The 109,987-nt window shown below is 48.5% G+C and overlaps 1 protein-coding gene across 1 annotated transcript; it reads left to right on the forward strand.

The window, feature by feature from the left end:
* Window positions 1-608: 608 nt before the first annotated feature.
* LOC132403599 (striatin-interacting protein 1-like) lies at window positions 609-69,756 on the forward strand. The gene is made up of 21 exons (XM_059987033.1): window positions 609-715; window positions 10,731-10,800; window positions 13,135-13,209; window positions 16,009-16,143; window positions 17,224-17,344; window positions 19,946-20,014; window positions 20,634-20,740; window positions 30,064-30,191; window positions 31,992-32,174; window positions 33,035-33,243; window positions 36,681-36,746; window positions 40,459-40,522; window positions 45,441-45,512; window positions 52,720-52,794; window positions 55,226-55,323; window positions 56,603-56,729; window positions 59,512-59,612; window positions 61,502-61,568; window positions 64,040-64,144; window positions 65,305-65,509; window positions 67,624-69,756. The coding sequence occupies exons 1-21, from the start codon at window positions 629-631 to the stop codon at window positions 67,878-67,880; spliced, it is 2,421 nt and encodes an 806-aa protein (XP_059843016.1). The 5' UTR covers window positions 609-628; the 3' UTR covers window positions 67,881-69,756.
* The last annotated feature ends 40,231 nt before the right edge of the window (window positions 69,757-109,987 follow it).

Here is a 109,987-nt window from a genome sequence, read left to right on the forward strand (position 1 = left end):
CAGGAAGCATGTCACTGCTGTGCAGTTGGAGGAATATAAACAGTAAGAGGGATGAGGGCGGTTAGAAATTTAAACAACCGGGATGATGAACGGACTGTTGCGGGCAATCCAAAATTTAAAAGCGAATATTAGAAATACAAAGCAAATGAGCAGCCTCCTGCGGAGGGAGAAGGGTTAAGAATGTTCCCAGCAGTCTCACTTGTCAGAAGTCGGTCGGTTTGGCCACACTGGAAAAAGGCTGGATGTCTGAAATCGTAGGGATTAATAATGAGTCCCACAGATGGCAATTAGCTGGTGGTACAGACGCCGAACGATTAGTCTAGGTGATTTTATGCCCCTCCAATGACACCAGGTACATCAGACATTTGACAACAAAAAGCAACGTTAATCTTCCCGTGTAGATGAGCGACTTGCAGCGCTGAAGAAGCGGGATGGTTCAGAGTGGGCGGGGCCTAGCGCCTTCCTTTGCCGGACGATTGACAAACTCTCTGTTCGTCCAATGAAGCATCGAAATCTGTCTAAGAGCCCACCGTTAAATGGAGACTGTCCAATGAACAGTGGGAGGGCGGAGTTGCGGGACCTGGCTCTTGGTTACGGGAAGTTAACACTTTCTCGAATTGGAGTAAGGATGGAGTCTGCGAATTTGAGCGGGGGCAGCGGATCTCCCACAGCCCGGGCGAAGGAACTCTTCCGAAACCTGCGCAAGGATTCGGAGGTGAGTGCAACGCTCGAATTCAGAGGCCGGGACGCCGCGTTAGCGGCTAATTATAGCCACAGTATCACCGGGGAGAGTATCAGCGGCTAATAATAAATGGGAGCGGGTGTCAGTGGCTAATAATAACTATTCCAAGCCAGTACCACCCTGGGTCATTCTCTGCGACAAAGGACCGGTACCGACAAGACCGAGGAAGTAGGATCCATGCAACTTCCAAAAGTTGCATTAAATGTTCAAAGTGCCCTGTAGCTCTTGCAAGAATAACGTGCGAGGCAAACTTGCGACGTTTATATAACTGATAACATGTGAAGAGTTAAGATGCCCCTTTTAACGAAAATTCTTTTGAGAAAACTCTGGAAGCTAAGCTATCTAAATAATGTGGTTTAAACATAGAATGCTTCTGGAAATGTATCGTTATTCCATCGTGATTCTCATAATAGAGTATGCTGCAAGTAGATCAGATGGCATCTGCTGAGAGAGTAAATTAAATAGGAAGATTCCGTCATGTGTGCTGCGTCGTTCGACAAGATCGGGGTTCATCTTATGTTTCGACGTAGCTTTCCGCCCGATTGTTAATCTGTGCTGAATGCGTTCGGCGACTCTCGTTTAGAGCATTTCAAAGGCTCATTACAATCTGAGCAACGTCCTCTTCATTTCTGGTGAGACTGTTTTTGAGAACCTAGATCTAGATTCATTGGCCCCAGGTAACGTTGTTCCTGCATTATCCTGTCTCGCCGGTTAATTATCAGTTTCAGATGAGGTTGCCTGACATCTTTCAAAACCGGTCTGGTGTACGCGGTGTCCTCGTGATGGAGACCTGGTCTAACCAGTCCCTCCTCGTGATAGATTCACAATCCCAGCAACCACTCTGCGAGACTCTTGGCGTGGACTCCTTCTGTAACAAGTATCCTCCTCTCGTTGTGCAGGCCAAACTAGTTCGCAGTTCTCCAGGGCAGTCTCTCTAAGAGGCTTTCTGATTGTTCTAGAAACAGAAAATGCTGGAGCAAGTCAGTATCAGGAACGAGAACTAGACTTAGCATTTCAGGTCAAAGAGCCTTCGTCAGAACTGGAAAGGAAAGAAAGTAAGTTGGTTGTAAGTGTGGAAGATAGTGGGAGAAGGACAGAGTGATAAAGTGTAGATTAATAAAGGCAGCTGGAGACAAAACAAAAAGGGCAGCACAGTGTCACGGAGGGAAGGGTTGCTCCTGTCTGTAAGGTGTTTGCACAATGTCCCTGTAACTGCATGCGTGCTTAAGGTCTTGTTTGTATCCATACGGCTCTGGGACTGGCAGTTTGGATAGGCAGCCCCCCCCCCCACCAATCTTCTGCAGATTAATCTCATAGTGGAGGAGAATGAACTGGACGGGACAAACTCACTCAGGTGCTTGGAGCGTGATTCAAACCGGCGGGATGAACTCAGACACAGAATTGAAGCGAGAGCCAGAATAGAGAACAAAAAAGCTGTTGAGAGAATTGTGTGAAAGTTAAAATGGTTAAAAATAGATGCATGCGGGAGGGGTAAATAAAACGCCCAAAAAAACAAAATACTACAATTACTGGGAATCTGAAATAAATAATCAATTTGACTATTTATTAGAAATTAAAGATGATATTAAATTGAAAGCAAAGGATTATAGTTGCCTGAGTAAAAGCAAACCTGGGGATTGGGATCATTTCAGAATTCAACAATGAAGGACCCAGATATTGATAACAGGAGATAGCAGTAAGAGCAAATGAGCACAAAACTTGGGACCTTAAGGAAGGAGGCAGAAACTGTAATGTTTATTGATTTCTACATAAAAAAAGAAAAATGAAGGCTCCTCACAAACAGATAAGGGGATTTATAATGGGCAATAAAGAAATGGTAGAAGAATTAAACTAATTGATCAACACCACAGAATGAAAAAGGATCAAAACTGTCAGTGAGCCCTGAAAATGGACCAAGGCTGCATGGAGAATTTTGACAGAGATGGTGAATGTTCTGGTTATTGGCTTCCAAAATTCCAGATTTTGGAAGGAGTTTTGGAGCTCCCAAATGTGACCCTACTACACTCAGTTGCCATTTTATTATGTACACCTGCTTGTTAATGCATATATTTAATCAGCCAAACTCTCACCACCCTCTGAGTGAAGAAATTCATCTTTCATCCTTAACCCATGACCTTTAGTTCTATTATCTTGCAATCTCAGTGGGAAAAGCCTGTATGTATTTACCCTATCCATACCTTCATAGTTTTGTATACCTCTATAAGATCTCACCTCATTCCTCTACACTCCCGGGAAAAGTCCTAACCTATTCAACCTTTCCCTATAACACAGGTCCTCAATGTCCTTGAAAATTTTCTCTTCACTCTTTCAATCTTACTGAGATCTTTCCTGTAGGTAGGTGACCAAAGCTTCACACAATACTCCAAATTAGGCCTCACCAACATCCTATACAACTTCAACATTAAATCCCAACTCCTGTATTCAATACATTGATTTATGAAGGCTAGTGAGCCACAAGCTTTCTTTATGACCCTATCTACCTGTGACATCACTTATGGATCTGTATTCCCAGATCCCTTGATTCTAACACAATCTTCAGTGCCCTACCATTAACCCAGAATGGTCCTCTTGAAGTGCAAAACCTCACACTTATCTGCATTTAATTCCATCTGCCATTTTTCAGCCCAGTTTTCCACCTGGTCTAGATCCAGCCGCAAGGTTTGATAGTCATCCTCACAGTCCACTACACCCCCAATCTTGGTGAAATCTGCCAATTTGCTGATCCAGTCAACCACATTATCATTCAGATTGTTGATGTAGATGAACCCAGCACTGATCCCAGGGGCACACAGGCCTCCAGAAAGAGAGGCATGAGGCAAAGCCAATATCTAATCCAATTCACCACCTCATCTTCAATGCCAAGTGACTGAACCTTCTTGACAACCTCTCATGCAGATCTTGTCAAAGGCCTTGCTAAAAGTCTGTGTAGACAATATCCATGCCTTGCCTTCATCAATTTTCATGGTAACTTCCTCAAAAACTCCATGACTGGTAGATCATGTCTAACCACACACATTGTTATGTTGACTATCCCTAATCATTCACTGTCTATCAAAATTCAGTGGATCCCTGTTAATTGGGCCAGCTGCTTATTTGGGATAACTCTTAAGGAACAAAAAGAAAAGATAAAATTGCTGGGATTCCCTTTGTTTATTTGGGACACAGTGCTGCTTAATTGGGTCAGGTACCAATCAGTCATGTGCACTCATGCGGCTATTAGACACTACACCTTGCTTAGAGAGGAGCCTTGCATCAGTTGCGTGTACTTGTTATGTTATTCATTTGGACTGATGGATGCCAATTCAAAAAGCAGCAATTTTTGATGATTTTGTTTTCTAATTTTAACTTTTTTTAAAAAAATGAGATCCTTGCCACGATGCTGTGAAAAGATTTGACACTAGCTGAAGAAATTACCCTACGGGACCAAATTAACAGCCATCCACTGAACAACATTCTTCGTCAACTGGAGCGCTGAAATCTACAATTGCACGTTTGATACGTCAGCAAGATGAGCTGTGAGAAGAATTAGGCATTACACGAGGGACAACAGGGAACATCCCAAAAACACAAGCATGACGGTGTGGATCCAGATGCTGAAGAGGCCCTCTGTCAATGGTTTTCCATTGTAACTGGATGAATTGTGTATGTGCCAGTGGACCAGGGTTAAAAGCAAGTCAGAGGAGCTTGCTAAGAAGCTGGATCACAGAGATTTTAAAGCAACAGATCTCAATGGAGATGTGGGCACCAAGAACGCACATGGTGCTGATGCTATAAGTGCAGAAATCTACAAAACTCTCTAACTTGCTTCAAATATTTTGTGCAGTTGATATCTACAATGCTTATGAAACAGGCTTTTTAAAAATTGTGCCACGCCAGACAGTTCCCTTGGCTATAAACACTCAACACTTCAGGTTCAAAGAAAGCAGTGGATCACATAGCTGAGTTGTGTTGTTCAAATATGTCAGGAACTGATAAAAAATAAATTGTTGGTTATTGGGAAAAGCGTTAAACCTTGATGCTTTAAGGGGCTAAGAATGGACAGTTTACCAATCAAGTACAATGCTAATAAGAATGAGTGACTTCTGAATTTTTGAAGAAATGGCTGATGAGTTGGGATATGAAGCTACAGCGGAAATCAAGTAAAATTCTTCTGCTTGTTGACAATTGTGCTGCACAGCCTGATGTAAAGTGTTTGAGAAACATCCAGCTGGAATTTCTACCTCTCAATACAACTTTGTCGGTGCAGCCAATGGATCTGGGAATCAGAAAATTTATTATTGAATTACGATATTACTTCATGCAGGAAGACAATAAAGGTAGTCCGTTATCTGCACTAGGTGTCTGTGTTGATTTTCTTCATTTAGTCAAGCAAACAACATGTCAATGTACACTGGATGAATTCCTCTGTCAGTAACCATTATGAAGTAATACAGTTTTATAGTACTGCAATAATATTGGTAGTATTCTAATTTATGTTGTATATCATTTTAACCTGTTACTCAATCTAATCATAATTTGTCTCTTTTAATACCTTTTTAACTATTTCCATGAAACTGGGTCAGCTGGGCCAAAACATACTGGTCTTGATGTGCCCCAATTAACTGGAATCCACTGTACTTGTACATCCAGTCCCTTAGAAAACCTTCCAATAACTTACCCACACTTGATGTCAGGCTCATCAGTCTGAAATATCCTAGCCTGCCTTAAACAATAGAAGAAAAACATTAACTATCCTCCGGCTAAAGATGTCATAAATATCTTCTTTAGGGCCCTTGCAATTTCTGCACAAGCCTCTGTTACATACCCTGTGGGTATCTTGTGATTGTCTTATGACCATGATGTAATTGAGTATCTGGTGAGCATGATGTAATGGTCTTGTGATGGTGAGGTAATGTAGTTTCCTGCCAGTGTGAGGTCGCATGATGTAAATTTCCCGCCAGTGAGAGGTCATGTGATGGCCTGTTCCAACAGGTATAAAACGGGAAAGCCTTGCTGTGACGTGAGTTAGTTTGTTGTTTAATTCGTCAGTTACTCTGTTATGTCTCATGATGCAGTTTTGTTTTAAAGTGGAGTTTTACTTTTTCCTGTAAGTTATATGGGCGGTTTTTAAAAACAATGCCAGTTATGTTTGATGTATCTTCAATTTAATTTTAAAGTCTAAGTATTGGAGAGTGAAGATTTGCCGAAGTGTGGGAACCCGAAGGATCGAGTAAAGTTAGTATCGTCGGCAGTAATATAGGGTCGACCTTGTTGGATCTTTGCTCAGGAAGTAGTAACCTGCATCCGAGATAGCCCCTGCATTGTGAAAGCAGAAAGGGTTGGGCGCAGTGTTATTCGCCAAGGAAAAGCTCAGTTCCTTTAAGCTGTTTTTATTTCCTTCATCGTAAATCCTTCGGGCAAGGCGTATTTCGGCTGGGATCAGCAGTAATGTCACGTCGTTGAGGAATTCATTACTTCAGGAAAGTCTCTCCTAATTGTGTAAATCACTTGTACTTTTGCATTTATCGCTTTAAGAACTGTTCAAGTTGCTGTATAGTAGTTAACTTCCGGTTAAGTTAGTCAATTGTTTACTTTTCATTTGTTGTCGAGCTGAATTTAAATAAATGGTTATTTGTTTATAAAACTGGACTCAATTTTATATTCATTGTTGCCGGATCATAACACCTACTCTTTCCCCCCCCCCCCCCCCCACAGGTCCAAGGGAGCATCTTGTTAGGCTCTGGAAAATCATCCACACTGATTTTCCTCAAGATGGCATAAACTTCCTATGTAATCTGCAGAGGGTCCATGATTTTACTGCCTCACTTCTACAGACTCTGTTAACATTTCTATAAACCTGAGTAAATGCAGATGCAAACCATCCATTTAAGGTCTTCCCCCCCCCCTCTCTTTTGACTCCCTGCATGGATGACCACTCTGATCTTCCAGAGGACCAATTTTATCCCTTGCTATCATTTCACTCTTAATATATCTGCAGAAGCCTTTGGGATTCTCCTTCAAGTAGTCTACTAGAACAACCTTTTGTCTTTTAGTCCTTCTGATTTCCTTTTTAAGTGTTCTCTTGCATTTTTAATACTCAAGTACCTCATTTGCTCCTACCTGCCTCTACCTGTTATGCACCTCCTCCTTTTTCTTAACTAGGGCCTCAATATCTCTCAAAAACCAAGGTTTCCTAAACCTGTTATCTTGCCTTTTATTCTGACAGGAGCATAAAAACTGTTTTTTGAATGCCACCCACTCCTTTGACAAGAAACAACAAATCCACTCTTGCTAGATCCTTTCTGATACCATCAAAGTTGGAATTTTTCCAATCTAGATGGTGACAAATCTGCTGGGAATTTCACATACCGAAGTTTCTAGAATTTACAGAGAATGGTGCAGAAAACAAAAAAAAAATCCAGTGAATGGCAGTTCTGTGGGCAAAAATGCCTTGTTAATGAGAGGGGTCAGAGGAGAATGGCCAGACTGGTTCAAGCTGACAGGAAGGTGACAGTAACTCAGACAATCACACATTCCAACAGTGGTGTGCAGAAGAGCATCTGAGTGAACAACACGTCAAACCTCAAAGTGGATGGGCTACAACGGGTTCCACTTTTGTACATTATAAAGGGGCTGCTGAGTGTAGGTTATCATATCCTCAACCAGAGACACAATCTTCAGAGAGATACTCCTATAATAATTAATGCTCACTGTCATTCAACTTGTAGGGTTTTGTCTCATTTGATCAGCAGTTCTCGACTGTGCCTGAGTGCGATGGTTGATATTAGGTATGATACTTCAGGATTCCCTGTTTCTTCACTTTTTCTTCATTGCCCTGAAGTTTTTTAAACCTTGTGCATTCTCCAATTCCCCTTTTTTAAAAAAAAATCAGTAAGAGAGATTTGGGTAATCCTACAGCAAATTTCAGAGACTTGGTTCTGAGGGTTATGTGGTCCAATTTGCCCTGAAAACTAATTTCCTTTGCTCAGGACTTTAGTGAACAAAATTGCTGTTTTGACAATCCAGACGATATTTACTGTGATGATCATGTCTCCCCCCCCCCCCCTTTGTTTCATATTCCCTTCGTAGCATCAGCCCATGGTTCCCAGTTATACATTGTTTCTGCAAAATATTGAACAAAATGATCTCAACATGACCTTTGCTACATGTTTTGTCTAGAGACAGACGGACAGCCATACTTTATTGATCCCGAGGGAACTTGGGTTTCGTTACAGCCGCACCAACCAAGAATAGTGAAGAAATATAGCAATATAATATAATAGAAGGTTGTTGGTGAAGGAAAGCTTGAGTAGTGTTAGTAGCCTGACAATGGTTCTTGGGGAACCTCCCAGGAGATGATGACATCGGATTAATCATGGATACACGAGGAGCAAGAGCCCGAACGAAGTTGAGTGGGCATTGATTTTACATGAAGACAAATCATGAGGAAAGCATCATTAAGTTGAGCTTGAAATCCAATATTTGCCGTTCCATAAATTGTATCAATATCTTGTTTGCTATGTCCCTGAAAAGCATTTTAAATGACATTGGGACAAGAAGAACTTAAGCACAAGGGATTCTGCAGTTGCTGGAAATCCAGAGCGACACACACAAGATGCTGGAGGAACTCAGCAGGTCAGGCAGCAACCGTAGAGAGGAATGTAGAATCTTGATGAAGAGCCTCAGCCCGAAACATTTCATCTTTATTCCTTTCTGACCTGCTGAGTTCCTCCAGCAAGATGGTACTGGTGAGACACAGTGACATTTTGTAGGCAGCAAAGAGGGCTTTTCTATTAATTTTACTTTTTATCTGGACTGCAATCTGCAACCTTCGGGGGCTGTGCTTTTGAATTGTCTGTGTGATCTGGTGATTTGTGGTATCCTGAAGGATTCAGCCAAATTCTGGTCAAAATGGTGCCAGCGAAGAATGCTACCTCGGGTGTTACGAATGAGGAGCAACTCTGATGGGCAGAAGGGTGCAAAGTCGCCCCCCCCCCTTTTTGAGAATCGCAAAATCGCTACTATTTCGGGTCTGATACCAAGGAAATGAGAGAGTTAACAGCAAGGGCAGTTGTTATTGACAACGCTCATGAAAAATTGATGAGAGAGAAGCCACAGGTTGGAATGCCTCCTATTGACAAAAAGAGAGATGACTGCTATTGTCTCTTGGAGAAGGATTGTGTATTGAGTACTGTTCTATTCATTGAAACCCCTCAGGGGGCAACCAGAGTGGTCTGGTTGATGTGTTGCATCATCCCAACCTGATTGAGACCTGAGACCCCGTGAGTGAGGATAAAAGTAGGGTCTGGGGAAACACCCCTCAGACGCAACAGGAGAGACGCTACAAGACCAGTGGGGGCTTGTGTGTGTGTCCACCCTTGCCTGGGTGACGAGTCCTCCACGGAATGGTCTAGCTAAAGGACAGAGGGGTCATACGTGAATGGCCACGACAACGACAGATCGAGATCGTAAAAGGAAAGTCGGCAAGTCAATAGCTGTTACTCTCTCTCTCTCCAACAATTGCAACACAGTGATCAACAACTACCGCAGCCTGCATGAACAGAACTGAACTTTATATTTCCATCAGACAATTCATTATCCCCTAGACAACGATAGAGCTTATTTCTTATTGATTGTTATTATACCCGCACTTTTAGGTTTAGTATTGATGACGTATATTATCTGTATATTTGCATTGATATTATTTTTGTGTACTTTTTACTAATAAATACTGTTAAAAATAGTATCATCAGACTTCAACGGATACTCCTATCTTTGCTGGTAAGATACCCAGTTACGGGGTTCGTAACACGGGCAAAATCTTCTAGGTAGTCCATAGAACAGTTTCTCTCACTTCTGTTACATCCTTTTTAAAAATGTGGTTCTGGGCTCTGTGATCTACAGTTTGAAGGTGTGTTCTCAGGCCGATTCAGCAATCTGGTGCTTTGCTGTCTCCAAGAAGGTCCCGGGAGGTGAGTGGCCTTGAAGCTTGGAGCCCATGCTCGACACCATTTCTCGCATCGAGGAAGATTGAAACATCGAGATGAGTGCAGAAGGCCATTCCTGGAGCAGACTTGGGATCGGACTGGAGCTTCAGGCTGGATCAAAGCAGCAGGTCTCAGGCTCGAGACTGGAAATTAAATCCTCAGCGTTAAGTTGCCTCCATGGCTGTGGACTTCTCACTTCCAGGGACTCTTGAGGTTCATGTTCTCTGTGTTAATTTCTTACTATTTTTAAATTGTTTGCATGATTTGTTCTTTTTTCATAGACTGGATATTTGATGGTCTTTGTTGCGTGGGTTTTTTAAATATTCTATTGTCTATCTTTGTTTTATGGCTGCCTGCAAGAAGCCAAATCTTGATGTTGTATATGGTATGCACACTTTGAACAGGCGTGTTGCTCTTGAAACAAGAAGAAAACACTTGTCCCTTTGGATGTATTCTGCCAAAGGTGGTTAATCTGTACCTTCTCTCCAGTTGGTCATCATCATTTCATGCTTTTTAACCGGCCGTACTTTCTGTTGACCTGATAGAACTGAGCAGACTTTGTAACAGTAATAAGGTTCGAAGGATGATCTCGAGCAGGAGCTCCCAACCTGTGGTCCACAGACCCCTCGGCTAATGGTGGGAGTCCATGGCATAAAAAAGATTGGGAACCGCTGGTCTAGAATGATGCTTGACTTGTGGAAAGTAGCTTGCTGAGACAACACTTCGCAGGATGTCACAAGGACTGGTTAAAGTGGACTATATCTACTCAAGGTCATAGTCCTCCAGTGACACAAAAAGGTTTGATGTGTAGGAGTTCCATTTTATGACCTTCTCCCAGACACTAATCTGTTTGTCCAAATTTAATCCTGCACAGACATATTCTCCAGAAATTACGGTCATAGATGAACACATTGGTTGAGGTTTGTTCACCTTGTAAGAATTGAAATAGAGATGCCGATGAGTTGAAACCAATTGAATTGTTCTCTTGCCTTTCTCGTTAGAGTTCAGTGGATTTCCCGAACCTGGAGTTCGAATACGGGGATTCAGACACCATAGTTGCAGAGTTATCAGGTAAAGTGCATCGATGCCTGAATAAACTGCTCTAATTGGTGGTAGTTTTTTTTAAACAGGACTGTTTGTCTATGGTCAAGTGTTGGGACTTGCCTTACCAACTGTGATCATTTCACAAATGCAGGATGGTTAGAGCACATACATTAGGCCTCTCGTCCCCACTGGTTCTTCAGTAAGAACTATCCTAGACCACACAACCCTGCAATTTTTTACCTTTAGATATTTATCCAGTTCTGTTTTGAATGGTATAAATAAATCTGCACCTAATACTGTCTTTGGGAATGAAATCCAGACCCTAATCGTGTGGTATGATTCAAGAAGAAATTCTTCATGTAAGAGGTTGATCCAGAAGGGGCTTTGACTAGTATTGGAATTGGTTTATTATTGTCACATGGACCAAAATGCAGTGAAAAGCTTGTCTGACTTACTATTCGTATGGATCATATCATTTCACGGTGCATTGAGATAAAACAAGGTAAAGCTACAAAGTAATACAGACTTGGGGAGAAGGCAAGAGAATGGGGTTGGGCTGGAGATAAATCAGCCATGGTAGAATGGCAGAGCAGACTCTGGGCCAAGTGGACTAATTCTATGTCATATGGTTATATGATCCTTAACGTGTAACAACTGCTGAGAAAGTGCAGTGGAGACAAACAATAAGGCGCAAGATCATAATGAGCTTTGTGATAAGGTCAAAAGTGGTTTTATCATGCTAGGGAACCATTCAATAGCTTTATAGCAGTGTCCTGGTGGGTATGTATTTTCAGGCCTTTGCCAGATGGAAGAGGGAGAAGAGTAAATATCTGGCCTGGGTGGGGTCTTTGGTTACGCTCTAGATAGAGCCTGTGGAGGGAGGCTAGTTTCCGTGATGTGCTGAGCTGTGTCCAAAATGAGTTGCATCTGCCTAACAATTCAAAGGTTTACAGTTGTATAACTGTTCTTTCTTGTGTAAGTCATCTTGAAAGACATTTACAAGTTGGTTCCACTGTCATTGAATGTTGCAGAAGGGCCACGTAATTACAAACGTTCGTAGAATTACTGTAGGCAATGATAGAGTCTTGTAAAAATCAGAGCAGGTGCATCGTGTGTGGCATGGAAAGCCTTTGTCTGACCTTGAGTCAGTCAGATGGAATGGAAAATTAGGCCACTGTTGTGAATTTAGTGAGCACGTAGAAAGCTGCAAAAAAGGAAGGTTCAGATTTATATATCGACTGCACATCAAAACATGCATTGTTTGCTCTGGGGTCATCCCACAACCATTGCCACACAATCCCACATCAACATTGCTTGCCAACAGTGTTGGTCCAACTCTACATTTAGTATCTGCTCTGCCCATTTCCACAATGACCTTGGCTAACAAAAATCTGTTTATCTCAGATATATGTTGAATGACTGGACATTGATTGTGGTTTATGGAAAATCTGAATTTCTATTTGCTTTTCTGTAAGAAGTTTTGTATAACATTGGTCCTTAATGCCTGCCCCTAGTCCTTGGCCCTCTGCCCAATTTTACTCTACCCTTGTCCTTTAACATCTTTGTTTTTAAAATTCCAGGGAATTCAACAAATCTCACAGTTTAACCTGTGGAGTCCAGATATTGTTATGACAAATCTGCACTGTGTACCATCCAAGACTAAGGTGTCCTTCTTGAGGGATGGTGCAAAGGATTGTTCAAGTGCTTGAGGTGTGACCTAATTCAGAGTTTCCCACAGGTTTGGTACAACTTCTATTCCCAGTTCTCCAAATGTAAGATCCCAGCTTCCAATTAGTCTTTTGGACTTCCCATCCTCTTTCATGCCATTCTAATGATCTATGTAGATGCCTACCACTCCCCCCTTTCCACTCTTTAACCCTCTAAAGTGAACAACCTTGCACTTGCCCACATTGTATTCTATTAGCTGCAGATGTTCCCATTCACCAAATTTATCAATGTCTCTAGGGCAGGACATCAGCATAGTGGTTCGAGCAATTATCTTACAGTGCCAGTGGTCATCGATTCCCGCTGCTGTCTGTAAGGAGTTTCTCCTCGCGACTGTGGATTTCCTCCGGTTTCCTCCCACATTCCAAAGGTGCACAGTTAGAGTCGGGATTGGGAGTTGTGGGCATGCTGTGTTGGTGCTGGAACCGTGGTGATATTTGCAGGCTGCCCCCAGCACAGTTTTCAGACTGTGTTCGTTGTTGATGCAGAGCGATGCATTTTGCAGTATTTTTTCACGTGACCAGTAAAGCCAATCTTTAAATCTTAGTTTTACTTCATCACTTGTCTTGAGTGAGTCATTACCCATATTAGTTTCCTTGGTTATTTATGATGCTATACTCTGTTCTTTTTCTCCAGAGCTGTACAGCTACACTGAGGAGCCTGAGTTTGCCATGAACAGGAACTGCTTTGAAGAGGATTTTGCTATTCACGGTACTAATACTTGTGAAGGACAGCATTGGAACTATTCATAATGCCACGGGCTTCTGTTTCATTAACTCTCAAACTTGAGTGAGGTTTTGATGAGAGCTGAATAGGGAAAGCTGCCTCTGACAATAGCCCCTCCTGATGATGAATGGATATTTACTGGAATGACACCCAGTGGACCAGAGAAACTGGGGTGGGGGGAGGAGGAGTGGTAAGTGTAGAAGGTGAGGGAAGGAATGTAAACTTTTAATTAGTCCTAATGTAAAACTATACCGTCTGTATGTTGACACAGTAAAATAGAAGAAACTTTTTCCAGTAGTGGAAAGTTGGGAACTCGTGCACAAATTTAAGGTGATTGGTAAAAGTAATCAGGGGTGTGATGAGACTTTTTCTTTGTGGAACGAATTGTTATAAAATTGTACGACACAGAACTGGCCCATTGGTACACTGTGTCACACCTATCATCAGGCAGCTATATGGATACAGTGGGCTCTGGTTAATTGCGGCATGTCAGGACCTGTACATTTTTGGCCTAATTAAGCAACTGACCAAATTCGACAAAATTTCATGGAAATAGTTTAAAAAGTTATAAAACAGACAAAGTACCTTTTAACTAAAGAACTATGTATTTAAATAAATACAGAATAAATGAGTACACTATCAATGCTACTACTGTACTATTACACTGTTCCTAATAGTTATCGACAGAGAAATCTATCCAGTGTACATTGCCATGTACTTCTGATTAGCTAAAAATCAGTGAAGACGATAGACTACCTTCATACATTGCATTCTCCAAATCTTTATTTTCATTGTAACATGATTGTCAATACCTTCATTTTTTTAATAGTTTCTAGCACTTCTTGTTTCACAGTCACTTGTTCAAGTAGTGAAGTCGCTTCATTTTCACTCTGGGCCATTTCTGACATCTGAGCAAAAGTTCTGAATTGTCTTGCTGCTTATTTCTCACCAATATCAGTGACAAAAAAAAACACTGCTTTTTGAGCACGAGCACATGAAACTGACACTATTTTAAAAACTGCCTGCTCTAAGCAGGGTATGTTGTGTAAATGGCCACACAAGTGCTCGCAGCTGACAGTAGTTGGAAACTCTTTGGCAACAGTCACTTGTCCCGATTAAGTGGCACCGTGTTCCAAATAGACAAAAGGAATCTTGGATATTTTCTCAATTAATTTTTCTTTTTTAAGAGTTGTCCCAAGTAAGTGGCTGCCCTGTTTAACCGAACGTCCGATTAACTGGAATCCACGGAAAGAGCCATGAAAGTTGGTATATTAATAACATTTTTTTAAAACAAGGAATTGGTAGAATACTTACAGCAATATTTGATAGGTTTGGGAAAGTGCAGGGTAATAGGACAGTCCTGGGGACTTTCTTACATGCAATGATGACTTCACCTGTGCTGCAGGTCCACCATTCTGTGATTCTATAGTCAAAACCAGAGCAGGAAGTTAGGATGGACAAGATGATTCTTTCAGTTGCACAAGAGATTTTGCTGGAATTCTCGAGCAACACACACAAAGTGCTGGAGGAGCTCGGCAGCCAGGCAAATCTATGGAAGGGATGAAGGGTCATGGCCCAAAACATGAACAGCTTTCTCCGTCCTGACTTGCTGAGTTCCTCCAGCATTTTGTGTGAATTCTTTCAATTGGTCTGTTTTCTCTCCTGCTTCCTGGTAGTCCTGTTGGTTACTATTAGAAGCATTCATTTATCAGTGCAACCTTTCTGTTTCAATGAGTCTTCCACTAGCTTCCCTGCTGTATAACAAGGAATTGTACAGAAGATTGAGCTAAGGACATACTGTGGCTACTGACTGAAGCTCACTCAGTGAAATTGTCATCCATGTCACAATTGTTCCTGAGAGCTCATTTTCATTTGCCTTAATAAATTTATAATGAACCTACAAAAGATAATCAAAAGCCCACTTAACACCAGACAGATGAACAATCAAAAGCCCACACCAGACAGATGAACATAATTCAGGTTGATGAGAACAAAGGCTGAGAATGGTTGGTTTTGAATGGTTTGAAGAGGTGGCTTTTTAAAGCATTTGAGAAGGGGTTTTCAGAATCAGGTTTATCATCAATGGCATGTTTTCTACTCAATGGCCACTTTATTAGCTCACCTCAATGTTAATCAGCCAGTCATGTGGCAGCAACTCAATGCTTAAAAGCATGCTGATATGGTCAAGAGGTTCGTTGCTATTCAGACCAAACATCAGAATGGGAAAGAAATGTGATCTAAGTGACTTTGACCGTGGAATGATTGTTGGTGCCAGATGGGGTGGTTTGAGTATCTCAGAAACTGCTGATTTCCTGGGATTTTCAAGCACAGTTTCTAGAGCTTACAGAGAATGGTGCATAAAACAAAAAAAAAATCCAGTGAATGGCAGTTCTGTGGGTGAACATGCCTTGTTAATATGAGAGGTTAGAGGAGAATGGTCAGACTGGTTTAAGCTGACAGTAACTCAATGAGCATCTGTTACAACAGTGGTGTGCAGGAGATCACCTTGGAATGCACAACACCTCAAACCTTGGTGGATGGCCAGCGGAGGACCACACCGGGTTCCACTTATACACCTAATAAAGTCACCACTGAGTGGGCGTAGTTCTCCCCCAGTTGTTTCTTTACAGTCGGCCTTGAGTTCCTGCAGATAGAGGCTCAGTTTGATCCTCTGGGAAGTGGTTTGAATTGGACTGGGCCCCACGGAGTCTTGTTTCTCTCCCTGGCTATCAGGACAGATGAGGTGGAGTCTGTGTAATTTTAATGCCTTAATGTCTGTTCCAGGGAAAGGCAATAAGTGGGTAGAGCTGGAAGAGACTGAACATAAGACCTACCTAATGAGGCTGCTGGATGGGCTGGAGGTAATAAACAGAGAGAAGAGACTGAAGTTTGCCAGAGCCATCCTTTACCTGGCCCAAGGTAACTAGCAATTTGCCAGTTTATCTGCTTTTCTGAGAGTGTTTTCCCTGATTGCAGTTGCTCTATCAACTCAAAGTGAAAAATTAAACTCAAACACAAGAAAATCTGCAGATGTTGGAAATCCAAAGCAACACACACAAAATACTGGAGGAACTCATCAGGCCAGGCAGCACTTGTGGAAAAGAGTGAATGGGAGAAACTTAAGGCCAAGACCTTTCACCGGGACATCAAGAGAAATTAAACAGTCAGATCGGTTCTTATTGAGTTGACTTTATTTCTTACATCCTTCACATACACGAGGAGCAAAAATCTTTAAAAGAGCACAAGAAATAGGAGCAGGAGTCAGCCATCCGGCCCATCGAGCCTGCCCCGCCATTCAATAAGATCATGGCTGATCTGTCCGTAAACTCAGCTCCATCTACCTGCCTTTTCCCCATAACCCTCAATTCCCTTACTATGTAAAAACCTATTTGCTTCTTAAATATATTTAGTGAAGAAGCCTCAACTGCTTCCCTGGGCAGAGAATTCCACAGATTCACCACTCTCTGGGAAAAACTGTTTCTCCTCATCTCCATCCTAAATCTTTTCCCCTGAATCTTGAGGCAATATCCCCTAGTTCTAGTCTCACCTACCAATGGAAACAACTTTCCTACTTCTATCTTATCTATCCCTTTCAAAATTTTGAATGTTTCGATGTTACATCTCCATCTGAATGGGCAGTGTGCAAATTATGGTAATTTGTAATATATAGTGTAATGTGCCGTAAGAAAGCAAGTGTACAACAGGTGTTAAACATGGGAATGGAGTTTGAACTCTACACAGGGAAATTTCAGTCTGTATTATTCCTTACCATTTAACAAGTTTAAACTTGAGGACAGTTTCTGTTGCCATTTCCAGTGTACAGTTGCACAAAGGCCACTCTTTTCCTGTGGTATTGCCATAACTTTACAAACAGCAGGTTCTTCATTCTCTGCTGGTGCCCCCCTCCCCCCCACCCCACACCGCATTTTACATGGTCAAAGTAGAACTGCCTTCTCTTCCCTAATATACCTGACCTGTTGGTTTTGCTGCCCCCTACAGGTGTGTTTGATGACTGCTACACAGAGCCTGAAGTGATCCACTGGGCCCGTTACAATGTCTTCCTCCTCTATGAGATGGGCACATTTGGAGCACTAGTGGAGCTTCTCAATATGGAGATCAAGTGAGTGATAGTAAATACTGAGTTGCAGGAGTGAGTGAGGCCTCCAGTCGGGGTTGACCATGGATATTGCTTCCTATCTGTCTAGATATGCAAGCCTGGACAGTACGATGTGGAGAGCAAGCTGTTACCCATGTACCAGGCTCCCCCTCTCCATGCAACTGATGAACCCAAAAGAATGGCAAAGACCGAGGCAGTTTGATACCAATAGCGTTGCAGGAGTTGCCAGGCGGTGTTGAACTCAATGTAGCACTGCCGTAGGGTCTCCAGCTCCGGATGCTTTCCCCAGGGTTTTCTCCCAAAGCCCTCCCCATGAGTGGGTACAGCCACAAGGCAGCGGAGGTTTCAGATCAGAGTATTCCTTCTCCTAAATGAGCTAGCTGCCAACCACAGCTGATGAGTCCCATCTGCCCAAAGCGACTGGTTTTAAGGAGCCAGTAACCTGCCTTGCCCTTGCCTCTTCTCCTCTCAGTAGAAATGGTTCCACTGGGCTTAGTAGCTAAGCCCACACGAGAAGGCCAGGAGCTGGACTTGGTTGTCAAAGGCTCTTTGAGATAAACACCATTGGGAGCTTGTCCCCATTACCACCCATGGCTATGACAACCTTATGGACCCAGCAGTAATAATCTATTAGTAAATCCCTTCGGGTTTATGGTTTGTGATGGTGGAAGACACTTCAAGGACACTGGGGGAGGGAAGAGGCATAAAACATCTTTATGATAGGCAATGAAACAAAAACATTTACAGTGTAAACAGAAATAAATGTAGTGGTTTCATCAAGAAGCCAATTTCAAATTACTGTTGAGTGAAATGTTTGTTAAAAGATTGAATCTGCCTCTGTCCAATCTTCAAGTAATTCTCTCTTGTCCCTTCTGACCTTGTTGACAAATCTTTCTATTCCTCTACTTCGAATAATATTCTTATGTTTCCTTCAAAGTCTTTGCTGTTTGCCTCATATTATACTCTTTGTATCGATGCTTTCCCCATCAGGTTTAACACTCAGGTTTCCCCTGAATTGGGTTTGGATTTGATGATGACTCTTTCTGGTCGAATGTTAAAATGCATGAACAGATTAGATATGGTAAGTTATTTCCCATGGTAGGGGAGTCCAGGACAAGAGAGCACGACTTCAGGATTGAAGGACGTCCATTTAGAACTGAGATGCGGAGAAATTACTTTAGTCAGAGGGTGGTAAATCTGTGTGATTTGTTGCCACGAGTGGCTGTGAAGGCCAAGTCACTGGGTGCATTTAAGGCAGAGATAGATAGGTTCTTGATTAGCCAGGCCATCAAAGGGTATGGGGAGAAGGCAGGGGAGTGGGGATGACTGGAAGAATTGGATGAGCCCATGATTGAATGGTGGAGCAGACTTGATGGGCCAAATGGCCGACTTCTGCTTCTATATCTTATGGTCTTAGATCCTCCCTCAGGTGGAAATGTCCTCTCTCTGTCTACCATATCAAACACCATCATAACTTAAAATATACTACAAGTCTTTTCTCTTAGTTAAAAAGAAATTGTTGTTTATTTTTTGTCTACAAGTAGGAGGATCGACAAGCCTTGTGGGTGGCAGTATAGTGTAGTCATTAGTGTAATGCTATTTCAGTGCCAATGACATAGGTTCAATTCCCCTACTATCTGTAAAGCTCTCCCTGTGACCACACTGATTTCTTTCAAATACTCCGGTTTCCTTCCACATTCCCAACACGTACCAGCTCAGTAGGTAAATTGGTCACATGGTTGCAATTGGCCAACGCGGGCTCATGGTCTGGAAGGGCCTGTCATGTGCTGCACCTCTACAAAGTTAATGAAAGCAAGTTTTGGATTCAGTTGTCTACACCGCGGCCCCATACACAACCTACATCTGTGGCTCTGAAGAGCAGTGTTCAAGGACCTTTGAAAGCAATGGATGATCAATGGGGGGTTGGATATTAGTTATAAATCGACATCAAGATTGGCACAATATTGTGAGCCAGGTAGCCTGTCCTGTGCAGTACCCTTCAAAAACACTCAAAAACCAAACTGAAGAACTTATCCAGCTTTATTCTTAAAAGAGACATTTCAAAAATGAAGCGGTCGAGAGTGGGTTGCACCTGAGCATAGTTTTAATTAAGAGCATTCAGAAATTAGAAGCAGCTTCTTCAAACAGAGAGTGGTCCTTCCTGGAAAGGCCTCTATAGAGAATAGGAAGAACATGAACTTCATGGGCAGACATGTCGTGATTGGTGACCCAGGTTCAATTCCCACTGCAGCCTGTAAGGAGCTTGCACGTTCTCCCCATGACTGTGTGGCTTTCCTCTGGGTGCTCCAGTTCCCCCCCAGTCCAAAGGCGTACCGACTGGTAAGTTAATTGGTCGTTGTAGATAGGTTAGGGTTAAGACAGGGGTTTGCTGGGCAGCATGGCTCAAAGGGCCAAAAGTACTGATTCTGTGCTGTATCGCAATAAAAATAGTCATATGGAGAATTACATAAAAGTGTGTGTGAGGGTGAAAGGCTTCTCTCACTTGTAAATTGTTGATGGGTGAAATTGGAGGTCAGCTTCCAACAGTTACCTCGTGAATGGAAGCATACAACTGAATGTAATGATGGTTGTGTTTACACACAGTAACAGCCAAGCATGTGGCCATTCCCTGAGGAAGCCAGCAATCTCCTTGGCAGACAGCATTGAACTGAGGTAAGGTTTCACACACCTCTAAATGCAAAGTCCTCGTATGGATAGGTTTCAGCATGAGGGCTGCAGTACCTGCTGTAAGGTATGTCACAGGCGTTTGGGCTCCTGAGAAGAATGGTTCTCTTCTGATTAACAAATGCTCTGTAGAACATTTCCTCCTCTTACACTGTTCCAGGATTCTGGGCTATGAGTCAGACTTTGGTACTTCGACCAAATCTACTTTCTAAACAACAGTCCGATGAACATCGCAGGTCCACATCTGTGGATGCTGAGCGGTGACTATCAGAGCCTGGAGGAATTTCCTTCCCTATCTGTTTATTGACACATTGATGTTGATCCTTTTAAATCCTTCTGTAAAATTGCTAGTCTTCTGAGCAATTCTGCCGTTCCAGAGCACCACCGAACATTATGTGCCATTCTAGAGTACCACAGAATGTTCTAGAGTGCTACTGAACACAACATGCAGTTCTGGAGCGCCGCCAAGCACCAAGTGCTGTTCTAGAGTATTGTCGAAGATCGGGTGCCGTTCTGGAGTACGGCTGGCCACCGTGTGCCATTCTAGAATAGTGCTGAGCATTATGTACCGTTCTGGAGTTCTACTGAATGTTATGTGCCATTCTAGAGTTCTACTGAACATTATGTACCTGATGATGGAGATAATGCGCCGAGAGGTAGAGGATGAAAAACCAGAGTGGATTCTGGCGAGAGAGGCATTCAGAAGTGAACTAAGTAAGTCTGATCTCTTTGCCTTATGGATATAATTAACCTTATAATATGAACTGTTCAGTTTATAGCTATTTTTAGTGAAAAATTGATCATGTTCTCAACAATCTTTCAATAACCAATGCCCTGCAGCTTCTGAGGGACTTCCCAGCTGTAATTGCTCTTACAATCAGCCCTTTTGTGCACAACAAGCTCTGAAAAGTATCTACAGAAGGAGAGAGAGAGTGAGTGAGTGTGATAGCTCACTCAAAGAAAGAGATTTGCATTGATCCATTAACTTTTAAGCCACAAGATGAGCCTATGAAATTTGTAGCCAATGTTGTTCAGGACCATTGCAACTGTCACACACACAATGGGCCAAATGGTCTTCCAGACAATAATATTCAGTGAACGAAGTGATATTTGTACTATGGGAAAAACTGATTACTCTAACCAATCATGGTTCTTTGTGCCCTCCTTAAGATTCCTCCCATCCTTCCTTAGGATTGGTTTATTGGTGTCACAAGTACTGAGAAACCGTGAAAAACTTGTCTTGTAAGCTGTTGATACAGATCAGATCATTACACATTGAGGTAGAACAAGGTAAAGCAATAACGATGTGGAATAAAGTGTAACAGCTACGGAGGAAGTGTATTGCAGGTACAAGATAGTAACAAGGGAGATTGCGAGGCCAGTAGTTGAACTTATTGCACGAGAGCAGTAATAGCCTTTTATCAGTGGGGTGGAAGCTGTCCCTGAGCCTTGTCGTACTTGCTTTCAGACTTTTGTATCTTCTGTCTGTTGGAGAGAGAATGCCCAAGATGTGTGAGGCTTTTGATAATACCGGTTGCTTTACTGAGGCTAGTTTCCATGATGTGCTGAGGTGTGTCCACAATTCCCTGCAGTTTCTCGTGTCACGTGCAGATGGGGTGCTTTCTGTGGTGCATCAATTCAAACTGGTGAGGGCCTCCTGAGGGAGTAGAGGCATCTTACTGCATTGGCGTAGTCCTGCCCTCCTCTCCTCCTTCATACACACATCTAGTTCCCCTTTGAATGACTTTATATCATTCATCCTTAAAAGTGAGTTTCAACGTAGGTGGCCCCTCCCCAAAAGCGGGAAGGAGTCATCAATGGAATTCCCTTCCTGGGATTGAAAATGGGTACAAGGAGCTGGTGATCTGTCACTGGTGTAAACCTTTGTCTGTGGTGGTGGGGTGGAACTTTATTCCCCATCTGTGTGCAGTTACCTTCTGCAGGTGTCAGTGATCTTAAAGCAAATGCAATCGGGTGTTCGGATCCATCTTTCATAAAGTGTGACAAAACAGCTCCAATGCCATCGGGATGCATCCCACGCCAGTCTGATGGGCAGGAATGGGTCAGAATGGGTGAGCAGTTCATCTGATGTCATTAGTCTCTTTGTTTCTCTGAATGCTCTTTCACATCTTCTCTTGTTAATGACATGTCACAATATGAGATTTCATTCTTGAAAAACTCACATTTCTCTCTCTCTCTCTCTCTCTCTCTGCACACCATACTCACTCAGCCTGTTAAGCTCTTTACCAAGGTTCTGGAGGTGCTCTTCATCTTTCTTGCCAGTCACGATGATGTCATCAAGGTAACATTGTGTTCCTGGGATATCTTGGAGCACTTGGTCCATTGTTCTTTGCCAAATTTCTGGAAGTGATGTGATGCCAAAGATGAGACGATTATTGGAATAGTCATTGTGAGTGTTGATTGCGTGGAACTTCCTGCTTGACCCCTCAGTCTCCATTTGCAGATAGGCTAGTGACAACTCTATCTTTGAAAATCTCTCCCCACCTGCCAAAGATGCAAAAATGTCTTCTATTTGTGGCAGGGGATAACACACAGTACTTAGCACAGGGTTGATGCTCACTTTGAAATCCCACATATACAAATGGTTCTGGCCTTCCCTTTCTTGATCACTGGGACAATGGGCATGGCCCGATCACTCTTCTCAACCTTGGAGGGAATTCCAGTCGTGTCCAAGCTCTGCAGTTCTGCACCAACATTGAGATGTAGTGCGTAAGGCACCGGACATGCTTTATGGAATCTTGGTGTTGCTACTTCATCCAGTTCAAATCTGGTTGTCATGCCTTGGAGTCTACCAATGCCCTTCTCAAACACACATTAAGCAGCTGTGACTGCCTCTCGTCAGTGCTACCATTTGGGCTGCAGTTGCCTGTTGATGCCGCACTGAGAGCTTTGACTGAGTGCCATTCTAGTTGGATTTTTCTCAACCATTCACGTCTGAAAAGTGCTGACCCTCCACTTTTAACACATAAGGCTCTAACTGCTGCATTTGGCCTCTATTCATTACAGTCACTCTCAGTTTGCCCTTGAGAGACACTTTTCACCTGCATAGGTCCTTAGCGTCACTGAGGTCTTCTCTAATGGTATCTTAGAAAACAGACTGTTGTAGTCAGTCTCTGAAATTATAGACAAAGCTGACCCTGTATCCAGTTCCATCTTCAGCTTTACGCCAGACACGTCTACTGTGATCCATATGATTTGGTGATCTGCTTCAGTAATACTCTGCAGTTCCAGGCATGACAGCTCACCTTTGTCAGACTCTCTGTGTCTGATTCTGTTTCATATTTGGTCACTTTATGGATTTGCTTAGTTTTGTGTTTGAAACTTTTCATTCTGTGTGTGTTTTGTCTCTTTGGTTGTGCTTTTTGTCTGACTTGCACCTATGTGACCTTATCTGTGACACTTCCTGCAAACTTTTTCTTTGAACCAACATTTGCATTGTGGGAGGATTTGCCACATCAATAACATTTTTGGCTTTTTGCACCATTCAGGGACACTTTATACATTTCACAATCTAAACTCTTTTTCTGTAGTTCTGCTGCATCCTTTGCCAGAGTCTCTAACGATACGGCAATGGTCATTGCCCATTCTGAGGTTAGGTCTCTTTCTGCCAGGAGCCCGTTCTGAGTGGTTTGACTATGTACAAGCCTGTCCCCTACAGTGTCAGAAAGTCCATCTCTAAAGACACAGCACTGGGCAAGTTTGCACATCTCTGCAATGTACTCAGAAATGATTTCATCCTTTGACTCATTCCTTTCATAAAATCTAAAACTCTCAGAAATTGTAACAATTTCATTGAACATCTTGCTTTTTAGGGGTTACTAAATTCTGTAAGAGACTGTATGTTCTAGCTCGCATTAAGCTAAGAAGCGTGCGGGCTTTCTTTTGCTCATCCACATTATTCACCTTACAATACAGTTCAATCCTCTCAATATGACTCCCAGCCTTCACTAGCACTATCAAATTTGTCAACTTCCCAGTCTGAAGCCATCGCCATGTTATTTTCACTTTAACTTTTCTAGTTGTGCATCTTTCACTGTATACTGTTTCTCACATGTCCTTCGTTAGCATCTGTGACAACCTTCTCTGTACTGTTTGACTTTTTTCCCTCACTGTCTCATCCAGTTGGTGATCTTCTTTGACATTCAGGTTCGTACCTGTCGCCAATTTGTCATGTCTGTGCAACTACATATCAATTACATAAAAGCACGCAGATGAGAGATGGTTTTAACTGGTGTATTCACCTAGCAGAGAGAGAGAAAACAATACGCATGGGTAGACAACAGCCAATACATAGTGCTAAGGGGAGTCATTGCTCTAAAAAAAATTAATCCATACATTACAATCAGCATCATCTGATGTATCAAAACTTTCCATGTTTGACATCTTTATTGGGTTTCTGCCCAACTTTTCTTTCCAAGAGAAAGGGAATTTAGACCACCCATCCTTTTCAAATGACAATGCTCTCATAATTCTGGTGCAACCATTTACCTAGATTCTAGTTATCAACTATTACAGCAGCTGCAGCTTTGTTGTTCCACTGACAGCAGTGGGTTGAATTTCCATTTAAGTGTTCTCATAAAATTTCGAAATGCAAAATTCATTGCTAAGTTGTCAAAAAAATCAGAGTAATGGTAGCGTGGTGAGGAGCTAAGCACAATATTGGAGCATTTTTTGAGAAGTAACCTAGCATGGAAGTTAGCATCTGCAAAGAAAGGTCAGGTTATTGGTTGTAAGTCTGGATACTTTAATTGATGACTATGTAACTTATTCTTGTTGGCCAAAAAGAACTACAGTCTACAAAACAGTGAATTTGAATGAATCAAGGACAGTGAAAGTGGACAGACCACTTGTCTTTGTTCTTGTCATGAAATTAAAGGAATGGATGCTGTCATTTTGTGAAGCTGCTCTGTATCCTCCATTTGGTGAATTGACTTTGCTTGGCTAAGTCAGTTTTTTAAAAGTAGACACAGTGATGCTGTATGTAATCTGCTAAACTAGAGATAATTTTCAAGTAAGTTATTAGAGAGGTGTTCATTGGTATGATGTAACATGCAGGTTTGCGAATAGTAGGGTCTCTGTCTGCCCTGAGTGATTTGACCTGGTTACTGGCTTGTTAACTGATTTAGAACAAAGTAAATCTGCAGATGCTGGAAATCTGAGCAACGCACTCAAAATGCTGGAGGAACTCTGCAGGCCAGGCAGCCTCTATGGGGAAAAAGTACAGTCGACGTTTCGGGCCGAGACCCTTCAGAAGACAATAAACGGATGCTGGCTTGGACCAGGGCCAATAAGAAGGTGACACAGGTCAGTTAGAGGACTTCAAGCCAAAGAATTTGAAATGCAAGATTTGAGCTGTTAAGTACTTAAAAGTAAGGAGCTTCAAAAGCAAAGCAGCAACAACTATCTGGAGACAAACCACTGCAGGTTACTGAAGCTAACAACCCCACGTGGAGATTAGACAAGGAACATGAGAAACAGCTGGCCAGCGAAGACTCCTTTCCTGGATATTAACTTTTGACTGTTTGTGGAGGGTCAGGGAAATTTAGTAGGTGTGCACACAGGTATTTGGCTGTGTAAATTCATGTACTCTTCAGTTGAGACAATAAAGGAACTTGTCAGTAAAACACAGATTCACTCTGTGCCTGACTGATCATTATTACTAAGGGGTAATCATTGTAACATAACATCTAGCTACACATTCAGAACATCAATATTCTGCCCTTTCACTGTCAGCTCCAGTATATGTTTCTAAATTTCAAACTTCCACTAATTGCTGTTTGCATTTTATTCAACATTTCTGCGAGCCTCAGAATGTGGATAATGGTATGAGGTGGTTCTCATGCACGTGGGGTAGCTTTGTGGTGGAAGTAGGGGAAAAATTTAGAAAAAGAGAAGGGAAACTGTGTCAACTAGTTAAAATAAATACCAGATACTCACTGGAGGATCTAATCCAGTTCTATCAGTAGTAAAACAAGCAACTCTCTGGATTTTCTGTCTGACAAATGTATTCTCTCAGGTAGTGACCCAGAAATCTGTATGGACACTTCGCAAAGACACAAGCAGGGAACAGTGTTGAAGCCACAAATAAACCCCATCTGTGGAATTTATCCAGAGCAGTGGGATAGGAAGCATTGACCCATATCAGGGAAAGTTGTTGAGAACATGAAGGAAGAGGGAATGGAAGGGGTTAATGAAGTGATATTAGAGGGGAGGTTATTGTGGAGCATTAGGACATGATTATTCCAAACAGTTTATTTCTCTGTTGTACATTGTTACAAGGATTAGGCACAGAGAGAATCTGAATTTTCTGCCAAGTACCTTTATTGGCTCACTTCACAAGCACAAGTTAACACAACTGAATACCCGTGTGCCGTACACTAGGCCCAGACATCGGAATACCTGTGTGCCGTACACTAGACCCAGACATCGGAATACCCACGTGCCGTACACTAGACCCAGACATCGGAATACCCACGTGCCGTACTCTAGGCCCAGTCATCGGAATACCCGTGTGCCGTACTCTAGGCCCAGACATCGGAATACCCGCGTGCCGTACTCTAGGCCCAGACATCGGAATACCTGTGTGCCGTACACTAGACCCAGACATTGGAATACCTGTGTGCCGTACTCTAGGCCCAGACATCGGAATACCTGTGTGCCGTACACTAGACCCAGACATCGGAATACCCACGTGCCGTACACTAGACCCAGACATCGGAATACCCACGTGCCGTACTCTAGGCCCAGTCATCGGAATACCCGTGTGCCGTACTCTAGGCCCAGACATCGGAATACCCGCGTGCCGTACTCTAGGCCCAGACATCGGAATACCTGTGTGCCGTACTCTAGGCCCAGACATCGGAATACCTGTGTGCCGTACACTAGACCCAGACATCGGAATACCCACGTGCCGTACACTAGACCCAGACATTGGAATACCTGTGTGCCGTACTCTAGGCCCAGACATCGGAATACCCGCGTGCCGTACTCTAGGCCCAGACATCGGAATACCTGTGTGCCGTACTCTAGGCCCAGACATCGGAATACCCACGTGCCGTACACTAGACCCAGACATTGGAATACCTGTGTGCCGTACTCTAGGCCCAGACATCGGAATACCCGCGTGCCGTACTCTAGGCCCAGACATTGGAATACCTGTGTGCCGTACTCTAGGCCCAGACATCGGAATACCTGTGTGCCGTACTCTAGGCCCAGACATCGGAATACCTGTGTGCCGTACTGTAGGCCCAGACATTGGAATACCTGTGTGCCGTACTCTAGGCCCAGACATCGGAATACCTGTGTGCCGTACTCTAGGCCCAGACATCGGAATACCTGTGTGCCGTACACTAGACCCAGACATCGGAATACCCACGTGCCGTACACTAGACCCAGACATTGGAATACCTGTGTGCCGTACTCTAGGCCCAGACATCGGAATACCCACGTGCCGTACTCTAGGCCCAGACATCGGAATACCTGTGTGCCGTACACTAGACCCAGACATCGGAATACCCACGTGCCGTACACTAGACCCAGACATCGGAATACCCACGTGCCGTACTCTAGGCCCAGTCATCGGAATACCCGTGTGCCGTACTCTAGGCCCAGACATCGGAATACCCGCGTGCCGTACTCTAGGCCCAGACATCGGAATACCTGTGTGCCGTACTCTAGGCCCAGACATCGGAATACCTGTGTGCCGTACTCTAGGCCCAGACATCGGAATACCTGTGTGCCGTACTCTAGGCCCAGACATCGGAATACCTGTGTGCCGTACACTAGACCCAGACATCGGAATACCTGTGTGCCGTACTCTAGGCCCAGACATCGGAATACCTGTGTGCCGTACTCTAGGCCCAGACATCGGAATACCCACGTGCCGTACACTAGACCCAGACATTGGAATACCTGTGTGCCGTACACTAGACCCAGACATCGGAATACCCGCGTGCCGTACACTAGACCCAGACATTGGAATACCTGTGTGCCGTACTCTAGGCCCAGACATCGGAATACCCGCGTGCCGTACTCTAGGCCCAGACATCGGAATACCTGTGTGCCGTACTCTAGGCCCAGACATCGGAATACCCACGTGCCGTACACTAGACCCAGACATTGGAATACCTGTGTGCCGTACTCTAGGCCCAGACATCGGAATACCCGCGTGCCGTACTCTAGGCCCAGACATCGGAATACCTGTGTGCCGTACTCTAGGCCCAGACATCGGAATACCTGTGTGCCGTACTCTAGGCCCAGACATCGGAATACCTGTGTGCCGTACACTAGACCCAGACATCGGAATACCCACGTGCCGTACACTAGACCCAGACATTGGAATACCTGTGTGCCGTACTCTAGGCCCAGACATCGGAATACCCGCGTGCCGTACTCTAGGCCCAGACATCGGAATACCTGTGTGCCGTACTCTAGGCCCAGACATCGGAATACCCACGTGCCGTACACTAGACCCAGACATTGGAATACCTGTGTGCCGTACTCTAGGCCCAGACATCGGAATACCCGCGTGCCGTACTCTAGGCCCAGACATCGGAATACCTGTGTGCCGTACTCTAGGCCCAGACATCGGAATACCTGTGTGCCGTACACTAGACCCAGACATTGGAATACCTGTGTGCTGTACTCTAGGCCCAGACATCGGAATACCCGCGTGCCGTACTCTAGGCCCAGACATCGGAATACCTGTGTGCCGTACTCTAGGCCCAGACATCGGAATACCTGTGTGCCGTACTGTAGGCCCAGACATTGGAATACCTGTGTGCCGTACTCTAGGCCCAAACATCGAGATTACTTCTGCAAACAGAAACAGCTTATCTGAGAGTGGTCTCAGGTTTAACTGATCATGAGTAAAATGCTACTCTATAGCATGAAACATGATTCTCTACAACACTTTATTTAAAAAAGAAACTAAAACTTTATGAATATTGTGTTTTTATTTGTGAAATAAGTGTAACTATGGTCAGTATCCCTGTAATAGGGAGGGAAAATTCACCCCAGGCACCAAGTCCTTTGATTGGCCACTAATCTACAGCTCCCCATGAAGAGATGACCTGTTAGCGCAGAGCCATCCCTCAGTGTAATTTGGGACGTGCCATGGATCTGGAGCCAGGTCACTAACCCTGATGCGTGTATTCAGCAGATGCTGACCCTTACACTTCCCAGGCAGCTCTGGTCTGACCTGGGTTCTTGGGTTGCATCGTTAGGCTGCCCTTCCATTGCCCCTGTCAGTTTTGAATAAACACTGGTCTGGGATTGGTGTAACACACACAGTGCTGGAGGAACTCAGCGGGTCAGACAGCCAGTCCTGGAACTGAAGGTCTGGATGATTGTGCTGGAAATATAAACAGGATTCAGTCCTCTGAGTCTGAAATCTCCCATTCCAAACCATCTTGTAAGTCTTCAGCTACCATTGAACAAAAGCTGATGTTGTGAGGAGTTTGTTACGGAAACTGACCTTGGCTGTTAACTCCCGTAAAAGTTGAGTGTCCAGTGTTGAAGTTACCCTGGGAGTCTGCATGTGTGTTGCTGATCAGTCAATGACAGACTAAGTAGCAGAGTTGGTTTCATGACCTGGGGCCAGTGGCAGGGAGGGAGGAATGTGTGGATGATGGAATTTCTTTAGCCAGGGAGTGGTGAATCTGTGGAATCCATTGCTACAGATGGTTGTGGAGTCGAAGTCTTTGGATATAGTCAAAGCAGAGGTTGATGGGTTCTTGACTAGTAATGGTGTGAAAGGTTACAGGGAGAAAGGAGAATGGGGTTGAGGGAGATAATAAATCAGCCATGATGGAATGACAGTGGAGACTCAATGGACCAAGTGGACTAATTCTGCTCCTATGACTTATGGTCTTGATGGGAACCATGGCTGATTAGTTCAGATGGTTTTCTCCCCCGCTGAAAACCCTGTATCCCTGACTAGGGTTAATCTGGGCTGAGCCAGACTTTCCCTCAGACTAGACGGACTGACCTGTATTGAACTTAATTCTGTTCCTTAGGTTCCTCGGTGTACAATGGAGAGCCCTTTGCGATTCTCCTCTTCTCTCTTGTGAACAAGTTCTGCAGTGGGAGCGCTCCTCACTGCCCCATCAAGAAGGTGCTGTTGCTTCTCTGGAAGACAATTCTGGTAGGTCTGAACTTCTGTCTCATAGTCTAATCCTTGTTTGTTTACACTTGTTTTAGTTTTTTTCAATTCACTTTGAGGACTTGGATATTGCTGATAAGGGTGATGGGTGTCGCCAACGAGGGTGATAGATATCGCCAAGGAGCGTATTTGGTATTGCCGATGAGGGTAATGGGTATCGCTGACTAGGTCACTATTTAGTACCCATCTCTAATTCTCTATGAACCTACCTCCTGTTATTCGTGTGGTGCTGAGAGTACCACACAGTGGTGCTGGGAACAGAGTTCCTAGATTCTGACCCAGGAACAATGAAAGGATGGCAACATTTATCCAAATCCATGTGCTATATGGACCTGGAGATGGTTCACTGCTTTGCAAAGAACATAGAATAGTACAGCACATTACAGGCCCTTCGGCCCACAATACTGTGCCAACCCTCAAACCCTGCCCCCCATATAACCCCCCACCTTAAATACCTCCATATACCTGTCTAGTAGTCTCTTAAATTTCAATAGTGTATCTGCCTCCACCACTGACTCAGGCAGTGCATTCCACGCAACAACCACTCTCTGAGTGAAAAACCTTCCTCTAATATCCCCCTTGAACTTCCCTCCCCTTACCTTAAAGCCATGATCTCGTGTACTGAGCAGTGGTGCCCTGGGGAAGAGGTGCTGGCTGTCCACTCTGTCTATTCCTCTTAATATCTTGTACACCTCTATCATGTCTCCTCTCATCCTCCTTCTCTCCAAAGAGTAAAGCCCTAGCTCCCTTAATCTCTGATCATAATCCATACTCTTTAAACCAGACAGCATCCTGGTAAATCTCCTCTGTACCCTTTCCAATGATTCCATATCCTTCCTATACTGAGGCGACCAGAACTGGACACAGTACTCCAAGTGTGGCCTAACTAGAGTTTTATAGAGCTGCATTATTACATTGCAACTCTTAAACTCTATCCCTCGACTTATGAAAGCTAACACCCCATAAGCTTTCTTAACTACCCTATTTACGTGTGAGGCTCTGCTGACCCTCAGAGTGATGGAGGTTATCCCGGTCTTCTTCTTGCCTGGTGAATATTTGCATTCACTTTCAGACAAGGAAGTCAGACATTGGCAAGAAAGCATGGACATTTTTTGCCATTTTGTTCACCCACGTTGTTGGCCCTGGACCCAACTGAGCATTGCCACTGTCATTAGTCAGGGTGTCAAAGTTTTTGGGGAGAAGACAGGAGAATGGAGTTCAGAAGGATAGTAAATCAGCCATGATTGAAAGGCAGGGCAAACTGGATGGGCTGAATGGGCTTATTCTGATCCTATATTTTATGGTTTTATTGTTTACCTATGTTCTGGTGGAGTAAACCTGATATCTATCACCTACCCATTTATCTATCATCTACGTATCTGTCTAGCTTGCCTCCTACCTTTTCCAGCCCAACGGATCGCACTGCCCAGCAACCCAGCTATTTAACACTAGCTTAATCATAGGACAATTTACAATGGCCAATTAACCTACTAACTGGTACGTCTTTGGACTGTGGGAGGAAACCAGAGCATCGAGAGGAAAACTACATATTCATGGGAATGATGCAAATAGGTGGTACCAGCATTGAACTTTGAACTCCGAGGCTGTGAGCTGTAAAAGGGCAGCACTAACTGCTGCGTTACTATGGCACCCATTTACGACCTTTGGTTAACGGTGTTAGTTTGTGTGAATGGTGTTATATTTGGCCCCCAACACGGTGTCTGCACTTGATGCTCTGGGAGAGTTTGGACAGGTAATGACCATTGGTCGTTTTGTTGCCAGTTCTGTCTCGGAGGCTTTGAGGATCTGCAGAGGCTGAAGGTGGCAAGGCGGGAGGAAGCGGGCCTTCCTGAGCTGCCAGAGAACAGTCTTGAGGTGATGAGGAATCTCCGAGCGTGCTCGCCCCCTGTCTCCGCCATGGACGCCCTGGAGCAACAGCAAAAGCGGGGCCGTAAGGGCCGAAGGGTGAGGCTTATCTTTGAGATGTGTGGGAATGGAGAGCAGGCCATTCGGCCCGACAACTCTACGTGCCCCATTCACTTAGATTGTGATCTCAACGCACTATGGTTCCGTCACAGAGCATCAGTCACAGTCTTGGAGGCAAACATAGCTGACCAGTCCTTAGAAGGGTGGACTGGCCAGTGGGTTGGGGTCAGGGCATTGAGGATGGGTTGAGGGGGTAGTAGAGTTAGGGGGTTGAAAAGTAGGGTTGGAATTGGGTTGGGGTTGTGGTGGCAGTGGGGTTAGGGTGGGGAGAGGGGCAGCAGAGAGACAGTGAGGTTGGGGACGGGGTGGTAAGATTAGATTTGGGACAATAACTTTGGATTTTGGGCAGTGCAGTTGGTTTTGGTAGGGCAGTAGGATTGGGTGTTGGGCAGTGGGTTTATGGTGTTAAAATGAGGTTGGCAGTATGGTTGAGGTTGGAGAGGGGTCTGAGAGGCTGAGGAGGTTGGGATGGGATATTAGGATTTTAGTTGTTTGGGAGCAGGACGTACGGGTTGGGTATAACAGTAGGATTGGTGGTTTCTAGTGGTTTACTGGGAACAGTGGCGGGTCAGGTGTGACGGTGGGACTAGCTGCTTCTCGGTAGCTCAGCCGTTGGTCAGAGGGTGGTGCTCAGTGGGTTGACCAGGTATTGGGTGAGGAGAGAGCTTTCCGGCCATTCTTTTACAAGGAGAAGCTGATATCCTTTACAAGTGTGTGATTGGACAACTGGCGGCCTGGTGGGTTTGGTGGGAGGGGTGAATGTGGCCAGCTGACCATTGGGCAGGAAGGCCTTTGGTCCACGCTCAGGGTAACTTCTCACCCTTGAGTGTTGCTGGCAGGTGCTGGTAAAACAGGACAGCCTGGATATCTATGGCAAGAGGGACGAGACACGGGAGGAGGATGAAGAGGCCGACGACAGTGATGGTGGGTTTGAGGGAGAAGTGGATCCACTAGAGAGGGAGGCACTGGTCTCGTCTGTGCCCACCCCACAACAGCCCCCAGACAGACTGTTCTTCCCCCGGTGCCTACCCTGGGCTCCCAAGGTCAGGTCAGTACCCCTCCATGCTAATTTCTGCTTCTGTCTATGTGCATCATTGCCTGATAGAAAGCTAGATGGACGTCTCACTCTGTAGTTCCCCAGGGCACTGGGTGCACAGCAAAACCACCAGGTCAGAAACGCGAGATTCAGCAGCTGCTGGCAATCCTGAGCAATGCCGAAGGAAGTCCGCAGGCCAGTCAGCGTCCATGGAGTTGACATTTTAGGCCGAGGCCTTTCATCAGGACTGGAAAGCAAGGGAGCAGAGGCCAGGACCTGGAGATTCATGGCGAGTCTGTTGAGGGCTAGACCGGTGATCCAGAACTATGCAAGAAGTCCTGATACAACCTACAGAAGACAATGTTAAGGATGAAGAAACAATTCCGATTGAGGTTGGAAACAGCCGGATGTATGTCAGCTCTGGCAGGGTGTGCAGTCCGTTCCTTCCTATGAAGTGAAGCCCAACATCACGAATGGCTGAGATGCCACACTCCCGGAGGAGCTTAACACCTTTTATGCTCACTTTGAAAGGGAGATTAAAACGACACTTGCCCAAATCTGTGCAACACCCCGTGAGACTGTAATCTCTATTTCAGAGGCTGAGGTCAGAACATCTTACAAGAGGGAGAATCCTCACAGGACATCAGGCCCTGATGGTGTACCTCTGAAAACCTGTGGCAGCCAAATGGTGGGAGCATTCAGGGACATCTTCATCCCTCACTGCAGCAGATGGAGGGTCACACCTGCTAGAATCAGCTCCTGTCTAAGCAAGGACCTGGACTCACTGCAAGTTGTCCACCACACAACAGGTCTACAGCGGATACAACCTCACTGGCTCTTCTCTCGGCCTTGGACCACCTGGACAACAGCAACACCTACATCCAGCTTCTGTTTATCGATTACAGCTCAGCATTCAACATCACCTCACCCTCCAAATGAATCAACAAACTTCAAAAACTGGGCCTCCACACCTCCCTCCGCAACTAGATCTTTGGCTTCCTCATCGGGAAAACACAGCCTGTGCGGTTCGGATAGAACATCTCCTCCTCACTGACAATCAACACCTGCACACCTCATGGATGGGTGCTTAGCCCACTGGTCTGCTCTCTCTAAACCCACGATTGTGTGGCTAGGCACAGCTCAGACACCAACAATGACACAACTCTTGTTGGGAGAATTTCAGATGGGGACAGGTAGGCATACAGGAGTGAGATAGATCAGCTGTTTGATGAGCTGACATCAGTAAGACTAAGGAAATGATTGTGGACTTCAGGAAAGGGAAGTCGAGGGAACACACACCAGTCCCCTTTGAGTTTTCAGAAGCGGAAAGGATGAGCAGTTTCACGTTCTGAGTGTCAACGTCTCTGAGGATTTGTCCTGGGGCTAGCATATTGATTGTATTTAGCATATTGATTGTGGTTAGATTGTATTAGGAGTCTGAGGAGACTTGGTATGTCACCAAAGATACTTGCAAATTTCGCAGATGTAGCATGGAGAGCATTCTAACTGGTTGCATCACCGTCTGGTGTGGAGGGGTCATAACACAGGATCAGAAAAAGCTGCAGGAAGTTGTGTACTCTGCCAGCTCCATTATGGGCACCTGCCTCCCCAGCTTCCAGGACACCTTCAAAATGTGATGCCTCAAAAAGACAGCATCCATCTTTAAGGACCCCCATCACCCAGGACATGCCCTCTTCTCATTGACACCATCAGGATGGAGGTACAGGAGCCTGAAGAGACACACACAATGATTCAGGAACAGCTTCTTCCACTCCGAATGGACATTGAACCCGTAAATACTACCTCATGTTTTTCCTTCTTTTTGCACTACTTATTTAATTTAATTTTCTTTCTTTTATATTGTTATGAATGTACCAGAGCTCTGAGGGGCCGAAGGGTGCGGGGTAGCCCCCTCCTTTGTGAGAATCGCAAGATCACTATTGATTTGGGTCAGGAGACCCAGGAAATGAGAGAGAGACGTGCGGAATGTCTTGTGTCCCCCCCCCCCCCCCACCCCCAGCCATTGTCTCTTGGAGACGGACTTGTGTATTACAATACTGTGCTACGTGGAAGCCCTCGGGCAAAGTGGGCTGGTTGAGGGAGGGATTGCATCACCCCCAACCTGATTGACATCTGAGACCCTGTGAGTCAGGATAAAAGAGGGTCTGTGGGAACAGCCCCTTGAGACGCACCAGAAGAAACGCTAGCGATCCCGTAATAGCAGAAGCCGGTGGGGGAGGAGGCCACGTGCGTTCGGTTCCATTTGCCCCGGAACCGGTGGCTTTTACCATGGGAGAACAGCTTTTAGCTACCAATGCGGAAACCAACTCCCAACGACTCTCGAAGAATTGACATCATAAAAGGAATGGGCAAGGTAAACCTCCGTCTTTCTCTCCAACCAAAAAAGCTGCATCCTACAGCTTGAATGAACTAAAGTGACTTTTATATTTCCATTGGACAATACATTATCCCCTAGACAACTATAGAGCTATTTCTTCTTGATTCTTATTATACCCGCACTTTTAGATTTAGTATTGACGACATACGTTATCTGTATGTTTGCATTGATTTTATTTTTGTGTATTTTTATCAATAAATACTGTTAAAAATAGTACCATCAGACTTCAACGGACCTCTCTATCTTTGCTGGTAAGTGACCCAGTTACGGGGTACGTAACAATATATACTTATAGTTATTTATAGCTTTTATTGTTATTGCAATATACTGCTGCTGCAAAATGACAAATTTCAAGATATATGCCAGTGATATAAAATCTGATGCTGATTCTGAATAATAAGGGGAGGGGAAGGAGTACAAATTGGCATTCTCCCCCCCATCTCTTTTTCTATTCCTCATTCAGCTTCCCCCTCTCATCCTCCTCTTCTCCTCACTTGACTGTCTCCTCCCTCGATTGTTCCTTCCATTCTCCCATGATCCATGGTCCCCTCCTATCACATTCCTCCTTTGGTCTTTCATTTCACTTCTTCCATCCATCTCCTCAAAGCTTCTTACTTCATCCCCCCCCCTCCCGTCCACCCACCTTGCCCTTCACCTACTCTCAACTGTCACCTTGCCCCGAAACATTGACTGTTAATTCCCCTCTATAGATGCTGCTGGCTTGTTGAGTTCCTCCAGCACTGTGTGTTTTGGAACTTCTTATAGTTATCACGGGAATCTACAGCAATTTCCTTTCTCATCCATCCCAGGTCATCTCACTCACTCGGTCACCCTGTCTGCCTCCCACACATCCTGATGTCACCTCGGGACGGTACTCAGTTACTGATCAGTGTTAAATGCAGCCGTGTACTGTGGTATCCTGATGAAGCTGTTCTTTATAAACGTTCAGATCGGTTCCATAAGAACATTCTGTTGCCTTTCGTGATTTCATGCGTGCTGGCAGTTTAAGGTCACGTCACCTGGTTCTCAGCTCTTTTCCTCAATTCTGCAGGGAGAAGGATATTGAAGAATTTCTGGAAGTGAGCAGATGCAAGTTCATTGGATTCACTCTCGGCAAGTGAGTGAGGGAGCAGTGTGTGTGACCTTTCATGTACGTGTGTGATGGTGCCATTAACAGGCAAACATCTCCCAAAGAATTTCCCAGAAGCATTATCAAAAAAAACACCAACCGCATAATGAGAGGCTTGGGTAAAGGGAGCACACTTTTAAAGGATGTCTTAAAAGGGGGAGAGAGGCAAAGGGGTTTAAAATGCAAATTCATGAGCTTGAGCTTGGACAGCTGAAGGCTTGTTTGCCTGCTTGAAGGAATTATAATTGAGATATTCATCGTCTGCTGAGAGCTAGATCTGTGGCATTTAACTCTTGTGACCCAATCTGTACAAGAAAACTAGGTAGAGTGGGCTGTTTCAAGAGTGAAGAAACCATTCCGAGTGAGGTTGGAGGTGACATTGGATGCACATCAACTCTGGCAGGGTTTGCAGAGCATTATTTCCTACAAAGCAAAACCCACAATCATGAATGGCAGCAATGCTTCGCTACCAGACATGCTCAATGCCTTTGTTTCCACTTTGAAAGGGAAAATATAACTACAGCCGTGAAGGTCCCTGCTGCACCCAGTGACCCTGTGATCTCCGTCTCGAAGGATGATGTCAGGGTTTCCTTACAGAGAGTGAACCTTTGCAAGGCAACACGCCCCAAAGTAGCACCCGGTAAGGCTCAGAAAAGTTGCTTCAACCATCTGGCAGGAGTATTGAAGAATATTTTCAATCTCTCACCACTATAGTCGGAAGTTCCCACCTGCTTCAAAAGGGCAACAATTTTTCCAGTGCCTAAGAAGAGTGGTGTGAGCTGCCTTAAAGACTATTGCCAGTAACACTCATATTTATGGTGAGGAAATGCTTTGAGAAGTTGGCATTGGCTAGTTACTGTTCATTGATTATAGCTCAGCATTTAACACCATCATTCCTACAGTCCTGATCGGAAAGCGACAGAGCCTGGGCCTCTGTACCTCCCTCTGCAATTGGATCCCCGACTTCCTAACTGGAAGACTGCAATCTGTGCAGATTGGTGATAACATCTCCTCCTTGTGGACTATCAACACTGGCACACCTCAGGAGTGTGTGCTTAGCCCACTGCTCTACTTTCTCTATACCCATGACTATGTGGCTAGGCATAGCTCAAATACCATATATAAATTTGCTGATGATACAACCATTATTGGTAGAATCTCAGATAGAGGTGAGAAGGCGTACAGGAGCACAATACACCAGCTAGTTGAGTGGTCACAGCAATAACCTTGCGTTCAACATCAGTAAGACCAAAGAGCTGATAATGGACTTCAGGGAGGGGTAAGATGAGGAAACATGAACCAATCCCCATAGAGGGATCAGAAGTGGATAGAGTGACCAGTTTCAAGTTCCTGGGTGTCAATTCCTCTAAGGATCTAACCTGGTCCCAACATATCGATGCAGCTATAAAGAAGGCAAGACAGCTGCTATATATCACTCCAAGTTTGAGGAGGTTTGGTTTGTCAACTAAAACACTCAAAAACTTCTACAGATGTACAGTGGAGAGCATTCTGACAGGCTGCATCACTGTCTGTAATGGTGGGGGGGTGGGGCGTTACCACACAGGATCGAAAGAAGTGACAGTAAGTTGTAAAATTAGTCAGCTCCATTTTGGGTACTAACCTCCATAGTATCCAAGACATCTTCAAGGAGTGGTGTCTCAGAAAGGCAGTGTCCATTATTAAGGACCCCTCCACCCAGGACATGCCCTCTTCTCATTGTTACCATCAGGTAGGGGGTACAGAAGCCTGAAGGCACACACTCAGTGATTCAGGAACAGCTTCTTCCCTTCTGCTTTCTGATTTCTGAATGGACATTGAACCCTTGAACACTACCTTGTTTTCTTAATATTATTTCTGTTTTTGTACTATTTTTAATTAACTATTTAATATACATAATAGACCAGAGTGTACTTGTTCTAACAATTAATCTTGTATAGTTCCTCCCTTCTTGTCTGTTACGAATGATAATTTTCAAGAAGATTTCTATTTTTAAAATGATCTGGACATAAGCACAAAAGGATTAGTGAAGTTGTGGCATAATAGAGTAAAAGTTAGTGAAATGCTTTGTAGCACTGGTGATCAGGGTTCAATTCCCACTGCCGTCTTTAAGGGCGTGTTTTCTCCCCACGACTGTGAGGGTCCTGTTTGCCCCGCATTCCAAAGAGATACCCGTTACAGGTACTAAGTTATGGGAAAGCTATGTTGGTGCTGGAAGCACAGAGACACTGCGTTGGTCATTGATGCAAAAAACTCTTTTCACTGAATGTTTCAATGTTTTTATGACAAATAAAACTAATCTATCTAGTCCAATCTAATCTCCTTAGAAAATTTGTCATTGTAGGGAAATTGCAGAGGTGAAGTTATAAACTAAATATCAGTTAGGGATAAAATTGTATGATAACAATATAAATTAGGAATTGGGTTTCTCTGATGCATCTGAGCCACTGATATAAAACAAGAGAAAGTGATATTCCATCACAATTCATTTTTAAATTAAGGAGATATCAAGATACAGTGGATATGAGAATTTGGAGAGGAACAATGAAGAATACAGCACAGAAACAGGCTCTTTGGCCCATCTAGTGCATGCCAAACCCTGTAAATTGCCTACTCCCATCGATCTGCACCAGGACCACAGCCCTCCACACCCTAACTGTCCATGTGTCTCCCCAAACTTCTTTTAAAGATTGAAATCAAGCTTGCACGCACCAGGTGCTGACAACGTCTTCCACACTCTAATGACCCTCTGAATGAAGAAATTTCCCCTCATAATGCCCTTAAACATTTCACCTTTCACCCTTAAACCATGACCTCTAGTTGTAGTTTCACCCAACCTCAATGGAAAAAGCCTGCTTGCATTTACCCTATCTATGCTCTTCATAATTTTGTATACCTCTATCAAATTTCCTCTTAAGCTTCTACATTCCAAGGAATAAAGTCTTAACCTATTCAATCTTTCCTTAAAACCCAGGTCCTCCAGGTATCCAGCAACATCCTTGTAAACTTTCTCTTTCAACCTTATTTACATCTTTCCTGTAGGTCGGTGACCAGCTGGTGCAGATCCGTCTGCAAGCCAGAATAATCCTCCTTGCTGTCCACTGCACCCTCAGTCTTGGTGTCATCACAAATTTTGTGATCCAGTTAACCACATTCAGATGACAATCTGGAATGAGAGGTTATCCTCAGAAAGAGTTGCAGAGCTGGTCGCTGATTTTACTTTGACTGAAATAGAAAAAGTTAAAAAAGGACTAAGAACAGAAAAAGCTGGGTATGTGGTTAGCAGGTCAAGCTGAATTTGGTGAGACAGAAGCAAGTAAGGTTTACGTTTAGTTATTAGATTCGGCCCTTGCAAATGTCAGCAACATGTCAGTCATTTCTAATCCAGGTTCTGCCATTGTCAGATTAAAATGAATTTACCTTCTGAGCTTTTGATTAGAACAGAATTTCTATCAGAACAGAATGACCAACAAAACTGGAGGAAAAGCAGGAATGTGAAGTTAGAGAATTCCAACAAAGAAACTAATAAAATGGTGGGCTTGAACAGTCTCTTACTGGAATTGTTTGGAATTAGAATTGTATCCTACATTCCCACTTCTTGGCCCACCCACTTATCACAGGTATATTCAGCAGACAGGGAATTCTGTTGGCTTGAATGTTGCTCTCGTGTTAATTTTAAAATGTTGTTGTGGTCTGTTTCCAGTGACACTGATACTCTGGTCGGTTTGCCCAGGCCCATCCACGAAAGTGTGAAGACCCTGAAACAGGTAGGAGAGCAGACGTTGAACACAATCTTTCCAAATCACGTAGAGTTTTCATTTCAGAGCAAGAAAACACACACGCGTGAAAATTTATTAGCAAAGCAGAACAGAAATATTTTTCCCCTGAATGAAAATGCTGCAAATTTGACAGCAACCACACAGTATGTGCAGTATCTGCTTTGAAACAATTAAAATTGGGGATTTGTTTGACATCAGACTTGATTAGATAGCAAGTGCCCAGTATCAATTTAGTGGTAGACTCGCCGTTACAATCTCAAACAGCTTCTCCACTTCCGAGCTTAAAGGTCTCGGCTTTTTCTGTTGGACTATGACATTGGGATCCCTTTTTAGAAACAACTGGATGAAGAAATACAGGGAGAGAAAATGATGATGTTTAGGTTCAAAACCATACATCAGAAGCACTAATAATTCCTTTACACCCACCTCCACCTCCCACTCCCACGGATGCTGCTCGACCTGCCGAGTCCTCCAACAGATCTTCCATCCTCTGACTCACTTCACACCGCACGCTGTCGGAGCAGTGCTGCCAGGATAATCAAGGACACGACCCACCCAGCCAACACACTTTTTGTCCCAGTTCCCTCCGGGAGAAGGTTCAGGAGCTTGAAGATTCGTACGGTCAGATTTGGGAACAGCTTCTTTCCAACTGTGATAAGACTGCTGAACGGATCCTGACCTGGATCTGGGCCGTACCTTCCAAATATCCGGACCTGACTTGTACTACCTTACTTTCCCTTTTCTATTTTCTAATTAATATTTATAAATTAATTTTTTATTATATTTACTTTGATTTGTACTTCAGGAAGTGCGAAGCACAGAATTAAATATCGCTGTGATGTTTGTACGCTCTAGTATCAATTGTTTAGTGATAATAAAGGTAAAGTAAAGATGATTTCTTGCTCTGGATTTCAGCATCTGCAGGCTCTTGTGTCTCTGGTCATGCCAGGAATTCCATGTTCTGTTGAGAAGTTTTCTGCTAAAGCTTGTAGCTATTGAAAACAAATTCTCTCCCTCAGCTCTGTGCATCTGCTCCTGTTTGGTACACTATATTCAAGGAAAATTCTACGGTTCTGTTTGCATTTGCTTTTCATTTTCTTTGATTTTTTTTTTTGCTTTTTTTTCCCTCTTTATTGGTTCATTATTCATTTTCTTTCAGCTTCATATCTGTTCTTCCTCATCTTTTTATTTCTCTTTCAAGAGTGACGCACAGAAGGTGATAATTTAGTGCAGAGTCTGTACCAGTGACGTACTGTTTCCCATTTCTTTCTCGATCTTCTCCTCACTTGTTTTCCTTTCCTGCTTTTCTTTTGCATCCCCACTTTCCATTCATTTTCTCTTCTGTTGCTTTCTCTAATTCACTCTCACCTATCCAGCATTCTCTCTTTTGCTCAAAATCTCTTTCCCCGATACAAGAACGGACAGACAGGCAAGATTCAGGATGAGCTGAAGGCTTCCTTTGTCAGTGACGGGTTTGATTTTTAGTTCACTATGTGAGTGATCCTTTGCCACCACTATAACCTTTTAAATTTTCTCTTTTATAACTTTTCTCTTTTTTATTTCTTACTTTCTGACACTTTTTGTTTCTCTTTCTGAGAATCATAGAAACCTTACCTCGTTATAGAAGGTTATTCAGTCACAGTCATAGAGAGATACAGTGTAGATACAGTGGCTCACAGACTCTATACTGACCATCAGTCTCCCATTTGCAATAAACCTACATTTTAATCCTCACAGGCCTACCCGCTGCCTCTTCGTGCTCTCTGTCCCCTCCCCCTTGTGCTCACTCACCCTGACCCCATCCTTACTCCCCCCTCATTCTCACTCCCCCTCCTCTTCATGTTCACTCCCCCACCCCCTCGTGCTCTCTCCCCGCCTCCCCCTCGTTCTCACTCCCCTTCCCCTTCATGCTCACTCCCTCCCATCCCCTTGTGCTCTCTCCCCGCCTCTCCATCGTGCTCACTACCCCCTGCCCCCGTCGGCCCTCCCCACCTCTTCCTCCTCCTCACATCCCCCCCCTTGCGTTCACTCCCCTCCCCTTGCATTCACTCTCTCCTCGCGTTCACTCCCCCTCGCTTGCCTACCCACATCTCTCCGTTGCCTGTTCTCGTCCAGTTCCCTGAAACTGTCTGTACTCCCTATGCCAGCCTTGGGCCCACATCTCAGCAGCGATCAGACACACAACAGCAGCCAACCCGGCCAACACCAGCCCTGTCGTTCTACGTCCCCTTTCCAAACCGTGGATGATTCATTACAGTGAGAGCCCAGGCGAATGGCAGAGCAGCTGCTGAACATCGAATGCTCCTCGGTAGAGATCATAAAGAGCACCAAATTTCTTGGTGTTCACTTGACAGAGAATCTCACCTGGTCCCTCAACACCAGCTCCATAGCAAAGAAAGCCCAGCAGCCTCACTACTTTCTGCGAAGGCTGAGAAAAGTCCATCTCCCACCCCACTCCCCCATCCTCATCACATTCTACAGGGGTTGCATTGAGAGCATCCTGAGCAGCTACATCACTTCCTGGTTCGGAAATTGCACCACCTCGGATCGCAAGGCCCTGCAGCGGATAGTGAGGTCAGCTGAGAAGATCATCGGGATCTCTCTTCCAGCCATCACGGACATTTACACTACACGCTGCATCCGCAAAGGAAACAGCATTATGAAGGACCCCACGCACCCCCATACAATCTCTTCTCCCTCCTGCCGTCTGGGAAAAGGCTCCGAAGCATTTGGGCTCTCACGACCAGACTAGATAACAGTTTCTTCCCCCAAGCCATCAGACTCCTCAATACCCGAAGCCTGGACTGACACCTTGCCCTACTGTCCTGTTTATTATTTATTGTAACGTCTGCACTCTTTTGTGCACTTTATGCAGTCCAGTGTAGGTCTGTAGTATAGTGTAGCTTTCTCTGTGTTGTTTTTTTACGTAGTTCAGTCTAGTTTTTGTACTGTGTCATGTAACACCATGGTCCTGAAAAACGTTGTCTCATTTTTACTATGTACTGTAACAGCAGTTATGGTCGAAATGACAATAAAAGGGACTTGACTTGAGTCAAGTTTGTCAGCTCCCGGTTCTCCATGCATTTACTTACATGATAGCAGTGTTTGTCTCTGATTCCATTGATGTTCGCTTCCTGAGAGAACGTCTTGAGCCTGGTGTAAGGTGCCAGTAAATAAGCCTCTTTAATGAGCCCTCATTTTTAAAGCATAACTAAAAATTTCTACAAGAATAACACGGCTTCTGGAAACAGTTCCGGTCCTTAAATGTATAGAATGTTTTGCTGTTATCTCTTCTGTTATGTTTAAGAATTTCAGCCATTTGTTTTCAGTTAGCAGGGACAGTAATGCTCATATTCGTCTGCCATTTTCTACGTAACACGTTTATCTGCTCTTTAAAAGGTAGATCACTGGGCAAGAAATACTTTGAGGTATCCTGAATGAATGAGTGTGTGAAATATAACTGTGTTTGTTCACAGAGTCTGTTTCTCTGTGCTTGGGTGCTGTTTTTATTTCAATCCTTTGCTCTTTTGCCCCGTGGGATTGTTATCAGCAAGCACTCGCTTGTGAATTACCCTTGAGAGTGGAGGGGTGAGCCACTTCCCTCAAATGCCACAGTGTGCGTGTGGTGAAGGTATTCCCACTGAACTGTGGGATATTTCCAGGGTATTGTTGTTATGACAACACTGGAATGGGCAGCACGTACCTGAGTTAGAGAGGTGTGTGACTTGGGGAGAACGTGGAATGTGATGTTACCAAATGTCCAATTCTTTTGGAAGATGGTTCTTTATATCCCTTCCATCTTATTTTTCACACCTTCCCCCCCCCCCCCCACTCAACCTGCAGAAAGGAACATTCTAACTACTTTATATTGTTGGTCTGTAATCATCTGACTCTACAGAGCTGAGAGCCCAATCCCGGTGAATGAGTCTTACTTAAATGGCACCTTCAAAGTTCAAAGTATGTGTACTATATACAACCTTCAGGTTCATCTCCATACAGGCAACCACAAAATATAAAAACACAATAGAACCCAGTTTTTTTAAAAAAAGAGTGTCAAACAGCCAATGAGCAAAAAAGAACAACTTATGCAAGTAAATAATGTGCAGAACTTTGAATTACCTTCTGTCCCTAATTAAGTGTCTACTGAGTGTATATTCATACACAATGCTGACGGAACTCAGCAGGTCATACAGCATCTGTAGGAAAAAAGTACAGCCGACGTTTCAGCCCAAAACATTGACTAATGTTTTCTATAGATGCTGCCTGGCCTGCTGAGTTCCACCAGCATTTTGAGTGTGTTGCTTGGATTTCCAGCAACTGCAGATGAGTGTATGTTCATGGTCTTTTACCACGGTAGCCCTTCACTTCGCGGTTCGATGTGCGGTGCATTCAGAGATACTCTTCCGCACACCACTATTGTAACACGTGGTTATTTGCCTTCCTGTCAGCTTGAACCAGTCTGCCCGTTCTCTGACATCTCTCATTAACAAGGCATTTTCACCCACAGAACTGCTGTTCGATGGTTTTTTCTACCATTCTCTGCAAACTCGAGTCTGTTGAGCATGAGAATCCCAGGAGATCAGCGATACTCAGACCACCTCATCTGGCACCAACAATCACTCCAAGATCACAGTCACTTAGATTGCATTCTCCCCCATTCTGACGTTTGAACAACAACTGAACCTCTTGTCCTTATCTGCATGATATTCGCCTTAATGAGGAGGTGTACCTAATAAAGTGGCCACTGAGTGTACTATTGAGGTAACAGACTGTGCTGTTTGGACTTTGGTGCTAAAACTTGCTAATGTTGTCTACTTTGGTTCACATGGAAAGTGCAGGCAGTTCGATGGTGGATGAAAAACATTTTGCTTGGAATCTGATTGCTTTCCTACCTTTCCTCAAATAGCACAAATACACGTCCGTTGCTGAAGTGCAGGCCAGAAGGGAGCAGGAGCTTCAGACATCCCCGGTGTCTCTGGTAAGAATCGCGTCTGGGGCTGTGTCCTAGTGATACTGAAGATAGGGCTGAGAAAGTTCTTCCAGTACTGTTCTGCCTCTCCATCCCTCTGCTGCATGGACTCTGTTCCTCAGGGCATGAGGCTGTCAACCTCCCAGCTCCTCTCCATTACTTGTAACTGGAGTGAGTCCACATTTCCCCTGTTCCTTATCAATGTTTGATGATGCACTGAAACCCTGGCTTTGAGGAGGAGTTGTCACTGGGATTGTGAGGAGATTAGCTGAAACACTGGCGTTGAGGAGTTGTCACTGGGATTGTGAGGAGATTAGCTGAAACACTGGCGTTGAGGAGGAGTTGTCACTGGGATTGTGAGGAGATTAGCTGAAACACTGGCGTTGAGGAGTTGTCACTGGGATTGTGAGGAGATTAGCTGAAACACTGGCGTTGAGGAGGAGTTGTCACTGGGATTGTGAGGAGATTAGCTGAAACACTGACATTGAGGAGGAGTTGTCACTGGGATTGTGAGGAGAGTAACTGAAACACTGGCATTGAGGAGGAGTTGTCACTGGGATTGTGAGGAGATTAGCTGAAACACTGGCGTTGAGGAGTTGTCACTGGGATTGTGAGGAGATTAGCTGAAACACTGGCGTTGAGGAGGAGTTGTCACTGGGATTGTGAGGAGATTAGCTGAAACACTGGCGTTGAGGAGTTGTCACTGGGATTGTGAGGAGATTAGCTGAAACACTGGCGTTGAGGAGGAGTTGTCACTGGGATTGTGAGGAGATTAGCTGAAACACTGACATTGAGGAGGAGTTGTCACTGGGATTGTGAGGAGAGTAACTGAAACACTGGCATTGAGGAGGAGTTGTCACTGGGATTGTGAGGAGATTAACTGAAACACTGGCGTTGAGGAGTTGTCACTGGGATTGTGAGGAGATTAGCTGAAACACTGACATTGAGGAGGAGTTGTCACTGGGATTGTGAGGAGATTAACTGAAACACTGGCGTTGAGGAGGAGTTGTCACTGGGATTCTGAGGAGATTAACTGAAACACTGGCATTGAGGAGGAGTTGTCACTGGGATTGTGAGGAGATTAACTGAAACACTGGCATTGAGGAGGAGTTGTCACTGGGATTGTGAGGAGATTAACTGAAACACTGGCGTTGAGGAGGAGCTGTCACTGGGATTGTGAGGAGATTGGCTGAAACACTGGCGTTGAGGAGTTGTCACTGGGATTGTGAGGAGATTAACTGAAACACTGGCGTTGAGGAGGAGCTGTCACTGGGATTGTGAGGAGATTAACTGAAACACTGGCGTTGAGGAGGAGTTGTCACTGGGATTGTGAGGAGATTAACTGAAACACTGGCGTTGAGGAGGAGTTGTCACTGGGATTGTGAGGAGATTAGCTGAAACACTGGCGTTGAGGAGGAGTTGTCACTGGGATTGTGAGGAGATTAACTGAAACACTGGCCTTGAGGAGGAGCTGTCACTGGGATTGTGAGGAGATTAGCTGAAACACTGGCATTGAGAAGGAGTTGTCACTGGGATTGTGTGGAGATTGGCTGAAACACTGGCATTGAGGAGGAGTTGTCACTGGGATTGTGAGGAGATTAACTGAAACACTGGTGTTGAGGAGGAGTTGTCACTGGGATTGTAGGAGATTAGCTGAAACACTGGCCTTGAGGAGGAGCTGTCACTGGGATTGTGAGGAGATTAACTGAAACACTGGCGTTGAGGAGGAGTTGTCACTGGGATTGTGAGGAGATTAACTGAAACACTGGCGTTGAGGAGGAGTTGTCACTGGGATTGTGAGGAGATTAACTGAAACACTGGCGTTGAGGAGGAGCTGTCACTGGGATTGTGAGGAGATTAACTGAAACACTGGCGTTGAGGAGGAGTTGTCACTGGGATTGTGAGGAGATTAACTGAAACACTGGCGTTGAGGAGGAGTTGTCACTGGGATTGTGAGGAGATTAGCTGAAACACTGGCGTTGAGGAGGAGTTGTCACTGGGATTGTGAGGAGATTAACTGAAACACTGGCCTTGAGGAGGAGCTGTCACTGGGATTGTGAGGAGATTAGCTGAAACACTGGCATTGAGAAGGAGTTGTCACTGGGATTGTGTGGAGATTGGCTGAAACACTGGCATTGAGGAGGAGTTGTCACTGGGATTGTGAGGAGATTAACTGAAACACTGGTGTTGAGGAGGAGTTGTCACTGGGATTGTAGGAGATTAGCTGAAACACTGGCCTTGAGGAGGAGCTGTCACTGGGATTGTGAGGAGATTAACTGAAACACTGGCGTTGAGGAGGAGTTGTCACTGGGATTGTGAGGAGATTAACTGAAACACTGGCGTTGAGGAGGAGCTGTCACTGGGATTGTGAGGAGAGTAACTGAAACACTGGCATTGAGGAGGAGTTGTCACTGGGATTGTGAGGAGATTAGCTGAAACACTGGCATTGAGGAGGAGTTGTCACTGGGATTGTGAGGAGATTAACTGAAACACTGGCGTTGAGGAGGAGTTGTCACTGGGATTGTGAGGAGATTAGATGAAACACTGGCATTGAGGAGGAGCTGTCACTGGGATTGTGAGGAGATTAGCTGAAACACTGGCGTTAAGGAGTTGTCACTGGGATTGTGAGGAGGTTAACTGAAACACTGGCGTTGAGGAGGAGTTGTCACTGGGATTGTGAGGAGATTAACTGAAACACTGGCGTTGAGAAGGAGTTGTCACTGGGATTGTGAGGAGATTAACTGAAACACTGGTGTTGAGAAGGAGTTGTCACTGGGATTGTGAGGAGAGTAACTGAAACACTGGCATTGAGGAGGAGTTGTCACTGGGATTGTGAGGAGATTAACTGAAACACTGGTGTTGAGGAGGAGTTGTCACTGGGATTGTAGGAGATTAGCTGAAACACTGGCGTTGAGGAGGAGCTGTCACTGGGATTGTGAGGAGATTAACTGAAACACTGGCGTTGAGAAGGAGTTGTCACTGGGATTGTGAGGAGATTAACTGAAACACTGGTGTTGAGAAGGTGTTGTCACTGGGATTGTGAGGAGATTCACTGAAACACTGGCGTTGAGGAGTTGTCACTGGATTTGTGAGGAGATTAGCTGAAACACTGGCATTGAGAAGGAGTTGTCACTGGGATTGTGAGGAGATTGGCTGAAACACTGGCGTTGAGGAGGAGCTGTCACTGGGATTGTGAGGAGATTAACTGAAACACTGGCGTTGAGAAGGAGTTGTCACTGGGATTGTGAGGAGATTAACTGAAACACTGGTGTTGAGGAGGAGTTGTCACTGGGATTGTGAGGAGATTAGCTGAAACACTGGCATTGAGAAGGAGTTGTCACTGGGATTGTGTGGAGATTGGCTGAAACACTGGCATTGAGGAGGAGTTGTCACTGGGATTGTGAGGAGATTAACTGAAACACTGGTGTTGAGGAGGAGTTGTCACTGGGATTGTGAGGAGATTGGCTGAAACACTGGCGTTGAGGAGGAGCTGTCACTGGGATTGTGAGGAGATTAACTGAAACACTGGCGTTGAGGAGGAGTTGTCACTGGGATTGTGAGGAGATTGGCTGAAACACTGGCGTTGAGGAGGAGCTGTCACTGGGATTGTGAGGAGATTAACTGAAACACTGGCGTTGAGGAGGAGCTGTCACTGGGATTGTGAGGAGATTCGCTGAAACACTGGCGTTGAGAAGGAGTTGTCACTGGGATTGTGAGGAGATTAGCTGAAACACTGGCGTTGAGAAGGAGTTGTCACTGGGATTGTGAGGAGATTAGCTGAAACACTGGCGTTGAGGAGGAGCTGTCACTGGGATTGTGAGGAGATTCGCTGAAACACTGGCGTTGAGGAGGTGTTGTCACTGGGATTGTGAGGAGATTAGCTGAAACACTGGCATTGAGGAGGAGTTGTCACTGGGATTGTGAGGAGATTAGCTGAAACACTGGCGTTGAGGAGGAGCTGTCACTGGGATTGTGAGGAGATTCACTGAAACACTGGCGTTGAGGAGTTGTCACTGGATTTGTGAGGAGATTAGCTGAAACACTGGCATTGAGAAGGAGTTGTCACTGGGATTGTGAGGAGATTCGCTGAAACACTGGCGTTGAGGAGGAGCTGTCACTGGGATTGTGAGGAGATTAACTGAAACACTGGCGTTGAGAAGGAGTTGTCACTGGGATTGTGAGGAGATTAACTGAAACACTGGTGTTGAGGAGGAGTTGTCACTGGGATTGTGAGGAGATTAACTGAAACACTGGTGTTGAGGAGGAGCTGTCACTGGGATTGTGAGGAGATTAACTGAAACACTGGCTTTGAGGAGGAGCTGTCACTGGGATTGTGAGGAGATTAACTGAAACACTGGCGTTGAGGAGGAGTTGTCACTGGGATTGTGAGGAGATTGGCTGAAACACTGGCGTTGAGGAGGAGCTGTCACTGGGATTGTGAGGAGATTAACTGAAACACTGGCGTTGAGGAGGAGCTGTCACTGGGATTGTGAGGAGATTCGCTGAAACACTGGCGTTGAGAAGGAGTTGTCACTGGGATTGTGAGGAGATTAGCTGAAACACTGGCGTTGAGAAGGAGTTGTCACTGGGATTGTGAGGAGATTAGCTGAAACACTGGCGTTGAGGAGGAGCTGTCACTGGGATTGTGAGGAGATTCGCTGAAACACTGGCGTTGAGGAGGTGTTGTCACTGGGATTGTGAGGAGATTAGCTGAAACACTGGCGTTGAGGAGGAGTTGTCACTGGGATTGTGAGGAGATTAGCTGAAACACTGGCGTTGAGGAGGAGTTGTCACTGGGATTGTGAGGAGATTAACTGAAACACTGGCGTTGAGGAGGAGTTGTCACTGGGATTCTGAGGAGATTAACTGAAACACTGGCATTGAGAAGGAGTTGTCACTGGGATTCTGAGGAGATTAACTGAAACACTGGCATTGAGGAGGAGTTGTCAATGGGATTGTGAGGAGATTAGCTGAAACACTGGCGTTGAGGAGTTGTCACTGGATTTGTGAGATTAGCTGAAACACTGGCATTGAGAAGTTGTCACTGGGATTGTGAGGAGATTAGCTGAAACACTGGCGTTGAGAAGGAGTTGTCACTGGGATTGTGAGGAGATTAGCTGAAACACTGGCGTTGAGGAGGAGTTGTCACTGGGATTGTGAGGAGATTAGCTGAAACACTGGCGTTGAGGAGGAGCTGTCACTGGGATTGTGAGGAGATTAACTGAAACACTGGCGTTGAGGAGGAGTTGTCACTGGGATTGTGTGGAGATTGGCTGAAACACTGGTGTTGAGGAGGAGCTGTCACTGGGATTGAGAGGAGATTAGCTGAAACACTGGCGTTGAGGAGGAGCTGTCACTGGGATTGAGAGGAGATTAACTGAAACACTGGCATTGAGAAGGAGCTGTCACTGGGATTGTGAGGAGATTAACTGAAACACTGGCATTGAGAAGGAGTTGTCACTGGGATTGTGAGGAGATTAGCTGAAACACTGGCGTTGAGGAGGAGCTGTCACTGGGATTGAGAGGAGATTAGCTGAAACACTGGCGTTAAGGAGTTGTCACTGGGATTGTGAGGAGATTAACTGAAACACTGGCGTTGAGGAGGAGTTGTCACTGGGATTGTGAGGAGATTAACTGAAACACTGGCGTTGAGAAGGAGTTGTCACTGGGATTGTGAGGAGATTAACTGAAACACTGGTGTTGAGAAGGAGTTGTCACTGGGATTGTGAGGAGAGTAACTGAAACACTGGCATTGAGGAGGAGTTGTCACTGGGATTGTGAGGAGATTAACTGAAACACTGGCGTTGAGGAGGAGTTGTCACTGGGATTGTGAGGAGATTAGCTGAAACACTGGCGTTGAGGAGTTGTCACTGGATTTGTGAGGAGATTAGCTGAAACACTGGCGTTGAGGAGGAGTTGTCACTGGGATTGTGAGGAGATTAACTGAAACACTGGCGTTGAGGAGGAGTTGTCACTGGGATTCTGAGGAGATTAACTGAAACACTGGTGTTGAGAAGGAGTTGTCAATGGGATTGTGAGGAGATTAGCTGAAACACTGGCGTTGAGGAGTTGTCACTGGATTTGTGAGGAGATTAGCTGAAACACTGGCATTGAGAAGTTGTCACTGGGATTGTGAGGAGATTAACTGAAACACTGGCATTGAGGAGGAGCTGTCACTGGGATTGTGAGGAGATTAGCTGAAACACTGGCGTTGAGGAGGAGCTGTCACTGGGATTGTGAGGAGATTAGCTGAAACACTGGCGTTGAGAAGGAGTTGTCACTGGGATTGTGAGGAGATTAGCTGAAACACTGGCGTTGAGGAGTTGTCACTGGGATTGTGAGGAGATTAACTGAAACACTGGCGTTGAGGAGGAGTTGTCACTGGGATTGTGAGGAGATTAACTGAAACACTGGCGTTGAGGAGGAGCTGTCACTGGGATTGTGAGGAGATTAACTGAAACACTGGCGTTGAGGAGGAGCTGTCACTGGGATTGTGAGGAGATTAACTGAAACACTGGCGTTGAGGAGGAGTTGTCACTGGGATTGTGTGGAGATTGGCTGAAACACTGGTGTTGAGGAGGAGCTGTCACTGGGATTGAGAGGAGATTAGCTGAAACACTGGCGTTGAGGAGGAGCTGTCACTGGGATTGAGAGGAGATTAACTGAAACACTGGCATTGAGAAGGAGCTGACACTAGGATTGTGAGGAGATTAACTGAAACACTGGCATTGAGAAGGAGTTGTCACTGGGATTGTGAGGAGATTAGCTGAAACACTGGCGTTGAGGAGGAGCTGTCACTGGGATTGTGAGGAGATTAGCTGAAACACTGGCGTTGAGGAGGAGCTGTCACTGGGATTGAGAGGAGATTAACTGAAACACTGGCATTGAGAAGGAGCTGTCACTGGGATTGTGAGGAGATTAGCTGTATTATCTCAGGGAAAGCAGATTTTGGACATGGCTGATAGTTAAGGTTGGAAAGACCACTGGGACAGAAAGGCGTTGTACAATACTGTGAGGAGAAACTGTTGAGGGAAACCTGTCCATTGTCAGATTGAGTCTACAATACAGAGGGTGGGTGCGATATTACTGCCCCGGTACAATAAACAATACTGTCAGCAGTACTCCCATCCAGCTCACATTAAAGTGATGTGTAACTCAGCACTGGATAAAGTTGAGAAACTTTAACTTATCTGTTTGCAATTCTTCCTACACACAGGGTGCTGAGGCGGTAGAGCAGACTCCAGTTGAAGTTCTCTACCAGGGAATGTTGTACAACTTCCCACAGTACATGGTGAGTATCATTCACCCACAACTCAAGACACTGGCAGTCCCACTGTCCACGGCCGGTGACCGTAATGACTCCGTATCCACAGCCAGTGACCGTAATGACCCCGCTGTCCACAGCCAGAGACTGTAACATAAGGTCATGACATAAGAAATGGGAGCAGGATTAGGGCATCCAGCCCATCGAGCCTGCCCCGCCATTCAATAAGATCATGGCTGACCTGTCTGCTCCATCTACCTGCCTTTTCTCCATAACCCTTAATTCCCTTACTGTGTAAAAACCTGTCTGACTGTTTCTTAAATATATTTAGTGAAGAAGCCTCAACTGCTTCACTGGGCAGAGAATTCCACAGATTCACCACTCTCTGGGGAAAACAATTTCTCCTCATCTCCGTCCTAAGTCTTCTCCCTTGAATCTTGAGGCAATGTCCCCTAGTTCTAGTCTCACCTACCAATGGAAACAACTTTCCTACTTCCATCCTATCTAAACCCTTTCAAAATTTTGTATGTTTCTATAAGATCTCCTCTCATTCTTCTGTACTCCAGAGAGTATAGTCCCAGGCCAAAAGATACGACATCCACCTGTTCCCCTCTATCCACTGCACTCATTATGTCCTCAAAGAACTCCAGTAAGTTTGTCAAACAGGAGTTGTCCACGGTCGGTGACTGTAATGATCCCACTGCCCACTGCCAGTGGCTGTCTATACATTGCCCTGCCCACTTCCCACGGCCAGTGACTAACTAATGATCACACCACCCCTGCCTCTCCCCCACCATACACTTGTCTCACTGCCTCCAGATCATTGGTGCTTTGCTGCTCTGTACACGCAGCACTCTTCTGCTTTCCCACTCTCCATCCTGCTGACTGACAGAGTTACAGGTTACAGCAACACCCCCTCTCCCATCCTGCTGACTGACAGAGTTACAGGTTACAACACCCCCTCTCCATCCTGCTGACTGACAGAGTTACAGGTTACAACAACACCCCCTCTCCATCCTGCTGACTGACAGAGTTACAGGTTACAGCAACACCCCCTCTCCCATCCTGCTGACTGACAGAGTTACAGGTTACAGCAACACCCCCTCTCCCATCCTGCTGACTGACAGAGTTACAGGTTACAACACCCCCTCTCCCATCCTGCTGACTGACAGAGTTACAGGTTACAACAACACCCCCTCTCCCATCCTGCTGACTGACAGTTACAGATTACAGCAACACCCCCTCTCCCATCCTGCTGACTGACAGAGTTACAGATTACAACAACACCCCCTCTCCCATCCTGCTGACTGACAGAGTTACAGATTACAGCAACACCCGCTCTCCCATCCTGCTGACTGACAGAGTTACAGGTTACAACAACACCCCCTCTCCCATCCTGCTGACTGACAGAGTTACAGATTACAGCAACACCCCCTCTCCCATCCTGCTGACTGACAGAGTTACAGATTACAGCAACACCCCTCTCCCATCCTGCTGACTGACAGAGTTACAGGTTGCAGCAACTCCCCCCTCCCATCCTGCTGACTGACACAGGAGTTACAGGTTACAGCAACACCCCCTTTCCCATCCTGCTGACTGACAGAGTTACAGGTTACAGCAACACCCCCTCTCCCATCCTGCTGACTGACAGAGTTACAGGTTACAGCAACACCCCCTCTCCCATCCTGCTGACTGACACAGGAGTTACAGGTTACAGCAACACCCCCTTTCCCATCCTGCTGACTGACAGAGTTACAGGTTACAGCAACACCCCCTCTCCCATCCTGCTGACTGACAGAGTTACAGGTTACAGCAACACCCCCTCTCCCATCCTGCTGACTGACAAGAGTTACAGGTTGCAGCAACTCCCCCCTCCCATCCTGCCATTTCTGACGTTCTGCTTCTCTTCTCCAGCCAATGGAAGCTGTGATAATAGCAGGACTTGCCTCACTGTCCAGCTCTGAGTGCATAGGACCTATTTCTCATTTTCATTTTCTTCCCTGCTTCTTGTTTCCTTTGGAATTAGGTCATTGGGGATGGAGTGAGAATTATTGTTCTCTCCCTGCCATACTTCACGACTTGTTTGATGCTTTCTCTGGTGACGTGACTCAGTGCAGAGTCTGTTGGTTCAAGCAGATATTTCAGGGATTTATGACAACCCGCACCATCTTCAATGTGTAACACGTGTGCCTGAACCAACATGTAACCTCAGCATGTGACATTAAATTCAGTAACCCATTGAAGATAAATATAATAATCCCAAAGAAGATCGAGAAAGTTCCCTTGGTTAATCCCTCAGCCAGCGTCACCAGAAACCGATGATATGATCAACTTTATTGCTGTTGGGGCGAGAAAGTTGTTTATAATCTGGCTGTCCCATTGTCAAACAACTACAGTATTCGAGCCGTGGTTAGTGATGTGTAACGTACACAATGCTGTGATGCGGCTCCCTCCGCAGATCGCTCTGCTGAAGATCCAACTGGCAGCTGCTCCCAGCTCCAAGGCAAAGACTGACTCCATCAATATCTTGGCTGACGTTCTTCCTGAGGAAATGCCGTGAGTTTTGATTTAATTTCAATAATTTTCATGCATTCCTTTTCCTTGTGGCTGTGAGACGTGGTTTGCAATCTTTTATATTTAACGCATTCATTCCTTTAAGAAAAATCTCATTAGGTTTCCCTGTTTCCACACCAGAAGCTTTTTCCTATGTCAGACAAGCATTCCAGTTTCCCATGTCATGCCAACTATGCCAAAGTAAGTTTATTATCAGGATTGCACGGTGGCCACTTTATTGGGTACACCTGTAAATCTATCGATAATGCAAATATCTCATCAGCCAATCACGTGCCAGCAACTCGATGCATAAGAGCATGCAGACACAGTCAAGAGGTTCAGTTGTTCAGACCAAACATCAGAATGGGGAAGAAATGTGACCTAAGTGACCTTGAATGTGGAATGTTTGTTGATGCCAGGCAGGGTGGTTTGAGTATTTCAGAAACCCTGGGGTTTTCTGACACAACAGTCTATAGACATTACAAAGAATGGTGAGAAGAACTGAAAACATCCAGTGTGGGACAATTCTTTGGGTGAAAACGTCTTGTAAATGAGAGAGATCAGAGGAGAATACTGACAGGAAGGTGACAGTAACTCAGATAATCACAGGTTACAGCGGTGTGTGCAGAAGAGCTTCTCTGAATGCACAACACATGGAACCTTAGTTACAAACCTGGTCTGAGATCAGTTACTGGTCTCTCTCAAGGTGTGGGAGATATTCACAAACCGAAAGAACTACTGCAGTTGTCATGTCAATGCTAAACTGATTTACTGTTCCGTTTGTTTGTAAAGTAGTAAATGCATCAAGAACTAACCTTTCCCAAAAGCTCTTTCAAAAGAAACCTGATCAATACTGTTTCCATCTCCTCCTCTGCACATCAGGGTTTGGTCTTTTTTTTTAAATTGGGTTCTTTCAGGTTTCTTGCTTTGTGACAACCAATAAGGAAATGGATCTCGAGGTTGTAAAATTTATACATTCTTTGATAATAAATGTACTTTGAATCCTTTGTTCAAACCTTCTCAGATCCATTTTTGTCTCTTCAGTACAAAGGGGAAGACTTTCTCTTGAAGCAACGTCCCACATTGTTACAAAAAACTGAATTTGTGACATATCTACAGTTCATTTTATTTAACAGGAAATATTGATAATGTAATTAGGAGAATTTGCTGAAGTGGTTGACATGGATTGAAGGGCCACTTTAAAGAGGGTTTAGAAGGAGATCACTTGTAACACAAATTTGAGTATTTCAGTGTGAAATCTCGGTTGTTACATTTCCTGCAGCACCACTGTCCTACAAAGCATGAAGTTGGGTATTGACGTCAACAGGCACAAGGAGATCATTGTGAAAGCCATCTCGGCACTCATGCTTCTGCTGCTCAAGCACCTCAAACTCAACCACATCTACCAGGTAAGTGTTGTGTGAGCTGACATCTTGTCGTCCCTGCCAAGCACTTGGGACCACCTCTGGGTGCTGGCCGTAAACTGGAACATGGTACCTGTTACCCGTTCCCTTACCTTGCTCAATCTGTCCATCATCCTTTAACCACTGCCCCCAAACCCCCAGTTTTCAGGCTACCTGTCCCACCACTACCCCCCACCTCTCGTTAAACTGGCTATGCCCCCTCTCTGCTCTCAATCTGATGCAGGGTTCCTTATCCCAACAATTGCTGCTCAAACAGCAGATTTCCTCCAGCACCAAGTTCCTAAGGCAGCACCTTCCAGACCCACGACCACTACCATCCAGAAGGATGAGAACAGCAGATACCTGGGATCACCACCACTCGGAAATCCCCCTCCAAGTCACTCTCCATCCTGACTTGGAAACATATCGCTGGGTCAAAGTCATGGAATTCCCTCCCTAATAGCACTGTGGGAGTACATACACCTCAGGGACTGCAGCGGTGCAAGAAGGCAGTTCATCACCACCTTCTCGAGGGCAATTAGGGATGGGCAATAAATGCTGGCTTGACTGGTGACACCCACATCCCATAAATGAATAAACAAAAAAATATTAACTCTGCTCTCAAATGCATCCCTCCCATTTCACACACATCTGCCCTCCCCCCATCCGCCCACCGCCCCACTCGGGATAGGGTTCCCCTTGTCCTCACCTACCACCCCACCAGCCTCTGGATCCAACGTATAATTCTCGGTAACTTCTGCCACCTCCAACGGGATCCCACTACCAAACACATTTTTCCCTCCCCCCCCCCTTCGGCTTTTTGCAGGGATTGCTCCCTACGCGACTCCCTTGTCCACTCGTCCCCCCCTTCCCTTCCCACCAATCTTCCTCCTGGCACTTACCCTTGTAAGCGGAACAAGTGCTACACCTGCCCTTACACTTCCTCCCTCACCACCATTCAGGGCCCCAGACAGTCCTTCCAGGTGAGGCGACACTTCACCTGTGAGTCGGCTGGTGTGGTATACTGCGTCCGGTGCTCCCGGTGTGGCCTTTTATATATTGGTGAGACCCGACGCAGACTGGGAGACCATTTCGCTGAACACCTACGCTCTGTCCGCCAGAGAAAGCAGGATCTCCCAGTGGCCACACATTTTAATTCCACGTCCCATTCCCATTCTGATATGTCTATCCATGGCCTCCTCTACTGTCAAGATGAATCCACACTCAGGTTGGAGGAACAACACCTTATATACCGGCTGGGTAGCCTCCAACCTGATGGCATGAACATTGACTTCTCTAACTTATAATGCCCCTCCTCCCCTTCTTACCCCATCCCTGATATATTTAGGTTTCTTTCTCTCTCTCTGCCCATCACTCTGCCTGTTCTCCATCTCCCTCTGGTGCTCCTCCCCCCTTTCTTTCTCCTGAGGCCTCCCGTCCCATGATCCTTTCCCTTCTCCAGCTCTGTATCCCTTTTGCCAATCACCTTTCCAGCTCTTAGCTTCCCCCCACCCCCTCCAGTCTTCTGCTATCATTTCGCATTTCCCCCTCCCCCCACTACTTTCAAATCTCTTACTATCTTTCCTTTAGGTTAGTCCTGACGAAGGGTCTCGGCCCGAAACGTCGACATCGCTTCTCCCTATAGATGCTGCCTGGCCTGCTGTGTTCCACCAGCATTTTGTGTGTGTTGTTTAGGAGGCCATAGTAGAATAGTGGTTAGGGTGGTGTTACTACAGCTCGGGCATCAGAGTTCGGAGTTTAGTTCCAGCATCCTCTGTAAGCAAGTCTGTACATCCCTCCCCGTGTGTGTGTGGGTTTCCTCCGGGTGCTCCGGTTTCCTCCCACAGTCCAAAGATGTACTGATTAGCAGGTTAATTGCCCCATGACTAGGCTGGAGTTAAATCAGTGGGTTGCTGGGTGGTACAGCTCAAAGGGCTGTAAGGGCCTGTTCTGCATTGCATCTCTTTTAAAAAAAATTCCAGCATCTGCAATCTTTTTTGTCTCCACCTCTGTCTCTGAGAGGGCAACTAAAGGCACAGGGCAGAAATCTTTGCCATGAGAGTGCCAGCAGTCAAAGCCTCAGTTCTGAGTGGTCTGAATGACGGGGGAGACGCGTGGAAATATGAAGCATGTGCACGGGGATTAATCGTTCTCCCTTTAAATGACATTTAATCTAGAAGGTATGCATGTGTAAAAAGTTCTGAATTTGAAGCTGAAAAGGGACAGGGCCCTATTCACCCGTATCTTAGGGACAGAAACTGAGAAGATGGTGGAAGTTCAGTGACCATAATTCTGTAAATTTCAAGGTAGTTCTGTAAAGAGATCTGGTTAGTCCTCAAATTGAGGCCATGAACTGGGGAAAGGCTGGATTCAATAGCATGAGAAAGGACCCGGCCAAAGTAGATTGTGGGAAAATGGCAGCAGGCAGGTGGGAATCTTTTTTTAAAAAAGAGCAGAAGTTAGGGGAAAGGGGAAAGGTGATGGCGGCAGGAGTAATGGAGCTCAGATGACAAAGGATGCTGAATATTTGATCGGGAGTAAAGGGAAATACACAGCAGGCACATGCACCCAGGATTGAGGGAGTCTCTTGAGGAATGTCGAGTGTGTAGAAGGGACTGAGGAGGGTCTGAATGGTGGCAACACAGGAACTGGGGGGGTGTGGTGGTGTTGATTGTGGGGATCTTGGTGAAGTGCAGGCTTCAGTGGCCCAGGTATGTATGTGCTAGAACTTGGTTGAGTTGGGTGAAGGGATGTCCCCTTCTTATTCTCCTCGTTCCTCTCCTCCTAGTTCGAGTATGTTTCACAGCACCTGGTATTTGCCAACTGTATTCCTCTTATTCTGAAGTTCTTCAATCAGAACATCATGTCTTACATCACAGCCAGGAACAGGTAAGGATGAGCTCTGAACTCTGCCCCCAGGACATCACCGAGTTAGCACCTTCTGATCCCTGCAGGGAAGTCCACGGGGGAGAGATGTGGGAAGAATGGGCCTCACTCAGGGCCAACTGGGAACATTCCAAGGTCATTTCTAAGGCCAAGGGTCAGCATTCCGGCACCAAACAGATTAAACACCCTGTGGAATGTGAGTTTTCTCCAGGTTTCCTCCCACAGTCCGAAGATGAACCAGTTGGTAGGTTATTTGGTTATGGTAAATTGTCTCCTGATTAGTTTAGGGTTTATCGGGTTTGTCAGGGGTTGCTGGGACCTGCTCTTCACTGTATCTCAAAGTCTTTTCCACCAAAGAGCCAATGTCAGGTATCTTACCTGTGCAATTCTGACTTTTAGAGAGGAAGGCATATTTATAGTAAAGACACAAACTTCCGCTTGGCCTGACTATCCAGTCACTCAACTGTTTCTGGATGAGAAAGGTGACCATTATGAGTCAGAACTGGGTCATCGACAGGCTAATTCATCTAGAAGGCACATCATGAACACCAGTCTTTATGTAAACCTGGGAACCCAGGAAGCCAGGCAGAAGCAAGTGAGAATGGAGTCAGGAACTCAAACATTTGTTTCCTTCCTCTTGGCTTATGAGTCTGATACCTGTTGTAGATTCTCGAGTGATATTGAGAATTAAATTATTGACTTTCCTGATTTGTAAGGAATAAATGATTTACAATATAATCTGTTTGGTTATAATGTCTCCTGTATGCTTTTACGTAGGAGTACAAGAGAAAGCTTATTGAAAAGTGGTAACGTATCTGTGGTTAGATCTCAGTTGAAGAACTGTGGCCATTTCTACATGCTACGCCTTAGATGTCAAAGTCTGGACAAAGATGCAGAGAAGAGTTACTGAAGGTCAAAGAATGAGAAAAGAATATGGGGAGATTAGAAAAGCAGGGGTAGTTCTCTTCAGGGTGGGTAGGAATAAGGAGTGACTTAATATACATGTTCAAACATAAACAAATTAGATTGAGAAATTACAGAGTTGCTGTTCATATTGCCAAGAATGTGGGTAAATAGGGATTTCACTTCTTAAAAAAAAAATGAGAAAAAGGTGGAAGATTAGGAGATTTTTCTCTTACACAGTGTATGATGAGCAGGAGAGAGCAGATTAAAGACTAACTCTTAAAGAAAAGTTGGCTGAAAGGAAGATGCTGTGGTCCTTGGGGGAAAGAACGAGGGGATGGAACAAACTGCTGGATGATCTGAGCAGTCGAGTGGAGGGGAAGGAATTGTTTCTGGCTGAAACCCGACATCGGACTGAGCATCGGTAGCCTCTGAGCTCACTGGAGAACCGAAGGATGTGCCGAATGGATAGCCCAGGTTCCTGTTGTTCAAATGAAGAACAGAGTAGTGTTGGAGGAGGCAGCAGACAATTTAGGGAGAGATCTTCTGTGAACTGCACAACGTGAGAAAGTGAGAGGCAGCTTTCACCAGTAGTGAAACATACTCTAACGAAGTCAGTGTTATGAAGTTATGACCCCAAGTGGCTGGACACTGTCCTGTAAACCCGTGTGAACTACCTGTCAATTACCAGAAGGAACTTCTTTATCCAGAGGGTGGTGAATCCATGAAATTCATTGCCGCAGACAGCTGTGGAGGCCAAGTCATTGGAAATATTTAAAGCAGAGGTTGGTAGGTTCACAACGAGTCAGGGTGTAAATGGTTGCGAGGAGGAAGCAGGAGAATGGGGTTGAGTGGGGTAATAAGTGATGGAATGGCAGTGCAGATTCAATGGGCTGAATGGCCTCTGTGCCTATGCCTAATGGTCTATGACTGGACAAACAACATGCTCTGAGGCCTTTGTCACTGGCGTGCTGTCTCTTTGTGCACAGTATCAACGTCCTGGATTATCCTCACTGCGTGATTCACGAGCTGCCGGAACTCACCACCGAGGCTCTGGTAAGTACAGAGAATGAAAGAAACGAATGATAGTCTTATCAAACCAGATTACAGAGTTGGGATGGTAAAGCACTGACAATCACCTTCTCTTTTCCTGGGTTGAGATTATTTAACCACTGAATGCCACTGGGAAAGACGACTGCTGGGTGAATCTGGGATCCAGCAACAGCCATGCCATACTGCTGTGATACACATTGTACCACTCAGCTGTGATCAGTGGAGTGGTATGGGTGTGGTGAACTACATATACCTGCCTGGACATCCCCCCCCCCCCCCCACTGACTGCTCCTGTGGCTCCTCCCACGGACCCCGGTGTAAAGGCGATTGGGGACACTGCCCCGGCCTCAGTCTCCAGGATGTTGTGTGGTAGTGAATTGCTGCTTGTTCTTTCTTCCAGCCAATAAAAGCTGATATCTCCCCTCACGTCTCAGAGAGTTATTGATGGTGCATCAATGGGGACAAGCTCCCCCGCCTATTAAATGCTCCCAATGGCATGCGCCACAGGTAGCTGCTGACAACCAAGTCCAGCTCCTGGCCTTCGCGTGTGGCTTAGCTACTAAACCTGGTGGAACCCTTTCTACCTTCAAGAGAAGGGGCAAAATCAGATTATTGGCACCTTACAACAGGCAGATGGGGCTTGTCAGCTCATCTAGGAGAAGGAAAACTCTGATCTCAGACCTCCACTGCCTTGTGGCTCTACCCACTCATGGGAAAGGCTTCGGGAGTACATCTCATGGGGAAAAATCCAGAGCTGGAGTCCCTAAAGCAGTCCTACATTGAGTCAATGCTGACTGGCAACTCCTGCGATGCTGCTGGTGCCAAACTGTATCGTTCTCTGCCGTTCCTTTGGGTTCATCAGATGCGTGGAGAGGGGGTACATGGGCAACAGCTTGCTCTCCACATCGTACTGTCCAGGCTTGCATATCTAGACAGATAGGAAGCAATATCCATGGTCAACTCTGACCCACGGAGGCCTCAGACAGCAGTATATCCCATGCTCTGAGAAGGTGACATTGTACTCTGTACCACACTCGCATTTCCTGATGGACAACAGATGGAAGATGACAAAAAATCAGCAATAAATTAAGGATTTCCCCAGAAGCTGAAGAATATTTGACAACTGCCGTGTTGCAATAAAAAAGGTTCAGAGGTTCATTTATTATCGAAATCTGTGTGTAGTATTCAACTCTGAGATTCATCTTCTCCAGATCACCATGAAACACAGAAAAACAGTGGAAGTCAGTTCAGAGAGAAACAGCAAACCTACTACCCCCACACAAAAAGCGAACAGCAACTCGATCAACCCCCACCCCCACCCCTCTCCCCTGAACAAAGCAAAATAAGACCATTGACCCCCAAATCCCCCTCCCCACACAAAATGCAATTGACCCCCAGATTCCCTCTCTGCACAAAAAAGCTACCAAGAATGCAACAAGAATACCAACCCTCAAACCCTCCCTACCTCCACAGAGAAAAAGACAATGCGAAAACACAATATAAAACCCAATCAACTGAAATCCATGAACATTGGTTACATCCTCCAACGTCATCAAAAGCGAGAGACACGCAGAGGCCTACCCTCCGAGCACAGCAGTGGGCTCCTTCTCCAACAGGAGAGCCACAAAAGGCCTCACAGGCTCCTTCTCCGGATCAGTGAACAGAGGGCTCACCTCCCGCATTTGCTTCGATGTTTCAATCTCCCTTGTTGCTTTAGCTGGTGAATAATGGAAGCTTTAATCGACGAAATGGAATCAAACATCAGCTCGCACTCAGTCTTGTAGTTTCTTCACTTTGAGGCTCATTCTCACTCACTGCTTCCCTGAATCTCCTTAGAGATAGGATAGTGCTGGGTCTCCAATCTGTATGTTGCAGGTTCTAACAGTTCCAGCAATCCATTTAAGATCAAAACAGACACAAAGTGGTTTGAGGTGCTGTTTAATAGGCCAAGGCGGTAGCAGCTTCTGTGTTGAACCTGGGCATTAGCTGACTGCTCTGATATTCAATCCTGTGGTTGGGTTGCAGTAATGGAGAAAAAAAGTGTCCCGTTCTCCAACTTCATTATCTGTCTTTCCCAGAAACCAAAGCACTGAGTCTGCTCTGAAGAATTCACCGTCAATGTGCTGTGTGAAACTATAGAGTGCTGGACTGCTGCTCATATTGTATCCTATTCATTCACCACCCAGGACATGATTCCAGTTCAGAAAATTCTCATTCATGTGTTCAAATCCCTGAGCCTCTTTCTCTTAACTTTACCCAACATCTTTACCGTTCCATGTCTCCCATTGATTTGGCTCTCTTGACCGTGTTCTCTGGAATTCCCTTCCTAAACCTCCCTCCTGATATCTGTCAAGCTTTTAGCTAGTGCCAGCTCATTTGCAACTTTGCCTGTTTTGGTCTGATTGTCCCCTTGCTGATGGGGATGGGATAGGTGGAGGTTACTGTGCTAAAGCTGCTCTTTGTTCTGTCTGAAGGAAGCAGGGGACCATAATCAGTTCTGCTGGAGGAACCTCTTCTCGTGCATCAACCTGCTGCGTACCCTAAACAAGCTCACCAAGTGGAAGCACTCTCGCACCATGGTGAGAACAGAGTCTGGGTCGTCTTGTTGAACAGCTTTAGTAATATTTTATCCAAAGCAACGTGCTGGAAAGTGTGGGGAACTGATGAAATTGCTGTAAAAGGATCCAGCATATTTTTAACCAATTGAATGGCTATTTTTCTTGCAACTTGTGATTTCAATTTATTTATTTAGATACAACGCCCTTCTGGCCCAGTGACCTACCGATTTAACCCTAGCCTAACCACTCACAGGACAATTAACCTACTAGGCAGAACATCGTTTGACTGTGGGAGGAAACCCACACGCTCACAGGGAGAACGTAGAAGCTCCTTACCGATAGTGCCGGAATTGAACTCTGAACTGCACCCCAAGCTGTAATAGTTCGTTTCTCCCTGTTACATCACTGCTGTTTAAGCCAGCAGTTAAGGTTTTGTTCATTGCTGTTTCCATAACAATTTTGTTTTACCAGTCAAGGTTGTTAACCCTGAATTGAACCTCTGAACCTGGAAGAAAGTGGATGACAAATTTACCATTTGACCTGTTTGGCATGGGTGACCCTACCAGGAGCCAAACCACAAGGCCCTGACTCTAGTGAACATAGCTCTCTGGGTCATTGAGGCACACAAGCCTCCAAACCCTACGACAAGGTTGTGGTCCTCTTGGAGTCAAGTGTCATAGTGTTGTGCTAACTGCCAAGGCGTTCCACGACCCAATAAGGAGGTTTCTGAATGGACAGCCCACCTAGAACAATTGTCACAGCCTCCCATGTCCATGTTGCAGGGAGGGATAAATGCTTTACCATTATTGCTGGGTCCTTCCATTTCCACAAGTAAAGGATGTGCTCGGCCCAACCTGAAGGACAGTTCTGTGGATAAGGGACCACTTGCACTGCTGCTAGCCCTGGTAGAAGGTCACCAGAGGAGTTGGCCCCCGGAGGAAGCTCAGGCTTGTGCAGGGAACCCCATAGGAAAGGGTCTGAGAAAATGCCGTAAGAAATTAAACCTGGAGAAGGACATCAGCTCCTTGAGCCTGTTCCACTTTTCCTTCTCCATTTCCCTGCCCTCTCTGTAAAATTTGCCCCCTTTACAATGAAGGGGTAACAGTGAAACATTTGGCTTTGCAGTAGAAATTGCTCCTGCATTCACTTTTGAGGAGGTCTGTCTTCTGGTTTGTCTCCAGATGCTTGTGGTGTTCAAGTCCGCCCCGATTTTAAAGCGGGTGCTCAGGGCCAAGCAGGCAATGATGCAGCTGTATGCCCTCAAGCTGCTGAAGATCCAAGCCAAGTACATGGGGCGCCAGTGGAGGAAGAGCAACATGAAGACCATGTCTGCCATCTACCACAAAGTGCGGCATCGCTTTAACGATGACTGGGCCTATGGAAATGGTACGGGGGGAACAGGAGGGCGTTCCGTGTGGTTTGTTAATGCACTGGCACCCTCTGCCAGCTCCTACAGCACCTCAGTCTTAGTGGTGATGTGTGAGCAACATGTATTGTGGGGGTAACTTGCCCCCGCTTGAAATAATGGTCATGTGAACCCATCTAAGCATGCAGACAGGATGCCAACTAACATCTGAAAGACAGCAGCTCCGATACACTGCACCACTCACTGCGGGTGGCAGTGTAGGTTATGTCCTCAAGTTCCTCTGCTGGGATTTGAATCCACGACTATCTGCTCTGAGCCATGACTAACATCCAAGTGCTAGGATGGAACATTACCTCCAGTAATTGTCAGATTCCTGACCACAACAAACATACACAATAGAAATGAAAATGAAATGCTGGAAAGTCTCAGCAGGTTAGACATCATGGTGGAAAGAGAACCAGTTGATATTTTACACCTCTGCTCCTTCACTGGAGCATATGCGATGCAGAGCGTTGTGACTGGTTACATCGTAGCCTGGACCAGAGCCTCCTACGTGCGGAACGGTTGTAGTCTCGACCAGCTCCCTCAGGGACATAACCCTTCCCACCATTTAATTAATGTACTGAAGAGGCAGTGGCTCAAGCACACGGTATCCATCATTAAGGACCCTCGCCATCCAGGACACACCCTCTTCTCATCACTACCATCAGGGAGGAGGTACAGCAGCCTGAAGACCCACACTCGATGATTCCCCTCTACCATCAGATTTCACGAACACGAGCTTGTTACTTTTTTTTAGTAATTTATGTTGTTGCACTGGACTCTAACAACATCACATCATACGTCAGTGATGATACATCTGTTTTTCATGCTGACATACCAACTTGATTGAGGTTAGAATTTGGGAGGGATAATGACTGAGGGATATAAATACAAATGCAGTCCAAGTGCAGGCCATTTGGCCCAGTTGTTAATGCTGGTGTTTTTTATTCCTTCCACTTCCACTTAACCCAGAATATGCTTTCCCTTCCATGTGATTTTCCAGCTTCTGTAGAAATCCAGTGGGAATCCAGCACTGCTCAGAGTAATGAGCTCCAAGCTCCAGCTAATCTCTGGTTTATCTAGCACCCCTTTTAATTTACTTGCAACTTGTATTTATATGGACCCCAAAAGTGGAAATGTTCTTCCATTTAATCAAAGTTCAAAGTAATTTTATTATCAAAGTACATTTGTGTCACCATATACAACCCTGAGATTCATTTTCTTGCAGGCATTCACAGTAAACACAAAAAACACATCACACAATAGAATCAATGAAAACCCACGTGCAGCAAAGATGAACAACCAATCTGTAGAAAAACCACAAACTGAGCAAATACATAAATAGAAAAACAAAATAATAACAAATAAGCGATAAATATTGAGAACGGGTGATGAAGAGTCCTTGAAAGTGAGTCCATTGGTTGTGAAATCAGTTCAGTGTTGGGTTGACTAAAGTTTCTCCTCTGGTTCAAGAGCCTGATAGTTGAGTGGTAGTAACTGTCCCTGAACCTGGTGACATGGGACCTGAGGCTCCTGATGGCAGCAGCGAGAAGAGAGCATGGCCTGGGTGGGTGTTGGGGGTCCTTGATGACAGATGGTGCTTTCCTGCAACAGGACTCGTTGTAGATGTGTTCAGTGGTTTGGGGGGTGGGGGGGATCTTTACCTGTGATGGACTGGGCTATACCAATACTTTTTGTAGGCTTTTCTGTTCAAGGACTTTGGTGCTTCCATACCAGGCCATGATGCAGTCACTCTGTTTACTCTCCACCATGATCTGCAGAAGTCTGAAAGTTTTAGACAACATACAGAATCTTCACAAACTTCTCGGGAAGTAAAGGCACTGTCTTGCTTTCTTTGTAATGGCACTGATGTGCTAGACCCAAGACAGATCCTCTGAGGAATGTAAATTACTGACCCTCTCCACCGCTCATTCTGTAGTCTAATCAACATTTCATAATTTTGATTCAGGTTACCTGTCTATTCGATGTGAAACGTTGTTGATAAGTTACAATCTCTCATTCCAGCATCATCTTGTGATCCGTGTAATTTCAAAGGTTTGCAAGGCTGATGTCTTTCTCTGTCTCCCTACAGAGATCGATGCTCGGCCCTGGGATTTCCAGGCGGAGGAGTGTGCTCTGAGGGTCAACATCGAGGCGTTCAACAGCCGCCGCTATGGCGTGTGCCCCAGTGACCTGGAGTTTGCTCCTGTGGACAACTGCCTGCAGAGCGTGCTGGGCCACCGACTCCCGCTGCCCGATGACTTCTGCTACAGCTACGAACTTTGGTTGGAGAGGGAGGTCTTTGCTCAGCCGATACGCTGGGAGGATCTGCTGCGACCTGTGGCGTGATGGTGGCAGCTTGCCCGTTGTGCCCATTATTCTGCCCGGTCTTCCTAATGATAAACAGCACTTGACTGCTGTTGGGTTTGTAACCTCGTGACGGGTGCTCGCTGTTTACTGCCCATTCCCCACCTCCCTCTGGCGGCCTGACTTGAGTGACTTTGTGCCCATGTGTTTTGAAGCCTCCAGTTGGTCACACATGGAGTGAAAAGACAGGGTGTCCCAGGGAGGAAGCCTCCCTCTGCCTCGCAGATGCTGCAGCTACCCCTCTCACATAAAACTGAGAGTAGCAGGACAATACCCTGAGTCCTTCCCATTCTGCGGACGTGAGCTCAGTGTTACTGCACTCTACATCTCTGCTGGTACACCTGGCACAGAGGAGGCAGCTGAATGCTCTTCTTGCCCAACTGTGTCAAGCACCGGAAGTGATCCGGCTGGGTTTACTTGAATACCTACAGTAAATATCCACTTACTGAAGGTGATGGTCTCAATCTTGCCCCACCACTGTGCGAATCTGGTGAAAACAGCCACCCAGCATGAATGGCTGGAAAGCCTCCTCCTGCTTTGGAATTACTTTGGCTGGACATCCTGAAAGGAAGTTATGGGCTCTAGTCACAGAAAGATTACGACATGGAAGTAGTCGAATGGCTCATCACTTCCAAGTCACATCTCCCCGAGAGGGAGAACCCAGAACTGGACCATCTTCCCTAGAGAGAGAGCCCAGAACTGGACTATCTCCCCTCGAGAGAGAGCCCAGAACTGGACCATCTCCCCTCGAGAGAGAGTGCCCAGAACTGGACCATCTCCCCTCGAGAGAGAGCCCAGAACTGGACCATCTCCCCTAGAGGGAGAGCCCAGAACTGGACCATCTCCCCTAGAGAGAGAGCCCAGAACTGGACCATCTCCCCTAGAGAGAGAGCCCAGAACTGGACCATCTCCCCTCGAGAGAGAGCCCAGAACTGGACCATCTCCCCTTGAGAGAGAGTGCCCAGAACTGGACCATCTCCCCTCGAGAGAGAGCCCAGAACTGGACCATCTCCCCTAGAGGGAGAGCCCAGAACTGGACCATCTCCCCTCGAGAGAGAGCCCAGAATTGGACCATCTCCCCTAGAGAGAGAGCGCAGAACTGGACCATCTCCCCTAGAGAGAGAGCCCAGAACTGGACCATCTCTCCTCGAGAGAGAGTGCCCAGAACTGGACCATCTCCCCTCGAGAGAGCGTGCCCAGAACTGGACCATCTCCCCTAGAGAGAGTGCTAAGAAATGGACCATCCTCCCTAGAGATGGTGTTGAAATTCTCTACCTACCCTAGGTAGAGAATCAAAATTGGACCACCTTCCCAAGAGAGAGTGCCCAGAACTGGACCATCTCCTGTCGAGAGAGAGCCTAGAACTAGACCACCATCTCCGGAGAGAATGCTCAGAACTAGACCACTATCTCCGGAGAGAATGCTCAGCACTAGACCACCATCTCCGGAGAGAATGCTCAGAACTAGACCACCATCTCCGGAGAGAATGCTCAGCACTAGACCACCATCTCCGGAGAGAATGCTCAGAACTAGACCACTATCTCCGGAGAGAATGCTCAGCACTAGACCACCATCTCCGGAGAGAGTGCTCAGAACTGGACCATCATCCCAAATTAGAATGTTACAGCTGTGGCCAGCTTAGTGTTTTATTATCATTCATCATCATATTCTTGGACTTCCTGCCTCTTTTCTAAAACCCAGAAACCACGTGCTTTTAAACTACGTTTTCACTTTCAGCAAACTATGCATGTATATCACAGACTTTTCTATTCCCCTACCCTTCAAGAATTGTGTCCTCTCGTGTATGCTGTCTCTATGAACTGAAATGGAGTATGTAAGTGTTCTGCATTAAACTTAATGACCCATCCCTCTACAACCTGGCTGCATCCTTTTTAAGTCCCTCACTATCCTTTTCACGGTTCACTGTGCTTCCAAGGTGAATGTTGTGTGCTTCTATCACTAATATACATCAAGAAATTGCTCCTTCCCACGCCTTGTGATGCATTGGGTAGCAACCTTGCCATTTCTTTAGTATTTGTTTTTTTTTTACAAAGCTGAGGTGCTAGCTCAATGCTCATCCCAGCACGGATGGAACGAATGCAAGGAGCTGGGTGGATTCAAACCTGGGAGCAGTGGCCGGCTACAATCAGGAAAAGTCCTGGGCAATTCTAGTACATTACTCTCCAATCTTTTAAACAACCACATAGTGCTGTTTACTGGTGTTTTGCCAATTCTCTATCCATACTTACGAAGATACGAGGTTGCTTTGGCAAGTAAGGTGAAAATAAATTCGAAGGGTTTCTACAGTTATATTAATAGCAAAAGGATAGTGAGGGATAAAATCGGTCCCTTAGAGAATCAGAGTGGACAGCTCTGAAGGCTAATAAATCCCCGGGTCCAGATGGTCTGCATCCGAGGGTTCTAAAAGAGGTGGCTCAGGAAATTGCGGATGCATTGGTAATCATTTTCCAATGTTCCTTAGATTCAGGATCAGTTCCTGAAGGTTGGAGAGTGGCTAATGTTATCCCACTTTTCAAGAAGGGAGGGAAGGAGAAAATGGAGAACTATCGCCCTGTTAGCCTAACGTCAGTCGTGGGGAAGATGCTTGAGTCCATTATTAAGGACGAAATAGTGGCACATCTAGTTGGCAGAAATAGGATTAGGCCGAGCCAGCATGGATTTACCAAGGGCAAATCATGCTTGACTAATCTGTTGGAGTTTTTTGAGGGTGTAACAAGGATGTTAGACGAGGGTAAGCCAGTGGATGTTGTATACCTAGATTTTCAGAAGGCATTCGATAAGGTGCCACATAAGAGATTGGTGAGTAAAATCAGAGCTCATGGCATTGGGGGCAGGGTTTCAACATGGATAGAAAACTGGTTGGCAGATAGAAAGCAAAGGGTAGCAGTGAATGGGTGTTTCTCGGACTGGCTGGAGGTGACTAGTGGGGTACCACAGGGCTCTGTATTGGGACCACAGCTCTTTACGATTTATGTCAATGATTTAGATGAGGGCATTGAAAACTATATCAGCAAGTTTGCTGACGATACTAAACTGGGTGGCAGTGTGACATGCGAAGAGGACGTTAGGAGAATACAGGGAGACTTGGATAGGCTGGGTGAGTGGGCAGATACTTGGCAGATGTCATTCAATGTGAATAAATGTGAAGTTATCCACTTTGGAAGCAGGAACAAGAGGGCAGAGTATTATCTGAACGGTGTAGAGTTAGGTAAGGGAGAAATGCAAAGAGACCTAGGAGTCCTAGTTCACCAGTCAATGAAGGTGAATGAGCAAGTGCAACAGGCAGTGAAGAGGGCAAATGGAATGTTGGTCTTTGTTACAAGGGGAATTGAATACAAGAGCAAGGATGTCCTTTTGCATTTGTACAGGGCCCTGGTGAGACCACACCTGGAATATTGTGTACAGTTTTGGTCTCCAGGTTTAAGGAAGGACATTCTGGCAGTTGAGGAAGTGCAGCGTAGATTCACTAGGTTGATTCCTGGGATGGCAGGGCTGTCTTACGCAGAGAGATTGGAGAGATTGGGCTTGTACACGCTGGAATTGAGGAGATTGAGAGGGAATCTGATTGAAACGTTTAAGATAATTAAAAGGATTTGATAGGATTGAGGCAGGAAATATGTTCCAGATGTTGGGAGAGTCCAGTACCAGAGGGCATGGATTGAGAATAAGAGGTCAGTTATTTAAAACAGAGTTGAGGAAGAGCTTCTTCTCCCAGAGAGTTGTGCAGGTGTGGAATGTACTACCTCGGAAGACGGTGGAGGCCAATTCTCTGGATGCTTTCAAGAAGGAGCTAGATAGATATCTGATGGATAGGGGAATCAAGGGATATGGGGACAAGGCAGGGACTGGGTATTGATAGTGAATGATCAGCCATGATCTCAGAATGGCAGTGCAGACTCGAGGGGCCGAATGGTCTACTTCTGCACCTATTGTCTATGTGTGGAGCTGAAAGAGATGGGGGAGATTTTGAACAATTTCTTCAGTATTCTCTAAGGAGAAGGATATTGAATTGTATAAGGTAAGGGAAACAAGTAGGGAAGTTATGGAAACTATGACAATAGTGATATGAGGAGGAAGTACTGGTGCTTTTAAGGAATATAAAAGTGAATAAATCTCCGGATCCTGACAGGATATTCCCTAGGACCTTGAGGGAAGTTAGTGTAAAAATAGCAGGGGCTCTGACAGAAATATTTCAAATGTCATTAGAAATGGAGATGGTGCCGGAGGATTGGCGTATTGCTCATGTGGTTCCATTGTTTAAGAAGGATTCTAAGAGTAAACCTAGCAATTATAGGCCTGTCAGTTTGATGTCAGTGGTGGGTAAGTTAATGGAAAGTATTCTTAGAGATGGTATATATAATTATCTGGATAGACAGGGTCTGATTAGGAACAGTCAGCATGGATTTGTGTGTGGAAGATCATGTTTGACAAATCTTATTGAATTTTTTGAAGAGGTTACGAGGAAAGTTGACGAGGGTAAAGCAGTGGATGTTGTCTATATGGACTTCAGTAAGGCCTTTGACAAGGTTCTGCACAGAAAGTTAGTTAGGAAGGTTCAATCATTAGGTATTAATATTGAAGTAGTAAAATGGATTCAACATTGGCTGGATGGGAAATGCCAGAGAGTAGTGGTGGATAACTGTCAGGTTGGAGGCCAGTGACTAGTGGTGTGCCTCAGGGATCTGTACTGGGTCCAGTGTTGTTTGTCATGTACATTAATGATCTGGATGATGGGGTGGTAAATTGGATTAGTAAGTATGTAGATGATACTAAGGTAGGTGGCATTGTGGATAATGGAGTAGGTATTCAAAGCTTGCAGAGAGATTTAGGCCAGTTAGAAGAATGGGCTGAACGATGGCAGATGGAGTTTAATGCTGGTAAGTGTGAGGTGCTACATTTTGGTAGGAATAATCCAAATAGGACATACATCATAAATGGTAGGACATTGAAGAATGCAGTAGAACAGAGTGATCTAGGAATAATGGTGCATAGCTCCCTGAAGGTGGAATCTCATGTGGATACGGTGGTGAAGAAAGCTTTTGGTATGCTGGCCTTTATAAATCAGAGCATTGAGTATAGGAGTTGGGATGTAATGTTAAAATTGTACAAGGCATTGGTAAGGCTGAATTTGGAGTATTGTGTACAGTTCTGGACACTGAATTATAGGAAAAATGTCAACAAAATAGAGAGTTCAGAGAAGATTTAATAGAATGTTACCTGGGTTTCAGCACCTAAGTTACAGAGAAAGGTTGAACAAGTTAGGTCTTTATTCTTTGGAGCGTAGAAGGTTGAGGGGGGACTTGATAGAGGTATTTAAAATTATGAGGGGGATAGATAAAGTTGACATGGGTAGGCTTTTTCCATTGAGAGTAGGGGAGATTCAAACAAGAGGACATAAGTTGAGAGTTGGGGGGCAAAAGTTTAAGGGTAACATGAGGAGGAATTTCTTTACTCAGAGTTGTAGCTGTGTGGAATGAGCTTTCAGTAGAAGTGATAGAGGCAGGTTCAGTATTGTCATTTAAAGTAAAATTGGATAGGTATATGGACAGGAAAGGAATGGAGGGTTATGGGCTGAGTGAGGGTCAGTGGGACTAGGTGAGAGTAAGCATTCGACATGGACTAGAAGGGCCAAGATGGCCTGTTTCCATGCTGTAATTGTTATATGGTTACTTCTATTGCCCATTGCCTTATTAAGATTAATATTTTGGTTTGTATTAAAGCTATTGGTACCCATCAGTAGGTCTTCATTATGCTGACTCTTTGCAGTGGATGTTTGGTACAATTGACTTCACGGTTATAGTGTTTTTAATGTGTGCTACAGACTCACAGGAGATGAATGACAGTATGGGCCAAATTGACCTGTCACAGAGATGCTTACATTTTAGGTGCACACCCTAGATGACAGGGATCTCATTGAAACGCATCAAATATTGAAAGGTTGAGATAGAATGGACATGGAGAGGATGTTTCCAATTGTGGGAAGGTCTCGGACCAGAGATCACTTCAGGATACAAGGGCGTCCCTTCAGAACTAGGATGAGGAGGAATTTCTTTAGCCAGTGAGTGGTGAATCTGTCATAGAACACTACTGCACAGAAACAGGCCCTTTGGCCCATCTAGTCTGTACTGAACCATTAATTTGCCTATGGCATTCATTGCCAAAAATGGCTATGAAAACCAAGTATTTGAATACATTTAAAGTGGAGGTTCATAGTAATGGCTTTGAACCGTAAGGGGAGATGTCAGAGAATGGGGTTGAGAGGGATAATAAATCAACCAATGGCAGAGCTGACTTGATGGGTCAAATGACCTAATTCTGTCCTTACGTGAACAGGATAAACAAGGTGGATTGGTGAATCAACTGGCCTCTTGTCCAGGTAAATAGTGTCTCTGCTTACCTTGTACCCGAAGGAAGGCACTTGCAACAATGCTGTGTTCCTCTGGATTGGTTAGTCAGCCTACAATCCTCAACAATGAGGTGTGAGTAAAACATCTGACCCTCAGCTGAGACCACCGTGTGGAGCAATGAATTAGTGTTGTAACAAACCTTTCACAACAAACATTTATTCAGTCAACATGGTTTATTCAACCACTGCACCAGCAGTCCAGATGCCTCTTAAAAATTGTTACATTGGCAAAAATGTACGTCCTGTATGGAAATGCTTGCTTTTCCTTTTTCCCCTCGGCTTTAGTTTTGCCTCTTAGCTGGATTATTCCAGGTTTCTGTCAAATTCCCGGATCCCCTGTGCACTCTGCATATCACTGGAGACCAAGGTTTAATAATGAGGAAATCTAATTCAATGAGACCAGTGTCCTCATCTTTGACCCATCTCAAGCCAAATCAGTGGTTCAAAGGTTCATTTATTATCAAAGTATACAACTCTGAAATTCTTCTTTCCTGGGTAGCCATGAAACCATGAGAGAAGAAAAAGACAGCACAACCATCAACCCCCAAATCCCCCCTTCCCATGCAAATAAAAACAAAACAAAAACATGACAGGCACATCAACCCCCAAATTCCTCTTCCTGCACAAAAAAGATGAACAAAATGGAACAGATGTATTGACCCCCAAATCTCCATCCCTGCACAAAAAAAAACAAAGATCGGGCAAAAAAACACAATACAAAAACTACAAGATCGGGAGAAGTCTATAGTCCAAGTCCACATCCGAGACACAGAAAACCTGGGCAACACCCTCTGGTACAGCACCAGGCTTCCTCCCCCCTCAGTAGTGTAGCCGCCGATCCTCGGCGATCAAAAGGCAGGCAGTTGGTGCTCAGCTTCCACATTCACCTCGAGCTTTCAATCTCACTCGTTGCTTTAAATGGCAAAATGGGGTCACACATCAGCTTGAACAAATTAATTGCATGTGCTTTTGCCACATGACTACTATTTAAACTAGTCCTAGCTCATGAAAATTTCTCATAAAGGCCTCAGTTCAATCTTTCTTGGAGATAGTGAGTTCAATGTTTGGCCCCCTCTGGATAAAGTTCCCTTTGACATGCTTGCTGAATGCTTTGGGTTTATCTTCTCTGTAAAGATCTAAACTTGGAAAAGCCTTCTTTACCTCTACCTTTAATAACCCAATGGATTGTATTTTGGTAATTTCTCTAATGAGTCTTGTGTCCATTGTTATACCTACAGTGCAAACTCACCTGTGACATCATAGGCAACTAATGCTGCCCATAATGCAGTGCTCCTATTTATGATGTCACGGAGTTGGAGATACTGAGTTAAATACCAACGTCAGGGGCCTCGTGGCCAATCGTTCTGGAACCACAACCCGAGAGGCTGGTTACTGGGAAGCGGTGAGTGTGCGTTTTCAGGAGCTCGACTGGGTAATTAAATGAATTAAACATTGTTCATCCTGGGTACGAATATCCACACTGGAGACACACCACCGCTTCACCCCGGCGGGCGGCGAGTGTACATTTTAAGGAGCTCGACTGGGTAATTAAATGAATTAAACATTCGAATGTCAGTGAGGTGGAGATCTGGAATGATTGTGATCGCGGTTGGTTGGAGCAAATATATTTGTTGAATTTTAAAAAACATGATTTAACTGATCAACAGGTCAGAGAGCGGAACAGATGTAATGTTTCAGGAACACGAGTTAGCCTGTTGGCCCCGCGTCTGCTCTGTTACTTAAATTAAATAGTGATTAAACTGATTGAAACTCCGGTTCCCCACACTCACCTTTCACTCACTTGCTTCTATCGAACCTTCAGCCTAGTAGTCCTTGACTTCACATTGCCTGTTTCTACCTCCTACCTCAGATTCTCAACCGGGACTAACTAGACCCAATGTTTCTGCCTGCTTTCGACCACACAGCTTCTCTCTTCGTACCTTCCCTCAATCCTGTCTATCCTTATCCATTGCTTTGTATCCCTCCTTCTTCTGCCAAATCATATGCCTAAATGGCTCTAAACTAGTGTTTCCGACGTTATGCCATGGACTCCTGCCTACCATTTACTGAGGGGTCCGTGGACCCCGGCTTGGAACCCCGCTCGCAAGCATTACTCTTGTATACGTTTACAACGTGTCCCTGGCACTGCATTCCAGCAATCTTCCACTTTACTGTCTGTACAACAATCTTTCCTCCTCTAAACTTTCCCTTGCTCACTTTAAATATAATTGCAGTATTCACCCAGAGAAAACACTACCTGCCTTGTTTTGTCTCCTTCTGTCAGGCTACTCCTCGACTTTCACTACATCAGAGAAAACAATCCAGGTTTGTCTCCTTGTATCGAGTACTCTCTAATTCAACACGCCGGTAATCCTCTTCACCGCCCTCTCCACTCACCAGATACTCTCTGATCCAGCACGCCCCTAATCCTCTTCACCGCCCCCTCCACTCACCAGATACTCTCTGATCCAGCACGCACCAATCCTCTTCACCGCCCTCTGCACTCACCAGATACTCTCTGATCCAGCACGCCCCTAATCCTCTTCACCGCCCTCTCCACTCACCAGATATTCTCGGATCCAGCACGCCCCTAATCCTCTTCAATGCCCTCTCCACTCACCAGATACTCTCTGATCCAGCACACCCCTAATCCTCTTCACCGCCCTCTCCACTCACCAGATACTCTCTGATCCAGCACGCCCCTAATCCTCTTCACCACCCTCTCCACTCACCAGATATTCTCGGATCCAGCACGCCCCTAATCCTCTTCAATGCCCTCTCCACTCACCAGATACTCTCTGATCCAGCACGCCCCTAATCCTCTTCACCGCCCTCTCCACTCACCAGATACTCTCTGATCCAGCACGCCCCTAATCCTCTTCACCGCCCTCTGCACTCACCAGATACTCTCTGATCCAGCACGCCCCTAATCCTCTTCACCGCCCTCTGCACTCACCAGATACTCTCTGATCCAGCACGCCCCTAATCCTCTTCACCGCCCTCTCCACTCACCAGATACTCTCTGATCCAGCACGCCCCTAATCCTCTTCACCGCCCTCTCCACTCACCAGATACTCTCTGATCCAGCACGCCCCTAATCCTCTTCACCGCCCTCTCCACTCACCAGATACTCTCTGATCCAGCACGCCCCTAATCCTCTTCACCGCCCTCTCCCCTCACCAGATACTCTCTGATCCAGCACGCCCCTAATCCTCTTCACCGCCCTCTCCACTCACCAGATACTCTCTGATCCAGCACGCCCCTAATCCTCTTCACCGCCCTCTCCACTCACCAGATACCCTCTGATCCAGCACGCCCCTAATCCTCTTCACCGCCCTCTCCACTCACCAGATACTCTATGATCCAGCACGCCCCTAATCCTCTTCACCGCCCTCTCCACTCACCAGATACTCTCTGATCCAGCACGCCCCTAATCCTCTTCACCGCCCTCTCCACTCACCAGATACTCTCTGATCCAGCACGCCCCTAATCCTCTTCACCGCCCTCTCCACTCACCAGATACTCTCTGATCCAGCACGCCCCTAATCCTCTTCACCGCCCACTCCACTGACCAGATATTCTCTGATCCAGCACGCCCGTAATCCTCTTCACCGCCCTCTCCACTCACCAGATACTCTCTGATCCAGCACGCCCCTAATCCTCTTCACCGCCCTCTCCACTCACCAGATACTCTCTGATCCAGCACGCCCCTAATCCTCTTCACTGCCCTCTCCACTCACCAGATACTCTCTGATCCAGCACGCCCCTAATCCTCTTCACCGCCCTCTCCACTCACCAGATACTCTCTGATCCAGCACACCCCTAATCCTCTTCACCGCCCTCTGCACACACCAGATACTCTCTGATCCAGCAAGCCCCTAATCCTCTTCACCGCCCTCTCCACTCACCAGATACTCTCTGATACAGCACGCCCCTAATCCTCTTCACCGCCCTCTCCACTCACCAGATACTCTCTGATCCAGCACGCCCCTAATCCTCTTCACCGCCCTCTCCACTCACCAGATACTCTCTGATCCAGCACGCCCCTAATCCTCTTCACTGCCCTCTGCACTCACCAGATACTCTCTGATCCAGCAAGCCCCTAATCCTCTTCACCGCCCACTCCACTAACCAGATACTCTCTGATCCAGCACGCCCCTAATCCTCTTCACCGCCCTCTCCACTCACCAGATACTCTCTGATCCAGCACGCCCCTAATCCTCTTCACCGCCCTCTCCACTCACCAGATACTCTCTGATCCAGCACGCCCCTAATCCTCTTCACCGCCCTCTCCACTCACCAGATACTCTCTGATCCAGCACGCCCTTAATCCTCTTCACCGCCCTCTGCACTCACCAGATACTCTCTGACCCAGCACGCCCCTAATCCTCTTCACCGCCCTCTCCACTCACCAGATACTCTCTGATCCAGCACGCCCCTAATCCTCTTCACCGCCCTCTCCACTCACCAGATACTCTCTGATCCAGCACGCCCCTAATCCTCTTCACCGCCCTCTCCACTGACCAGATATTCTCTGATCCAGCACGCCCCTAATCCTCTTCACCGCCCTCTCCACTCACCAGATACTCTCTGATCCAGCACGCCCCTAATCCTCTTCACCGCCCTCTCCACTCACCAGATACTCTCTGATCCAGCACGCCCCTAATCCTCTTCACCGCCCTCTCCACTCACCAGATACTCTCTGATCCAGCACGCCCCTAATCCTCTTCACCGCCCTCTCCACTCACCAGATACTCTCTGATCCAGCACGCCCCTAATCCTCTTCACCGCCCTCTCCACTCACCAGATACTCTCTGATCCAGCACGCCCCTAATCCTCTTCACCGCCCTCTCCACTCACCAGATACTCTCTGATCCAGCACACCCCTAATCCTCTTCACCGCCCTCTGCACTCACCAGATACTCTCTGATCCAGCAAGCCCCTAATCCTCTTCACCGCCCTCTCCACTCACCAGATACTCTCTGATCCAGCACGCCCCTAATCCTCTTCACCGCCCTCTCCACTCACCAGATACTCTCTGATCCAGCACGCCCCTAATCCTCTTCACCGCCCTCTCCACTCACCAGATACTCTCTGATCCAGCACGCCCCTAATCCTCTTCACCGCCCTCTCCACTCACCAGATACTCTCTGATCCAGCACGCCCCTAATCCTCTTCACCGCCCTCTCCACTCACCAGATACTCTCTGATCCAGCACGCCCCTAATCCTCTTCACCGCCCTCTCCACTCACCAGATACTCTCTGATCCAGCACGCCCCTAATCCTCTTCACCGCCCACTCCACTAACCAGATACTCTCTGATCCAGCATGCCCCTAATCCTCTTCACCGCCCTCTCCACTCACCAGATACTCTCTGATCCAGCACGCCCCTAATCCTCTTCACCGCCCTCTCCACTCACCAGATACTCTCTGATCCAGCACGCCCCTAATCCTCTTCACCGCCCTCTCCACTCACCAGATACTCTCTGATCCAGCACGCCCCTAATCCTCTTCACCGCCCTCTCCACTCACCAGATACTCTCTGATCCAGCACGCCCCTAATCCTCTTCACCGCCCTCTGCACTCACCAGATACTCTCTGACCCAGCACGCCCCTAATCCTCTTCACCGCCCTCTCCACTCACCAGATACTCTCTGATCCAGCACACCCCTAATCCTCTTCACCGCCCTCTCCACTCACCAGATACTCTCTGATCAAGCACGCCCCTAATCCTCTTCACCGCCCTCTCCACTCACCAGATACTCTCTGATCCAGCACGCCCCTAATCCTCTTCACCGCCCTCTCCACTCACCAGATGCTCTCTAATTCAACACGCTGGTAATCCTCTTCACCGCCCTCTCCACTGAGCAGATACTCTCTAATTCAACACGCTGGTAATCCTCTTCACCGCCCTCTCCACTCACCAGATGCTCTCTCATTCAACACGCTGGTAATCCTCTTCACCGCCCTCTCCACTCACCAGATACTCTCTGATCCAGCACGCCCCTAATCCTCTTCACCGCCCTCTGCACTCACCAGATACTCTCTGATCCAGCACGCCCCTAATCCTCTTCACCGCCCTCTGCACTCACCAGATATTCTCTGATCCAGCACGCCCCTAATCCTCTTCACCGCCCTCTCCACTCACCAGATACTCTCTGATCCAGCACGTCCCTAATCCTCTTCACCCCCTCTGTACTCACCAGATACTCTCTGATCCAGCACGCCCCTAATCCTCTTCACCGCCCTCTGCACTCACCAGATACTCTCTGATCCAGCACGCCTCTAATCCTCTTCACCGCCCTCTGCACTCACCAGATACTCTCTGATCCAGCACGCCCCTAATCCTCTTCACCGCCCTCTCCACTCACCAGATACTCTCTGATCCAGCACACCCCTAATCCTCTTCACCGCCCTCTCCACTTACCAGATACTCTCTGATCCAGCACGCAGGTAATCCTCTTCACCGCCCTCTCCACTCACCAGATACTCTCTGATCCAGCATGCCCCTAATCCTCTTCACCGCCCTCTCCACTCACCAGATACTCTCTGATCCAGCACGCCCCTAATCCTCTTCACCGCCCTCTCCACTCACCAGATACTCTCTGATCCAGCACGCCCCTAATTTTCTTCACCGCCCTCTGCACTCACCAGATACTCTCTGATCCAGCACGCCCCTAATCCTCTTCACCGCCCTCTGCACTCACCAGATACTCTCTGATCCAGCACGCCCCTAATCCTCTTCACCGCCCTCTCCACTCACCAGATACTCTCTGATCCAGCACGCCCCTAATCCTCTTCACTGCCCTCTCCACTCACCAGATATTCTCGGATCCAGCACGCCCCTAATCCTCTTCAATGCCCTCTCCACTCACCAGATACTCTCTGATCCAGCACACCCCTAATCCTCTTCACCGCCCTCTCCACTCACCAGATACTCTCTGATCCAGCACGCCCCTAATCCTCTTCACCGCCCTCTCCACTCACCAGATATTCTCGGATCCAGCACGCCCCTAATCCTCTTCACCGCCCTCTCCACTCACCAGATACTCTCTGATCCAGCACGCCCCTAATCCTCTTCACCGCCCTCTCCACTCACCAGATACTCTCTGATCCAGCACGCCCCTAATCCTCTTCACCGCCCTCTCCACTCACCAGATACTCTCTGATCCAGCACGCCCCTAATCCTCTTCACCGCCCTCTCCACTCACCAGATACTCTCTGATCCAGCACGCCCCCAATCCTCTTCACCGCCCTCTCCACTCACCAGATACTCTCTGATCCAGCACGCCCCTAATCCTCTTCACCGCCCTCTCCACTCACCAGATACTCTCTGATCCAGCACGCCCCTAATCCTCTTCACCGCCCTCTCCACTCACCAGATACTCTCTGATCCAGCACGCCCCTAATCCTCTTCACTGCCCTCTCCACTCACCAGATATTCTCGGATCCAGCACGCCCCTAATCCTCTTCACCGCCCTCTCCACTCACCAGATATTCTCTGATCCAGCACGCCCCTAATCCTCTTCAATGCCCTCTGCACTCACCAGATACTCTCTGATCCAGCACGCCCCTAATCCTCTTCACTGCCCTCTGCACTCACCAGATACTCTCTGATCCAGCAAGCCCCTAATCCTCTTCACCGCCCACTCCACTAACCAGATACTCTCTGATCCAGCACGCCCCTAATCCTCTTCACCGCCCTCTCCACTCACCAGATACTCTCTGATCCAGCACGCCCCTAATCCTCTTCACCGCCCTCTCCACTCACCAGATACTCTCTGATCCAGCACGCCCCTAATCCTCTTCACCGCCCTCTCCACTCACCAGATACTCTCTGATCCAGCACGCCCTTAATCCTCTTCACCGCCCTCTGCACTCACCAGATATTCTCTGACCCAGCACGCCCCTAATCCTCTTCACCGCCCTCTCCACTCACCAGATACTCTCTGATCCAGCACGCCCCTAATCCTCTTCACCGCCCTCTCCACTCACCAGATACTCTCTGATCCAGCACGCCCCTAATCCTCTTCACCGCCCTCTCCACTGACCAGATATTCTCTGATCCAGCACGCCCCTAATCCTCTTCACCGCCCCCTCCACTCACCAGATACTCTCTGATCCAGCACGCACCAATCCTCTTCACCGCCCTCTGCACTCACCAGATACTCTCTGATCCAGCACGCCCCTAATCCTCTTCACCGCCCTCTCCACTCACCAGATATTCTCGGATCCAGCACGCCCCTAATCCTCTTCAATGCCCTCTCCACTCACCAGATACTCTCTGATCCAGCACACCCCTAATCCTCTTCACCGCCCTCTCCACTCACCAGATACTCTCTGATCCAGCACGCCCCTAATCCTCTTCACTGCCCTCTCCACTCACCAGATATTCTCGGATCCAGCACGCCCCTAATCCTCTTCACCGCCCTCTCCACTCACCAGATATTCTCTGATCCAGCACGCCCCTAATCCTCTTCAATGCCCTCTGCACTCACCAGATACTCTCTGATCCAGCACGCCCCTAATCCTCTTCACTGCCCTCTGCACTCACCAGATACTCTCTGATCCAGCAAGCCCCTAATCCTCTTCACCGCCCACTCCACTAACCAGATACTCTCTGATCCAGCACGCCCCTAATCCTCTTCACCGCCCTCTCCACTCACCAGATACTCTCTGATCCAGCACGCCCCTAATCCTCTTCACCGCCCTCTCCACTCACCAGATACTCTCTGATCCAGCACGCCCCTAATCCTCTTCACCGCCCTCTCCACTCACCAGATACTCTCTGATCCAGCACGCCCTTAATCCTCTTCACCGCCCTCTGCACTCACCAGATATTCTCTGACCCAGCACGCCCCTAATCCTCTTCACCGCCCTCTCCACTCACCAGATACTCTCTGATCCAGCACGCCCCTAATCCTCTTCACCGCCCTCTCCACTCACCAGATACTCTCTGATCCAGCACGCCCCTAATCCTCTTCACCGCCCTCTCCACTGACCAGATATTCTCTGATCCAGCACGCCCCTAATCCTCTTCACCGCCCCCTCCACTCACCAGATACTCTCTGATCCAGCACGCACCAATCCTCTTCACCGCCCTCTGCACTCACCAGATACTCTCTGATCCAGCACGCCCCTAATCCTCTTCACCGCCCTCTCCACTCACCAGATATTCTCGGATCCAGCACGCCCCTAATCCTCTTCAATGCCCTCTCCACTCACCAGATACTCTCTGATCCAGCACACCCCTAATCCTCTTCACCGCCCTCTCCACTCACCAGATACTCTCTGATCCAGCACGCCCCTAATCCTCTTCACCGCCCTCTCCACTCACCAGATATTCTCGGATCCAGCACGCCCCTAATCCTCTTCAATGCCCTCTCCACTCACCAGATACTCTCTGATCCAGCACGCCCCTAATCCTCTTCACCGCCCTCTCCACTCACCAGATACTCTCTGATCCAGCACACCCCTAATCCTCTTCACCGCCCTCTGCACTCACCAGATACTCTCTGATCCAGCACGCCCCTAATCCTCTTCACCGCCCTCTGCACTCACCAGATACTCTCTGATCCAGCACGCCCCTAATCCTCTTCACCGCCCTCTCCACTCACCAGATACTCTCTGATCCAGCACGCCCCTAATCCTCTTCACCGCCCTCTCCACTCACCAGATACTCTCTGATCCAGCACGCCCCTAATCCTCTTCACCGCCCTCTCCACTCACCAGATACTCTCTGATCCAGCACGCCCCTAATCCTCTTCACCGCCCTCTCCCCTCACCAGATACTCTCTGATCCAGCACGCCCCTAATCCTCTTCACCGCCCTCTCCACTCACCAGATACTCTCTGATCCAGCACGCCCCTAATCCTCTTCACCGCCCTCTCCACTCACCAGATACCCTCTGATCCAGCACGCCCCTAATCCTCTTCACCGCCCTCTCCACTCACCAGATACTCTATGATCCAGCACGCCCCTAATCCTCTTCACCGCCCTCTCCACTCACCAGATACTCTCTGATCCAGCACGCCCCTAATCCTCTTCACCGCCCTCTCCACTCACCAGATACTCTCTGATCCAGCAAGCCCCTAATCCTCTTCACCGCCCTCTCCACTCACCAGATACTCTCTGATCCAGCACGCCCCTAATCCTCTTCACCGCCCTCTCCACTCACCAGATACTCTCTGATCCAGCACGCCCCTAATCCTCTTCACCGCCCTCTCCACTCACCAGATACTCTCTGATCCAGCACGCCCCTAATCCTCTTCACCGCCCTCTCCACTCACCAGATACTCTCTGATCCAGCACGCCCCTAATCCTCTTCACCGCCCTCTCCACTCACCAGATACTCTCTGATCCAGCACGCCCCTAATCCTCTTCACCGCCCTCTCCACTCACCAGATACTCTCTGATCCAGCACGCCCCTAATCCTCTTCACCGCCCACTCCACTAACCAGATACTCTCTGATCCAGCATGCCCCTAATCCTCTTCACCGCCCTCTCCACTCACCAGATACTCTCTGATCCAGCACGCCCCTAATCCTCTTCACCGCCCTCTCCACTCACCAGATACTCTCTGATCCAGCACGCCCCTAATCCTCTTCACCGCCCTCTCCACTCACCAGATACTCTCTGATCCAGCACGCCCCTAATCCTCTTCACCGCCCTCTCCACTCACCAGATACTCTCTGATCCAGCACGCCCCTAATCCTCTTCACCGCCCTCTGCACTCACCAGATACTCTCTGACCCAGCACGCCCCTAATCCTCTTCACCGCCCTCTCCACTCACCAGATACTCTCTGATCCAGCACACCCCTAATCCTCTTCACCGCCCTCTCCACTCACCAGATACTCTCTGATCAAGCACGCCCCTAATCCTCTTCACCGCCCTCTCCACTCACCAGATACTCTCTGATCCAGCACGCCCCTAATCCTCTTCACCGCCCTCTCCACTCACCAGATGCTCTCTAATTCAACACGCTGGTAATCCTCTTCACCGCCCTCTCCACTGAGCAGATACTCTCTAATTCAACACGCTGGTAATCCTCTTCACCGCCCTCTCCACTCACCAGATGCTCTCTCATTCAACACGCTGGTAATCCTCTTCACCGCCCTCTCCACTCACCAGATACTCTCTGATCCAGCACGCCCCTAATCCTCTTCACCGCCCTCTGCACTCACCAGATACTCTCTGATCCAGCACGCCCCTAATCCTCTTCACCGCCCTCTGCACTCACCAGATATTCTCTGATCCAGCACGCCCCTAATCCTCTTCACCGCCCTCTCCACTCACCAGATACTCTCTGATCCAGCACGTCCCTAATCCTCTTCACCCCCTCTGTACTCACCAGATACTCTCTGATCCAGCACGCCCCTAATCCTCTTCACCGCCCTCTGCACTCACCAGATACTCTCTGATCCAGCACGCCTCTAATCCTCTTCACCGCCCTCTGCACTCACCAGATACTCTCTGATCCAGCACGCCCCTAATCCTCTTCACCGCCCTCTCCACTTACCAGATACTCTCTGATCCAGCACGCAGGTAATCCTCTTCACCGCCCTCTCCACTCACCAGATATTCTCTGATCCAGCACGCCCCTAATCCTCTTCACCGCCCTCTCCACTCACCAGATACTCTCTGATCCAGCACGCCCCTAATTTTCTTCACCGCCCTCTGCACTCACCAGATACTCTCTGATCCAGCACGCCCCTAATCCTCTTCACCGCCCTCTGCACTCACCAGATACTCTCTGATCCAGCACGCCCCTAATCCTCTTCACCGCCCTCTCCACTCACCAGATACTCTCTGATCCAGCACGCCCCTAATCCTCTTCACTGCCCTCTCCACTCACCAGATATTCTCGGATCCAGCACGCCCCTAATCCTCTTCAATGCCCTCTCCACTCACCAGATACTCTCTGATCCAGCACACCCCTAATCCTCTTCACCGCCCTCTCCACTCACCAGATACTCTCTGATCCAGCACGCCCCTAATCCTCTTCACCGCCCTCTCCACTCACCAGATATTCTCGGATCCAGCACGCCCCTAATCCTCTTCACCGCCCTCTCCACTCACCAGATACTCTCTGATCCAGCACGCCCCTAATCCTCTTCACCGCCCTCTCCACTCACCAGATACTCTCTGATCCAGCACGCCCCTAATCCTCTTCACCGCCCTCTCCACTCACCAGATACTCTCTGATCCAGCACGCCCCTAATCCTCTTCACCGCCCTCTCCACTCACCAGATACTCTCTGATCCAGCACGCCCCCAATCCTCTTCACCGCCCTCTCCACTCACCAGATACTCTCTGATCCAGCACGCCCCTAATCCTCTTCACCGCCCTCTCCACTCACCAGATACTCTCTGATCCAGCACGCCCCTAATCCTCTTCACCGCCCTCTCCACTCACCAGATACTCTCTGATCCAGCACGCCCCTAATCCTCTTCACTGCCCTCTCCACTCACCAGATATTCTCGGATCTAGCACGCCCCTAATCCTCTTCACCGCCCTCTCCACTCACCAGATATTCTCTGATCCAGCACGCCCCTAATCCTCTTCAATGCCCTCTGCACTCACCAGATACTCTCTGATCCAGCACGCCCCTAATCCTCTTCACTGCCCTCTGCACTCACCAGATACTCTCTGATCCAGCAAGCCCCTAATCCTCTTCACCGCCCACTCCACTAACCAGATACTCTCTGATCCAGCACGCCCCTAATCCTCTTCACCGCCCTCTCCACTCACCAGATACTCTCTGATCCAGCACGCCCCTAATCCTCTTCACCGCCCTCTCCACTCACCAGATACTCTCTGATCCAGCACGCCCCTAATCCTCTTCACCGCCCTCTCCACTCACCAGATACTCTCTGATCCAGCACGCCCTTAATCCTCTTCACCGCCCTCTGCACTCACCAGATATTCTCTGACCCAGCACGCCCCTAATCCTCTTCACCGCCCTCTCCACTCACCAGATACTCTCTGATCCAGCACGCCCCTAATCCTCTTCACCGCCCTCTCCACTCACCAGATACTCTCTGATCCAGCACGCCCCTAATCCTCTTCACCGCCCTCTCCACTGACCAGATATTCTCTGATCCAGCACGCCCCTAATCCTCTTCACCGCCCCCTCCACTCACCAGATACTCTCTGATCCAGCACGCACCAATCCTCTTCACCGCCCTCTGCACTCACCAGATACTCTCTGATCCAGCACGCCCCTAATCCTCTTCACCGCCCTCTCCACTCACCAGATATTCTCGGATCCAGCACGCCCCTAATCCTCTTCAATGCCCTCTCCACTCACCAGATACTCTCTGATCCAGCACACCCCTAATCCTCTTCACCGCCCTCTCCACTCACCAGATACTCTCTGATCCAGCACGCCCCTAATCCTCTTCACCGCCCTCTCCACTCACCAGATATTCTCGGATCCAGCACGCCCCTAATCCTCTTCAATGCCCTCTCCACTCACCAGATACTCTCTGATCCAGCACGCCCCTAATCCTCTTCACCGCCCTCTCCACTCACCAGATACTCTCTGATCCAGCACACCCCTAATCCTCTTCACCGCCCTCTGCACTCACCAGATACTCTCTGATCCAGCACGCCCCTAATCCTCTTCACCGCCCTCTGCACTCACCAGATACTCTCTGATCCAGCACGCCCCTAATCCTCTTCACCGCCCTCTCCACTCACCAGATACTCTCTGATCCAGCACGCCCCTAATCCTCTTCACCGCCCTCTCCACTCACCAGATACTCTCTGATCCAGCACGCCCCTAATCCTCTTCACCGCCCTCTCCACTCACCAGATACTCTCTGATCCAGCACGCCCCTAATCCTCTTCACCGCCCTCTCCCCTCACCAGATACTCTCTGATCCAGCACGCCCCTAATCCTCTTCACCGCCCTCTCCACTCACCAGATACTCTCTGATCCAGCACGCCCCTAATCCTCTTCACCGCCCTCTCCACTCACCAGATACCCTCTGATCCAGCACGCCCCTAATCCTCTTCACCGCCCTCTCCACTCACCAGATACTCTATGATCCAGCACGCCCCTAATCCTCTTCACCGCCCTCTCCACTCACCAGATACTCTCTGATCCAGCACGCCCCTAATCCTCTTCACCGCCCTCTCCACTCACCAGATACTCTCTGATCCAGCATGCCCCTAATCCTCTTCACCGCCCTCTCCACTCACCAGATACTCTCTGATCCAGCACGCCCCTAATCCTCTTCACCGCCCTCTCCACTGACCAGATATTCTCTGATCCAGCACGCCCCTAATCCTCTTCACCGCCCTCTCCACTCACCAGATACTCTCTGATCCAGCACGCCCCTAATCCTCTTCACCGCCCTCTCCACTCACCAGATACTCTCTGATCCAGCACGCCCCTAATCCTCTTCACTGCCCTCTCCACTCACCAGATACTCTCTGATCCAGCACGCCCCTAATCCTCTTCACCGCCCTCTCCACTCACCAGATACTCTCTGATCCAGCACACCCCTAATCCTCTTCACCGCCCTCTGCACACACCAGATACTCTCTGATCCAGCAAGCCCCTAATCCTCTTCACCGCCCTCTCCACTCACCAGATACTCTCTGATTCAGCACGCCCCTAATCCTCTTCACCGCCCTCTCCACTCACCAGATACTCTCTGATCCAGCACGCCCCTAATCCTCTTCACCGCCCTCTCCACTCACCAGATACTCTCTGATCCAGCACGCCCCTAATCCTCTTCACTGCCCTCTGCACTCACCAGATACTCTCTGATCCAGCAAGCCCCTAATCCTCTTCACCGCCCACTCCACTAACCAGATACTCTCTGATCCAGCACGCCCCTAATCCTCTTCACCGCCCTCTCCACTCACCAGATACTCTCTGATCCAGCACGCCCCTAATCCTCTTCACCGCCCTCTCCACTCACCAGATACTCTCTGATCCAGCACGCCCCTAATCCTCTTCACCGCCCTCTCCACTCACCAGATACTCTCTGATCCAGCACGCCCTTAATCCTCTTCACCGCCCTCTGCACTCACCAGATACTCTCTGACCCAGCACGCCCCTAATCCTCTTCACCGCCCTCTCCACTCACCAGATACTCTCTGATCCAGCACGCCCCTAATCCTCTTCACCGCCCTCTCCACTCACCAGATACTCTCTGATCCAGCACGCCCCTAATCCTCTTCACCGCCCTCTCCACTGACCAGATATTCTCTGATCCAGCACGCCCCTAATCCTCTTCACCGCCCTCTCCACTCACCAGATACTCTCTGATCCAGCACGCCCCTAATCCTCTTCACCGCCCTCTCCACTCACCAGATACTCTCTGATCCAGCACGCCCCTAATCCTCTTCACCGCCCTCTCCACTCACCAGATACTCTCTGATCCAGCACGCCCCTAATCCTCTTCACCGCCCTCTCCACTCACCAGATACTCTCTGATCCAGCACGCCCCTAATCCTCTTCACCGCCCTCTCCACTCACCAGATACTCTCTGATCCAGCACGCCCCTAATCCTCTTCACCGCCCTCTCCACTCACCAGATACTCTCTGATCCAGCACACCCCTAATCCTCTTCACCGCCCTCTGCACTCACCAGATACTCTCTGATCCAGCAAGCCCCTAATCCTCTTCACCGCCCTCTCCACTCACCAGATACTCTCTGATCCAGCACGCCCCTAATCCTCTTCACCGCCCTCTCCACTCACCAGATACTCTCTGATCCAGCACGCCCCTAATCCTCTTCACCGCCCTCTCCACTCACCAGATACTCTCTGATCCAGCACGCCCCTAATCCTCTTCACCGCCCTCTCCACTCACCAGATACTCTCTGATCCAGCACGCCCCTAATCCTCTTCACCGCCCTCTCCACTCACCAGATACTCTCTGATCCAGCACGCCCCTAATCCTCTTCACCGCCCTCTCCACTCACCAGATACTCTCTGATCCAGCACGCCCCTAATCCTCTTCACCGCCCACTCCACTAACCAGATACTCTCTGATCCAGCATGCCCCTAATCCTCTTCACCGCCCTCTCCACTCACCAGATACTCTCTGATCCAGCACGCCCCTAATCCTCTTCACCGCCCTCTCCACTCACCAGATACTCTCTGATCCAGCACGCCCCTAATCCTCTTCACCGCCCTCTCCACTCACCAGATACTCTCTGATCCAGCACGCCCCTAATCCTCTTCACCGCCTTCTCCACTCACCAGATACTCTCTAATCCAGCACGCCCCTAATCCTCTTCACCGCCCTCTGCACTCACCAGATACTCTCTGACCCAGCACGCCCCTAATCCTCTTCACCGCCCTCTCCACTCACCAGATACTCTCTGATCCAGCACGCCCCTAATCCTCTTCACCGCCCTCTCCACTCACCAGATACTCTCTGATCCAGCACACCCCTAATCCTCTTCACCGCCCTCTCCACTCACCAGATACTCTCTGATCCAGCACGCCCCTAATCCTCTTCACCGCCCTCTCCACTCACCAGATACTCTCTGATCCAGCACGCCCCTAATCCTCTTCACCGCCCTCTCCACTCACTAGATACTCTCTGATCCAGCACGCCCCTAATCCTCTTCACCGCCCTCTCCACTCACCAGATATTCTCTGATCCAGCACGCCCCTAATCCTCTTCAATGCCCTCTCCACTCATCAGATACTCTCTGATCCAGCACGCCCCTAATCCTCTTCACCGCCCTCTCCACTCACCAGATACTCTCTGATCCAGCACGCCCCTAATCCTCTTCACCGCCCTCTGCACTCACCAGATACTCTCTGACCCAGCACGCCCCTAATCCTCTTCACCGCCCTCTCCACTCACCAGATACTCTCTGATCCAGCACACCCCTAATCCTCTTCACCGCCCTCTCCACTCACCAGATACTCTCTGATCCAGCACGCCCCTAATCCTCTTCACCGCCCTCTCCACTCACCAGATGCTCTCTAATTCAACACGCTGGTAATCCTCTTCACCGCCCTCTCCACTGAGCAGATACTCTCTAATTCAACACGCTGGTAATCCTCTTCACCGCCCTCTCCACTCACCAGATGCTCTCTCATTCAACACGCTGGTAATCCTCTTCACCGCCCTCTCCACTCACCAGATACTCTCTGATCCAGCACGCCCCTAATCCTCTTCACCGCCCTCTGCACTCACCAGATACTCTCTGATCCAGCACGCCCCTAATCCTCTTCACCGCCCTCTGCACTCACCAGATATTCTCTGATCCAGCACGCCCCTAATCCTCTTCACCGCCCTCTCCACTCACCAGATACTCTCTGATCCAGCACGTCCCTAATCCTCTTCACCCCCTCTGTACTCACCAGATACTCTCTGATCCAGCACGCCCCTAATCCTCTTCACCGCCCTCTGCACTCACCAGATACTCTCTGATCCAGCATGCCCCTAATCCTCTTCACCGCCCTCTGCACTCACCAGATACTCTCTGATCCAGCACGCCCCTAATCCTCTTCACCGCCCTCTCCACTCACCAGATACTCTCTGATCCAGCACACCCCTAATCCTCTTCACCGCCCTCTCCACTTACCAGATACTCTCTGATCCAGCACGCAGGTAATCCTCTTCACCGCCCTCTCCACTCACCAGATACTCTCTGATCCAGCATGCCCCTAATCCTCTTCACCGCCCTCTCCACTCACCAGATACTCTCTGATCCAGCACGCCCCTAATCCTCTTCACCGCCCTCTCCACTCACCAGATACTCTCTGATCCAGCACGCCCCTAATTCTCTTCACCACCCTCTGCACTCACCAGATACTCTCTGATCCAGCACGCCCCTAATCCTCTTCACCGCCCTCTGCACTCACCAGATACTCTCTGATCCAGCACGCCCCTAATCCTCTTCACCGCCCTCTCCACTCACCAGATACTCTCTGATCCAGCACGCCCCTAATCCTCTTCACTGCCCTCTCCACTCACCAGATATTCTCGGATCCAGCACGCCCCTAATCCTCTTCAATGCCCTCTCCACTCACCAGATACTCTCTGATCCAGCACACCCCTAATCCTCTTCACCGCCCTCTCCACTCACCAGATACTCTCTGATCCAGCACGCCCCTAATCCTCTTCACCGCCCTCTCCACTCACCAGATATTCTCGGATCCAGCACGCCCCTAATCCTCTTCACCGCCCTCTCCACTCACCAGATACTCTCTGATCCAGCACGCCCCTAATCCTCTTCACCGCCCTCTCCACTCACCAGATACTCTCTGATCCAGCACGCCCCTAATCCTCTTCACCGCCCTCTCCACTCACCAGATACTCTCTGATCCAGCACGCCCCTAATCCTCTTCACCGCCCTCTGCACTCACCAGATACTCTCTGATCCAGCACGCCCCTAATCCTCTTCACTGCCCTCTGCACTCACCAGATACTCTCTGATCCAGCAAGCCCCTAATCCTCTTCACCGCCCACTCCACTAACCAGATACTCTCTGATCCAGCACGCCCCTAATCCTCTTCACCGCCCTCTCCACTCACCGGATACTCTCTGATCCAGCACGCCCCTAATCCTCTTCACCGCCCTCTCCACTCACCAGATACTCTCTGATCCAGCACGCCCCTAATCCTCTTCACCGCCCTCTCCACTCACCAGATACTCTCTGATCCAGCACGCCCTTAATCCTCTTCACCGCCCTCTGCACTCACCAGATACTCTCTGACCCAGCACGCCCCTAATCCTCTTCACCGCCCTCTCCACTCACCAGATACTCTCTGATCCAGCACGCCCCTAATCCTCTTCACCGCCCTCTCCACTCACCAGATACTCTCTGATCCAGCACGCCCCTAATCCTCTTCACCGCCCTCTCCACTGACCAGATATTCTCTGATCCAGCACGCCCCTAATCCTCTTCACCGCCCTCTCCACTCACCAGATACTCTCTGATCCAGCACGCCCCTAATCCTCTTCACCGCCCTCTCCACTCACCAGATACTCTCTGATCCAGCACGCCCCTAATCCTCTTCACCGCCCTCTCCACTCACCAGATACTCTCTGATCCAGCACGCCCCTAATCCTCTTCACCGCCCTCTCCACTCACCAGATACTCTCTGATCCAGCACGCCCCTAATCCTCTTCACCGCCCTCTCCACTCACCAGATACTCTCTGATCCAGCACGCCCCTAATCCTCTTCACCGCCCTCTCCACTCACCAGATACTCTCTGATCCAGCACACCCCTAATCCTCTTCACCGCCCTCTGCACTCACCAGATACTCTCTGATCCAGCAAGCCCCTAATCCTCTTCACCGCCCTCTCCACTCACCAGATACTCTCTGATCCAGCACGCCCCTAATCCTCTTCACCGCCCTCTCCACTCACCAGATACTCTCTGATCCAGCACGCCCCTAATCCTCTTCACCGCCCTCTCCACTCACCAGATACTCTCTGATCCAGCACGCCCCTAATCCTCTTCACCGCCCTCTCCACTCACCAGATACTCTCTGATCCAGCACGCCCCTAATCCTCTTCACCGCCCTCTCCACTCACCAGATACTCTCTGATCCAGCACGCCCCTAATCCTCTTCACCGCCCTCTCCACTCACCAGATACTCTCTGATCCAGCACGCCCCTAATCCTCTTCACCGCCCACTCCACTAACCAGATACTCTCTGATCCAGCACGCCCCTAATCCTCTTCACCGCCCTCTCCACTCACCAGATACTCTCTGATCCAGCACGCCCCTAATCCTCTTCACCGCCCTCTCCACTCACCAGATACTCTCTGATCCAGCACGCCCCTAATCCTCTTCACCGCCCTCTCCACTCACCAGATAATCTCTGATCCAGCACGCCCCTAATCCTCTTCACCGCCCTCTCCACTCACCAGATACTCTCTGATCCAGCACGCCCCTAATCCTCTTCACCGCCCTCTGCACTCACCAGATACTCTCTGACCCAGCACGCCCCTAATCCTCTTCACCGCCCTCTCCACTCACCAGATACTCTCTGATCCAGCACACCCCTAATCCTCTTCACCGCCCTCTCCACTCACCAGATACTCTCTGATCAAGCACGCCCCTAATCCTCTTCACCGCCCTCTCCACTCACCAGATACTCTCTGATCCAGCACGCCCCTAATCCTCTTCACCGCCCTCTCCACTCACCAGATGCTCTCTAATTCAACACGCTGGTAATCCTCTTCACCGCCCTCTCCACTGAGCAGATACTCTCTAATTCAACACGCTGGTAATCCTCTTCACCGCCCTCTCCACTCACCAGATGCTCTCTCATTCAACACGCTGTTAATCCTCTTCACCGCCCTCTCCACTCACCAGATACTCTCTGATCCAGCACGCCCCTAATCCTCTTCACCGCCCTCTGCACTCACCAGATACTCTCTGATCCAGCACGCCCCTAATCCTCTTCACCGCCCTCTGCACTCACCAGATATTCTCTGATCCAGCACGCCCCTAATCCTCTTCACCGCCCTCTCCACTCACCAGATACTCTCTGATCCAGCACGTCCCTAATCCTCTTCACCCCCTCTGTACTCACCAGATACTCTCTGATCCAGCACGCCCCTAATCCTCTTCACCGCCCTCTGCACTCACCAGATACTCTCTGATCCAGCACGCCCCTAATCCTCTTCACCGCCCTCTGCACTCACCAGATACTCTCTGATCCAGCACGCCCCTAATCCTCTTCACCGCCCTCTCCACTCACCAGATACTCTCTGATCCAGCACACCCCTAATCCTCTTCACCGCCCTCTCCACTTACCAGATACTCTCTGATCCAGCACGCAGGTAATCCTCTTCACCGCCCTCTCCACTCACCAGATACTCTCTGATCCAGCACGCCCCTAATCCTCTTCACCGCCCTCTCCACTCACCAGATACTCTCTGATCCAGCACGCCCCTAATCCTCTTCACCGCCCTGCACTCACCAGATACTCTCTGATCCAGCACGCCCCTAATCCTCTTCACCGCCCTCTCCACTCACCAGATACTCTCTGATCCAGCACGCCCCTAATCCTCTTCACCGCCCTCTCCACTCACCAGATACTCTCTGATCCAGCACGCCCCTAATCCTCTTCACCGCCCTCTGCACTCACCAGATACTCTCTGATCCAGCACGCCCCTAATCCTCTTCACCGCCCTCTCCACTCACCAGATACTCTCTGATCCAGCACGCCCCTAATCCTCTTCACCGCCCTCTGCACTCACCAGATACTCTCTGACCCAGCACGCCCCTAATCCTCTTCACCGCCCTCTCCACTCACCAGATACTCTCTGATCCAGCACGCCCCTAATCCTCTTCACCGCCCTCTCCACTCACCAGATACTCTCTGATCCAGCACGCCCCTAATCCTCTTCACCGCCCTCTCCACTCACCAGATACTCTCTGATCCAGCACGCCCCTAATCCTCTTCACCGCCCTCTCCACTCACTAGATACTCTCTGATCCAGCACGCCCCTAATCCTCTTCACCGCCCTCTCCACTCACCAGATATTCTCTGATCCAGCACGCCCCTAATCCTCTTCAATGCCCTCTCCACTCATCAGATACTCTCTGATCCAGCACGCCCCTAATCCTCTTCACCGCCCTCTCCACTCACCAGATACTCTCTGATCCAGCACGCCCCTAATCCTCTTCACCGCCCTCTCCACTCACCAGATACTCTCTGATCCAGCACACCCCTAATCCTCTTCACCGCCCTCTCCACTCACCAGATACTCTCTGATCCAGCACGCCCCTAATCCTCTTCACCGCCCTCTCCACTCACCAGATACTCTCTGATCCAGCACGCCCCTAATCCTCTACACTGCCCTCTCCACTCACCAGATACTCTCTGATCCAGCACGCCCCTAATCCTCTTCACCGCCCTCTCCACTCACCAGATACTCTCTGATCCAGCACGCCCCTAATCCTCTTCACCGCCCTCTCCACTCACCAGATACTCTCTGATCCAGCACGCCCCTAATCCTCTTCACCGCCCTCTCCACTCACCAGATACTCTCTGATCCAGCACACCCCTAATCCTCTTCAATGCCCTCTCCACTCACCAGATACTCTCTGATCCAGCACACCCCTAATCCTCTTCACCGCCCTCTCCACTCACCAGATACTCTCTGATCCAGCACGCCCCTAATCCTCTTCACCGCCCTGCACTCACCAGATACTCTCTGATCCAGCACGCCCCTAATCCTCTTCACCGCCCTCTCCACTCACCAGATACTCTCTGATCCAGCACGCCCCTAATCCTCTTCACCGCCCTCTCCACTCACTAGATACTCTCTGATCCAGCACGCCCCTAATCCTCTTCACCGCCCTCTGCACTCACCAGATACTCTCTGATCCAGCACGCCCCTAATCCTCTTCACCGCCCTCTCCACTCACCAGATACTCTCTGATCCAGCACGCCCCTAATCCTCTCCACCGCCCTCTGCACTCACCAGATACTCTCTGATCCAGCACGCCCCTAATCCTCTTCACCGCCCTCTGCACTCACCAGATACTCTCTGATCCAGCACGCCCCTAATCCTCTTCACCGCCCTCTCCACTCACCAGATACTCTCTGATCCAGCACGCCCCTAATCCTCTTCACCGCCCTCTCCACTCACCAGATACTCTCTGATCAAGCACGCCCCTAATCCTCTTCACCGCCCTCTCCACTCACCAGATACTCTCTGATCCAGCACGCCCCTAATCCTCTTCACCGCCCTCTGCACTCACCAGATATTCTCTGATCCAGCACGCCCCTAATCCTCTTCACCGCCCTCTCCACTCACCAGATACTCTCTGATCCAGCACGTCCCTAATCCTCTTCACCCCCTCTGTACTCACCAGATACTCTCTGATCCAGCACGCCCCTAATCCTCTTCACCGCCCTCTGCACTCACCAGATACTCTCTGATCCAGCACGCCCCTAATCCTCTTCACCGCCCTCTCCACTCACCAGATACTCTCTGATCCAGCACGCTCCTAATCCTCTTCACCGCCCTCTGCACTCACCAGATACTCTCTGACCCAGCACGCCCCTAATCCTCTTCACCGCCCTCTCCACTCACCAGATACTCTCTGATCCAGCACACCCCTAATCCTCTTCACCGCCCTCTCCACTCACCAGATACTCTCTGATCAAGCACGCCCCTAATCCTCTTCACCGCCCTCTCCACTCACCAGATACTCTCTGATCCAGCACGCCCCTAATCCTCTTCACCGCCCTCTCCACTCACCAGATGCTCTCTAATTCAACACGCTGGTAATCCTCTTCACCGCCCTCTCCACTGAGCAGATACTCTCTAATTCAACACGCTGGTAATCCTCTTCACCGCCCTCTCCACTCACCAGATGCTCTCTCATTCAACACGCTGGTAATCCTCTTCACCGCCCTCTCCACTCACCAGATACTCTCTGATCCAGCACGCCCCTAATCCTCTTCACCGCCCTCTGCACTCACCAGATACTCTCTGATCCAGCACGCCCCTAATCCTCTTCACCGCCCTCTGCACTCACCAGATATTCTCTGATCCAGCACGCCCCTAATCCTCTTCACCGCCCTCTCCACTCACCAGATACTCTCTGATCCAGCACGTCCCTAATCCTCTTCACCCCCTCTGTACTCACCAGATACTCTCTGATCCAGCACGCCCCTAATCCTCTTCACCGCCCTCTGCACTCACCAGATACTCTCTGATCCAGCACGCCCCTAATCCTCTTCACCGCCCTCTGCACTCACCAGATACTCTCTGATCCAGCACGCCCCTAATCCTCTTCACCGCCCTCTCCACTCACCAGATACTCTCTGATCCAGCACACCCCTAATCCTCTTCACCGCCCTCTCCACTTACCAGATACTCTCTGATCCAGCACGCAGGTAATCCTCTTCACCGCCCTCTCCACTCACCAGATACTCTCTGATCCAGCACGCCCCTAATCCTCTTCACCGCCCTCTCCACTCACCAGATACTCTCTGATCCAGCACGCCCCTAATCCTCTTCACCGCCCTCTCCACTCACCAGATACTCTCTGATCCAGCACGCCCCTAATCCTCTTCACCGCCCTCTGCACTCACCAGATACTCTCTGATCCAGCACGCCCCTAATCCTCTTCACCGCCCTCTGCACTCACCAGATACTCTCTGATCCAGCACGCCCCTAATCCTCTTCACCGCCCTCTCCACTCACCAGATACTCTCTGATCCAGCACGCCCCTAATCCTCTTCACTGCCCTCTCCACTCACCAGATATTCTCGGATCCAGCACGCCCCTAATCCTCTTCAATGCCCTCTCCACTCACCAGATACTCTCTGATCCAACACACCCCTAATCCTCTTCACCGCCCTCTCCACTCACCAGATACTCTCTGATCCAGCACGCCCCTAATCCTCTTCACCGCCCTCTCCACTCACCAGATATTCTCGGATCCAGCACGCCCCTAATCCTCTTCACCGCCCTCTCCACTCACCAGATACTCTCTGATCCAGCACGCCCCTAATCCTCTTCACCGCCCTCTCCACTCACCAGATACTCTCTGATCCAGCACGCCCCTAATCCTCTTCACCGCCCTCTCCACTCACCAGATACTCTCTGATCCAGCACGCCCCTAATCCTCTTCACCGCCCTCTCCACTCACCAGATACTCTCTGATCCAGCACGCCCCTAATCCTCTTCACCGCCCTCTCCACTCACTAGATACTCTCTGATCCAGCACGCCCCTAATCCTCTTCACCGCCCTCTCCACTCACCAGATATTCTCTGATCCAGCACGCCCCTAATCCTCTTCAATGCCCTCTCCACTCATCAGATACTCTCTGATCCAGCACGCCCCTAATCCTCTTCACCGCCCTCTCCACTCACCAAATACTCTCTGATCCAGCACGCCCCTAATCCTCTTCACCGCCCTCTCCACTCACCAGATACTCTCTGATCCAGCACACCCCTAATCCTCTTCACCGCCCTCTCCACTCACCAGATACTCTCTGATCCAGCACGCCACTAATCCTCTTCACCGCCCTCTCCACTCACCAGATACTCTCTGATCCAGCACGCCCCTAATCCTCTTAACCGCCCTCCCACTCACCAGATACTCTCTGATCCAGCACACCCCTAATCCTCTTCAATGCCCTCTCCACTCACCAGATACTCTCTGATCCAGCACACCCCTAATCCTCTTCACCGCCCTCTCCACTCACCAGATACTCTCTGATCCAGCACGCCCCTAATCCTCTTCACCGCCCTCTCCACTCACCAGATACTCTCTGATCCAGCACGCCCCTATTCCTCTTCACCGCCCTCTCCACTCACCAGATACTCTCTGATCCAGCACGCCCCTAATCCTCTACACCGCCCTCTCCACTCACCAGATACTCTCTGATCCAGCACACCCCTAATCCTCTTCACCGCCCTCTCCACTCACCAGATACTCTCTGATCCAGCACGCCCCTAATCCTCTTCACCGCCCTGCACTCACCAGATACTCTCTGATCCAGCACGCCCCTAATCCTCTTCACCGCCCTCTCCACTCACCAGATACTCTCTGATCCAGCACGCCCCTAATCCTCTTCACCGCCCTCTCCACTCACTAGATACTCTCTGATCCAGCACACCCCTAATCCTCTTCACCGCCCTCTCCACTCACCAGATACTCTCTGATCCAGCACGCCCCTAATCCTCTTCACCGCCCTGCACTCACCAGATACTCTCTGATCCAGCACGCCCCTAATCCTCTTCACCGCCCTCTCCACTCACCAGATACTCTCTGATCCAGCACGCCCCTAATCCTCTTCACCGCCCTGCACTCACCAGATACTCTCTGATCCAGCACGCCCCTAATCCTCTTCACCGCCCTCTCCACTCACCAGATACTCTCTGATCCAGCACGCCCCTAATCCTCTTCACCGCCCTCTCCACTCACTAGATACTCTGATCCAGCACGCCCCTAATCCTCTTCACCGCCCTCTGCACTCACCAGATACTCTCTGATCCAGCATGCCCCTAATCCTCTTCACCGCCCTCTCCACTCACCAGATACTCTCTGATCCAGCACGCCCCTAATCCTCTCCACCGCCCTCTGCACTCACCAGATACTCTCTGATCCAGCACGCCCCTAATCCTCTTCACCGCCCTCTGCACTCACCAGATACTCTCTGATCCAGCACGCCCCTAATCCTCTTCACCGCCCTCTCCACTCACCAGATACTCTCTGATCCAGCACACCCCTAATCCTCTTCACCGCCCTCTCCACTCACCAGATACTCTCTGATCAAGCACGCCCCTAATCCTCTTCACCGCCCTCTCCACTCACCAGATACTCTCTGATCCAGCACGCCCCTAATCCTCTTCACCGCCCTCTGCACTCACCAGATATTCTCTGATCCAGCACGCCCCTAATCCTCTTCACCGCCCTCTCCACTCACCAGATACTCTCTGATCCAGCACGTCCCTAATCCTCTTCACCCCCTCTGTACTCACCAGATACTCTCTGATCCAGCACGCCCCTAATCCTCTTCACCGCCCTCTGCACTCACCAGATACTCTCTGATCCAGCACGCCCCTAATCCTCTTCACCGCCCTCTGCACTCACCAGATACTCTCTGATCCAGCACGCCCCTAATCCTCTTCACCGCCCTCTCCACTCACCAGATACTCTCTGATCCAGCACACCCCTAATCCTCTTCACCGCCCTCTCCACTCACCAGATACTCTCTGATCCAGCACGCCCCTAATCCTCTACACCGCCCTCTCCACTCACCAGATACTCTCTGATCCAGCACGCCCCTAATCCTCTTCACCGCCCTCTCCACTCACCAGATACTCTCTGATCCAGCACGCCCCTAATCCTCTTCACCGCCCTCTCCACTCACCAGATACTCTCTGATCCAGCACGCCCCTAATCCTCTTCACCGCCCTCTCCACTCACCAGATACTCTCTGATCCAGCACACCCCTAATCCTCTTCAATGCCCTCTCCACTCACCAGATACTCTCTGATCCAGCACACCCCTAATCCTCTTCACCGCCCTCTCCACTCACCAGATACTCTCTGATCCAGCACGCCCCTAATCCTCTTCACCGCCCTGCACTCACCAGATACTCTCTGATCCAGCACGCCCCTAATCCTCTTCACCGCCCTCTCCACTCACCAGATACTCTCTGATCCAGCACGCCCCTCATCCTCTTCACCGCCCTCTCCACTCACTAGATACTCTCTGATCCAGCACGCCCCTAATCCTCTTCACCGCCCTCTGCACTCACCAGATACTCTCTGATCCAGCATGCCCCTAATCCTCTTCACCGCCCTCTCCACTCACCAGATACTCTCTGATCCAGCACGCCCCTAATCCTCTCCACCGCCCTCTGCACTCACCAGATACTCTCTGATCCAGCACGCCCCTAATCCTCTTCACCGCCCTCTGCACTCACCAGATACTCTCTGATCCAGCACGCCCCTAATCCTCTTCACCGCCCTCTCCACTCACCAGATACTCTCTGATCCAGCACACCCCTAATCCTCTTCACCGCCCTCTCCACTCACCAGATACTCTCTGATCAAGCACGCCCCTAATCCTCTTCACCGCCCTCTCCACTCACCAGATACTCTCTGATCCAGCACGCCCCTAATCCTCTTCACCGCCCTCTGCACTCACCAGATATTCTCTGATCCAGCACGCCCCTAATCCTCTTCACCGCCCTCTCCACTCACCAGATACTCTCTGATCCAGCACGTCCCTAATCCTCTTCACCCCCTCTGTACTCACCAGATACTCTCTGATCCAGCACGCCCCTAATCCTCTTCACCGCCCTCTGCACTTACCAGATACTCTCTGATCCAACACGCCCCTAATCCTCTTCACCGCCCTCTGCACTCACCAGATACTCTCTGATCCAGCACGCCCCTAATCCTCTTCACCGCCCTCTCCACTCACCAGATACTCTCTGATCCAGCACACCCCTAATCCTCTTCACCGCCCTCTCCACTCACCAGATACTCTCTGATCCAGCACTCCCCTAATCCTCTTCACCGCCCTCTCCACTCACCAGATACTCTCTGATCCAGCACGCCCCTAATCCTCTTCACCGCCCTCTCCACTCACTAGATACTCTCTGATCCAGCACGCCCCTAATCCTCTTCACCGCCCTCTCCACTCACCAGATATTCTCTGATCCAGCACGCCCCTAATCCTCTTCAATGCCCTCTCCACTCATCAGATACTCTCTGATCCAGCACGCCCCTAATCCTCTTCACCGCCCTCTCCACTCACCAGATACTCTCTGATCCAGCACGCCCCTAATCCTCTTCACCGCCCTCTCCACTCACCAGATACTCTCTGATCCAGCACACCCCTAATCCTCTTCACCGCCCTCTCCACTCACCAGATACTCTCTGATCCAGCACGCCACTAATCCTCTTCACCGCCCTCTCCACTCACCAGATACTCTCTGATCCAGCACGCCCCTAATCCTCTTCACCGCCCTCTCCACTCACCAGATACTCTCTGATCCAGCACGCCCCTAATCCTCTTAACCGCCCTCTCCACTCACCAGATACTCTCTGATCCAGCACACCCCTAATCCTCTTCAATGCCCTCTCCACTCACCAGATACTCTCTGATCCAGCACACCCCTAATCCTCTTCACCGCCCTCTCCACTCACCAGATACTCTCTGATCCAGCACGCCCCTAATCCTCTTCACCGCCCTCTCCACTCACCAGATACTCTCTGATCCAGCACGCCCCTAATCCTCTTCACCGCCCTCTCCACTCACCAGATACTCTCTGATCCAGCACGCCCCTAATCCTCTTCACCGCCCTCTCCACTCACCAGATACTCTCTGATCCAGCACGCCCCTAATCCTCTTCACCGCCCTCTCCACTCACCAGATACTCTCTGATCCAGCACGCCCCTAATCCTCTTCACCGCCCTCTCCACTCACCAGATACTCTCTGATCCAGCACGCCCCTAATCCTCTTCACCGCCCTCTCCACTCACCAGATACTCTCTGATCCAGCACACCCCTAATCCTCTTCAATGCCCTCTCCACTCACCAGATACTCTCTGATCCAGCACACCCCTAATCCTCTTCTCCGCCCTCTCCACTCACCAGATACTCTCTGATCCAGCACGCCCCTAATCCTCTTCACCGCCCTCTGCACTCACCAGATACTCTCTGATCCAGCACGCCCCTAATCCTCTTCACCGCCCTCTCCACTCACCAGATACTCTCTGATCCAGCACGCCCCTAATCCTCTTCACCGCCCTCTCCACTCACCAGATACTCTCTGATCCAGCACGCCCCTAATCCTCTTCACCGCCCTCTGCACTCACCAGATACTCTCTGATCCAGCACGCCCCTAATCCTCTTCACCGCCCTCTCCACTCACCAGATACTCTCTGATCCAGCACGCCCCTAATCCTCTCCACCGCCCTCTGCACTCACCAGATACTCTCTGATCCAGCACGCCCCTAATCCTCTTCACCGCCCTCTGCACTCACCAGATACTCTCTGATCCAGCACACCCCTAATCCTCTTCACCGCCCTCTCCACTCACCAGATACTCTCTGATCCAGCACGCCCCTAATCCTCTTCACCGCCCTCTCCACTCACCAGATACTCTCTGATCCAGCACGCCCCTAATCCTCTTCAATGCCCTCTCCACTCACCAGATACTCTCTGATCCAGCACGCCCCTAATCCTCTTCACCGCCCTCTCCACTCACCAGATACTCTCTGATCCAGCACGCCCCTAATCCTCTTCACCGCCCTCTCCACTCACTAGATACTCTCTGATCCAGCACGCCCCTAATCCTCTTCACCGCCCTCTGCACTCACCAGATACTCTCTGATCCAGCATGCCCCTAATCCTTTTCACCGCCCTCTCCACTCACCAGATACTCTCTGATCCAGCACGCCCCTAATCCTCTCCACCGCCCTCTGCACTCACCAGATACTCTCTGATCCAGCACGGCCCTAATCCTCTTCACCGCCCTCTGCACTCACCAGATACTCTCTGATCCAGCACGCCCCTAATCCTCTTCACCGCCCTCTCCACTCACCAGATACTCTCTGATCCAGCACACCCCTAATCCTCTTCACCGCCCTCTCCACTCACCAGATACTCTCTGATCAAGCACGCCCCTAATCCTCTTCACCGCCCTCTCCACTCACCAGATACTCTCTGATCCAGCACGCCCCTAATCCTCTTCACCGCCCTCTGCACTCACCAGATATTCTCTGATCCAGCACGCCCCTAATCCTCTTCACCGCCCTCTCCACTCACCAGATACTCTCTGATCCAGCACGCCCCTAATCCTCTTCACCGCCCTCTGCACTCACCAGATACTCTCTGATCCAGCACGCCCCTAATCCTCTTCACCGCCCTCTGCACTCACCAGATACTCTCTGATCCAGCACGCCCCTAATCCTCTTCACCGCCCTCTCCACTCACCAGATACTCTCTGATCCAGCACACCCCTAATCCTCTTCACCGCCCTCTCCACTCACCAGATACTCTCTGATCCAGCACGCCCCTAATCCTCTTCACCGCCCTCTCCACTCACCAGATACTCTCTGATCCAGCACGCCCCTAATCCTCTTCACCGCCCTCTCCACTCACTAGATACTCTCTGATCCAGCACGCCCCTAATCCTCTTCACCGCCCTCTCCACTCACCAGATATTCTCTGATCCAGCACGCCCCTAATCCTCTTCAATGCCCTCTCCACTCATCAGATACTCTCTGATCCAGCACGCCCCTAATCCTCTTCACCGCCCTCTCCACTCACCAGATACTCTCTGATCCAGCACGCCCCTAATCCTCTTCACCGCCCTCTCCACTCACCAGATACTCTCTGATCCAGCACACCCCTAATCCTCTTCACCGCCCTCTCCACTCACCAGATACTCTCTGATCCAGCACGCCCCTAATCCTCTTCACCGCCCTCTCCACTCACTAGATACTCTCTGATCCAGCACGCCCCTAATCCTCTTCACCGCCCTCTGCACTCACCAGATACTCTCTGATCCAGCATGCCCCTAATCCTTTTCACCGCCCTCTCCACTCACCAGATACTCTCTGATCCAGCACGCCCCTAATCCTCTCCACCGCCCTCTGCACTCACCAGATACTCTCTGATCCAGCACGGCCCTAATCCTCTTCACCGCCCTCTGCACTCACCAGATACTCTCTGATCCAGCACGCCCCTAATCCTCTTCACCGCCCTCTCCACTCACCAGATACTCTCTGATCCAGCACACCCCTAATCCTCTTCACCGCCCTCTCCACTCACCAGATACTCTCTGATCAAGCACGCCCCTAATCCTCTTCACCGCCCTCTCCACTCACCAGATACTCTCTGATCCAGCACGCCCCTAATCCTCTTCACCGCCCTCTGCACTCACCAGATATTCTCTGATCCAGCACGCCCCTAATCCTCTTCACCGCCCTCTCCACTCACCAGATACTCTCTGATCCAGCACGCCCCTAATCCTCTTCACCGCCCTCTGCACTCACCAGATACTCTCTGATCCAGCACGCCCCTAATCCTCTTCACCGCCCTCTGCACTCACCAGATACTCTCTGATCCAGCACGCCCCTAATCCTCTTCACCGCCCTCTCCACTCACCAGATACTCTCTGATCCAGCACACCCCTAATCCTCTTCACCGTCCTCTCCACTCACCAGATACTCTCTGATCCAGCACGCCCCTAATCCTCTTCACCGCCCTCTCCACTCACCAGATACTCTCTGATCCAGCACGCCCCTAATCCTCTTCACCGCCCTCTCCACTCACTAGATACTCTCTGATCCAGCACGCCCTTAATCCTCTTCACCGCCCTCTCCACTCACCAGATATTCTCTGATCCAGCACGCCCCTAATCCTCTTCAATGCCCTCTCCACTCATCAGATACTCTCTGATCCAGCACGCCCCTAATCCTCTTCACCGCCCTCTCCACTCACCAGATACTCTCTGATCCAGCACGCCCCTAATCCTCTTCACCGCCCTCTCCACTCACCAGATACTCTCTGATCCAGCACGCCCCTAATCCTCTTCACCGCCCTCTCCACTCACCAGATACTCTCTGATCCAGCACGCCACTAATCCTCTTCACCGCCCTCTCCACTCACCAGATACTCTCTGATCCAGCACGCCCCTAATCCTCTTCACCGCCCTCTCCACTCACCAGATACTCTCTGATCCAGCACGCCCCTAATCCTCTTCACCGCCCTCTCCACTCACCAGATACTCTCTGATCCAGCACACCCCTAATCCTCTTCAATGCCCTCTCCACTCACCAGATACTCTCTGATCCAGCACACCCCTAATCCTCTTCACCGCCCTCTCCACTCACCAGATACTCTCTGATCCAGCACGCCCCTAATCCTCTTCACCGCCCTCTCCACTCACCAGATACTCTCTGATCCAGCACGCCCCTAATCCTCTTCACCGCCCTCTCCACTCACCAGATACTCTCTGATCCAGCACGCCCCTAATCCTCTTCACCGCCCTCTCCACTCACCAGATACTCTCTGATCCAGCACGCCCCTAATCCTCTTCACCGCCCTCTCCACTCACCAGATACTCTCTGATCCAGCACGCCCCTAATCCTCTTCACCGCCCTCTCCACTCACCAGATACTCTCTGATCCAGCACGCCCCTAATCCTCTTCACCGCCCTCTCCACTCACCAGATACTCTCTGATCCAGCACACCCTTAATCCTCTTCAATGCCCTCTCCACTCACCAGATACTCTCTGATCCAGCACACCCCTAATCCTCTTCTCCGCCCTCTCCACTCACCAGATACTCTCTGATCCAGCACGCCCCTAATCCTCTTCACCGCCGTCTGCACTCACCAGATACTCTCTGATCCAGCACGCCCCTAATCCTCTTCACCGCCCTCTCCACTCACCAGATACTCTCTGATCCAGCACGCCCCTAATCCTCTTCACCGCCCTCTCCACTCACCAGATACTCTCTGATCCAGCACGCCCCTAATCCTCTTCACCGCCCTCTGCACTCACCAGATACTCTCTGATCCAGCACGCCCCTAATCCTCTTCACCGCCCTCTCCACTCACCAGATACTCTCTGATCCAGCACGCCCCTAATCCTCTCCACCGCCCTCTGCACTCACCAGATACTCTCTGATCCAGCACGCCCCTAATCCTCTTCACCGCCCTCTGCACTCACCAGATACTCTCTGATCCAGCACACCCCTAATCCTCTTCACCGCCCTCTCCACTCACCAGATACTCTCTGATCCAGCACGCCCCTAATCCTCTTCACCGCCCTCTCCACTCACCAGATACTCTCTGATCCAGCACGCCCCTAATCCTCTTCAATGCCCTCTCCACTCACCAGATACTCTCTGATCCAGCACGCCCCTAATCCTCTTCACCGCCCTCTCCACTCACCAGATACTCTCTGATCCAGCACGCCCCTAATCCTCTTCACCGCCCTCTGCACTCACCAGATACTCTCTGATCCAGCACGCCCCTAATCCTCTTCACCGCCCTCTCCACTCACCAGATACTCTCTGATCCAGCACGCCCCTAATCCTCTTCACCGCCCTCTCCACTCACCAGATACTCTCTGATCCAGCACGCCCCTAATCCTCTTCACCGCCCTCTCCACTCACCAGATACTCTCTGATCCAGCACGCCCCTAATCCTCTTCACCGCCCTCTGCACTCACCAGATACTCTCTGATCCAGCACGCCCCTAATCCTCTTCACCTCCCACTCCACTCACCAGATACTCTCTGATCCAGCACGCCCCTAATCCTCTTCACCGCCCTCTCCACTCACCAGATACTCTCTGATCCAGCACGCCCCTAATCCTCTTCACCGCCCTCTCCACTCACCAGATACTCTCTGATCAAGCACGCCCCTAATCCTCTTCACCACCCTCTCCACTCACCAGATACTCTCTGATCCAGCACGCCCCTAATCCTCTTCACCACCCTCTCCACTCACCAGATACTCTCTGATCCAGCACGCCCCTAATCCTCTTCACCGCCCTCTCCACTCACCAGATACTCTCTGATCCAGCACGCCCCTAATCCTCTTCACCGCCCTCTCCACTGACCAGATATTCTCTGATCCAGCACGCCCCTAATCCTCTTCACCGCCCTCTCCACTCACCAGATACTCTCTGATCCAGCACGCTGGTAAACCTCTTCACCGCCCTCTCCACATTTTCCTGGATGTGGAGACCAGAACTGGACACAGCAGACCATAGGACAGAGGAGCAGAATCAGGCCATTTGGCCCATCGAGACTGCTCCACCATTTCATCATGGCTGATCGATTTTCGGTCTTACCCCATTCTCCCTGTAACCTTTACACCCTGACTAATCAAGAACCCACTTTAAATATACCCAATATCTTGGTCTCCGCAGCTGTCTGCGTCAATGACTTTCAAAGATTCACCACTGTCTGGATAAAGAAATTCCTCCTTATCATCTCTGTTCTGAAGGGATGCCCTTTCATTCGGAGGATGTACCCTTGAGTCCTAGACTCGGCCACTACTGGAAACATCCTCTGCCCCCACTTTTGTAAACGCAGATCCACAGCCATCAAACCCCCGCACCCCTCACATTAACCCTTTCATGTCGGAGAGCAGGAACACCTCTCAACGATCTGTACGCTGGAGACGTGCATCCCTGCCGCAGATGCTATGCGATGGGTGTCAGACACCCAGCTTCTCAGGACCGGTATTTACCACGGGGCGGGGGGTTTTCTTACAGATCTGCCGCTGGAAAACTTATTCTGTGGAAACTGACACTGGGGTTATTTGCTTGCCACCCTGTGATTTAACCCTGGGCTGCCCTCCCCGGGATATTTTCCTCAGTTAATTACGAGGGAGTTTCAGAGCTATTTTTGGTTTCTATGGAGACGCGTAGTAAACAATTGTTTTCCGCCTGGGCCATGAGCGCAGGTTTGGACTGTCCCGGTTCCGACTCGAACTCCAGACGAACGGTGGGGTAGGTAAGTGCCCAGAAAATCCCTCGGTGGGAGGGAGGGAGCGACAGAGAGCCCTCCGGACTCCGACCTCTGGGACGCACACGTTGCTGCAAAGCCGGGGATGCTGCAGCTTCCGATGACTGGACACTGTCCCGGGGCATCTACGTGGGGCTGGGTTCAGCCTGTTGTTCGTCTGGGCAGAGACTCTCCCGAGTCTTTATACTGGGAGAGAGAGAGGACGAGGTTAGAGCTGATGTTTCCACTTGTAGACCACGGCTCGTTTGGGTTTTAGGAAATCCGGGGTGGTGACACTGTAAGGCTGGAGCCAGGGAGATCCGTAGTTATTTCGGAACGCGGCTGAGAGGACGCGAGGTGCGCGGAACAGGCCATTCTACCCACCTCGCCAAGCCGACCAAATTGGCCAACTGACCTGGTCACAATTCTCAGCTAAGCCCATATCCATCTAAACTTTTCCTGTCCATGCGTCTGTCCAAATGACTTTTCAAGTGTCCTAATTGTTCCTGTCTCTACCGCTTCCTCTGGAGTCACTTTTAAATCTTTCCTTCTCACTTTAAACCAATGCCCTCTAGTGTTAGACCCCTCATGATTCTATGAACCTCTATTAGCTATCCCTCAGCCTCACCGTCCAAGGGGAAAAAGTCCCAGACGATCCAATCTCTCCTTGTCAGTCGAACCTCGTCCCAGTAACATTCCTGTGA

Source organism: Hypanus sabinus, chromosome 13 (genome assembly GCF_030144855.1).
Source record: "Hypanus sabinus isolate sHypSab1 chromosome 13, sHypSab1.hap1, whole genome shotgun sequence".
In the NCBI taxonomy this organism is placed as follows: domain Eukaryota; kingdom Metazoa; phylum Chordata; class Chondrichthyes; order Myliobatiformes; family Dasyatidae; genus Hypanus; species Hypanus sabinus.

Bases quoted from the DNA above. Each gene is read 5' to 3' on its own strand.
- LOC132403599 (XM_059987033.1), top strand. From the start codon at position 629: ATGGAGTCTGCGAATTTGAGCGGGGGCAGCGGATCTCCCACAGCCCGG. The intron at 16,144-17,223 runs GTAACTAGCAAT...TGCCCCCTACAG, and splicing joins CATCCTTTACCTGGCCCAAG to GTGTGTTTGATGACTGCTAC. The intron at 40,523-45,440 runs GTAGGAGAGCAG...TTCCTCAAATAG, and splicing joins GTGTGAAGACCCTGAAACAG to CACAAATACACGTCCGTTGC.